At 56.7% G+C, this 132,606-nt stretch overlaps 41 protein-coding genes and 3 non-coding genes across 44 annotated transcripts; 27 read left to right on the forward strand and 17 right to left on the reverse strand.

The window, feature by feature from the left end:
* Positions 1-1,985: 1,985 nt before the first annotated feature.
* On the reverse strand, positions 1,986-3,506 carry D7B24_008912 (uncharacterized protein; the record flags this gene model as incomplete). The annotated part of the gene is made up of 2 exons (XM_028642994.1): positions 1,986-3,163; positions 3,329-3,506. The coding sequence occupies 2 exons, from the start codon at positions 3,504-3,506 to the stop codon at positions 1,986-1,988; spliced, it is 1,356 nt and encodes a 451-aa protein (XP_028493294.1).
* Positions 3,507-4,300: 794 nt separating this feature from the next.
* On the reverse strand, positions 4,301-7,907 carry D7B24_008913 (uncharacterized protein; the record flags this gene model as incomplete). Its single annotated transcript, XM_028642995.1, has 2 exons — positions 4,301-4,832; positions 4,894-7,907. 2 exons carry the CDS (start codon positions 7,905-7,907, stop codon positions 4,301-4,303), a joined length of 3,546 nt encoding a protein of 1,181 aa, XP_028493295.1.
* Positions 7,908-9,217: 1,310 nt separating this feature from the next.
* D7B24_008914 lies at positions 9,218-9,310 on the reverse strand. Its single transcript has one exon. It is a non-coding gene; the product is annotated as a tRNA-Ala (tRNA).
* A 1,930-nt stretch (positions 9,311-11,240) lies between these two features.
* On the forward strand, positions 11,241-13,241 carry PLB1 (Lysophospholipase 1; the record flags this gene model as incomplete). The annotated part of the gene is made up of 1 exon (XM_028642996.1): positions 11,241-13,241. The coding sequence occupies one exon, from the start codon at positions 11,241-11,243 to the stop codon at positions 13,239-13,241; it is 2,001 nt and encodes a 666-aa protein (XP_028493296.1).
* A 502-nt stretch (positions 13,242-13,743) lies between these two features.
* On the reverse strand, positions 13,744-15,714 carry D7B24_008916 (uncharacterized protein; the record flags this gene model as incomplete). The annotated part of the gene is made up of 3 exons (XM_028642997.1): positions 13,744-14,338; positions 14,395-14,996; positions 15,079-15,714. 3 exons carry the CDS (start codon positions 15,712-15,714, stop codon positions 13,744-13,746), a joined length of 1,833 nt encoding a protein of 610 aa, XP_028493297.1.
* A 3,796-nt stretch (positions 15,715-19,510) lies between these two features.
* Positions 19,511-19,940, reverse strand: D7B24_008917 (uncharacterized protein; the record flags this gene model as incomplete). The annotated part of the gene is made up of 2 exons (XM_028642998.1): positions 19,511-19,609; positions 19,674-19,940. 2 exons carry the CDS (start codon positions 19,938-19,940, stop codon positions 19,511-19,513), a joined length of 366 nt encoding a protein of 121 aa, XP_028493298.1.
* Positions 19,941-20,505: 565 nt separating this feature from the next.
* On the forward strand, positions 20,506-21,979 carry ARO8 (Aromatic/aminoadipate aminotransferase 1; the record flags this gene model as incomplete). Its single annotated transcript, XM_028642999.1, has 2 exons — positions 20,506-20,975; positions 21,037-21,979. The coding sequence occupies 2 exons, from the start codon at positions 20,506-20,508 to the stop codon at positions 21,977-21,979; spliced, it is 1,413 nt and encodes a 470-aa protein (XP_028493299.1).
* Positions 21,980-22,821: 842 nt separating this feature from the next.
* On the forward strand, positions 22,822-24,633 carry D7B24_008919 (uncharacterized protein; the record flags this gene model as incomplete). Its single annotated transcript, XM_028643000.1, has 3 exons — positions 22,822-22,859; positions 22,932-24,315; positions 24,373-24,633. The coding sequence occupies 3 exons, from the start codon at positions 22,822-22,824 to the stop codon at positions 24,631-24,633; spliced, it is 1,683 nt and encodes a 560-aa protein (XP_028493300.1).
* A 428-nt stretch (positions 24,634-25,061) lies between these two features.
* D7B24_008920 (uncharacterized protein) lies at positions 25,062-26,043 on the forward strand (the record flags this gene model as incomplete). Its single annotated transcript, XM_028643001.1, has 3 exons — positions 25,062-25,097; positions 25,160-25,406; positions 25,481-26,043. 3 exons carry the CDS (start codon positions 25,062-25,064, stop codon positions 26,041-26,043), a joined length of 846 nt encoding a protein of 281 aa, XP_028493301.1.
* Positions 26,044-26,545: 502 nt separating this feature from the next.
* Positions 26,546-28,130, forward strand: D7B24_008921 (uncharacterized protein; the record flags this gene model as incomplete). The annotated part of the gene is made up of 3 exons (XM_028643002.1): positions 26,546-26,578; positions 26,636-27,148; positions 27,210-28,130. The coding sequence occupies 3 exons, from the start codon at positions 26,546-26,548 to the stop codon at positions 28,128-28,130; spliced, it is 1,467 nt and encodes a 488-aa protein (XP_028493302.1).
* Positions 28,131-28,430: 300 nt separating this feature from the next.
* On the reverse strand, positions 28,431-29,204 carry YTH1 (RNA-binding component of cleavage and polyadenylation factor; the record flags this gene model as incomplete). The annotated part of the gene is made up of 1 exon (XM_028643003.1): positions 28,431-29,204. One exon carries the CDS (start codon positions 29,202-29,204, stop codon positions 28,431-28,433), a length of 774 nt encoding a protein of 257 aa, XP_028493303.1.
* Positions 29,205-33,476: 4,272 nt separating this feature from the next.
* VPS53 (Vacuolar protein sorting-associated protein 53) lies at positions 33,477-39,070 on the forward strand (the record flags this gene model as incomplete). Its single annotated transcript, XM_028643004.1, has 7 exons — positions 33,477-33,665; positions 33,724-33,955; positions 34,010-34,578; positions 34,645-34,675; positions 36,167-36,373; positions 36,442-38,234; positions 38,321-39,070. The coding sequence occupies 7 exons, from the start codon at positions 33,477-33,479 to the stop codon at positions 39,068-39,070; spliced, it is 3,771 nt and encodes a 1,256-aa protein (XP_028493304.1).
* Positions 39,071-39,951: 881 nt separating this feature from the next.
* TRR1 (thioredoxin-disulfide reductase) lies at positions 39,952-41,240 on the forward strand (the record flags this gene model as incomplete). Its single annotated transcript, XM_028643005.1, has 4 exons — positions 39,952-39,970; positions 40,129-40,191; positions 40,257-41,075; positions 41,149-41,240. The coding sequence occupies 4 exons, from the start codon at positions 39,952-39,954 to the stop codon at positions 41,238-41,240; spliced, it is 993 nt and encodes a 330-aa protein (XP_028493305.1).
* A 1,346-nt stretch (positions 41,241-42,586) lies between these two features.
* Positions 42,587-43,058, forward strand: D7B24_008925 (uncharacterized protein; the record flags this gene model as incomplete). Its single annotated transcript, XM_028643006.1, has 2 exons — positions 42,587-42,757; positions 42,897-43,058. 2 exons carry the CDS (start codon positions 42,587-42,589, stop codon positions 43,056-43,058), a joined length of 333 nt encoding a protein of 110 aa, XP_028493306.1.
* A 496-nt stretch (positions 43,059-43,554) lies between these two features.
* Positions 43,555-43,626, reverse strand: D7B24_008926. Its single transcript has one exon. It is a non-coding gene; the product is annotated as a tRNA-Asp (tRNA).
* A 1,008-nt stretch (positions 43,627-44,634) lies between these two features.
* D7B24_008927 (uncharacterized protein) lies at positions 44,635-44,901 on the forward strand (the record flags this gene model as incomplete). Its single annotated transcript, XM_028643007.1, has 1 exon — positions 44,635-44,901. One exon carries the CDS (start codon positions 44,635-44,637, stop codon positions 44,899-44,901), a length of 267 nt encoding a protein of 88 aa, XP_028493307.1.
* A 315-nt stretch (positions 44,902-45,216) lies between these two features.
* On the reverse strand, positions 45,217-47,385 carry D7B24_008928 (uncharacterized protein; the record flags this gene model as incomplete). The annotated part of the gene is made up of 2 exons (XM_028643008.1): positions 45,217-47,123; positions 47,187-47,385. The coding sequence occupies 2 exons, from the start codon at positions 47,383-47,385 to the stop codon at positions 45,217-45,219; spliced, it is 2,106 nt and encodes a 701-aa protein (XP_028493308.1).
* A 480-nt stretch (positions 47,386-47,865) lies between these two features.
* D7B24_008929 (uncharacterized protein) lies at positions 47,866-48,909 on the forward strand (the record flags this gene model as incomplete). The annotated part of the gene is made up of 2 exons (XM_028643009.1): positions 47,866-48,026; positions 48,081-48,909. The coding sequence occupies 2 exons, from the start codon at positions 47,866-47,868 to the stop codon at positions 48,907-48,909; spliced, it is 990 nt and encodes a 329-aa protein (XP_028493309.1).
* A 581-nt stretch (positions 48,910-49,490) lies between these two features.
* Positions 49,491-50,723, forward strand: D7B24_008930 (uncharacterized protein; the record flags this gene model as incomplete). The annotated part of the gene is made up of 2 exons (XM_028643010.1): positions 49,491-49,932; positions 50,005-50,723. The coding sequence occupies 2 exons, from the start codon at positions 49,491-49,493 to the stop codon at positions 50,721-50,723; spliced, it is 1,161 nt and encodes a 386-aa protein (XP_028493310.1).
* Positions 50,724-51,541: 818 nt separating this feature from the next.
* D7B24_008931 (uncharacterized protein) lies at positions 51,542-52,765 on the forward strand (the record flags this gene model as incomplete). The annotated part of the gene is made up of 1 exon (XM_028643011.1): positions 51,542-52,765. One exon carries the CDS (start codon positions 51,542-51,544, stop codon positions 52,763-52,765), a length of 1,224 nt encoding a protein of 407 aa, XP_028493311.1.
* Positions 52,766-57,367: 4,602 nt separating this feature from the next.
* D7B24_008932 (uncharacterized protein) lies at positions 57,368-59,394 on the forward strand (the record flags this gene model as incomplete). The annotated part of the gene is made up of 2 exons (XM_028643012.1): positions 57,368-57,485; positions 59,270-59,394. The coding sequence occupies 2 exons, from the start codon at positions 57,368-57,370 to the stop codon at positions 59,392-59,394; spliced, it is 243 nt and encodes an 80-aa protein (XP_028493312.1).
* Positions 59,395-68,475: 9,081 nt separating this feature from the next.
* Positions 68,476-69,759, forward strand: D7B24_008933 (uncharacterized protein; the record flags this gene model as incomplete). Its single annotated transcript, XM_028643013.1, has 2 exons — positions 68,476-68,685; positions 68,743-69,759. 2 exons carry the CDS (start codon positions 68,476-68,478, stop codon positions 69,757-69,759), a joined length of 1,227 nt encoding a protein of 408 aa, XP_028493313.1.
* Positions 69,760-72,745: 2,986 nt separating this feature from the next.
* Positions 72,746-74,805, reverse strand: D7B24_008934 (uncharacterized protein; the record flags this gene model as incomplete). The annotated part of the gene is made up of 2 exons (XM_028643014.1): positions 72,746-74,156; positions 74,225-74,805. 2 exons carry the CDS (start codon positions 74,803-74,805, stop codon positions 72,746-72,748), a joined length of 1,992 nt encoding a protein of 663 aa, XP_028493314.1.
* Positions 74,806-75,533: 728 nt separating this feature from the next.
* On the forward strand, positions 75,534-79,614 carry D7B24_008935 (uncharacterized protein; the record flags this gene model as incomplete). The annotated part of the gene is made up of 2 exons (XM_028643015.1): positions 75,534-75,552; positions 75,605-79,614. 2 exons carry the CDS (start codon positions 75,534-75,536, stop codon positions 79,612-79,614), a joined length of 4,029 nt encoding a protein of 1,342 aa, XP_028493315.1.
* A 1,026-nt stretch (positions 79,615-80,640) lies between these two features.
* D7B24_008936 (uncharacterized protein) lies at positions 80,641-81,929 on the reverse strand (the record flags this gene model as incomplete). Its single annotated transcript, XM_028643016.1, has 4 exons — positions 80,641-80,646; positions 80,708-80,948; positions 81,321-81,754; positions 81,813-81,929. 4 exons carry the CDS (start codon positions 81,927-81,929, stop codon positions 80,641-80,643), a joined length of 798 nt encoding a protein of 265 aa, XP_028493316.1.
* Positions 81,930-82,608: 679 nt separating this feature from the next.
* Positions 82,609-83,715, forward strand: ZBD1 (Alcohol dehydrogenase GroES-like domain-containing protein; the record flags this gene model as incomplete). Its single annotated transcript, XM_028643017.1, has 1 exon — positions 82,609-83,715. One exon carries the CDS (start codon positions 82,609-82,611, stop codon positions 83,713-83,715), a length of 1,107 nt encoding a protein of 368 aa, XP_028493317.1.
* Positions 83,716-84,126: 411 nt separating this feature from the next.
* D7B24_008938 (uncharacterized protein) lies at positions 84,127-86,554 on the forward strand (the record flags this gene model as incomplete). The annotated part of the gene is made up of 6 exons (XM_028643018.1): positions 84,127-84,337; positions 84,397-84,714; positions 85,468-85,945; positions 86,002-86,168; positions 86,429-86,476; positions 86,535-86,554. The coding sequence occupies 6 exons, from the start codon at positions 84,127-84,129 to the stop codon at positions 86,552-86,554; spliced, it is 1,242 nt and encodes a 413-aa protein (XP_028493318.1).
* Positions 86,555-88,161: 1,607 nt separating this feature from the next.
* D7B24_008939 (uncharacterized protein) lies at positions 88,162-90,273 on the reverse strand (the record flags this gene model as incomplete). The annotated part of the gene is made up of 5 exons (XM_028643019.1): positions 88,162-89,453; positions 89,501-89,612; positions 89,661-89,851; positions 89,906-90,143; positions 90,226-90,273. 5 exons carry the CDS (start codon positions 90,271-90,273, stop codon positions 88,162-88,164), a joined length of 1,881 nt encoding a protein of 626 aa, XP_028493319.1.
* A 2,080-nt stretch (positions 90,274-92,353) lies between these two features.
* TFB3 (TFIIH/NER complex subunit) lies at positions 92,354-93,415 on the reverse strand (the record flags this gene model as incomplete). The annotated part of the gene is made up of 1 exon (XM_028643020.1): positions 92,354-93,415. The coding sequence occupies one exon, from the start codon at positions 93,413-93,415 to the stop codon at positions 92,354-92,356; it is 1,062 nt and encodes a 353-aa protein (XP_028493320.1).
* Positions 93,416-93,803: 388 nt separating this feature from the next.
* Positions 93,804-94,545, forward strand: D7B24_008941 (uncharacterized protein; the record flags this gene model as incomplete). Its single annotated transcript, XM_028643021.1, has 3 exons — positions 93,804-93,807; positions 93,876-94,087; positions 94,186-94,545. The coding sequence occupies 3 exons, from the start codon at positions 93,804-93,806 to the stop codon at positions 94,543-94,545; spliced, it is 576 nt and encodes a 191-aa protein (XP_028493321.1).
* Positions 94,546-94,894: 349 nt separating this feature from the next.
* Positions 94,895-96,739, reverse strand: D7B24_008942 (uncharacterized protein; the record flags this gene model as incomplete). The annotated part of the gene is made up of 1 exon (XM_028643022.1): positions 94,895-96,739. One exon carries the CDS (start codon positions 96,737-96,739, stop codon positions 94,895-94,897), a length of 1,845 nt encoding a protein of 614 aa, XP_028493322.1.
* A 1,272-nt stretch (positions 96,740-98,011) lies between these two features.
* Positions 98,012-98,944, forward strand: D7B24_008943 (uncharacterized protein; the record flags this gene model as incomplete). The annotated part of the gene is made up of 1 exon (XM_028643023.1): positions 98,012-98,944. The coding sequence occupies one exon, from the start codon at positions 98,012-98,014 to the stop codon at positions 98,942-98,944; it is 933 nt and encodes a 310-aa protein (XP_028493323.1).
* A 925-nt stretch (positions 98,945-99,869) lies between these two features.
* Positions 99,870-100,781, forward strand: D7B24_008944 (uncharacterized protein; the record flags this gene model as incomplete). Its single annotated transcript, XM_028643024.1, has 1 exon — positions 99,870-100,781. One exon carries the CDS (start codon positions 99,870-99,872, stop codon positions 100,779-100,781), a length of 912 nt encoding a protein of 303 aa, XP_028493324.1.
* Positions 100,782-101,530: 749 nt separating this feature from the next.
* Positions 101,531-102,198, forward strand: SYM1 (Protein required for ethanol metabolism; the record flags this gene model as incomplete). Its single annotated transcript, XM_028643025.1, has 3 exons — positions 101,531-101,541; positions 101,614-101,774; positions 101,852-102,198. 3 exons carry the CDS (start codon positions 101,531-101,533, stop codon positions 102,196-102,198), a joined length of 519 nt encoding a protein of 172 aa, XP_028493325.1.
* A 794-nt stretch (positions 102,199-102,992) lies between these two features.
* Positions 102,993-103,091, forward strand: D7B24_008946. Its single transcript has one exon. It is a non-coding gene; the product is annotated as a tRNA-Leu (tRNA).
* A 357-nt stretch (positions 103,092-103,448) lies between these two features.
* On the forward strand, positions 103,449-104,336 carry D7B24_008947 (uncharacterized protein; the record flags this gene model as incomplete). The annotated part of the gene is made up of 1 exon (XM_028643026.1): positions 103,449-104,336. One exon carries the CDS (start codon positions 103,449-103,451, stop codon positions 104,334-104,336), a length of 888 nt encoding a protein of 295 aa, XP_028493326.1.
* A 568-nt stretch (positions 104,337-104,904) lies between these two features.
* D7B24_008948 (uncharacterized protein) lies at positions 104,905-105,992 on the forward strand (the record flags this gene model as incomplete). The annotated part of the gene is made up of 2 exons (XM_028643027.1): positions 104,905-105,238; positions 105,292-105,992. The coding sequence occupies 2 exons, from the start codon at positions 104,905-104,907 to the stop codon at positions 105,990-105,992; spliced, it is 1,035 nt and encodes a 344-aa protein (XP_028493327.1).
* A 772-nt stretch (positions 105,993-106,764) lies between these two features.
* D7B24_008949 (uncharacterized protein) lies at positions 106,765-108,117 on the forward strand (the record flags this gene model as incomplete). Its single annotated transcript, XM_028643028.1, has 2 exons — positions 106,765-106,890; positions 107,149-108,117. The coding sequence occupies 2 exons, from the start codon at positions 106,765-106,767 to the stop codon at positions 108,115-108,117; spliced, it is 1,095 nt and encodes a 364-aa protein (XP_028493328.1).
* A 1,387-nt stretch (positions 108,118-109,504) lies between these two features.
* On the reverse strand, positions 109,505-110,719 carry D7B24_008950 (uncharacterized protein; the record flags this gene model as incomplete). The annotated part of the gene is made up of 2 exons (XM_028643029.1): positions 109,505-110,447; positions 110,505-110,719. 2 exons carry the CDS (start codon positions 110,717-110,719, stop codon positions 109,505-109,507), a joined length of 1,158 nt encoding a protein of 385 aa, XP_028493329.1.
* Positions 110,720-113,339: 2,620 nt separating this feature from the next.
* On the reverse strand, positions 113,340-115,194 carry D7B24_008951 (uncharacterized protein; the record flags this gene model as incomplete). Its single annotated transcript, XM_028643030.1, has 3 exons — positions 113,340-114,562; positions 114,622-114,996; positions 115,131-115,194. The coding sequence occupies 3 exons, from the start codon at positions 115,192-115,194 to the stop codon at positions 113,340-113,342; spliced, it is 1,662 nt and encodes a 553-aa protein (XP_028493330.1).
* A 1,698-nt stretch (positions 115,195-116,892) lies between these two features.
* On the reverse strand, positions 116,893-117,228 carry TIM10 (protein transporter tim10; the record flags this gene model as incomplete). The annotated part of the gene is made up of 2 exons (XM_028643031.1): positions 116,893-117,073; positions 117,128-117,228. The coding sequence occupies 2 exons, from the start codon at positions 117,226-117,228 to the stop codon at positions 116,893-116,895; spliced, it is 282 nt and encodes a 93-aa protein (XP_028493331.1).
* A 572-nt stretch (positions 117,229-117,800) lies between these two features.
* D7B24_008953 (uncharacterized protein) lies at positions 117,801-119,697 on the forward strand (the record flags this gene model as incomplete). The annotated part of the gene is made up of 3 exons (XM_028643032.1): positions 117,801-118,104; positions 118,164-118,331; positions 118,403-119,697. The coding sequence occupies 3 exons, from the start codon at positions 117,801-117,803 to the stop codon at positions 119,695-119,697; spliced, it is 1,767 nt and encodes a 588-aa protein (XP_028493332.1).
* An 840-nt stretch (positions 119,698-120,537) lies between these two features.
* D7B24_008954 (uncharacterized protein) lies at positions 120,538-122,742 on the reverse strand (the record flags this gene model as incomplete). The annotated part of the gene is made up of 4 exons (XM_028643033.1): positions 120,538-121,751; positions 121,805-122,243; positions 122,298-122,450; positions 122,584-122,742. The coding sequence occupies 4 exons, from the start codon at positions 122,740-122,742 to the stop codon at positions 120,538-120,540; spliced, it is 1,965 nt and encodes a 654-aa protein (XP_028493333.1).
* Positions 122,743-130,518: 7,776 nt separating this feature from the next.
* Positions 130,519-132,276, forward strand: D7B24_008955 (uncharacterized protein; the record flags this gene model as incomplete). The annotated part of the gene is made up of 3 exons (XM_028643034.1): positions 130,519-130,796; positions 130,847-131,036; positions 131,092-132,276. The coding sequence occupies 3 exons, from the start codon at positions 130,519-130,521 to the stop codon at positions 132,274-132,276; spliced, it is 1,653 nt and encodes a 550-aa protein (XP_028493334.1).
* Positions 132,277-132,606: the final 330 nt, after the last annotated feature.

Raw genomic sequence — 132,606 nt, forward strand, 5'->3', positions numbered from 1 at the left:
GGGTCTGTTTACGCCCGGTGCTTGGCCAGACAGAGTTGCCCCGTCCGGGCAAGCAATGTACCTTAAGGTAAGCTCTTCTGTTGCCTGGGGGCGGGTGGGGGGTGGGCTGGCAGAAGGAGCTGGCAGAAGGAGCAGGACGGACGAGGAAGTTACAGTGGCATTCAGGGCCCTAGAGTGAGAACGATCACTCCTGTCTCTGGTGACAACCCAGCACCTAACCACCTCCGTCCGTGCTATGGAGAGGATTTAGTGTCCTCCTGTTGCCCCTCCACGATCACCGTAGCGGCGGTTCTGGACCATGACGAACCCCACCCCAGAGACACGCATCGCCACCTGATCGAGTGGGAATCGACGGCCGCCGTACACAGCTGCCCTGAGGGCACCTGTCGACGCCCCTGGAGCTTGCTCAACCCAAAGTGCTGAGTACATGAATGTATGCGCCATCCGTCGGTAGGGAACGCAGAGTAAAAGCATAACCTGGGGCTAACGTGGCCAGATGCTGTGCACTCGAGGACCAGACAGCGCTCGCTCTGAGGATCACTGGCAATCCCTGTGAGCAATTTCGATCAGACTCTCGAGCCTTGCGCAACGAAGATCAGAATGCCCCCCTGGACTGTGACCTCTGGGCGCTCGTGCACCATCGCAGGTCAGCGATGATCGTCGCCCCCCGCCCCACCGAGACGAACGGGAGTAACATGTGCCGGGTGGTGGTGGTGGCAGAAAAAAAACAGCCAAGACTACAGTCGCCAACAGCATCATTCCTTCGCATACTGTTCGCCAGGCTCCCCGAAGGGGGGGGGGGGGGGGGTCGGGCTCCCGAGTCCGCACTGGGAGGTGGTACTGCAGATCAAGGGTCAGGGTTTTCGGGGTCCATCCACACCTATCGACAGCTTCTGCCCAGCCAAACTCCTGCCGATCACGGACGAGAAACACGCGACGGGCGGGCGAAATGCGACCTGTTGTTGACCAGGCGATACACCTTGACACGCCGAAGCAAACCATTGCCTGCGATCAGGAACCACCAAGGACCCAGAGGAGGGCCTTTCGAGTGACTATTGATCCAAGACTTCTGAATGATGTCAGCGGGAGACGAACCAGCAACCAGGAACCAGTTGGGCAGAGCGGTGAATGAGGCTGTCAGCGAGCTGGATGGAGCTTGGCGACCAGGGCCAAATGGGATTGTCCCCTTTGCCAATGATCGAGCAACGGGTTCCCCATCCGTGGGCCAGCGGAGACTCGCTGCGAGACACTTGGCACAAGAGACCCTTCCAGATCGAATTTCGCGCCGGGGAACGGTTCAGCGCGACCCCCCCAGGCACCCAAGAGGGCCAAGTCCTGCAGGTCTTTCGTCTGGGGGGCGGCCACCCATCGCAGATCACCTGCCGTCTTGGGCCCTGAACCCCCCCTCCCCTTGCTCGTCTCTGCCGTTCTACGTCATGGCCTGACTACGAAAACCACTAGCACTGCCAACCCGTCTGACACGACCGATGGGTAGAGCAGCACGACTGTCTGGCGAAGCCGCCGGGGGTCCCGCTTCTTCAGCACACGCTGGCGATCATGACATTTGCGCGCTCCGACGTTCTGGCAAAACAGTACGGCTCGATGGGACATACGGGCCCTGACCGATCCAGCCTCGTCGAAACGACAATGTTACCACCAGCCGGGCCGTGCACCACCAGCACACCACCACGTTGCAGCGAGCAACGGCGAGTGCCACCAGCGGCGGGGGAGATCGTCAAGTGGCGACATCGTCAGCACCGAGGCAGCTGTCGTCCCACAGCGCTCCTCTGCACTACCAGAAAGAGACGAGCCCGCCGATCACGCAGCAGCCGAGCTGCAGAGGCAAGAAACCCCTTACACTTACAGTAAGGGGCCTAGGATCGTCATCAATGGACCCTTAAAGCCCGCAAACCCTGGAGCACAGCAGCAGTTTCTTCACGAGATGATTCAACAAACTCTTTTCATATTACTCATCCGTAATGTACTCATCGAGAATTGTCCTTCATCAATCCACACGTCCAGCATGTCCACCACTCTCGTTCCATCCTCGTCCCACAGAAGGAGCACTGCCAAGTCTGGGGTCTGCTCTTCACCGAAGGGTTTGCAGGCGTCGCCGCAGGCAGCACACTTTTGGCCTTAGCCTTGGCCTTGGAGGGCGGACTGTCAGTCAGGTCTATTGTCGGTATGGATGCCGACGTGGATTTTGTCGACGTTGACGCCGATGCTGTTGCTAATGACAGTGGTGTTGTGCGTCTTTTCTCCTCGTTAGGCGTCCACAATGTTCGCGACACGTCTTCTCCCCGTTGTGTACCGCAGGCATCACAGGCGAGGAACGTGGCCGGATTGTGCAAGGTACACAGGCCGCATGTCCATCCCTTCTGCGTAGTCAGCGACTGATCAGTAGGTGCCCGGGATGATGAAGCCAGGGGTTGCAGCGCCGATCCTGAGGTTGGCGGTCGCGTTTCTGGCGCAGGGACAGGCGGCGGCGGCGGCCCGCCATGATTTGGCACAACGGCACCTCCTTGGCTGCCCTCGGGATGTTGGGCACTTGGGGGCACGTAGTAATTGCCGTACTTTTGCTTCTCCTCCTCTTGCACGAGCTCCCACAGCGCCTGCGCGATGGCGGCCTCGTTCGCCGCGTCCTCCTCAGCCTGCGTGCGGAACCCGTTCCTCGTTGCCGTCTCCGAGATTGCTTGAATTTCCCGCTCGTCGTGGCTCACGTTGCCACAACCCTGCAGCGTCGTATTGCGCCGCTCCGCCGCCCCGGCGATCGTCCTTCGTATATCCTGCCCGGGCCTCGGCGCAGCTCCACCGAGCCTCTGCCCCGCGGCGGCGACCGTCCCTGCCCCTCTGGCGCGTCGCCTCTCTGCCGCTGCGCGGGCCAGCCGCCGCGCCTCGTGCACGGGCTTCTGCCCGCCGCCGCCGAGGCGGTGACCCTCAGACAGGAACCCCTCGCCCGTGTACCCCTTCATGACGAGTCCCATGTGCTCGTCGCGCAGCTGGTTCCAGAGCGCGTGAAACTTGCCATCGTGGGGGCCGTGGACGATGTGCGACAGCTCGTGGAGCATCGTGTCGACGACCTGCTCGATGGAGACAAACTGCGCGCGGTCGCCCGGACGGCGGAGGCGCAGCAGGATCCTCTGCCCGCGGTTGACGTTGAGGCCTGGGCGTTTCGTCGTCAGTGCTCGCCTTTCTTTTCTCACATCGTGCCCCTCCTCTTGTCTCTGTCGTCGCACGCCTTGCTGCTTTCCTTTTTTTCCAATATGCCCCCAGTATATATATTGAGGAGGAAAAAAAGAAAAAAAGGAAAAAAAACACAGGCGCCTACCTAGGAGGTTGTGCTGTTCGGGATAAAACTCGGCGAGCTCGCCCACCCGCCAGCGCCGCGCCCGCATGATGGGCTTGACGAGCGACGCGACCTTTTTCAGCGTCGTGAGGGCCTCGCCGGCCCGTGGCAAGTCGGCCAGGTGCGAGTACGCCTGGACGAGGGCGTCATGTTCCGGCATGCTGGGTGGTGGTGACGCTTCCTCGTTTATGGATGCGCAGATGCGGGCAGAGTCGGGTTTCCGTACTCGTTGGCAGCGATGAAGAGGCCCGTCCTGGTCAAATGAAGCAAAAGAATAAATAAAAAAATGGCGGGGCCCGTCAGAGCAGAAATTTGGCTTGCTTCACTCTTGAATTGCTGCCGAACACAGTCATCGACCCTCGTCAAGAAGAGACTGTCCTCCCCTCTGCCGGGCCTCCCATGGGAAAGAAAGGTAGGCGGGTAGGTGGGTAGGTCAGGTGAGTGGCAGAGCGAAGCCTCTGGAAGACTGCCAATGTCAGCACCCGAGGAGAATGACAGCGGTGCGCGCATGCCCCCTGTGAGCACGCGTCAGGCTGTACCTGCCTGATATGAGGTCGTCGGGAAGGTGTACGTACGTTGCCGCGCCACTGGTCCACGGTCCAAGGTCAAGCGGGCCAGATCCGAGACCAACGGAGAGGCCGGTGACTAAGCAGCCAGGCGTGCGTGCAGTGGCTTGAATCAGGCGACGAGCGGGCGACTGTTACACGACACCATTGAGTGAGAGCATGTCTTTTCCTGACGAGATCTTGATCTCTTATTATGCAGAGAGACCAATCACCAAGTTGGAGCCACCTTGTTTGTCCGTAGGCCCCAGTCTCCATATCCGTAAAACCCATGACGCCAAAAATTCAAACCCTCCCAGCCCGTATCAACCAAAAAAAATAAACGCCTCAATTGTCCCCAGTTTCATGCATCATGGCAATCGCTTCCATCCCTCGTAGCACCTCGAACCCCTCACCAGGCCCTGGCCAGAGGGCTTCCAATCTTGGGGGCAAACTGTAAGCTCTTCCTGCGAGCAGCCATCAACCTCCTCACAACATTGTCATCCTTCTCCCGGTCGAGGATGCCGTGGCCCATCTCGCTGTAGGCGTTGGGCTTGGGGGGACACGTCTTCATGCCCATCGGCTCGCTCAGGGGCGAGTCATCCGATGAGCTGAGAGTGGCCGTGGGCGTGCCGGGGGTCAAGTCTGCGGCGTACCTGGCCAGCGCGTCCGGTGCCGGCGTCTGCGGCACCGGCGTCAGAAGCGTCTGCCACTCCTGATCGTCGTCCTCAACGAGGTCCGATGGCGAGTGCTCCCAGGCCGTGCTTTCGCGCCTGTTCATGGGCGTGTTGGGTGCCGTCTGGGCGTCGCGGCTGCCCTTGGTCGGGCTGGTGACCATCATGCTCTTGCGGCGACGGGCACCACCGCGGGACGACGACGACGACGACGATGATGTGTCAATGTTGTAGGGAGCCTCGTCGAGCCATTCATTCTCTCGCTCGCAGCTTCACATAGTGTTAGCTTGAATCGGTGGGTCACTGCTCTACGGGGGGGGGGGCAACGTACTCGAGAACCCAGCTGACGCCGACACACTGGACGACGCCTTTAGCTTGGCGGACCTTCTCCAGGGTGCGCTGACCGCCATCCTTGTAGACAACGTGAGTGATGCCAATTTTGGAGCTGTCAGGGCCGGCGCTGTCAGGGTTCCAGTCCCAGTTCTTGACACTGCGCGCACCCATCTGCGCGAGGAGCTCGACGAAGATGCCGCTAGCGTCATCGCCCTCACTGGTGTGCACATCCACGAAGACGACGGCTCCGCTGAGAAGTGCGGGGTCAACGTCCCGGCGCGGCGTCCGCGCCGGGGTACCCAGGGTCGACCAGATGTCAGACTTGGTCGGTGTGACAGGAGCAGACTGCAGGGGCTCCTCCTGCTCTACATCGTGCTTCGGCTCCAGAGCAGGCCTGTTGTTCTTCATGGGAGAGTAGGAGATGACGGTCGCGCTCCTTGTCAGGCCTTGCGTGGGCCTGCTGACGGGAAGGCGCGAAATGCTGGCGGCACGCTTCTTCTTGGGGCGCGGCGTCGAGTCGTCAGCCGCCTTCAGCGGCACCTTGGAGACCGTGTGGAACTCGCGGGTGAGGGTGCGGAGCGGCGTCGTCGGAGGGATGGAAAGGCCGTCGTTCATGGCCGGGTCGACAGGCATCTCATTCTCGTCGCCGTACTCCTGACTGGCCTCGGACAGGCTGTCGTCCAGCGCGAGAATGCCCGCCATCTCTTCCACCTGACTAGGCTCCAGCAAAGACATCTCGTCTGCTTCAGCGGCAAGCTGCATGTCTTCTTGAGTGATCATCATGTCGTCAAACTCGGGGTCATCCAGCTCCGCCATGATCTCATCTTCAATGGCAGCCTCAACCTGCTGTTGGAGGTCAAACTCGGCGCGAATGGTCATCTCGTCCTCGAAAAAAGTGCTCTTGGCGGGAGAGTCGTCAATGCGGACAGAAGCCGCGGGAGACTGCGCCAGCTTCTTCGGGCTTTCCACTGTCGCCTTCGGGGCTGACGGCCGCGTCTGCTTCGCGGGACTGGCAGCGGACCAAGCGCTGAGCTGCTGCGCGAGAGGAGTGAAGCCAAGCTTGTTGGAGGACTGGCCCATGCTGCGACGGGACGACAAAGCAGGAGTGGGCGTAGCCGGGACAGCGCGGGTAGGTGAACTCTGTCCCTCACCACTGTGCGCAATCTCGTCGTCCGAGTCTGAGTCCATATCGTCGTAGGGCGTAGTATCTTTCTCCCGAAGGGCAAACACGCCCATGGGCGGGGCAGGAGCGTCCACGGGACCCTCAGTGTCGTCAGCAATAGCTGAGACTGGCGGCTCGTTTTCCTGGTACTCGACCTCGAGTTCCTCGGTCATGATGGAATCTCCATCCTCATCGGTCACTTCGTCTGCGGCGACGTCTTCGTCGGGAGTGAGTTCATCGACGATCTGCGAGACCGCCTGAGCGCTGCTGTTGGCCTCTGCTTCGCGGACCTCGTCCTCGAGATTTTCATGCAGAATGGCCAGGTTGTCCTTGAGGGCGGGGTCGGCGTAGCGGGGAAGAACGGCAGACAGCCTGCCGGGGAAGTTGAGAGTACTCGGTTCTTGGAGGAGGATCTGGTCAGCCACCTGGTCCATGGCATCGTCGCCCTGCTCTTCGAACATGAGCTTTTCGGAGGATGACATGGCAGACGGGAGGGCTGCCGGGGATGCCATGTAGAAAGCCTTGGTCCGGGCCGACTGTGTCGCTTGAGAGGACGTCTCTGCCTCTGCGGAGGCACCAGGAACCTTGCGCGTGGACGCAAGCGGCGACTCGACGACGTTCTGAAGCCTGGGTGTAGCGTGGGTCTTGAACGGGATCACGGGGCGCTTGGCTGGCGACTGAAGCAGGGAAGCCTTGAACGGTGAGCGAGAGGTCTCGGCGGTGCTGCGGTTGTGAGTGGGGAGATTAAGGCTCTTGACAGCCGACTGCGATCGCTTGGCTGGGGAGTTCAGGAGCGACGCCTTGAAGGGGGTGGTTTCGCCATTGGTGGAGGGCTTCATGGCAGACGCCGGCCGCAGGATCGTCACGCCATCGGCACGCTTGGCTGGCGACTTCATGGTGTTGTCTCTGCTGGGTGATGTCGGGGGCCGCTTCGCCGGGCTGCTCAAGGTGATCTCGGGTGTTTCTCCCTCATCGTCGGCAACGTCTCCGGCGGGCTCGGTCTCCCTGGGCCTAGGCTCGAGCTTCTTGAATGAGCCGAGCGCGCTGGAAGGAGGCTTCACCGGGCTCTTCATCAAGGCCTTCACGGGTGTTTGGCAGAGCTCATCTTCCGAGTCGTCTCGGGAGTGGGGCATCTGTGTCACCTTCTTAGGGCTAAGGGGTGCCTTTGTCTCCTTGGTCTCCTTGGCCGCAGCAGTCGCCGCCGTCTTGGGCGTCGGCCTCGCCGCTTTGGGCACAGGCGGTTTGCGAACAGGCCTGCCGCGCAGACCGGGTGTTTTCTTGCCCTCGTCCGGATTGACATTCTCTTTCTCGGGCTCTTCGAATGTGACCTTCTTCCTGACGACCGGCTTCGCAGCCGTCACTGTGGCAGCACGTGTGCGTGTCGTCCTCTTGGGCGGCTCGGACGCAGCCGGGGCATCTTCTTGTGTCGCAAGCCTTCTCGGCCGGCCGGGCCCGCGGGTTGCCTTGAGGGCCGTCTCTTTGGTGGGCTCCGGTTTGGGCACGTCAGCGGCGGCCTTGCGTGCAGCAGCCCTGGCACGCGTTGCCCGTCCAGGGGCACTTGATGATGTCGCTTCTTCTTCTTCGCCAGGCTCTTCGGCAGCCTTTTTGGGACGACCACGGGCCCTGGTGGCGCGTGCGGGGGCTTCTGTCGAAGAGGCCTCGTTGTGGTCTTCTTCGTCCTCGTCAGAGCGGGTTTTCCTCTTGGACGACGCTGTTGCTCTTGTGGCGGCGGGCGCTGCCTTGGCTTTGGCAGCGGCGGTCATAATCTTGGTCGTCTTGGGCCCAGCATCGCTAGCTTTTGCGGCGGCGCGGGCGCGTGTCATCCGCTTGGGTGGTGATTGGGGGTCCATGCTGCCTCGAGTTGGCGGGGAGTACTCTGGGTGGGTTGGGATGGTTTCTTGGGGGGGAGGGGGTATAGATGTCGAGGTTTGCTGATGGGTTAGTAACTAGTGATTGGGGTTATCGAAAGGTGGTCGAGTGTGTCTTTTCACATGGTGATGTGGTTCAGCAGGTTGGGAGCCAGGAGCAGGCCTCCAGAGAGCAGCTTGGGGTTTTTGTTGATAGTGTGGTCAGCGTGTTTCCTGTTGCCGGGTCAACATGGATGGGTCCACCAGAGCTCCGCGTGACCAATGGGGGCCATGACATCAGGGCACCCCGCTTGGACTTCGGATCCTGGCCGTCAACAGATGCCAACCCCGCTGGCAGCTGTCGGCTCATTTCTCTCCTTCACTGCTGACGGCGAGGTGAAGACTGACCGTTGTTGTGAACAAATCTGAGATTGAGTAGTGACTTGGAAAGAAAATTATATAGCCATTAATATAATAAAAGCATGTAAATTACTTATAGAGTATTGTGTTAAATGAAGTAAAAGGATAAATCCCATTACTCAGTGTAATCCTATGTTAGTGAAAGAGTTATGTAAACGGTAAACAAAATAGCAGGTTTGAAATCTCATTTCCCTAACACAGTCCGTCCACATTCACATCTCTTTGCATACGGAGAGATTATCAAGTACAACATGCTGCTGATGTATGACAACAGCCATGTATCCGACTGCCTGCGACTGTCGTATGGGGGGGCTGTTCGATTCGTATCGTGTCTGCCCAGGCCAGCTTTCCTTATGGCTGGCCTTTTTTTTTCTTGACCGCGAATAGCTGCTTACCATTTGAGCATTGAAGCGTGAAGCGGGCTAGGATGAACGTTCTTGGCCTGGTGTCGGAGCAATCGTCAACGGTCGAGCGATGATTGTCATATCGAAACCAACAGTTCCCATTTACGTATGGCAATGCTTCTGAAATGCCGGTGGATGGCAGTAATTACCATGATGTCAATGAAATTCGCAAAGACTATGGAAGGACCAGTGATTCGGCTCGGACGGACACAAGATGCAATGTTGTATCTTGAACCACGCATCACTTCACACTCGTCACAAGGTGCACAGAGACAATACTGTCGACCACCCATATTCATCACGACATCGCCATCAGCAGCGGATCTCCCATTTCACTGGGTAAAGTGGCGAATGCTTGAGAGGTTGTGACAGAGATAGGTCACCCACTCAGCACCGCTCTAGCCAAAGGGCAGTCAAAAAAAGACGAGGCCCACCTAGAACACGCACTGATCGTGATCCAGAGCATGAGGCGCAAATCGCAAAAAGAAGTGGACACGCCGGGAATTGAACCCGGGACCTTCAGCAGTTTAGTATTGATCAGATCAATGCTAAGCAGATGTCATACCCCTAGACCACACGCCCGTTTGTTGTTGCAGAGTGTAGTCTTCTCCCAGCCCATATTCTCCACAACAAACCTTCTGTTTCGATCACGTTGCGCCAGACTTTCAGCAGGCTCAATGTCGCGGCTTCTTGCGTCCAACACTCATGACGTCCACGAAGACCACCCGCCGTCGAGGAATGCCACGAGAAACCCAGTTTCAAACCCTAGAGCCGTGGATGAATGGGGCTCCATGATTCGCACACGGCCAACTAATTACATGCTCTCTAAACAGAGGCGTGCCAATTGCCCATCACATGTCGCAATGGCATCAGAAACGGCGACCCAAGCAAAGCAACAAGGAATTCGGACTACAGACACCGATTGCCTCCCAGTTGTGTGGAGTCACGCGATCTCTCGAACGATCAAGCCAATGAATGATGGGACACCCTCCCAGCGAGATTCGCGAGGGCCTCACGACGCGAACTCCTCGATAGTGCGGCCGCGAAACCCGAAGGACGCACGCACGACCGCCAGCATACGCGTCCCTGTCTCTCCCACCCCCTGTCTTCCCCTTCGCGCTCGGGACTTTTTAACGCCCCGTTCCCCTGCAAACCCCCATTTCGCCAGGCAGAATGTCAGCGACAGGGCTGATTTCGGCGGCCGTGAGTGACATGAAGACCGACGGGGGAAACCCTTCGAGCCAAGACGGCAGCTTCGTGCCAGAGAGGCGGCGCGCCCTGTGAGGATGGATCTAGGGCGAGACAGAGTTTGGCGCCAGCTTCTTTCTTCTCTGCCCACCCTTCCTGCTAGGGGAATGGATGCCCTATTTGCTCACTGTCCAGCGCTTTCGCAGGGTGGGAGACGGCTCTCGACAGCTCCCGCCTGCTCACTCACAGTTGGATGCTCTGGTGCCACGCCACGATGTTTTCGTCACCGAGTCTTCGTTAGTCCTTGATGGTCCGTCCAAACACATCGCCGTGTTGGCCCCTCCTCGTCTTGGCCAATGCTGTTGGCTGTTGCATGAAGTCCAAGTCCAACCCATAAGCACCGCCATTGCACTACAGCGTTTAGCACCGAATCATCGTCATCGGAGCTCATTGTACAACACATTCCGCGTATTGGCCATGTACCGCTTGCCTGTTGCGGCAACAACTTTCTCACTACATGTACGACAAGGCGATTCTTCACCCACCCGCACAACGCCAAGCAGGACGTGCTGGCAGCCTCAGCCCACCAGCTAGCCCCTTGCAAACTCACAGCATGCGCAGAGGACCGTTGACCGTCTGACTGAGCTGTCAAAATAGCACCACAGATGGATTGCTGACAGGCGGTACTGCGCCAGCTCCTTCAGAGCGTACAACATCCGTCTCACACTGATCCGTCGTCTCACGTCTCACCGCAGCATGAGCAGAACCCTGTCGCAATCATGCACATCGCATTCGTTCCGATCCGGTGTTTTTCGTACAAGCCGCTCGCTCTTCTCGCATTTCAGCCCCCCCCCCCCCTAGTCCCGTTTCCTGGGCACCCTCCCCCCACCCTGGCCGAGGATCCCGAACTGAACGCAGCCTGAACGAGCTTAGGCCCGGGTGGCCTCCTCAGGCTGCGTCATACGCGAGACTGCGGCTCCCTCTCTGTGCTTGAGCTGCTGGTGGATCTTCAGGGGATCGCCGTTTGGCGTTGGCCTGTCCGTTCTGCATCTATCAATCTCGATGCCCCAAGAAGGCAAACCTTTAATTCCCTTCCATCGCCGTGTCCTCGCTTCCCTTCGTTTCGCGGAGCTGCTTTTTCACTTCTTCTGGTTCATCCAAGGCGCGTCTCGACACCCACAGCCACGCGCTGTTAGCTTCTCTTCGAGCTGAAGTTTGTCGTTCATCTGCCGCTCAGTGTTTATTGTTCTCTTTCTCTCTCGTCCTTCCTACAAGCCCTTTCCTAACATTGGCACCCAATTGATAACCCAAACTTTTGCTGGATATGGCCAAACTCTCGCACTCGTTGTTATGGCTCGCCGCCTCCATCGCCCATCCCGCAGCGGCGCTCCCCGGCGATGTGAGCGCTGTGGACGCGGTCGCGGCTAAGCGCTCAGAAGGGTTGTCTGTTCTGTCCGTCGACATTCGCGCACTCCCCGATTCGCCGAGCGGTCATTATGAGCCCAAGGTCGTCGACTGCCCCTCGACGCGGCCCTCGATCCGTCTGGCCGACCGCCTCTCAGACCGAGAGGCCGAGTGGCTTCCCCGTCGCCGGAACAACACCATTGACCCCATGCGCGAGCTCCTCACCCGCGCCAACATCCCCGACTTTGACGCAGGCGCCTACATTGATCGCGTGCGTGACAACGCCACGGCGCTGCCCAACATCGCCATTGCCGTGTCTGGCGGCGGCTACCGTGCTCTCATGAACGGAGCCGGCTTCCTCTCGGCTGCCGATTCTCGTAACCCTGGCGCATCCGACAACGGTACCGGCGCCATCGGCGGCCTGCTTCAATCCGCCACCTACCTTGCCGGCCTCTCCGGCGGAGGCTGGCTCGTCGGCTCCATCTTCGCCAACAACTTCTCCACCGTCCCTGATCTGCAGCAAGGGTCCGATGGCTCCTCCGTCTGGCGCTTCGACCGTTCCATCTTCCGTGGGCCCGAGGAGTCCGGCATCTCCATCCTCAACACGGCCGACTACTGGTCGACCGTCGTCGGCGATGTCGCCCGCAAGGGTGCTGGCTGGGACACATCCATCACCGACTTTTGGGGCCGCGCACTCTCCTATCAGCTCATCAACGCCACGGACGGCGGCCCGGCCTACACCTTCTCCTCCATTGCCGACACGGAGCAGTTCGAGAACGCCGACACGCCGTTCCCCATCCTGGTCGCGGACGGCCGTGCCCCCGGCGAGCGCATCATCTCCCTCAATGCCACCGTCTACGAGTTCAACCCCTTTGAGCTCGGCAGCTTTGACCCCACGACCTACGGCTTTGCGCCGCTGCGCTATCTGGCCTCCAACTTCTCCAACGGTGAAATCGCCCGCGACGGCGAGTGCGTCCGCGGTTTCGACCAGCTGGGCTTCGTCATGGGCACTTCATCCTCTCTCTTCAACGCCTTTATCCTGCAGAATGTTACCGGTGTCGCCGAGAGTGCGGACATTCCCAAGTTCCTCATCGAGGCCGTGACCAACGTTCTCGATCGCCTCGACGCCGACGAAAACGACATTGCCCAGTACGCGCCCAACCCGTTCTTCGGCTGGAACCCGACCAACGACTCGGCCAACCACGAGTCCGACCAGCTGTCCCTCGTCGACGGCGGAATGGACCTTCAGAACATCCCGCTGCACCCCCTGATCCAGCCCTTCCGCGCCGTCGACGTCATCTTCGCCGTCGACTCCTCGGCCGACACAACTTTCAACTGGCCCAACGGCACCGCCCTCCGCGCGACCTATGACCGCGCCGGCACCGCCATCGGCAACGGCACCCTCTTCCCGCCCGTGCCGGATGCCGAGACGTTCGTCAACCAGCGTCTCAACCAGCGCCCCACCTTCTTCGGCTGCGACGCGAACAACTTTACCCTCGAGGACGGTCAGTCCTTGCCGCCGCTCATCGTCTACGTCCCCAACGCGCCCTACACCGCCCACAGCAACGTCTCGACCTTCAACCCGTCCTACCCGACCGCCCAGCGCGACGCCATTATCCGCAACGGCTTCAACGCCGCCACGCAGGGCAATGCTACGGTCGACAGCGAGTGGCCCGTCTGTGTTGCCTGTGCCGTCCTCAGCAGGAGCCTGCACCGCGGCAACGAGACTGTGCCAGAAGCGTGCACGCGCTGTTTCGAGCGGTACTGCTGGGACGGATCGACCGATTCGGCGAGCGTCAGCTCCTTCGAGCCAGGCTTCATTATCGGGTCCGATGAAAAGGAGGATGCTGCTGGCATTGTGCGCGCAAGCTTCTGGGGCGTGGGTGTGAGCATGGCTGTTGCGGCGCTGGTGATGTGGTAATCGAGGTGAGCTGCTATGATTAGTGACAGACAAGATACCTGTATGTGGACGCATCATGCTTGGTGCTGGAGAGGTTGAAGGAGTAAAATGGGACGATTGTGACGACTGCGTCTTCGCTGGATGGGCCGTGATCAAGCCTGCAGAGAATATGTGTTAATAGATAGCTTGCATGTCAGTTTCTCGTTGTAGAATGAGATGAGCAGAGTGGGTTGTTATTCCTCAGTAAGAGCAACAAGTTGGTATATCCCCTACAAAAACCCACCGACATTCGCCCGAGGCCTGCGCCATGCCCTTCTTCCTCCTTGATGCGAACGAATACCGTGCTCCTTCGCCGTCTGTCCTTCTGTCGTTTCACCCTGTCGTAAGAATGCCTCATCGTCTAGAAATCAAAACGTCGTGGTCATGTCGTCAAAAATCGCATTGCGGCCCAAGCGTGAGTCGTGAAGGGGAGTAGTCGTCCAAGGTATCCCTGTGAATCATCTGTACGAAGACTAATGACGTCTCATCGGATTGGACGATATGGGCCGTCGATTCTCATTTCTTTCACAGCTTCGGGCATCTGCCGCAACCACTCGGTCCAGCTGTCAACGTCGATGGGTTCATCGCCCACGCGAACGGACAGTACAAGTTGTTGACCTTCTGGCGCAAAAGGCAAGCTGTTGCGCTGCGGGCTGATGTTCATAGGCGCAACAAGGATCGATGCGAGTCTCGGATTACCCGCAATCTGAATGTGGAGAGGCGAAGGTGATGTCGTGACCAGGTCCTTGTCGCCGTTTCTGTCCTGAATGAACGTCGGATAGCTAGACACAAGCTTGGAGTGCAACTCGGCAGCTGTGAGCGGGTTCGGTACACGATGTGATGCTCGTGTCTTGAGTTGCTCCACCAATAATTTGGTGAAAGAGCACCGCTCAAGCTCATTGAAATGCTCCTCTGAGACGGCCGCAGCGATTAGTTCAAGAACACCCTGCTGGCGCACCATCTTAGAAGACGGATAATATGCAGCATCCATGAGAATAAGCGTATCACCGCAGGCTTCTTCCAAGACCTGCTGTATTCCACTCCAGCGGAGTGTCTCTGCCTTCTCCCTGTCCCTCGAGCTGTCTGGTATCAGCACAAGGTTGAATTCCAGCTGATTGTGCAGACTAGATCTCACCTGGCGAGAACCATTTCGCGGTTGTCATCAAGGTACGAATGTCCATTGTAGTAGACGATTTTGAGGACATCACGCTGGTCGCGCTCCTCTGAAAAATCAGTAATCTTCCGCGATAGCCACCTCCAAGGGCTTTTGCAGCTCTCTGAAGTGGACGGAATCGCCTGGATTTGAAACGTATATCGATAGTACTGATCGAAGACGTCGGCTAGTTCATTGACAGCCGAGCTAACATGGGGGTCGTGGTCGCCAGCCCAATGAAGCAACAATACTTGAGCACCTGCATAGCGACTGCGGTGAGGGTTGGACAAGATACGAGCAACATTTGTCTGCAAGTCGGTCTTGACTTCGATGCCTGTCAGACCTCCCGGCTTGTCGAGCCTGGGGCCGGATGGCAAGGGCGTTCGGATGCGCGACTCGCCCAATCGACCAGAGGGAGAGTCAATATCCATCTCTTGGTCGCCATACATTGACTTCAGGCTCTGGTCTTGAGGGCTCAATGGCCTCTGGCCGCCGGTGTGGCTCTTACCCTGCATACCGGGGAGCGAGTTCTTGAATTTTTCGACTGCGTCTTCCCAACTCATATTGTGATGACTGGGATGACACTTATCGTCATAAACAGTATCAGCAACAGCCGGCCGGCGCACGGGCAATGGATTATGTGAGGCCCTGTAGCCTCAGACTTACAGCAACGCGCCTGCGACGACAGTCGAGACAGGCGCCGAGTTTTCGAATGAGAGCAGCTTTCTCTCTCTGTTGGAAAGACAAAGGGCCGGTTCGCCTCCTGCTCGCGCGAATCCGGTTAGACATGTCGGCTCCATCCTTAATGTGGAAGATGGAGGTAAGGTTAGGAGAGGTGTCGGCACTGTACGATGTGTTGTTTGTCTCTGTTGACATCTCGGTGCCAGCAGATGCCATGGTGGCCGTGGTGGCCGTAGTGGACACGGACGAATTGGTGTCCTTCCTCATCGGCGGTGAGGCCGGATTGGGGTTCAACGTCTGGTGGTTGGGTGAGGTGACTGAAGGGAGCTGCTGTTGCGGTTGCTGTTGTTGCGGTTGCGGTTGTTGCTGCTGCTGCTGCTGCTGTTGAAGCTGTTGCTCTTGTTGGAGCTGCTGTTGCTGGAGCTGGTGTTGCTGCTGCTGCAGTTGAGGATCCATGTCGACCATGGCATGGTCTTCTTCCTGTGGTTGCGGCATCTGCTCACTTGACAGCTGGGGGCTGGGTGAGTGTTGTTGTTGGTACGGCACGGAGGTTGCGCGGGCGGGCTCGTCCGAGGGGCTTGTCTTGGGGGGTGCCTCGAGCAGGCTGGGAGCCGGATGCATGTTGATCAGAATAAGACGCGAGGGCCCATGATCGAATGAAAGTGAAAGTGTGAGTGATAAAGTGCCGCGCGGGCGGTACAAGTATCGATGGGGCGGGTAACGATAGGGTGTGTTGTGCTTTGTTTTTAACCTTTGCGCCCCACCGAGCTTCACCGACCGCGGAGATGGATCTGAGGCGTGGATGTAGACGTGAACGGCGAGGGGAAGCGACCTTGGAAGGCGGAACTAGAAAACGAAGAGGGGCAGGAGGGGGGAACGCGACTCGCGTATGACCAAGTGGGCGTATGCGCGTAGGCTCGAGCTCTGTACACTCGACACTGGCGAGTACTGCAGGTGGCTGTGAGGGATGCTGGTCGAGATTCGAGGTGCGCGAGTTTTGTCTCCTTCGTAGACGTGAGACGGGGAATTCCAGGTGAGAGGCGAAGGTGAAAGGTGAGAGGTGACGGCCGGGTTAAGGCTTCAAACCGGAGAGAAATGTACTTGACATGCGTCTGCCTGCTTGGGAAGGAGGGGACGTTGCAGCAAACCAACGATTGGGCTTGCAATTGCTATTGTTATTGCTATTGCACACTCGAACTTGACTTGAGTGACTTGCGCACCCGCACCCGCACCTGCACTCGCATCGCACCGCACCTTCCCTTGCTTCCTTCCCTACTGCACCTCACCTCACCCACAAGCACGCAGCGGCGGCCGACCGAGGCCAGACGGGACGAATGGAGGGCAGGCGCCATTGACCGACAGCCGCGAACCCTGGCGATGGGCAGGTGCGTGCTAGGGTGTGCGGGTGGGGGAGAGAGGGGACGTGCTCCAGCCATCTGGCTCGTGCATGCGCACCGAGGGGTACGACACCGAACACAGCACTTGGTCATGGCAGGGGCCCACCGAGGACCGGAGGGTAGCAGCAGAGGACAACTGGTCTTGCCGAATCTCTGTACGCCCTCGTGAGTTCCACGGCCTTCGGGTGCTGTGCCTACTTTCTTCCTGCCTTGCCTGTGACTGTCCAATATTGCACCTTGATCGCGGGCTTCTTCTCCCTTTCTCACGCCATTGTCGTTGAATCTGCTCCTTGGGCTTGGTATAGAAGAGCCGACGGATCGCAAGGCGGGCGTTCGAGACTCGGCCGGATCGCCCTGATGGTTGCACACAACAATCGTTTCACGGCGCGCTTGTCCCGGCTCGAAGAATTAAATGCAATTTACAAGCAGGGCAAGTGCAGGGCGGCGCGGGATGACATCGGCAACAATGGCGGAGAGGACCCGTCCTACAAGGCACCCCGCGATGCACCTTGGCCACACACACACACACACATGCATACATACACGTACGGCGGCCTGGAATAAGATCTTATCTCGAACACGACATTGACCTGGCTTCGCCGACAGCTCGCCGCCCGTTGATCGGAGAAGATTCCCGGCAAGGACTCAACGGTCCGATGTCTCTTTTCTGATGGATGCGCCATGGTGGAAGCAGACCACGTCGCAAGCCTCCGTGCAGGGCTTCGCATCTCGACAAGGCGAAGAACCTGGCAACCCGATGTCACTGCCTGGCCATACAGCCAAGTCCCTAGGAGCGAGTCTTCAGAGCGATTTCGCGATCCTGTCAAGTTGGGCAGCTTCGCTTCCCAGAGGCACCGATTACAACATACCCTCGGTCAACTCGGGAAGTCCAGCCAGACACCATCCACTCATGGCCACCAGGCTCCAATCTACTAGCCCAGACTGGTAGCCGGCCGTAGTCTCCCCGCGTTGGCTGAGCATGTCTCACGCCAGCAGCAGACGGCAAGCCTGACAGTGTCGAGAGAAACGCGGCGCCCACTTGTAGGCCGATCGTCGACCATGACGGGCGGCCAAGCTTGTGGTGTCGATGGCCACCAGGACCGAGGCTTTTCTGCACCTCTTGCAGCGATATTAAAACATGCGACAAGTTGGCAACCTACATCAATAGTAATGCGCCGGCTCATGGCGGGCAATGTCGATTGCGTGGACCGCTCTCGATGAATAAGTCATTCGCGACACCATTTCCGAGAAACACAAAGTTTCTAACGGGTCTGACCATCTGTTAGGCATGTGCCCAGTTTGATGCATGACGGGATGACCCAAACGGTTTTACCAGCCACCCACGTCGTTTCTCGAAGACCGAATCCCGCACTTTAGACTACCTGACCTGACCAGGTACCCCGTCCGGTCGGGTTGTTGCCCATGTGCACACCAGGGCCATCACCCACCCGCTTCCTGGCAGGCATAACTTAGCACCCTGTCAAAAGCTTCACCACAAGTGGCCGTTCGGTCTCCTAGGTTCAGTGCCTGGTCTCCAAACCTGGACTGTCTGGCTCTTTCTTCTGCCGACTCATCGCTTCAGCTTCCATGATGCCGAGCTTGGCCCACGACACCCCTGCTTTCGACACCCGCTGACTGAATGCTCGGCCTCCTCATTGGCATGTCGTGCCGGAAGCGTCACCGGATAATCTACCTCATTCCCCCACTCAAGTGAACCAGCGCAATGTGCTTCTGTACAAAATCCCTCTCTCGGTCCAGATCTTCCTCTGCCACCACCACCACCACCATCAGGGAACAGCCGTGGTTGTGGCGGGCATATGCACGACAGACCTGCGCCTACCGGTTTCCTCGTTGGGCGGATGGCCGGATCGGATGGAGCGCACACCGGGTGACACAGGCCACCTCACATACCAGGTCACGGGTGCCTACTGCTTTGTACTTTGGGCCTCACACCTTGAAATTACAATGTCAGCACATACGACTCTTAATGGTCATCGCACCACCTGGAGCCTGACCGAGCCACGCCATGACTGGCTGTCTCGTCTCACCGAGGTCTGATGTCGTGGCGACCGCAAGCGCCCCCGTCACAACAAGCTCCCATTATCCGGCGCAGCGGGGTCTTGTTCCGTCGCTCGCATCACCCACCTCACTCATTCCTTCAACGGCTTCAGTCGGCGTCCTCGGTCACGCCTGATACGGCAAGGCGTGGCCGCCACAACCCCATCCCCTCATTACCTCGCTTCCGCATCATTTTATTGTGCGCAGGCTGTTGAAATGTGGTTCTGCGGGTTATTTCTTGATTGGTCCTAGGAGCTTGAGGGGTGTGTTGTTTGTGCATCGTGATCACACATTCGGAGAAATGTAGACCGAGCCTGCAATCTGGCACTGGGCTACGACACTGACCCGCGTGGTCCTAGATCGCCATTCTTGCCTTGAGAACAAGTGATGATCGTTGGGCTATCCATGCTCCGCAAGTCTGAATGACTCGTCACTTTACCACGCCGTGCCTTTTGTCCTCCAACAACATGAGACCTTCTTCTGACGTGGGAGCTGCGCATTGCCCTCCCTCTTGATCACTTCAGCCCAACGCTGGGCGCCGCACTTTGTTGGGCAGCTGCAGCCCATGAGGCAAAGCGTCATGCCTCTTGAAGGGCGATAGCCGAACAGGTGATTGCCACGAAGCCAGACTCAATGCCACGAGAAGAGTCCTCAGACCGGCAATGCGACACACATGCTGTGAGGACTGTCAAGGTTCGGCAACACAACGGCAATCGGTCACCAGGGCGGCAGCGAACTTGAGTGCACCAGCCTCGAGCGTAGAATATTACTATTCCGCAGTGGGCAGGGCACTATCGCCCATGCTATGGTCGTATCATGTCTATCGTAAGGAATGGTTGAACTGGACATCGTGTCAGCAATTGATGCCTCCGCGCATTGATATACCCACCAAGTTCCATCCTCGTAGCGCTTGCCACGCCCCTCAACGCCCCTTCCAATGCAATGGCACCCAAGTGTTTCGTTCAAACGCTGACAAACGCACGCATAGCCTTGACGGCGTCCCCCTCGTTCGCCTTCAGCAGCTCCGTCGCCCTAGGCTTCGTGACCTCGAGCTCCTCAACCTGTGATTCGGCTGGTCAGCATATCCGACTGGCAAAGCTCGTCTGAATTGACGCGTGTCCTTACCAGCAACGCCACATCGGCAGCCTCGACCTTGACGTTCTTAACGGGCTCGCCGGTCTTCTTCTGATCGCCGCCGAGGCTACCAATAGCTTTCTTGGCAGCCTCTGCGTCTACATCGTTCCCTCGCGCGTCATCACCACCCTCGAGGGAGGCGAGAGCCGAAGCGGCCTTGCGGTCTTCGGCGGACTTGGCCTGGTTGGCGGGGATTTCGTCCTCAACGTCGCCAGTCGTGGCGCCCTCGACAATGGTAGGGGGTTGTTTCTCGGACATTTCGCAGGAACAGTCGTTTGGCGGGCGTCGGTTTGTATATTATGCGACCTTGAAATCAGGGTTGAGCGGTCGAGAATTCTTCAGCAGTGACGTGGGTGTTCTTGGTGGTAGGCGAGCTTCCGACGCGGTCACTGCTCACTGGAAGGAAGCTGTAAGATTTCTGTGGTGGGGTCGTGGTGCCAACTGGAGCAAAGGGAGACCGTGCGCTAAGGAGATACTTGGCGTGCCGGTTGCGCCACGCGTTGCACACAAGTACCCGTGTAACTGCAGCCTCCGAAAGCTCTGGTTGGCCTAGCGCGCATGCACCTGTGTTGCACACAATGAGATTTGGTTTGCCCAGAAGGGACCTTCATTGAGGACCATATTTGGCCACATACTCTCGTCAGGTATCCCAGGTCATTTCAGACATTACGAGTGACTCATTAAACCCAAAGGTTGGAGATACTGAGCAACGTTCCAGTATCACAGCGCTCTCTCTCTCTCTCTCTTTCACGTTGTCATCATCGAATTGGAAAGTCTTGTGATACCAGCATCTGAGTCACAACGAGCCACGGTTACCATCATCATGGCAACTCCTTCGCCAGAGTGGACGCCCGGTTCTTGGCGTTCAAAGCCCATCAAACAGGCGCCGGCGTACCCAGATGCGAAGCTTTTGCAAAAGTCCGTTGACGAACTGTCGAGGTTGCCTCCCATTGTCCACCCCAAGGAAATTGTCGCCCTCAAGCAGCATCTTCGTGATGTGGCCAAGGGTGAGGCATTCCTGCTCCAGGGCGGAGACTGCGCTGAACTCTTCTCGTACTGCGAGCAGAATGCTATCGAGTCTAAGATTAAGCTCTTGCTGCAGATGAGTCTGGTCCTCGTTTGGGGTGCTGACAAGAAGGTCGTTCGAATCGGCCGCATGGCAGGCCAGTATGCGAAGCCCAGGTCAAGCCCGACCGAGGTTGTGGACGGAGTCGAGATGCCCTCTTTCAGAGGAGACATATTAAACGGATTCCACGTTGATGAGAGAGAGATTGATCCTCAAAGGCTCGTCAAGCAAGTTTTCTCCCCCCATCCAAGATGAGGGCGATCAACTCGACTAACCAACCTCCCTCAGGGCCTACCATCACTCCTCAGCCACACTCAATTACATTCGAGCATCGCTTAATGCTGGAATTGCTGATCTTCATAGGCCCCTCGACTGGGGCCTGGGCCATGTCCGCGACCCGGAGCTGAAGAGGAAGTATTCCGAGGCAGTCCTCTCCTTGACGGACATGCTTCGGTTCCTGCACACGATTGGCGCCGACAAGAGCGACAAGCTCGACACGGTCGACCTCTTTACCAGTCACGAAGGTCTTCTTCTTGAGTATGAACAGCCTTTGACGAGGCTTCTCGAGACTCCCGTTCTTCAGTCGAGGCCGAACGAGCCCGCGTCCGCCCCCAAGAAGGAATACTACAACACATCAGCTCACTTTCTGTGGATCGGCGACCGCACGAGACAGATCGACCACGCGCACGTCGAGTTCTTCCGAGGCATCGCGAATCCCATCGGCATCAAGGTCGGGCCCACGACGCCGGTGGACGACCTCCTCGCCCTCCTCCGTACTCTCAACCCAAGCTGCGAGCCCGGCAAGATCACGCTCATCACCCGCTACGGCGCCGCCAAGGTGCGCTCCCTGCTGCCGGCGCACATCCGCGCCGTCGAGGACAGCGAGTACAAGCAGTGCGTCGTGTGGCAGTGTGATCCCATGCACGGCAACACGCAGTCGACGGGCAGCGGCATCAAGACGCGCAAGTTTGGCGACATTTTCGAGGAGCTGCAGCAGACGCTGCAGATCCACAAGGAGCAGGGCAGCTTCCTCGGCGGCGTGCATCTCGAGCTCACAGGCGATGCCGTCACTGAGTGCCTCGGCGGCAGCGAGAACCTCGACGAGGACGATCTGTCGACCAACTACACGAGCTTCTGCGACCCGCGACTGAACGAGAAGCAGGCGCTGGAGCTGGCTTTCTTGATTGCGGATCACTACCGCAAGGAGAGGCGGCCCTCCACTACATTGTAAGGAAGGGCGGCCATGTTCATAGGGCGGCCACAATGCACTGTGGAGGACTTGAATCGAAAAGTTTTTGCTTTGCTGCGTTCGCTGCACCGATTGCCGCCGCCTGTGCCCGCTGGTTGGCGGCCCAGCTGCATCCAGATGCAGTGTCCTGATCGCTCCAATGGGCATCCGGGGCGAGCTGCAAGGTGCGGCTGTTTCCGTGTATCTAAAAAGAAAAGGAAAATTGCCAGGCACTCATGACCACGCATGGTTGAACTCAAGCGAGAACGCCAGCGGTGTGTTCCAACCTACATCCAGTACGAAGAGCCCTTGTGAGTATGGATCGGCGGGCCGGCTCGCGAGTACAAGTGTTTGATCTACATCATCCGTTGAAGAGATGTCTTCTCATTCACCAGGAAGGTGAGAAATGGGAAGCAGGATTTGTCTGTCACCAGCCAAGATGACGTTGCTGTTGTCTCGATTCACGAAGGTAAGGAAACCCTCACCGATCTGACCGAAGCTGCCGAGGCTGCCATGTCTTATCGGAAGCACGCAGAGTGGACCTCCGGGGGTGGACCTACGGGTATCAGCGGGCCAGGGCGTGACACGATAGGGGAAGGCGCGCGCCCTGTACACTGTGCACCTACCTACCTGGAGGGGCGCGCGCGCGGGGCCCCGCGAAGCCAGCTCCGAACTACCGTGTATCAAGGGACAAACTGCCCAGCTCCAGGTCTCGTACGACCTATCTATCCTTCTTCCTTCATCTACCTCGCCAAGCCCATTGTCGGTGCCACGAGTTTCCAACCTCATTCTTCTGTTTCTAGCACTGCGACCCACACGTAACTTACCCACCTTGACCCTTCGCTATGGTCTTTCCATTTGACCTCCAACACCGCCGAGACTGGTAGGTTTTGACCATGATCACTACCCCCCATCGACCCTGCTACATGCATCATCACGACTTACCCCCTCACAGTCAATCCAAGCAGGCTCAGCGGTCCCACAGGATTCGTTCCTTGACGGCCTACCACGGACCATTTTCTGCACTGGAACGGGAGATTCTGCAGAAGCCAATCCAAGAGCTTGTCCAGGATGTCCAGAAGAGTGCTACCCAGCCCATCGACGTTCTCAAGACGTACGGAAAGGTGGCCTTGAAAGCCCATGAGAGCACCAACTGCTTGACCGAGGTCATGCTGGAGTCAGCCGAGGGTTGGCTCAAGGAAGGATCTATCAACCTGAAGGGTCCCCTCGCTGGTATCCCCGTCTCCCTCAAGGACAGCCTGCATGTCGCTGGGTACGACTCGTGCATCGGCTATTCCATGCACACCAACAAGCCGTCTGTCGAGGATGGTCCCGTCGTGCGTCTGCTGAAGGACGCCGGTGCCGTGCCCTACGTCAAGACCAACCTTCCCATCACCCTCCTCTCCTTCGAATCCACCAATGACGTCTGGGGACGCACCACCAACCCGCACAACAGCAAGTACAGCCCCGGTGGTTCAACAGGCGGTGAGTCTGCTCTCCTTGCTTTTGGCGGCAGGATCGGTATCGGCTCCGATGTTGCGGGGAGCGTCCGGGTCCCTGCCCACTTCTCCGGCTGCTACTCCCTGCGATGTTCCACCGGCCGCTGGCCCAAGATGGGCATCACGACCAGCATGCCCGGCCAGGAGGGCATCCCCAGCGTCTTCAGCCCCATGGCCCGCACCCTGAACGACCTGACCTACTTTACCCGCTCCATTGTTGAGATGAAGCCGTGGAACTACGACTACACCGTCCACCCGATTCCCTGGCGGCACGACGTCGAGAAGGAGTTTCTCGAGAAGAAGAAGCTCCGCGTCGGCATCATGCGCACAGACGGCGTCGTCGACCCCAGCCCGGCATGCCTCCGCGCCGTCGAGATGGTCGAGGACGCCCTCCGCCGCGAGGGCCACGAGATTGTCGAAGTTGACCTGCCCCACCTCCGCGAGATCCTGCGCGTCGCGTCCCTGGCCCTCAACTCGGACGGGTGCCTCACCTACGGCTCCTTCCTCCGCCCGGGCGAGTGGGTCGACGCCGGCGCCGCCCAGCTCAGCTACCTCGCCAGCATGTGGCGCCCCACGCGGTACCTCTACTACCTGTGGGCCAAGTACGTGCGGCGTGACGCCCTGTGGGCGGACCTCGTGCGCGACTTTCGCCCGCAGAGCGCGTTCGAGGCGTGGAAGCTCGTGTCGCAGCGGGAGAAGATCCGGCTGGCCTGGTTCGACTGGTGGGAGGCGGCCAAGGTGGACTTTTTGGTGACACCACCAAATGCGACGCCGGCGGTGCCGCATGACGGCATGGGAGAGGCCGTCAGCAGCTGCGGATACACGTTCATGTTCAACCTTGTGAGTTTTCCTTGCTGGATGTGCCCGCTCTGACTGTGTGGCTGACTTTGTGGACAGCTCGATTACTCTGCCGGTGTGGTGCCCGTGACTCACGTTGACAAGAACCTGGATCAGCTACCCAAGGATTTCAAGCTCGGCAGGCTGAACGGCGTGGCAAGGGGAGCGTACAAGCTGTACGATGCGACTGCCATGCATGGACTGCCTGTGGGTGTGCAGGTCGTGGGACGCCGCCTGGAGGAGGAGAAGGTGCTCTCCCTCATGCGGAGGGTAGAGGATGCCCTGGGCGACGACAAGTACGAGCTGCTTGCAATTGACTGAGTAGAGAACATAGTGTAGATTCTGCAGGGTAAGGCAGCGAGACTGGGGCTCGCTCTATCCGGACGATGGAAATCCACCATGTCCGATGTACTCCACGAAATGAACCATGCAAAGCCTATGCCCCCAAACAAGCGACGTAAGCCCCTTCTTGCTGGCAAATCATTCCGCAGAGTGTATCATGTATTGTACGAGTTGCATGCGTGATGGCTGAAGCCTTGTCGTGCATGGTAATGTCCAGGGTCCGAGATCGGCCCTCGTCGCTTGACCCCATCTTTGTCAGTCAACCACTTACACCCGGATCATGACCACAACCTACCTATATAAGACAGCACCGACCAGGCATATTTCTAGACAAACCAGAAAAGTCAAGATCAAGACAATTAATTACCTTCATTCATTTCATCGCTCGCAATAATCCACATCTCGCCATGGCTGACGAAAAGAAGGACAACTGGTCTACAGAGGTGCGCTCTCCCCTTGCACAGTACCGGCGTCTTTGTCAATCACCAGGCTAACATCCAGCCAGGAGTACCAGCACTCAGCCGCCTTCGTGCCCAAGCTCGCGACCAAGGTAGTGCAATGGCTCGACGTTCAAAAGGACGACGTCATTCTCGACATTGGCTGCGGTGACGGCGTGCTCAACATTGAGTTCGCCAAGGTCCTCTCGCAGGGGCAAGGCGCCGTGCACGGCATCGACGCCTCGCCGTCCATGATCTCGGCCGCTGCCAGGGCTGCCGAGGCGGCGCCGGGCGGAGACAGGTGCACGTTTGAGGGTGCGTACATGTTCCATCTCATGATTTACTTTGCATACGCCGTCTGACAAGGAGGTGTTTTTTTTTACTTGCAGTCGTCGACGCCAACGAGATGAACCTCGACAGGAGCCGGTTCCCCTTCAGGTACACCAAGGCCTTCTCCAACGCGGCGATGCACTGGATCCTCAAGCCGGACACGGCGAGCACATTCTTTGCGCGCGTGCGAGACGTGCTCCCCTCAGGCGCGACGTTTGCTTTCGAGATGGGCGGTCTCGGCAACGTGTCCGAGATGAGGACGGCGCTTGTGCTCGCCGCCGGACGGGTCATTGGCCTCGACAAGGCAAAGGCGGCCGATCCGTGGTTCTTCCCTGACGAGAAGTGGCTGACGAGGACGATGGAGGCGGAAGCGGGGGGGTGGAAGATTGAAAAGGTGGAGAGAGAATGGCGACCGACGACGGCAGGCGAGGGCGGCGTCGAGGGCTGGGTGCGGTTGATGGGCAAGGCCTTTTTGGATGCCGTCGAGGAGGAGAAGGGGGCTGATGCTGTTGAAGGGGTTGTGAGGGAGGCGAGCGACGTGTTGAAATATGTCAGCCAGGATGGGAGCGGTGGAGAGATGATTTCCTATGTGCGGTTGAGATGCTTGGCCAGGAAGGTATGAGGCGCTCCCTGAAGGTTCTGTAGACGTTGCTTCATAGTATCTCACGATCCTGATTGTTCAAAGTCATCGTAGACGCAGTGATGATGCTTCTTTGGAATGCGTGGTTATTGCATCATTAGTTGGTCAACTTGGAGCACGACACAATGAACGACACATGGACAATACAACGAACGAAACTGAATTCTTGCTGTCTGGTAAAGTGTACTGTGAAACTGCCAAGGTGTATGTATCTATGCTCGAGATTCATGTATTGATCGCCATTCTGAGTGACCCATAATGACCAGCTGCGGCCGGCTGTAATAACCCCACCTGCGGCCTGGCAATTCTTTCTCAACGCCCGATCTCGAGCGCGTGCTCCAGCGACTCGAAGCTCTTCTCCAACGTCATCTGCTGGCCCTCATTCTTCCGCCACAGGTACAGGCATAGGCACCGGTACGACACCAAAACCACCACGACGGACAGCAGCAACGCCTTGAATCGCAGCTTTGCAACGACCTACAAAATGTCGGCCGACGACCAGCAATTTCTGGACGTCGTAAGTGCTTCCCCTTCTTGCAGCCTGTAACCCCCTTTCCATGCTAACCATACAAAGCTCTCGTCCCTGCCCAACCACATCCGCCGCTACTCCGACGACATTGCCAACCAGATCAATAGCCAGGTCGACAGGGCTGCCGAAGTCGTCCGCGACACTCTATCCTCAGCACAATGGATCCCCGACTCTGTGCGCCCGACGCCAGTGTCTCGTTCCGTACCCATCGAGGTCATCGCTGTGACGCGCTACGAACAAGTTCGGGACTGGATGTCTCGGAACAAGCTCGTCACGGGCGCTGCTGTCGCCGTCTTTGGCGTTGTCGTCTACAAGACGTACAGGAGTAGCAGTCTCTACCGCAAGACGAGGAGAGCCAAGCGTGCGAGGAACGGTGGTCGCCTGGAGGTTGTCGTCATCGCTGGTTCGCCGACCTTGCCTCTGACGAGATCGCTGTCGCTGGACATGGAGAGGAGAGGGTTCATCGTCTTTGTCGTTTGTAATGCCGTTGAAGACGAGTCCATGGTACACAACATGTCGAGGCCGGATATCAAGCCGTTGACGATCGATGCCACCGACGTAAGTCTCGTCCTGCCTCTTTCTCTTGGCCATGGACTACAGAACTGACCTGTTCAAACAGCCCCCAAGTGCCGGCAGCGCTATCGAACGGTTTGCTCAGTACCTCCAGTCACCGCATGCTCCAGCACCCAGGACGAAACCGAATTTCCTCGAGCTCAAATCCGTCATCCTGATTCCGTCTCTCAACTACCAGACCTCTCCCATCGCCACCATCCCACCCTCCAGCTTTGCCGACCTCTTCAACACCCACCTCCTGCACCCCATCCTCACAATCCAGGCCTTTCTTCCCCTTCTCACAGCTCGCCTCAGCCCAGCCGGCGAGAAGTGGCACCCGCCCAAGGTCATGGTCTTCACCCCCTCGATCATCTCGTCCATCAACCCGCCCTTCCACGCGCCGGAGGCGACCGTCTGCTCCGCCCTCTCAGCCTTCACCGAAGTTCTCACTGCGGAGCTCAGGCCTCTCGGTGTCCCCGTCACCCACATGCAGCTGGGCACCTTTGACTTTGCGGGCTTCACACCGGCCAAGCCATCACACACGTCAGCGTACCAAAAGGGCCTGATCGAGGGCCCCGGCATTGACGCCGACGCCGCTGAGACGCTCATGTGGCCTGAGAATGCGCGCCACGCCTACGGCCGCAACTTTGTCACGCAGAGCACCTCGGCCATCTCGGCCGGACGCATCCGAGGCCTCAAGGGCAGCTCGCTGCGACACCTGCACAATGCCGTCTTTGACGTTGTTGATGGCTCCATCACCAGCGGCACCGTCCGCGTAGGCCTCGGCGCCGGTGTCTACGGATTTGTCGGACGGTGGGTGCCCCGCGGTATCGTGGCGTTCATGATGGGCATCCGGCGGGTGGACGAGCTTTCGGCGTGGCAGACGAGCTCATATGACGGGTCTCGCGAAGGGAGCGAAAATGGTGACAACCAGGACTTTATCGCTGTCCCTGGAGATGGAGAGAGCAATGTTTGGCGACGTTCATGAGCAACGTCGTCCCATGTTTGCTTGCGTTTTACAGACGCACTTGTTTAGGCGTTCATAACGGCGTGTTGCACCACACAACCTGGCACGGGGAAGAAATTCACGACTCTTGGGGATCTGAACGTACAGATCTATAATGAAATAGAATGGATTCTAAACCTTGGTATCATTCGTGCGCCTTTCACAGGTCCTCCTCTGTGCCTTATTCCCACTTTTAACATCAGCGCTGCCGTGACCATGTCTCCCGTCAGGAAGAAGAGCCAGTGGCTCTCACGTGCCCTATCAACTAGTGACATGATCTCCTCAGTGTCCACGACCGCGGAACCGCCTGCCGCCGCCTCCACCTCCCCCGCGGTCGCGCCACTTGCCGCCGCCCGCACCACCGCCGCCCCTGCCCCCGTGGCCATGCCTCCTGTCCCCCCTGTCGCCGAAGCCGCCCCTGTCGTCTCGCATGTCCCTCTGCGGCTCATGGAGGCCGGCGGCCTGCCTCTCGAGCTCCTCCTGACGCTTGAGCTCCTCCTCCTCGCGTTGGACCTCGACCTTGAGCTTCGGCCGCTCGAGGTCCTTCTTCCACCGCGGGTGGGCGCCGTCGCGGCAGTCGCGCCCCGCGGGGCAGAAGCCGGCGAGGTAGAACAGGCACAGCGCGCGGCGGACGTGCTTCTTGGCGCAGGCGGGGCCGAGGGGGCAGAAGCCCATGTCGTAGTGGGGGCAGGGCGGCAGCTTGGACTGCGGGTCGATGTGCAGGTAGAGGCACTCCTCGCCGTTGGAGCAGTAGCCGTTGCGCGTGAAAAAGTTGCACTCGGGCATCTTGCGGAGGTTGTACTCGTGGAGGAACTCGCAGTGGGCGCCCTTTTTGCAGAGCCCGCGCAGCCAGTGCTTGCACACGAGCGAGGGGCCGCGGCCCGCGTGCGTGTGCGCCGGCTGCCCGCCGGGCGCCGAGTCGGCGGCGAGGGCGTGCTGGTGCGTCGCGCGGAGGAAGGGCGTGAAGTCGAATGTCGCGGCCGGCTCGGTGTGCGAGGCCAGGTCGGGGGCGGCGCGGGACGGCGCCAGCGAGGGGTGTGCTATCATCGCTGCCATGGTGTGGGCTTCTGGCCCTGGCTGGCCTGCGGTGCTGGTGGCCTGGTGGTCTGGCTGCGAGAGGCAGGTGCGTTGGGGAGAGGTCGGTGTTCAGTGTTCGGAGAAGACGCAGATATCAAGCGTCGCGTGCGCTGCCGAGTGCCTCCAGGAGCGGCGAGACAATATCGTTGCCAAGTGGTTATGGTGATTGAATGTCGATGAATGCGCTGCTCTGGTGGCGGGAGACTGGCAAACTGGTGCGTATGGTGATAATTGGCGTTGCGTATGATGGTCCTGTCCATGTTGTGAGCTTTCCGAGCTCGAGTTGAACCAAAAGCTCCGAACGGCTAGCTAGAGCAGATCGGGTTAGTCAGCCAGTGGAGTGGAACCTCGGGGAAGCGGCCACTGGTAGTACTGTATCACGATCATTTTCACGTTGCCAATGTCCATCTTACGGGGGTAAGGCAAGCGACCACCCACCCCCCCCCTTCCCCCCTCGTGAGCTGAGGCTCGCTGCGAAGACCATTCCATTGGGAGGGCATATGCTAGCACAGCAAAGCAACGCATCGCTTGAGGTTGCAGTGATCGGAACATCTCGAGCTCCAGGTCGCTCATGTGATATCTTTGCGCTCGATGGCTATCTCGTCTGTAGTTGTCAGCCGATCCATCTTCCGAAGGCTGCCCAGATCCTCATAATTCCCAAATATCTACATCGATATCTTTGACACCCTGTCTGGGATCCTTTCGCCAGACTTGCTTGACTCCATCAATCGAATACATGTCTCCCGCTGGGCCGAGGAGTCGCTCATGCTCAGGTAACGGTAAAGCTATGTCACCGACCGACACCCACCCGGTCATGCAATTCGATCTCTTCCTATGACGAGATGGTGACCGTAAGCTTGATGATAAAGTGCCGACCTACATATGAACTGATAGCCTATTACCCACTCCTGGTATGTACGGTCGACACGTGTGGGGGTCTTTCTTCAATTCAGGCTTGCTTGCATGAGTAGCAGTTTACAGGAAGAAAGCAGATCTTTGGCAGAATTGTGACCTAAGACTAAGCCATCCATTCATCTGTCGTGTTACCTCCCGCTTCGACACGTGAGAGTGCGATGGCATATGCGATGCACACATCACATCTCACATCTCGCTGTCCTCACCCAAAGAACCTACATGGTAGCTTGGAGTCGTGCATCGAGGAGCGGGGCCGCTGCTGTGGCACACAACTTAGAATGGCGCCATGTTGATAGAAATGTCAAGATGCGGGCTTGCAACGGCCGACAGCCACAGTGGGCTTCAGCCCTTGGATAGCGCACTTGAACGAACCCGTTATCCGTCTGGTCTGCTCGGGAGCAGGAACTTGGCTGGTCTTGCAGCAGACGGCCGGGGGGCGGCAGGCACCAGGCGGGCTGGCGGGCAGGCACATGCTGGGGTGATCCTGCTGCCAAGGCCTGCAGGATGACACGCGCATTCGCATTCTGGTGCTTCCATAATTTTGCCTTGCAGTCGGTTTTGTCCGTGCTTCTTACCACCGCTTCACCTCTGCGAACCACACACCCATCATCGTCACCATCACTATCCCTACCAAGGTAGGGAGCTCATGATCCCCTAACCATGTCGACAGGGAGCAGAAAGTGCCTGAGTCGTTGACGGCATCGGACTCGTGGTACATGGCAGCACTGCTTTCTACCAAACAGTGAGGCCATCCACATCATTGGATCTCAAAAGCCCCCTTCAGCAGCCTCGCTGCTCCACCAATCGACGACTCATGACCATCCGCACGCGACACGCCGGCCTCCTCGGCGAGACGCTCCCGTCATGGGCACATGCCGGGCTCAGGTCCTTGGGTCTTTTTGCCAGGACGGAATCACTCCCCTAATTCGGGTTGCGACTGCGCTAAAAGGATTTGGGGACTCTCCGGCCACTGGGGATCTCGGAGCAACCGACAAACCACGTTACATGGGTGCCGCATACCATCAGGGTCCTGCCCTCCTCCAAGCACCCACCCGTCTGTGCCTCTGCCGGAGCCAGCAGGCCATCTACAAGAGGACCTCCCCGTGTGAGTATAGCGTCTCCGCTGCCTAGCTGGATACCTCCCTTCTCGGGCTCTCAGATGCGGCCTTCGTATTGTTCGAAGAGGAAGAGAACGGTGTCTTCGAGACGGTGCCGCCCGGCCCCTCTCTCTGCTCATCTCCCGCGACTCTCCCGTCTTTAATTTATCCCGTGGCACTGCTTCACCAGGAGGCCGGCAGGGAACCACCATCCAAACTTGGGACATTGCTGTTTCCACTCACCCGCTCACCCGCTGAAACGCGACACCCAATGACCTCATTTGGCCAACCCATCGGTTCTTGGGCCCGCATCTGGGTGCAGAGAATGGCCTGCCAGCGTGCCATGCAGCTTTGGGCAGAAGCATCCGTCGCGTCGACCGTCCGTCATTTGATGCAATCTCGCTGCGGTACCAAGAGAAGCCAAGCTGCTGGTTGTCTGATGGCGGCCCATCTCCACACTGGGGGATTTGGGGCAACCTAAAGGGGATAAACGCCAGACACGGTTTGGCGTTGCTGGATCGTCTGGTTCATCCTAGTAATAGTGTCGGCCATTCACCAGGTCTCTCCCCGATGTCACCGAGATCAAGAACACACCATTTTGGGTTGCTGGACGCCAGACTCGCTGCGTACGCACCGAGGTCAAGTCAAATCAGTGGAAGGCTTCGCACCGCTCGCACCGACCTACCCTCGGTAACGGGTACAGCCCTTGAACACAAATCGCACATCTTGTGTCCCCGGAGGCCCAGGACGCACCTGGCTGCGACTCAAGCTTCGACCATTGTAACACCAGCCCCAAGTTTTGCAGGGAAGGACGCTGTTTTAGGGTTGCCGGTTTTTCAATGCCCCCCCCTCCCCCCCGAGTTTGAGACCTGCTCCCCGCTGCCGTCCCGTCTGGTTGGGCGGCGTTTGCGGGAAGGACTTGTGTTCCTCGGATGACTTTTCTTTTCCAAGCCTTCCACGACGTGGGGCATTTCTTCTAGAACACCAGACTCTCTCCTTTGAGGCAACATCCCGGGAGCCGCAGCTCATTGATGACCCAAGGCTACCTTGGAATCCCCTTTCCCTGTCTAGACCAGGGACTCTCCTCTCCTGTGCATGTGGCTCACGAGCGTGCCGCAGAGGCCATCGAACTTGACTAACGCACACCGATCCTAGTTTCACCATGACAACCACGGTGATGCGGACACATCTCATGCCTTCAACCTGCCGAACCGTCTCTCGTGCTGGAATATTCCTCGGCATCCCGGTCCGACACAGGTTGTCCCGACACGGGACACTTCTGCGAATTGGGGCACGGTTCTGTTCACCCTCCTCCCTGCCGCCTTCCGGCAACAAATCTCTCTTATTCTTGCCCTTTAATGGCCGAACCAACCTGCCGCTGCCGCCCTGGACTCCATGCAGAACCTACGCTCTTCGACGCTGACTCGCCATGTTGCATTTCCATCCATGGTCCGACATCTGCCAACGTGACGGCCGCCATGGTGCTCTTTAGCCATTCGAGGATATGCTTGTACCTATGACAAGACGCCTCGAAGCTACTGTAGCTACGTACTCGTGAGCACAACAAGCAGCAGCGACAGGGGTCTCATTGACATGCGACTTTGATCGCCATGCTTCGCCAAGGATAGGCGGTCCAAGTCGGAAGATGTACAGGCTCGGCGGAGGATGCCACGCACGGAGCTGCGAGGATGGGCCAGCTAATCAAACCAGTAGGCGATTGACTTGACATGATATCCCACGCTTCCTACCTACACTCACCTGCCCGTCTCCAACTGTTTCTGCTGCCTGTACTGTACCGCATCTTTTTAGCAAGTTTCATTCATCCGTCCCCTGCAAGTGTCTTCCCTCCCCCCCCTTTCCCCTCGACCATCGCACGCACACACCCCAGCCCAAATTATGTCATGCATCGTGGCATCGCGGTACCGGGGCCCTCACCTGTAAATTTGATGCGTGTTGTCTCCACCATCGAGACATGGCCACAAGTTGCCCATATTCACTCACCGTCGCAGCTCGCCCTGTATATATAGGTCCTGGGCTGCTAAAGCCTGCCCATGAGGTGCGCTTGCTGCCCGACTGGGTACTGTGACCTGTACAACAACATGCTCTTCACCCAACCGCCTTCTCTTTCCACCTGTCCCTCGTGTCAGCGTTCTTCACTTTCAAGTCCATATTCGCTGTCGCGCGCGTCGATACTGTCTTGCTCCCCTTCTCTGTTTCACATGATCGATTCAACTCCAGAATGAGCTCGTCTTCATCCTCGCGTAAACAGCGCAGAGGCAAGAGCATTTCGAAGCTCGCTTACACGAACGCCGTTTATTTCCCCAACGAGAGAATATACCAGGGCGACACACCAGGAGCGCTCAACTATGGATACACCAATCATGTGTACTACGCTTTCGCAAATGTCTCTCCGGATGGTGGTGTTTTCGTGAGTCGGCTGGCTCACTCCAGTTGGAACAACTCTTTACTGATTTGAACCCTCCCAGTTGAGCGATGAGTGGGCGGATGCGGGGGCGCCGGTCGATGGCGTCCAAGGGGGCCTTGGGTCTCTCATGCATCTCAAACAACAGTACCCGCATCTCCAGGTTGTTCTGTCCATTGGCGGCGGCAGTTCCTCGGCCATCTTTCCTGTCGTGGCCGCGAGCACTATCTGCAGAGATAATTTTGCGCGCTCAGCAAAAGGGTTAGTTGATGCGTCTGGCCTCGACGGCATTGACAGTAAGTCAGCAGACCAAAACGACCAGCTAGGCAACGATGTTGACATTTGCTCAGTTGTGTGGGAGTATCCCTCAGACTCCCAGCAGGGCCACGACTTTCTGGCTCTGCTGGCGACGATACGTCTTCATCTGCCAGAGGACCAATACTTACTCACCGCTGCCCTGCCGGCGAGCAGAATGGTGCTTCAGTATATTCCCCTCCAGGCTTCGGCCGAGTATCTCGATTTCGTCAATCTCATGGCATACGACTTCTTCGGCACGTGGACGCCAAAGAGCGGACATCACTCCCAGTTGTACGCCCCTCAGAAGGACCAAGAATCTGGCGCTACGGGCGTGCAGTACCTGATCGCCAAGGGCGTGAATCCGGGGAAGATTCTCCTCGGCATCCCGCTCTACGGGCGAAGTTTCCTGGGCGCAGCTGGGCCGGGCCACAAGTTCAGAGGGGGCGGTGGTGACAATGGCACATTCGAGTACAAGCAATTGCCACGAAGCGGTACCAAGGAGACGATTGATAAAAAGTCCATCTCGGCGCAGTGCATCGGCGCTGACGGAGGATTCGTGAGCTATGATAACCCCGAGACTGTCAAGGCCAAGGCTCAGTTCTGCAAGCAAAAGGGGCTAGGGGTGAGCAGACGAACATGGCCAGACGTGGCGCTGACTGTGGTGCTTTAAGCTAACTTATGCCTGTAGGGCCTCTTCTATTGGAACGGACCGGCAGACGGTAAAGGGTCGCGCAGTCTTGTCGCGGCTGGCTTCCAAGCACTGCACTCTTCATGAGACCTCTGAGCGGCCCAACCTCGGGTTGATCCCATAGATCCGCCCCGACGGCCCTTTCTGGGGGGCGGGAAAGCAGGATATTTGGGCTGTCGTGTAGACGAGCCAGGTTTGTGCCATTGAGATTCAGACGCAATGAACGGCACTGCGTTGAACTGCTGGGACGGATTTTCAAAAAGGAGGCTGGCGATGGGAATCTATAGACGGACGGTGGCAAGGCGTTTTTTTTTTGGAGCGGGGATACCAGGCGGTTCATTAACAAGCAAATCACAGCCACTTGGCTGCTGCACATTGTTGTTTTGCTTTTGCGACAAACATCGGATCCGAGGGAGAAGCGCATTGGGGCCACGGAAAGGGTACACATATATCTACCCTGTTTGGCAACAACATTCCAGCAAAGTTATAGAAGGGAAGAAAGAGTCAAATCGAACGGCCTGGATTCAGGGGCCATGTCAGAATGGTGGTACAAACCTGCGGTTGCCGGTGGATGAGAACACTGTGAAAGTGCAAGGCCACAACTGCTCCATCGCAATGATGATATGCAATTGCATGAGGCCGTGATACTTGGCATGGTATAGCCCAGCTGCTGGAGATGCCACCCACAGTGGAGCTCGAGCTGTACCATGTAAGACGCGGCGGATAAATCCGCAATAGGCATCTCTGATTGAGTCTTCGGAAGGTGGCTCCCGAAAGACCTGGCCAAACGACAAGGCAAATAGACGGGGGCCAGGTCTCGCACGGTTCGACGGTCAAATCTTTTTTTTTTTTTGCCCTGCTCGGGCCACTCGGCCGTTCTCGAGGCGGCGCCCTGCATCGTGTGGCGAACAGGGCGTTCCATGGTCAGTCAGTCAGCCAGCCTGCAGACCTGCAAGGCAGGGCGCACGAAATGCAGGCCTGCATGAGGTAGGCACCTTAACCTGCCTTGCCTTAGGCACGGCATTGGCATAGCCTTCTCCCTTCAGGGCCAGGTACGTGCCTCGTTGGAGGCTTGCTCTCCGGCCGGCGGCGCACTGGATGCCGACTGTGGCAGTTAGTTTTCGCTGGGGTCGTACGGCAGGTGATGGGGGCGTTGTTGCGTTCCTGCATCTGAGATGAGACATGTGATGCGTGGATGGAGCGTAACACGGTCTTGGATCGCGTGGTAGCGGGCTCTTGGTGTGGGTGGAGGGCGCCTTGTGTGTAGTAGGTCTAGATAGGTAAGGTACCTAGGTGGTGGGCAAGGTAGGTACCTAGGAAGGTAGGGACTGTATCAATGTAATCACAGGCAGGTCACTGATTGGGTTCCGCGCCCAGGTCCCACACATGGCTGGCCGCCATCCGTTCCAGGCGGCAGTCAGTGTGACAAGAGTGCCTTTTAGCTGGCTGGAGCTGGAGCTCGAGCAGGCAGCACGTGCTGATAGCCGATAACAAGAGGCTACGTACTGATAGACCAAGCCAGCGTCTACTCGTCGGCCGGCAGAGCTTCAGTGCATTGGCAGCCCCGAGAAGCAACGAACGAGACAGCAACAGGGCCCTCTTGCCATTTACACGTGTAGCAGCAGCATCAGCAGCATCAGCAGCAGAAGCAGCGCATTCGGCTTCGGAGTTCCAGACATTGCGAACATGAATGGCGTAGCGCTCGATGATCCCACGTCGCTGGATGCTGGTCAGTGCCATCGTGCCCTTGCGGGCTGCCTCCTGGGACTTCCCCCTCCCCGGCTGACGAGCTCGCAGTTGACTACGACCCAATCGATCACTTGAATCTCCTCTTCTCCCACCCCTCGACCGTCACATCGATCAGCCGCGTTTCCCAAACCCTCCACGAACACAAGAATGACGTCTCCACCGACATTGCCGAGCTCGAGCTCGCCCAGGCCTACGGGCCCGATTCGAGCCTCGAGCGTATGCAGTCCGCCCAGGCCGAGCTCGCCCAGCTGTTCCGCAAGATCGAGACGGTGCGGTCGCGAGCCATCGAGACGGAGCAGAACATCACATCGATGACGGCCGACATCAAGCGCCTCGACGGCACGAAGCGCAACCTCACGCTCAGCATGACGGCCCTCAAGCGGCTGCAGATGCTGACGACGGCCTACGAGCAGCTGCAGGGCCACGCGCGGACGCGGCAGTACCGCGAGTGCGCGAGCCTCTTGCAGGCCGTGCTGCAGCTCATGAAGCACTTCAACAGCTACCGCAGCATCGAGCAGATTGCGACGCTGAGCCGCGGCGTGTCGGAGCTGCAGCGGACGTTGCTGGAGCAGGTGTGCGAGGACTTTGAGCTGGCGTTCGCCAAGGACGAGGTGTCGGCGCGGCGGGGCACGCTCGTCGAGGCCTGCCACGTCATGGATGCCCTCGGCGACGCCGCGCGGTCGAGGCTCATGACGTGGTACGTGAACACGGAACTGCGCGAGTACCGACAGGTGTTCCGGGGCAACGACGAGGCGGGCAGCCTCGACAACATCGGCCGGCGCTATGCGTGGTTCAAACGCATGCTCAAGACGCACGACGACGAGCACGCCGCCATCTTCCCCCCGCACTGGCGCGCCAACGAGATGCTGGCCGCGGCCTTTTGCGACGGCACGCGGGAGGACTTCAAGGGCATCCTGGAGAGGAGCATGCGCCGGACCGAGGGCCCCAAGCTCGACGTCAACCTGCTGCTGAGCTGCCTGCAGGAGACGCTCGACTTTGAGCACGGGCTCGAGAGGCGCTTCGCCGACGGGCCCAGGGCCAGCATCGACACGCTGAGCTCGGCCGACGACCGGGCGTCCAACTTTCACGGCTCCATCTCGGCGGCCTTTGAGCCGTACCTGAGCTTGTGGGTCGAGAGCCAGGACAGGCAGCTCGCCGCCATGATTCCCAAGTACCGCAGCCAGCCGCTGCTCCCCGAGGACGAGGAGTTCACGCCGCAGGCCGTCATCCCCTCGGCCATTGAGCTCTTCCACTTTTACAAACTCACGCTGTCACAGTGCGCCAAGCTGTCTACGAGCGACCGCCTCCTCGACCTCGCCAAGACGCTCGCCAAGTACCTCGACGAGTACGCCCAGCAGGTGCTGCTCCATTTTCTCTCGAGGGGAGGCGCGCAGGGGCCGCCGCTGCAGGACATAGTCATGGTCATGAACACGGCGGATTTTTGGTCAACAAACGCGAATCAGCTCGAGGAGAACATCAGGAAGCGCATCGACCCCGAGTTGAGGGACAGAGTCGACCTCTCGTCGCAGGCCGATGCTTTTCTGGGCGTCGCCAGCGCCGCCGTCCTCGCCCTCGTGCGCAGCGTCGAGCACGAGTGCGCGGGCGCGTGGCGCGAGATGCGCAACACGAACTGGGGCGCCATGGAGAGCGTCGGGGATCAGAGCTCCTACGTCGGCGAGCTTCTCCGGGCCGTCAACGGCAGGGCCGAGGCGATTTTGGAGCTCGTCGTCAAGCAGCAGTACGCGAGGGCGTTCTGCGACAACTTGGTGGACCACATGGCGTCGGCGTACATTGCCAACATTGTGCAGTGCAAGCCGGTGACCGAGGTGGCTGCCGAACAGGTACGTCTGATCATTTTTCTCTGCTGTCGGCGTGTGCTTTCTCCCCCCCCCCCCTACTCCAATGCCAAGAGCTGACTCGCGGGCAGATGCTCCTCGACAAGTACGTCATGACCAAGGCGTTTGAAGGGCTGCTGTCGTTCCACAGCAAGGCGGGCGAGGCGCAGGCGCCGCCGGCGAGCTTCGTCAAGCGGGTGGCGCACACGATGAACCGCATCGACCCGCTGCTCAAGACGCTCCAGGTGCGGCCGTCGCCGCCCGAGGGCCTCGTGCAGGCGTACCTCATCCACATTGCCGACCGGTCGGACGTCAACTTCAAGAAGATTCTCGACCTCAAGGCGGTGCGCAAGCAGGACCAGGCGCACCTCCTCGAGCTGTTTGGCATCCACCGCGACAGCAAGGCGCACGACGGCAAGCTCGCGCAGAACAGCCCGCTGCTGACGCCGCTGCTGGCGAGCCAGAGCATGAGCGGCGGTGGCGGCGGCGGCGGCGGTCACGGCAGTATTGGCGGTGCCGGGGCGGTTGCCGGGGTCGCCGGGGCGTCGATCAACACGGCGAGCTCGGCGCTGTCGGCGGCGGGCAGCAGCGCCACGGCGATGGCCGGGTTGCAGGGCAAGTTTGACGCGACGAGCCTCGGCGAGAAGCTCCTCAGCGCGGCGCGGGACCTGGGCCAGGGCGGCGTCGTCGGCGAGAAGGGCGGCGGGGGGTCTGGCGTCGCCGCGGCGGAGAAGGCGATGAACGAGAACCTCAAGAACTTTGGCAAGTTCTTCCGGCGAGACCTGGGCGGGTTCGGCGCGCGGTTTGGGAAGAGGGATGGCGCTGACGAGGGGCAGCGGTAGTCAGCATGCAGAGAGGAAAAGACAGCATCAGGCGTCAGGGTAGCATTTGGTAGCAGCCGCCCCTTCTTGGGGCATCTTCTTGGGGCTTCGGCGTTGGACAACTGCCGCTTGTGCATCGTTATTGCCATGTTGGGAGGTTACCACTCATCATCCATACTCGGGATCCGTGCTTCTTCTAGAGCTTCGCCCCTGACCAGCGTCCACGTCAGGGGATGGGGCTTGAATGTGCAACCGAGGCTCGGCCGAGTCAACGACGAAATGGAGAGATGAGGAGAGATGAGCAAAGATGAGTAAGCGGGTGCATTATTCAGCCCCCACCTCGAATCTGGAATTCGAGGGACCTATGGCGATGCACGACAGGCGGCAGGCGCAGGCGATGGATCACGGTCGATAGGCGCAGAAGAGTAGAGAGGGACATGCCGAGCGCCCGATCGCGGGGCAATTCTCAAGGTGCCTACCCTACCGCCTTGGGGGGGCCTACCGCCTTGGGAGGGCCTACCGCCTTGGGAGGGCCTACCGCCTTGGGAGGGGGGGAAAAAACCCCCTCCCATCCGTCAGTCGGTTTATTTTCAGGGAGTATAATTACACCTTGGCTTCCCAGAGACCGCGATCCCTCGATCCCTCGCGCCCGCCCCCGTGTCTGCCACAGCATTTCTCGCGCGCTCGAGCTTTTTTCGTCCCTCCTCTCTTTTTCCTCCCACCACCCTTCGATCCCCATCCACGCGATCTCGTAGCGGCGTGGACGACGAACGCGCACCGCGAAGCTGTTTTCATCCGCCTTTCGACGGACCCTGCGAGCCAGCGCGGGCGGACTTTCCTTCGCGGCCACCGCCACGACCCTGCAGAAGAACACCGCCAAGCCGAGCCTTGCCGCCAGAACCATGCATAGCAAGATTGTCAGTATGTGGTTGTCTGCTCCGTCCCAGTCTCTGTCGCTCGTGCTCCGCCCCTCTCTCTCTCTCTGTGTCTGTGCTGTCTCTCTGCTAGACCATGAAGACGACAGGGAGGAGGAGGGGCTGTACAGGTTCACGACATCTTGTACTGACAGAAACGAAAAGTCATCGGCTCAGGCCCTGCGGCCCACACGGCCGCCGTCTATCTCGCGCGTGCCGACATGAAGCGTGAGTGCCTTCGTGCTCGCTCTCCCTGCACCAGTGGCCACGTACTGACTGGATCATCCCTGCAGCCGTGCTCTACGAAGGCTTCCTCGCCAACGGCATCGCCGCCGGCGGCCAGCTCACGACGACGACCGATGTCGAGAACTTCCCCGGCTTCCCCGACGGCATCATGGGCCAGGAGCTCATGGACAAGATGCGCGCCCAGTCGGTGCGCTTCGGCACCGAGATCGTCTCCGAGACGGTCGCCACGCTCGACCTCTCGCAGCGGCCCTTCCGCTACGCCCTCGAGTGGTCGCCCGACACGACGCACACGGCCGACGCCATCATCCTGGCGACCGGCGCCTCGGCCCGCCGCCTCGGCATCCCCGGCGAGGACAAGTACTGGCAGAACGGCATCTCGGCCTGCGCCGTCTGCGACGGCGCCGTGCCCATCTACCGCAACAAGCCCCTCGTCGTCGTCGGCGGCGGCGACTCGGCCGCCGAGGAGGCCCTCTTCCTGACCAAGTACGGCAGCCACGTCACCGTCCTCGTGCGCCGCGACGTCCTGCGCGCCAGCGCCATCATGGCCAAGCGCCTGCTCGGCCACCCCAAGGTCACCGTCCGCTTCCACAGCGGCGCCAAGGAGGTCAAGGGCGACGACAAGGGCCTCATGTCCCACCTCGTCGTCCACGACACCCGCACCGGCGCCGAGGAGACGGTCGAGGCCAACGGCCTCTTCTACGCCATCGGCCACGTCCCCGCCACGAGCCTCGTCAAGGGCCAGCTCGACACGGACGACGAGGGCTACGTCATCACCCAGCCCGGCACCCCGCTCACCAACATTGAGGGCGTCTTTGCCGCTGGCGACGTCCAGGACAAGCGCTACAGGCAGGCCATCACCAGCGCCGGTACGCTTTTTTCTCCCTTCTTCTTCTTCTTCTTCTCCTGTGACATGTCCAGACGCATGCTGACACGCCACAGGGTCCGGATGCCAGGCCGCGCTCGATGCCGAAAAGTACATCTCCGAGATGGAGGACCCCAACCTCAAGGACGTCGTCAACCACGCCCGGTGACTGGATTCGCATCTTTGACGAGTTTGGCGTATAGAGCTGCTAGAGCGGCACATGATAGACAAGACCAAGATGAGGCTGCAAAAGAATTTCGAGAACGTATTGCTCAATGACGCTGCGATGTGCCCCCATGAGCTGGCTTGCGCTGGAGCGAACCATGGCTCGCCCTGCCAAGACGGCATCGGTTCTTTCCTACCCGTGGATAGGCTGTTTCTTCGTGCTGTGGTGGTGCCCTCTCTTTTGTGCGAGAGATGTTGTGAACTGACTGCATCTCAACCTGGGAGACGGCAGCGGTTGGTAGTAACGTAGCAGCTCGACGGGGTTTCCAGTCGTGCTCTCGATGTCACGGCTCGCTTCATTTCCGTTGTTTCCTCAACGGCACACACAGCGCATCTCGATCCCATGCCACGCGAACAGATGTCCGGAGGAAGGAAAAAAGCTAGGACATGTGAGGATAGTAGCCGCAGCCCACCCACCCTTAGCCCCTGAACCTGCGGAAATAGCATGCTTGTACACTCCATACTGCATCCCCGGCACATACGACTGCACGAATGAGAAAACCCGTACTTCTCTGTCCTCCCAGCCATAATTAACAAGACCAGATGAAGAGCTGATTGGCTGCCCACTCGAATACCCGGTGTTGCATATCTCGGTTCTGCATTACCTCCTGGCTACTGCTTCTGGGGTGAGGGCTGACCACTGGTTGTGGCGAAAGCCCATTGTGAAGATGAGCCGTGGAGTCGCCCTCACATGCACAGATCTTCCTGAATCTGCATTTGTGCCAGTAATGGTCAGACGGCAACTTTACCTTGTTGGGGCTTGTCAGCTGTGGAAGAGTGTTGGCTCTGGTGTCGGACCTGGGAGGTATCGGTACGAAACGTCAGCAAGCTCTTAGCGAGTCTCCCGTGGTCCTTCTGGCAGCTCTTGACATGGATTCCATCCTTGGCAAGGGGCAGGGTGCTTGTACCCCTACTTGACTGCGAGCAAAGGCAGATCCGAGACATGCTCTGCCTGCCTGTGTCGAGGTCGAGGTGCCTTCGCGCGGTCATTCGGCAGCCTTCTTTCGGCATCCACGAGAGGCATCCGGCTTGACAGCATCTGCACCCATCTGATCGACAGACTCGCCCGTGGTGTAACGTCATCTCGTCGAACGAGTCCCTGGCTGCAACCTGTCGAGGCCTTGCTAGCCGAGTCCACAAACCTGGAATGACCTCGACGATCCGATGACCACAGCCCACCGTGCAGCCGGCGGGACACCCGCAGCTACAGTCCAATTCACCCCAATGAAAGTCCACATCACTACTCCAACATGGGCGTGCTTCCGACGCTACATCGTACAGTACGTTGCCATGCCTCTGGTTCGTGGCAAGGAAGACAGGCGACCAAGGTTCGGGCCTACCGACGGCCCTGATGACGACTTGTCCCCGGTCATCACGAGCGTCACGATGCTGGCGAGCTTCGCGCTGAACGGTGCCTCTGCCTTGCCTATCACGTTGCGTGCCGTAGGGAGAAGCTCTCGCGTAAGTGGTTTCCCGGCTCTGACGAAGATGGCAACTGTGGCACAAAACTTGCCACGGCATGTCCTCCTTGACCGCCACACAAAATGGGGCCGAGAGATGCATGGTCTCGCAGAGTTGATGGCTTGATTCGGACGAACAGGGCATTGTAGACGTCTGGGCTGCCGTCCTGAAGCCCAACATTCAGCCGTACCAGCAGCAAAGCATACCAGACAGGAGATCATCCCGTGTCTCTGGCTACAGTTCTTCAGGTGCTGCGAGGAGCAATAGCTCTAGCGTGCTGAAGGCCTACTTTGAAAGATGAGGCCTCATGGCGGTGATTCCTTTTACGGTGGCGACCGTATACGAACCAGACTCCATGAACACGAAGATCATGTACTCAACGATGGACGTTTCTGACGTTGCCTAGCAAGGATGACTGCAAGGACGGGCCGTCTCCTGTGAAACCCTGGCCACGTGTGGTGATCGAAACCTTGGTAAGCTGGCGAATAAAGACATTGTGGCGAGGAAGCGGCAGGGAAGCACAATTAAGCTTTTGAGCAAGCGATGATCTCAACATGTTTGAAGGCTGGAGATCGTACGTATCATTTCGTTGCTACTGGGGTTGCAGGTCAACACATTTGCTCCATGCCCGCTGGTACACATGTTTGTCCGTTTTTGATATGGCAAGCCTGTGTTCGCCGCTCAGATTCAAAAACCAAGCTCATAAAATTGCAAACAAATAAAGGGTGCAAAAAAGCGCGACAGTAAGAAAAGAATGGCCTCTAAAACATCTCGTTACCCGCGAGAGCAAAAGAAAACTTCCGATCGGGGAATTGAACCCCGGTCCCCGGCGTGACAAGCCGATATCCTAACCACTAGACTAATCGGAATTCGATATCAAGCTGCCCGCTACCAATGCCTATAGCCACTGCAATTGCTGACTGCTCTCGCATCCCATCATCCCGCTGGAAACTTTGCAAATACTCAATACGATCTGCTGCATAAACCTGAAAATCTCACCATGCTGATTACTCTTCCACGCCTCGACGATCTCGATGAGGCGCCACTGACCATCTCGTGCAGGCCATGTGAGAGCTGTGGCACGGAGAACCAGGTTCACAGCCACAGCCCCAACGCATCGTCACATCCATCGATCCAGAGCATCCAAGACGAACCAAGCTGCCCGCCTCCCTTCGGTGCAACTGCCTATTTGCCCTTGGCTCGCTTCCATCCGCCATCCCAGGGTTCATCATCGCAGCCCTCCATCCCGTTCCCGTTGCGCGGTTCTCCAGGGAGAGGACCCTTGCGCCGCCATTTTTCGCCCCCAGGTTGCATCATCGCACGCAACTGCCCCCCCCCCGGCTCCCTCACGGTGTCACGCAGTCGAGAAGGGGCCTCGAACACCAGGAGCATCACATGCAGGCCATCGCGCGCAACCCCTGCCCAGCTGGGCCACCGGAGAGGGGAGCGGGGGGCCCGGTCCTTGGTGAGGAGTTGTTCTTGTTATTCTCTCATCGCTGTGATGTCAAGCCCCCAGGGTAGGTGTGGCTGTGATAGGCGCGATCGCAGGATGATCAGCCACACCCACTCTTTCGCAGCTCTCGAGACCCTGAAGTGGGCCTGACGTCACGCCTTGTCCAGGGGGGTGGGGATGATGTTGAGGGTGATGGGTGTTGTGTCGTTGCTTGGCCTTGCGTTTGAAATTCGTCAGATGAGAGAGAGAGAGATGCCTGTTGCCTGAGAGCCAGAGGATTATAAGAACGTCGCCTCAAGCCGCTCTACATTGCTCTTTCCTTTCGAGAACTCATCATCAACAAGCCATCCATCAATCAAACATACACACACACTACACAACGCACCCTTCAACCCAACCACTACCAACCACCAAACCCATCACAATGTCTTCTGGCAACAACAACGGCGTCACTGGCGGAGCCCAGTTCCTCACCTCCGCGCTCGGCAACACTGTCGGCGGTCTGTCCCGCACCGTCGGTAACGTCACCGGCGCTGCGACCCGCGGTCTCGGCGACACCATCACCGGCGCTACTGGCGAGGCCGGCCGCCCCGTCGGTGACGGCCTCGGCAACGTTGGCACCGGCGTTGAGAACGCCGCCAACTCGCTCGGCAAGGGCACTGAGGATGCCGGCCAGTGGAAGCGCTCTTGAGCGTGCCAACGCGAAACGCACGCGCACACACACACGGGGTGTGTAGGAATGAATGGAATGACCACGGGAGGAATACCACCGGGACTGTTTTACTAGGAGCGACTTGATACTTGATCACTACGACTATAATAAAGACCATAGCCACCCAAATTGTCCTATCCTCTTTTTTACGTGACACTGCCTACTGACATGGGACTCAATCGGCTTCTGCTGCACGGCATGCTTTCACTGTGGTGTCATGGCTCTTTTTATGCCAGTCATATCCATCCTACATTGAGAGGTACACCTAAATCTTACACTGCGCATCGTACAAGTCTACTTCTTCCGCAACTGCAGGTGATATGTCGTCAGCTGCTCGTCGCTAATTTTCCCCGGTCCACCAGCAAATTCGTCGACGCCCTTGTTGTTCTTGGGAAACGCAATCACATCTCTGACCGAGCTCGAACCACTGAGCACCGCCGCGAACCGGTCAAAGCCCAGCGCGAAGCCCGCGTGCGGTGGGCAGCCCGCCCGCAGCGCCTTCAGCAGGTGCGAGAACTCGGCCATTTTGGGCTTCGTCATCTGCAGAATGTCGCGGAAGATGAACTCCTGCATGGCGGCGACGTGGATACGCCTGCTGCCGCCGCCGAGCTCGACGCCGTTGAGGACGAGGTCGTAGTGGTCGGCCTTGGCCCTCAGCGGGTCTGTGAAGAGGAGATCGAGGTCCCCGGCCGTGAGAGGCGCCGTGAACGGGTGGTGGGTGGCAGAGAAGCCCGAGGAGCCGCCCTGGCCGACGTCGACCTCCTCGTTGGGCGTGAACATGGGGAAATCGGTCACCCAGAGGAACTGGAAGCTGTCGTCGCGCTCGAGGAGCTGAGCCTCGATGGCGGCGTGGTACAGGGCGATGCGGACCTCGCCGAGCTTGGTCGAGCCGCCCTGGTGAGGGCGGTCCTGACGCGCCTGGAAGACGACGACGTCACCATTCTCAAGTGTTGACAGCCCAGACTCGGGCGAGGCAGCATCTTGCAGAGTCTTGAGACCGTCGGGACCCAGGGCAGAGAAGCCCTCGAGGGGCTTGCTTGTGTCGTACATCAGGGCTTGGGGCGCGCCATCCGGGTTCTGCGAGTGGCTCTTGTGAAGGTTCTGCAGAAAGTTTTGCATAAACTCATGGACCTCCTTTCGGTCCGCATCCTCATGTGGCCGGAACACCCAAGCATCAACGATGGGTTTCTCGAGATCAGTGATCATGCTGACGAAGCCGGGGCTCAGATGGCCGTCGACCCGTTCGATGCGGTTCGGGATGTGGAGGTCGGGCTTGTCCGAACCGTATAAGTCCATGCATTCCTGGTACTTCATCCTCCGGAACGGTGTTGCAATGGCTGGGTAATCCTTGTAGGACACAGGCTCTCCGCCAGATGGCTCATCCGAACTTTGCGCACTCTTTCTGTGAGGGATAAAGGATGTGTCGTCGTCCTTGCGGTTGTACTCCTCGCGCATGGCGTCCCACGTCGTCTGCATAAACGCTTCAACATCAGCTTGAATCGTTTCGCCAGTCGCAAACGATTTCTCCAGATCCATCTGCGTAAACTCGGGCTGCCTGTCGGCCCTGTGGTCCTCATCGCGGTAGCAGCGCGCAAACTGATAGTAGCCACCCAGCCCCGCGGCCATGAGCACCTGCTTGTACTGCTGAGGGCTCTGGGGCAACGCGTAGGCATGGCCCGCCCTGCGCGTGGGGACGAGAAACTCGCGCGCGCCCTCGGAGGTGGACTTGAAGAGCGTCGGTGTCTCCACATCCATGTAGCCCAGCTTGCTCATGGTCTGTCCTAGGGATGCCTTCAGAAAGGCACGGAAGCGCAGCGATTCCTTCAACTTGGCGTGGAAGCGCAGCTGCAGGTGGCGAGCCTCGGCCGGGAAGACGGCGTCGGATGAGACAATAATGTCCTTTGGGAAAGGGTTCAGGTGGCCGATCGACTCGATTTCCATGTCGAACTTGGTCGGTGATGATGCGTCGGTCATGTTGCCGGTCACCGTCACGGCGCTGTAGGGCTGGATTTTGCGGAGGGCGTCGGCCTTTTCGACTCCTTTGGCGCAGATCTGGCCCTGGAACTCGCCGTTGTTGAGCTCAATGTTGGCAAATGCCAGCTCCTTGGACACCTTTCGAATCTTGCCAATGAAGCCATGGATCGTGACTGCCGTCTCTCCAGGCTTCCATCGTTCTCGTGGGGACATTTTTGGGAAGAAGACTGGACAGGACAGTGGTCAGTAGCTGCCAGACGTGTCGCGTAGCGGCTGGGGGAGGCACTCACGGAGATCCCTGAATTGACTCGCCAGTTGTTCCTTGTCGGCCGGCTTTGGCTGTTTCGAAGAGTAGAGGCGATTTGATTGCGATGGCGTCGTGGGCATGGAGGACCATGGCTGCAGGCGGGAGAGCTGTCGAGCTCTCAGCGTCGTCCCAGACCCGCGCGACGCCAGCGTTCGGCAGCTGCAGCAACATTGGCGCAGCATCAGAGCCTGGATGATCTGTCCAAGCCGGACAGTGGCACAATGGTACAGGCGATGAATTCTGAGCCGAGTTCGGCGAAAGTTTGGTCGCCTCGAGGTGGTATAGATGTCAGTCGTAGAATGTCGAACTTTGTTACATGGTGTTTTCGAGCTCACGATGGAAAAGTGATTCGAGCTAGTGGGAGCTCCAGCGTGGTTCGACGCCAAGCGGACAGGGGCAGGGGTGCGTGGGAGCTCGGCTGTCCCGTCATCAGCGTGCAGTGGCTTAGGTGCTGCCCTGCCTTGCCTGCCCCTCCTCTCGCCTTGAAGCTTGAATGCGGGGCAGCGCCCTCCTCCTCCAGCAGTTGGACCCTCCTTCTCGACGTCAGGTCGACATCAGCGGTTGACTCGCCTGGCTAGAGTGGAAGACTCTGGAACTGCTTTCTGCTTTTTTTGTGCTATCAGGACCTGAATCGGGAGCAAAGCACATCGACAACGCCCACCATGTCCTCTCGAGAAGTCCGGAAACCCGGCAAGGCGGGCTCATGGTACCTGGCTGACGCGAAGCGACTGGCTGAACAGCTCGAAGGCTTCCTGGACGATGTGCCGAGCCAAATCAACTCATCCGACGTCCCGATCCCTGGCGCCCGCGTAATTATTGCCCCGTGAGCACGAACAAGCCCGCTGTCGGCCCCCTTTGTCCACTGACGCCTGCGCAGGCATGCAGGATACAGCTACTCGGGCCCGACGGCAGCCTGGGCGTACAAGAGTCTCGACCTCAGCCAGACGAAGCGCGTCTTCCTCCTCGGCCCATCCCACACCTTTTACCTCAAGGGCTGCGCCGTCACGACCTTCAAGCACTACGGCACGCCGTTCGGCAACATCAGGGTCGACGAGGAGGTCGTCAGCACGCTCCGGACCGAGCTGTCCATCCCCGACATGCCGCTCTCCAACGACAACAAGGAGCACTCGCTCGAGATGCATCTGCCCTACCTGTGGACCATGTTCGCCAAGGCTTTCGACTCGCCCGACGAGTTCCCGACGCTGGTGCCCATCCTCGTCGGCGACGGCACCAAGACGGCAGAGCGCGCGGTGGGCGCCTGGCTGCTGCCGTACCTGCGGGACCCGGCGAACGCCTTTGTCGTGAGCTCGGACTTTTGCCACTGGGGCGACAACTTCAGCTACACGCCGTACAGCCCAGACGCCCGGGTCGACGACACCTTACAACACATTTCGTCGCGGTCGCGCGTGCCTGCGGGCCGGCCGATTCACGAGACGATCAAGGAGCTCGATGACCAGGCGATCGCGGCCATCAAGACGGGTGAGTATGCTCAATTTTACGACAACTTGTCCTTGACCAAAAACACGGTTTGCGGACGGCATCCGATCGGCGTCATGATGGCGGCACTCGAGCTGCTGGCCGAGGAGGAGGGACGTGGTGGGGAGGACAAGGGGAGGTTCCAGTTTGTTCGGTACGAGAGGAGTAATTTGGTGGAGGATGCGGACGACATGAGTGTGAGTTATGTGTCGGCGTATGCGGTGGTATAGCGGGTTTTTCTCAACGTAGTTGGTAGGTGGAACGGCGTTGCCATGAACAAGCTCTCAAATACACTCTCAGCCGGAGATATAATCTAGCCAGTCGCATGGTCGTGATGAGCAGCGTCGTGATGAGGATAGATGGTTGGCAACACGGCATCGCTTCACTTACTTGGAGGCAGGGGTCGACCCCTGTCGTACAGCGAATGCGGCGGGTCTCGGGCGGCGCGCAGAGGGCACGTCACGCACACGGCAAAGCCAATGCAGACTACTGGAATTCGTCGGTCATCGGCATCTCCATGTCCTAAAATATTCTGGACGCTCCTCGCCGTCTCTTCCGATCCGAGCTTCCTCCATTTTTTCCCCCACCTTCACCACGCACCCGAGTCGCACTCGAAAACCCTTCTGTCTCCTTCCGTTCTTGACCTTTCACCATCGCCTCTAGACATGCCCAACAGTTAGAACACGACCCAACCCTATCTCCGCCACCTCAGACAGCCCGTCGAATTCTCAATTGGACCTCACCTCGCAAGAACCCTCCTCCATCAGGAGCTCCAAACGCAACCCACGAGCCGACAACCCCTTCGCCCACCATGCGCTCATCATCCATTCTCGTCCCGCTTCTCGCGCCCTTTGCGGCTGCCTTTGCCGACCCTACACCAGCACCTGCGGCGGCGCCCAGCTCGCCGGCCGCAAACATTGTCCCTCGTGCCAAACCTCTGGCGCCCGACGCGCCGTGGGTCTCGGTCAACAAGAAGGGCACTCCCACGACCATCACACCCGTTCTCACCACCGTCTCGGGCACTCCGACCTATGAGTCTGGCGCGCCCAACGCCCTGACCGGCACCGTCTTCACATTCACAAACCGCCGCGATGCCTTGGTCAGCGTCAGCACGGGCGATCCGCCCATCGCCACGGCCAAAGCCAAGAACGGAAAGGGTGCTTTCGTTCCGTGTCACAACATCGACATGGAGCACGCGCCTTTCTGCGCCCCAGAGAAGGATGGCGAGCTCTTTGTCGGCAAGACCTACTACGGTATGTGCCCTTTCTCCCCTCCGCTCCCCCTACCATCACCTTCATCCATGGGCCCCTTGCTAACAGCACCAGTCACCTGGGATGCCACGGCGCCCGTCCTCAAGAGCAACACGAGCGAAAAGGTCTGGATCCACCTCGTCGGCTACTACGTCAACAGCACGACGGGCGAGATCGACGAGACTGAGGACCCCATCTTCAACCCCAACAAGAAGCACGTCAAGCCCGCCAAGCACGGCTTCTACCCCTGGCACGTCGGCGGCAACACCATCCCCCGCGGCGAGCAGAACGCCACGATCCAGCTGCGCATCCAGCGCCACATTGACGACGAGTACGTCGGCCCCGACGTCGTCGGCCAGACCGTCTTCGTGCGCCGCCAGGACAGGCCCCCGCACCGCGACTCCCGGCCCCCGGGCGACAAGGAGCTGTACATTGCGCTGCCCATCGTCGGTGCGGGCCTCCTCTTCATCCTCGGCGGTCTGTTCTGGTACAACAGGCAGAGCCGCCGCGTCGGCCTCGGCAACGTGTCGAGTCGCTCCGGGTTCGAGAAGCGCAAGTCGCGGGCCGCCAAGCTGCTGGCCAAGATGCACGGCGGCAGCGCCAAGGCGTCTGGGTCCGGCGGTCGCGGCAGGAACAGGGGAGAGAATGCCTTTGACGGCGAGAACATGGAGCTCATGGGTGGCCACGACCGGGACTCGAGCCCCGACTCGGATGGCGGCTGGGACGCGAAGCGCTTCGCGGGAGGATCGGGGACGCGCTTCATGGATGATAGGAAGCAGAGGAAGAGGGCGTGAACTGCAGGCGCGGCTTGAATGCAAAAGTCATCTTTTCCGCCTCATCTTTCTCGTGTCAAGTGCAACACCTGTGTCTTGAGCGTGTCAGGGTGTGCAGCGATGGCATCTGCCCTGGGGATGCGCTTACGGGGAGAATCAGGTTCACGAATTTTCGGGCATAGCAAGGCTGGCTGGTCTAACAGGTCAGCGGCACATCGGCTGACAGAGCTGCCGGCCGTCATGCGCGGGCGACAGGAGAAGGGCGAGATTCGCTGCTTTGTAGCCCTCGTTTTGTGGAAACATCCTGCCACATCAAGAGCTGGCAAGCACCTCTTGACAAATGTCCCACGAATGCCTCGTGGTTCCTGCCACGGGCTGTGCATGGGCAGGCTTTCGGAGTTACGTCCAGCCGGTCGAGCGAGTGACGATCAACCCCAATGGCCCAAGGTTTCCCAAGGTTTCCCACACAGCTGACATGCTTTCCGTCGCCCATCCGCATCGCAACTTCTGTGGATCGAATTCATTTCGCAAAAGTTTCCAGTCTTGCCCATGTCCCGTGACTTAGAAGCACGATGCCCGAACAAAGTTCTCCAGGCGCGGAAACGCGAGGCAGGAGATGTCTCTTGCGGAGAAAGGTCATCTTCCTGCCGGCATACCTATATAAGATGCTCCCCCGGCCATCGACATGGAGGACCTCCGTACGGAGCATTCCCAATTACTTATGAGCTTCGTCTACAGTTATCTCATCACCAACGTCGTCACCAGCGCATTCTACTTGAGCATCGACTCAGACCCATACCGCTACCTCAGTCACAAGCCCTCAGCAGCTCTCGATCAGCATGAATAATCCATTCCTGCCGGGTCAGATGCCTCAAGGCGGTCCAAACCAGCAGCAGCCTCCTGCGATCACTAACCTTCAAGGCTACCTCCAGTCCCAGCAACAGTCCCAGCAATATACCACTCAAATGGGGCCGATCCAGGGGCCACTCATCAGCACTCAGCCGATTCCCAACAACAACCTGTTTCCCCTGCCTCCTCGACCTCCATTAGATTCAAGCATCTCTTCACATCGCGTACTCGTCGTTCTGGCTTTCCCCACGCCGTCCGCTGGCGCGACGATCCGTGGGTCTGGCCCCTTGAGTCTCCAGTACCCTGGCTACTTTCACTGGATCAACTTGCCACAGCAGCCCGGAGCAGTCTTGCACAGCCATGCTGCTTGGTCAAGTTGCCCAAAGGTCATCATTCTCATGGCCGAAGATGATTTCCAAAATTTCAGGTATTTCTGCATGGGACTCGCAAACTCTGAGCCAGTTCCCTGGAGTCTCGAGCCGCAAATCATCAAGCATCTGCGTGTTCATGGACATAGCGAAGGCGATCTGGTCGATCGTTTCTCGCAGCTTTGCTTTTTCGGCATGGACAAAGAGTTGACCGCGGCAGAATATCTTTGGTGGCCGGGAGAGCTGGCGGGGGCCACGAGCCAGGGCTTTCGCTGGACCATGATGCCAGCCAACAACCAAAGAAACGGGACCGGCCAGGACTACAGCGCCTGTAGAGAGTTCAGGTTGAACAAGGATCAGATACTTACCTGCAGGCGGAACATAAGGGAAGGTCAAGGATCCCACGCCGTGCAGCACTACGATAAATCTTGGGGAGCTGGCATGAACCAGGATGAGTCCCCTTCGCCCATGGATTTATTCCTCACGTCCATGGATGACGTCCCCTTGCCTGCACAGTATGAACCTCATAGCAATGCTTCGACTCCGATGACTTTGGTCAACGACTTCAGCACCGGTTCTACCGTGTCACCGGCAGGTGAGGAGTACGTTGCAGAATCTCAAGGCTACTTCACGTCAGACGAGCAGCTTTTGCAAGCCCCCATGCATAGCGAACCCTATCCGAATAGCGGGCTCCAGATGGGCTCGATGTGGGACCAACTCTTGATGCCGCTCACGGACAATCCACAAGAATCGCAGTATACTATCGATCCCCGATTGCTGCAGATATGCGACGAACCAGCTTCGAATGACGAGGATATTTTTTCGTTTCCTGGCGCTGCTTTGTAGGCAGGCAGCGCTCGATAGGGGGCATCTTCTGTCACAATTTGGCAAATATACACGCCAGTCACGGCCTGGCAGGTAGATGATGTATCTGATCGGGTCAGTGGTCATCCGGTGGGATTTGCTGCGCGAGCATGAGTACGCTTGGTCTTATGGGGTATAGCGGTTTATGAAAATTCTGGGCAGTATCGGGCCTGAGGGCACTTGAATTGTAATCGGTAAAAGGAGCAAAAGGGCATAGACTTACAGGAGTCGGCATGCCCACCAGAGAGCGCGGGTATGTTTGACACCAGGAGGTGGCGTTCGGGCTCTGATTATTGTTGCTATTGAACAGCAGCATACAGTGTAGCAGTAAGGGATATCAACCAAGTACTGGGTCACCTGTCGTATCGTGCTTGGCAAGGTTGCGATGTCGTCCTCTGTGTTGTCCCCTGTGTCGTCCCTTGACCTTGACATTGGCTGCGTTTCAACCGTATATGAGGTGTCACCAGATCAACATAACCACGTCTGACTTGATGATCTAGGCTTCTTTCCCTACCAAATGATATTCAACGTCTGTCCTCGGGCCAAGGATACTGATGAAAGGCCCACGCCGAGTAACTAGATCGCATGCCTTCCCCGACAGCAGCTACAGACTCGGAAGACGTCGCTGATTGGTATTTGGGTGACACGAGAGCTATACGAGCATGAGTGCCTGGCCTCAGTCTTGGCGAGGCTGGTTTCGCAACCTCACAGCCCACGCGCCCTGCCTCTGGCTTACCCGGCCTTCTGTTCGGGAAGGGCATTGCCTTGGGACACTCCCGGGGCACTTCAGCGCCCTCGGTATTTATGTTGGGATGCCGACGTTATATACGGGCTACGTTATGTCGCTCGGTAAGATGGCCTCGTCGGGCAGATCGAGACCACGACATGCTGTGATTTCGTCGAGACGCCGTTCCGTTCGCCCTCTCCCGTCGAATGCCTATCGAAGGAGTGACCTGGTCTGGTTTCCTACGTGGAAAGTGTATGCTCAAGCCCGTGGATTGACACGAGTTTCACGGGCTACTCTATATCGATCGTTCTCTCGGCTGGCGGTTGCCGTATGATCATGTCGAGACAAGCCATATCCCGAAGAACCGCTGCTTTATAGCTTCAATATCTGAAGGCATTAAAATTGAATCCTCCTTTTGTGCTCCGATGTAGACTAGTCCGTTAGATCAAAGTAGCGAACTCGTTGATTATTCTTCGCTCAGATTGAAATCTCATCTTTGAAGGCCACTGGTTGCACATCAACACGAACACACGCCACCTTTAGATTGACAGACGTGAGTCGTGAACTCTTTGCATACATGCATACAGGATCAGTCACAAGTCATACCACTCCAATTCAACTTTGTACTTTCAAGAGACGCTCACCACCTACTCATCGGCTGGCGGTCCATGTCACAATGGAGGTCTTCAATACGGCAGCAGCAGCAGTAACATGTTCACGAGCCTTGCTGTAAGACAACCGACATGGCCAAAGCCTCACTCCATCTACCCAGCACGCCAATGTCTAATGACCTGGCCGCGCAGGTTAGACCTAGTGCCTCATGTGAACCGCCATAGCCTGCAACCCGCCCAACGACCGACCGCAGACATGAACCAACCACTTACCCATCATACGCAGCCGTCGTCGTAAACAGTCGGTCAACAAAGCGAGGGCACGACAACAAACAACAAGACGTTCAAAGTCATGCGTCGTCGTCGTCGTCGCTACACCTCCTTCCCGCAGGACCTGAACCCCTCCCCTCGCCCCCGCGTCAGACCGCAGACCGCAGAAAGGGGCCCCAGATCTCACGGGAGCAATCTGATAGGCCAGGCGATCTCAGAGGTGCAACATCGAAAACAACGAGAGAGGACATGGCCAGTCGTTCTGCAGCAGTCTGACATGGCTGGGACACACACCCGTTCGGCGGGAGTGGCCCTTCCCATCCCGTCTGCACCCACAGCTGCTCGCTTTTCTCACATGCTTCCCGCGGGGCCGCAGACACTCATTCACAGGAACCGTCCATTTCAATACCCCCCCCCCCCGATATGCGTGCCAGGCGCTGTCCAGACCGGGTTCTATCCCTCTCATCGCAAACTTGGCACATTCACTAGCACAGGAACAAGGGGCAGAGAGAGCTTGGAGGGTGGGAAAAGAAGGCCGAGCTAAGATGAGGATTGGAAGAAAGTGAAAAGAAAAAAATGGGATTCGTCGATGCAACCGATCGCCATGGGCAAAATGGAACATGGCGAAATGCGCATTGCAAATAGTTCCCTCAGGGACAGCAGCGGAAACCTGGTCGGCCAGCAAATGGGCAAATGTCTCGAAGAATGCGACGGCCGGGCGCTAGGTGCCCGGTGGTGGTAGGTAGAAACCGGTTTTTGTGCTGCACTTGCTCTCCGCGCGCGCGCCCTTTCAGTTTCCCCCCTCCTGCTGGTATGCGGATTAAGTGGTCCATGGGCGAATGGAAGGACGAAGGAGGATCTTGTCCCATCGTGGGATCGAGATCGAAAAAGGGCTGCGTACGTGTTCGCGAGGAGTAGGGGTAGGGGGAGACGCTAGCGATCCAAGGTTTGCGTGGGGAGGTTAGAGAGGGTGTGGTCAATTGATTTCGTCGAAACGGCCGAGGGAATCGTTGATTGATTGATTGATTGATTGACTGCCTTGTCTCCAGGGTTTGGTGAAAGGGGGGGGGCTGGTGAGATATTGTGTCCCCTGGCATAACCTGACCACCGCCCTCCGAACACATGCATGCCTTTCTTTGCCCCCTGCCCTTTGGATGAAGAAGGAGGGTAACCACGAATTTGGAAATGGTACCTTGAATTCTTGATGCCGGAAGAGTCAGTATTCACTCGTTCAATGATCCGCATCAGGGGGGTTTGAGCGTCAACCCAAACCCTTTCGAGATGGCGTCCAGCCAGCCCATCAGCCATGAATGACATGTCGTCCAGATCGGAAGATAGTCCCATTCGTCCAGTGACAGATCATCGCGCACAGGGGGGGGGGGGGGGAGGGAGGAGTGCCATCAGCACCAACAATACCACCACCACTACAACGGCGACATGGAAAACGCGTGCCCGGAAATGAAGGCGGCCGCTGCATCGCGTCGTAAACCCGACCAGCCAGAGCGAGATTCGAGCCGGAGCAGTAGAAGCGCAGCCACAATCCAAGCCCAAGCCCAAGCACAAGGCTGGATGGAAGAGGGGGCCGGGGGATCATGTACCTCTGAATCTTGTTTTGGAGGCCGGTCCATGCGCCGGGCCCATTGTCCCGGCTCTGGTAACAATTGGGTACCGCGGTCGATGTGAGGAAAGCATGAAAGAAGAAAAAGCCCATCAGCTCGTGATGGCTTGCAGTGTGGCATGCAGTAGGCCCTCCTGAATGTTTTCCGCATCATGGGTCCCCTCGGCCTCATCGCGTAGAGGAGGGTCGGGCTTGTCCCTTTACCACCCATTCGTTCAATTTGCAGCTCTCATCTGCCGTGGGAGGGATATGCCAGTCAGCCACTGCCAGCTGGCGTGATAACAGCCCGCCTAAGGTGCTAAGCACCACCTGACCCAAGCTGAACGTCTTCTTCTGGACGTGTTCGCTATCGTCGAGACCAGTTCGCATGGCGTGTTGCCGTATGAAATGGTACCATCATATTGTCACTGACACGTCTCACACGCGTCTGCCCATTGTGGTCATCAACAAGCAAACAAGCTTAGCTCCAAGCTCATAGCGCATAGCTTAAGGAAGTAAAGCCTCATAGGCTTTTGGGAGAAGCGCGAAGCTCAAGTCGGGAATGGCTCGGCGACGGAAGCAGTGGCGTTCAGCCAGGTCCGCGGGTGAGCTGGGCCAAGAACCTACTCTGTGTCCGTGCAGGCGCGGTCTCGCTCGGTTTCATCGTTGATGTCCCGCGCACTATGTGATGGCATCATTATGCTCTTGATCATGTTTGGCCGCCGCATCCCCACGACACCGTCTTGATCTTTCGGGAGCCGTTACCAAAACGAAGAAACTCAAAAAGGCTGCAGACGAACGAGGATGGAACTGGTCAAGGCACGAACTCCGTCGTAGGAGGAGGCGAACGCGTCCCGGTCCCTCGGCGGACGAACGCATCCTTTGACGAGCCAAGCCGAGAGATCCTCTAGCGATAGCATTGAAGCGATTGGCTGAGGCCGTGGCTCTGTCAAACCTGCCTAGAGTAGCCGTGCCGTATTTGACGCGCTGACGGGAGAGGGGTTGGCGAATCATTTCATGTTGCGGCATCAGAACCCAAGACAGGGCCGCCAAACGCAATGCTGAGAATGGAGCTAGAGAGGGGGGGGGCCAGGGGCTTGCCCGAAGCTTCGCCTCCTGCGGGGTGCCCGAGGTTCCTGTGGGCTTGTCAGCATCCAAGCTCCGCCGCCTTCAGGCTGGCTGGGAGGCCTGGGGCTCACAAGCAGTGCGGGGAAGCTGGCGAAGCATGGCCATGTGAAAGCAAGTGCTTTTGAGCCGTAACGATGCGGCGCGTACCCTGACGGCAGCAGGACGGGAGACGACGATCCAAGTCCAGCATGACTGCATGAACGACGGATGAGCAACAGCGCGACTTGGTGCGCGGCCGAACCAATGCTGACATGCGCGAATGTGTCTCACCCCAAGAGCGGCCGGCCGGCGGCGGCGGCATGCGGGAGCACGCTGCAGGGCTTGAACCCGAGCCGACTCTGGCCCATGGTGAAGCCGGACCTGACATTGGTGCGTATGGGTAGATTGTGCATATGATCCAATGTACAGACTCAAACGCCGATCGACGACGGTGACGGCGTACACTTTGGCTGCTCGATCGTCACGAACTTCACCATGTCTGCCGCTTGAACACGTCGCCGTTGGTGAGTAGCGCGCGGCACGCTATGCAAAAGGCAGAGGATGCATGAAATGGACGCCAAGACGGAGTAAGCTCACGGCACAATCTTAGAAGACAACCCCCCCCGGTTTGCTCTTACGGAGAGGCGGTGCTTCCTCCACGATCCGTCCATCTCACGTCACACTCGAGCGACAAATCAGCGAGCCTGCAGTGGCTGTATGAAAGAGCCAGGACGTCTTGGTCAAGGAGAAGCAAAAAAAATATATAGAATCATCAAGATGCAAGCCTGGCCACGGCTCGTTCCCGTTCATTCGACGGTTTCCGTGGTGAAGGACATTAAGATAGATGGCTTGACTGGGGTGAGCGGAACCGAAATGGCACAGCGCCCCAAAGCAGCAAAGAGACGAGGAAATAGCGCCCTCAGTGTGCCATGCCCAGGCCTAGAACCGATATAGATAGGGGTCCCGGTTTGATCATCCTGGTGTTCTACTCGGATCCAACACCAGCTGGGAAAGGCAGGCTGATGCTCATAGACACCCAGGGGTCTCAGTCGTCGGATCGACCAAGGTGATTCGTCTGGTGTGGCGATCGGCACACGGGCAATCGACTGTTTAAGCCAACTCTGGCTATGGCGGGATAGGACGGGAAAGGGGACAGAGACAGAAGCGTCTGGGCCTCTGCCGTTGCGCTGCTCTTCGGGAACCGCACAGGTTAGCAAGCGAACGCAATCTTCGTGTCATCTTGGCCCCAGGTTCGTGGTCTGACCGTCGTTCCAGATACAGGGGCGACTGTCGAGCGCGGGAAGCGGATGCACGTCGCCAACAGAGCATTGGTGGTACCTCTTTTTTTTCTTTCTTTCTAATGCCGTCGGGTGGGTGTCAGAGCTCCATGACTTTGCTCGAACCTAATTGCTCAATCGGCTGATTGCTGGTCAGCACTATCCCTTCCCTATAGAAACTACCGACCATTAGAAGGAAGCACTTGGCTGTTGGTCAGCAATCAATGGCGCGGCAAGCAGGTGACAGACAGCCTGCACAGCTTAGACCATGTCGGGAGGAGTCCAAGGCCCATCTTGCCAAGTGAGGCGCTGTCGGGGACGGACGCTTTCGTAAGCTATCGAAGCCCCGCTGGGCCCTGTCTCTGTTGGTTCCCAAATTGCGTCGCGGGATGCATGGGGGGATCAACTCACAATGCGAGAGACAAGGCGGGCTTCGCCACTCTCTACCCACGACTTGGCAGCTGTCTCAAACACGCGTGAGATGGAGAAAGCAAGAAACCGGTGGTTGTAGAAGAAACGATTTCGCGGATAGGTTCAGTGCCCAGCTTTCCGGAATGAATAGCGTACCAGCCCGTCAAGTCTCAGGTCTCAGAGACGCGACATGGGCTGCTCCGTAGGACGAGGATCATCCTCGGGTTGGTCGTGGTCCAAGCACCGAGCCGACGACGGAATAAACTCAAGATGATGCGAGACGCGGCCGTGTCGGATCCGCTGGCCAGGCAGACAGCCAACCATCGACCAGTGTCCTGCCGTGGTTGTCGGGTCAGGCGAAAAAGAACAGCGTCGAACAGGCAGAAGCGGGCAATGGGTGGTGTCGCGAATTGAACGAGTGTTTCGTTTCGCTGATCTCTACTACCCCAAAGCAACCTGCCTCGTCCCTGACACAGGCGAGGGTAGAGGGCGGCGGCAGCGGACCAGGCTCCGTTGGAAACATTTGGCGGCCTTTGAACGGTTCCTCGGGCTGGGATGCCTCGGGCTGGGATGCCAATTTGCGACGGATGGCGCCCTTGCAGAGGAGGTGAATGTATCGTGATGGACACTTGCCGATGAGCGGCACAGAAATATGTAGGCTATATGTTTGTCAGTTGCACTTGGATGGAAGGGGCGCCGGTCACCTACCTACTACCTAAGTAGGTATCTAGGTACTCAGGTACTCAGGTACTCAAGTCCTTTGGTAGCAGAATACCACTTTGTTCCGGTTCTGCATTCAGCGCTTGATTGGCTGCACCGACAGATGAACATGAACCCTCAATCGTTGTGCTGGTGCACGATGGCCCCACTGCTCTTGTGCAGGTAGGTGTGGATCAGCCATTGAGTCGAGTTGAGAATCCGGGGCAGCCGGCTGTGGCTGGTGAGGACAGAGCCGGAGCTCCGTACGGCATCTTGCAACTGTCATCACTTGCCAGCTAGCCCTCTTGTGGTAAAGCCCCGCGGCACCGCCCGTGCGGGACCCATACCAAATCCCGGCTTGACACGTGTGGGGGGGCGACCGGGCCTCGCGGGTTAGGGTCGGCGCCACAGCTAATGGTAACACAAGGCTAGTCGTGAGTGCATAGGTACATGTATAACACGTCCAGCCCTGCCCTGTGTGTCTGTGTGTGTACTCCTCTCTGGTGTCTTGTGTCTGCTGTGTGTCTGACCGTCTCCAATTTGTGCACGTTTCTACACCATAGTACACCCCACCACGACGGATGCCTGAAGTGCTGGTTGCCAATGCTTGTTTCGTCATTGGGAGAAACATGGGAGCCGGCGCCCTCTCAGCCAGTGTCAGTTGTCGTGTCTCGCGTGTCTTGCGGCCTCGTCGCCCCGGACCAGACAAACCTCTCAGCCCGACGGACATGTGCTCCGACGCCTGTGTTGCTTTTCTTGAGCCGCACTGCTAACCCAGACAGAGGCGTGAATGATGCTTTGATGAGCGAGCTCCAGTCTGAATTTTCCTCTGTGCTATTTTTCTCTTCTCTCTCTCTCTCTCTCTCCGCTCACCCCCGCCCGGTTGGATCCGCCGCTGAGTCGTGGCGACGCCGTTGCAAATTTCGACCGACCGCTCCTCCTGTCCCCGCACCCTCGGCAGGTAAATGTACTTGACGTAAGGTATTCATCCACAGCTTGTGCACAACCACGCGGTGGACCGAGGGCTCTCTATAATTTCGGCCGAACGAGACGACGGCGCAGCAGCGACCCGCTGGGGCCCCCTGCTTGGTGCGATGAGGAGGAAGCAAAACGCAGTCTTTGATCGATCAGCAAGGCTCTGTGCTGCATCAAGTCAGGCAGGAAAGGTCGGTCCGGCCTCAGATCGTGGCCGTCCATCTGGCTGCATGCATTTAAAGCATGGGTCCCTTTTTTTGCTTGTCACAATGCGTCGCGTGCAAGTCGCGTCGTGCAGAGCCCCCCTTGGCCTCTGTGGCGCGTTGAGTGGTTTTGGCCAGGTGGGGCGCTGGAGCCCCCATTCAAACGAGACACCAGAGACGAGACGGCTCGATCTTGGAGACACATTGATGACGGGGGACCCAGTGGAGTGGCACGCGACGGCTGAGCGACGAGCGGGCACAGCGACTAAAACAGGAGGCTGGCGCTGGGGTCCGGCCAACCCATACATGGGTGCCCGTGGATCGTGGTGCTCATTCGAACGGTGAGCCGAGGAAAAGGAAGCGAAAGATCTGCCCACTACCGTCATATCGCCGCTTGGGGCTCGCGTTGCCTCGCCAGATCTTCAGGCCTCGTCTCGGCGCGAGAAGCAAAGTAGGTGATCGGCATGCAGGTGGCCAGCTTGACATGCATTCACGAATGCGTCTGGGCCAGCGTAATCGACGATGGAGGCTCGCTTCGTCTTTGCATGGCCACCTTGCACCTTCGTTGTACCTGGGCAACGGAGTAGGCTTCCATGATGCTGCGAGGCACAAAAAAACCGGTGCCAAGAACCCATGAACGAGCCAAGGCTACCCTTGAGCAAGAGCCATGTCTTGGTGACCGCTTCCCCTCATCTTCGAGGTCGAGACCCGAGGCGGGCTGGGATGTATGCAAGAAGAAAGAAAGAAAAATTGTTCGTGGCTCCATCCATCGTCTCCAGTCTCGTGCCGCGTCGTCCATCTCCGGGTCCGACGGAGCTTCAGGGTCCTCGTTGCTCGGCCAGGATACGGAACCTAGCATTCGAACATCGGACGAATCCACCGTGCTCCAGAGAACAGGTCAAAAATCTGCAGACCAGCTGGGAAGATCTGCTCGGTCGAGGGGTTTTTCGCCCCTGTTGTTCGCCTCACCAAGGCGTCTGTCCCCTCATCATGATGAGGGCGATACAGGGGGTCGAGCTGCGCGACGCGAAATGCTGATACTATGGTGGGCGCCGAGAAGCTTCAATTGACCTGCAACGTCGCGCTCGCGGTGGTGAGGCGTGGCATTAGGTCAGACGCGTGGGATTGGGTGGTGGTGGCCCAAGGGTCCAAAACCTCCGCTTAGAGCTGTCTCTTCGACATCTTTGACTTTGCGGTATACGAGTCCGCCAGCGTCGTGTCTTTCACGGTTTTCAGAAACAGTCGATTTGATTCTCAGCCCGATGAGACGTTGAGATTACTACTCGTAGTGGCATAGGAGACTCTTAAGACAGGCCTATTGTCCATGGACTGTCGGAATCATGGGCGGCATAGAGGGTCATCCCCACTGTGGAGAAACAAAGCTCGTTTTCTGGGAGAGCTCGGCATTGCATATGGACTCGTTCTGGATCAGCTGCTCTCCGAGCCAATTCCCTGAATGGACCCTTGAGCTGACAACGTTTCGGAAACTTGTCTGGGTCATTGGTGGCTCAGTCCCGTTAGTTACTGGATTCTGTGCTGGTGACGATGTAGGCTAATAGACATGTCCGTCCGCCCTACGCTTGAGCATGCTGACTTCATTGCACGTTATGCCCCCCCCCTGTATTTGCATCGGAGTGCAGACGTGGGGCAAGCACAGTAGTGGGATCTGCATGATCGGATCCTGCCATGCACGACTGGAGTGTTCGCTCGCGACCCTCGAGCTCTGTGAGGTGGGCATTCGTAGTTGTCAGTCGCCCAAAGGAACATTTTCGGTGATACGAGAACCTTTTTTTCTTTCTTTTACACAGGTGATTACCATAACATCGCTCTTTGTTCACTTCTTTGTTCTTCATCGGAACAGCCCGACCGATTGGAGCTCGAAGGGGAAAACTTACCCCTCAATACGGGCGCCGTGATATACCACTGGCGACCCTCCCTATGATGCGAGATCTGACTCGCCCAACCTCTCAGTGTATCCCACATGACGGCTGTCAGTCTGGCAGAGACCACATATGGTCGCGCTATCTAGCGGGGTTGCCACAGCCTCTTTGTGTGTCAATGCAAACCCTCCGATTGAATATTGATAAGCCCACCATGGATCCAACAGGAAGCATCCTGCAACTGTGGAATCGACCGGAGCTGATGAGGGGCATTATGTCTGTCCAGAGTTCGGCACTGGATCTCAGTGTATGGTACGACTCAAGCTAACTGTCGTAAGCCCGCTTTGTTGCGTTTGATGCTAGGTTGAAAATATTTTCGTTCAAGAGGGGCACTTGACGCGGGGCTCATGAATGACAAGTGGTTGTCCCAAATGCTCCAGTGTAGGCCGAAATCAAGGCAAGGTAGGTCTTCCAGTGTGCTTGCACGTATTGACTTGGCATGTGAGTCCTCAGTCTTTGCCGCAACGCCTACGGCGCCAAGTTGAAATGAATCCGCCATTGTAAGAAAGGTGGAAACCGAAGTGATACCCTCGCCTCGCTTTCCGAATCGCGGCGAGATCGCTCGAGATGTAACAAGTTGTGAAGTAAACCGAATGCATTGTCATCAATCCACCGCTCCCGTCACGGGCTAGGCTTATGTCGAAAAATCACAATGAACTCAGGGGCATGTGCACCCAATTGTACGTTTCTTAAGCGTTACGCCCGAGAAAAGAATTAAGGTGTCCACTACTAACCTTCGTCTCGTGACGGATTTGCCACGACAACGCCATGACCAGATAAACCTAGTTAGTCGCGGGAAGATGATAGCAACCACCGAGCAATACGGGAGACATTTTCCATACATGCGACATAGCTGAACCAGCGGCTGGCAACATTGATATGATACCTCGGCATTATATCACTTATGAAGCTCTGCGGTTGAACAAGACGGCAATGAGGGGTGGGATGAGTAGTGACTTTGTACGCTTTCATGGCTGCGAGGCCTCGTGCTTGATCCTCGTGCTTGGTGTCGCGGTTCGATATATCTGGAACTGTCTGACGTGTTGTCTCAAACCCTTAGACGTCTTCCCTTCGTTGCTTTTGATGGCGAGTAGCGTTTGACGGTTATTGCGCGTCCTGCTGCCGCATTACTTCTGTAATCCGCAACGTCGCCCAGTAGGTCTCAGACCTGTGACCCACCTATATTCGAGAACGTGCTCTCATATCGACTGACAATGGACGGCTACCCAATTGTGAAGCAAGTCAATGAAAATGGAGGAGACTACCTACCACTAGGGAAGATGCAAAGCAGTAATTCGTCACAAGATGAGAGAAGCCAGCAATCGATGGCGAATCAACAAGAAGTCGCATCGAGCAAACCTCGTGCTACACGCTGTCCTACTGATTCCGCGATGCGATTACTCTCAGGCGGCATAGTGCCCCGATTGTTTGCTGATGATCGAGGGAAACGGTGGCCTGAGCTCGCAAACTAACGGCTTGCCCTCTGGAACAGTATGATACTGTTCAGATTTGCGACAAGTGAGATGAGGTGCAGTTGGGGCCGCGGTGCGGCGGACCATGCATAGATCTGACTCTGATAGTGAGATCTGTGAGCATTCAAAGCAGGAGCCTGAGAGCTGGTGGCGGCGGCGGCGAGCCCCTGGTTTGCGAATCATGACACGTATGGATGGGTTAAATTGAATTTGGTGTTCTGGTGAAGTCGTGCAGAAGCGCGTATGGGCACGGTGATTGGCCACGTCCAGGGTCCGGGGGGGCGCGCTGAGTGCAGTAGACCGTCTGAGCTAATGTTGAGCCAGATGCCGCAAGCCTGCCAACTTGGCACTGGCCGCCAGGGAGGCCCATTCAAGTTATGTGTGCCTTAGATGTTGGTAGAATCCTGGTCTCGCGTTTCTGACATAACACTCGGGTGACCGGCCTCCAGTTGCCTTGTCTATGAACTGCCCAAGTACCTGTATGCGCGTAATAGGGCATAGTCCGAGGCTGGGATGCTGGGGCAACCCCTGGGCTGACGAGAGCATGATGGCGATGCCGCTCATCAGCCCTGATGAGGCAGCGCAGACCGGTGTCCTTCTCAGGAATAGGACGGCCCGCCTGCATACTGCGTGCGGGGTATCGTGAAGCATTCATGGAAGACGGGAGGGGCTCATAGACAGTTGGATCGATGTATTTCAAGCGATCATCTGCTGGCTGTCGCTGCCGTGGAGCCTAGAGTTCGATGGGCTGTGAGACGTGACTGTTAGCCCTGACAGACGACCCAGTGCTGACGGTGATGGCCTCAGATGCGGATCATGAACAGGACTTGGAACGGGGGGGGGGGACGCCGGTCGCACGGCCGATCCGACTATATTGGAGTTTGACCAGCCTTCCGTGACGGTTGCAGGCTGGTTCTGGAAGGTCAATGGCATCTCATTGTACGTGTCAAGACGTGTCGCTTATGGACGTGTCACCTTCGCGCGCGAGTGGTGTTTTCGCGTCGAGACGCACCTGAAGAGGGGAACGGACGTTCGGCTGGGAAAGCAGAGACGAGACGAGACGAAATGGTGCATTGGGCTGTTCCTGCCCGGATCGAGATTCTCCACCTGCCCTGGTACCTGGGATGTTGGTCACAACGACTGGATAACATGCAACTAGCTGCGGCTTGCACCGAATGATATGTGGCTGAAGGTGCACACCATGTCTGCATGGCCCTGACTGCCCTGTCAGTGGCAGCCAGGCCTTCTGCTTTCTGTCACAGGAGAGGCTCAGGGGATGCACCTTCTGTAAATCAATTGCTGGCGAGAAGCCACTACGGCAAGCGACACACAGCCCCGCCGCGGGTGGGATATACAGCATCAACAATGGCAATATCCAGCGCCTAGGTACCTAAAGCCGCATCAATGCATTCATAACACCTTATCTCGTCGTTGACAAACATAACGACAACAAACAATAAACTATAGATTGGCGACCGCAAAACGACCCAAGTGCCACGGATTGACAATCATTCAGCGCGAAAACGATCTCGAAAGCCTCCTCACCATGTCGCAATCCGAAGCTGATCCCACACGCCATGTATAAAAAAAAGGGAATCATCAGCCACACGCTGGGAAGCATGGCACAACTCAGCGACCCGCTTGCACCTCTCCTCAGTTGCGACCTCTCCACCGAAGCCCGAAAGAGCCCACCGCCTGCGGATACGCCTGTTACCCATCGTCATAGCTGTTCGCGTGCGCTCCGCTCCATTGGCCCTCTTCCTAGCCCCGCGCCGACGCTGGAGTTGAAAGGGAGGACGAGCGAGAATCAATGAGTGGACAAGAACGAAACGTTGCTGCACATTTTCAAGCTCTGGAAAGCGATCACCAACAAGTTGAATGATCCTGGCCGAAGAGGAAGAGATCCCGAACGTAGTCCATGTCTCGACGCTCATTCGCTCCAGCAAACGTCTATCCCGTTCTGTGCCCTCAGCCCGTCCAGCAATCCCAGCTTCGCATCGGCCACACCTCTGCTCCATTCATCACCACCCCTGTAGGCCGAGAAACACGCCAGCAACCAACCCGGCTTTCGCACACGGACTGACTGCCCAGGCGTCTCCACGCAATTTACACTACCACGCATACGCCGCCCACTCGACGCTGACTTGACGGTTTGCGGCTGGGCTGGTCTGGTCGCCTCGTTGTCGGCATCTTCTAAGTTCTCGCGCTGATATTTCGCCCTGTTTTGCCGTCCGTGTCGGATCCTCCGAGGTGCAAAGATCGCGAGGGGTAAACATCATCTCAGAACATTTTCGACCTCCATCGTCAACATCTACGTCAGTGACTTGCATCAGACCTGAGCGCGAGGATCAGTCAGTCGGCCGACAGAGAGACACCCGGGAGTCCAGGACACCGACTCCCACCACGCCCCCCCCCCCCCCCCCCCCACCAACCACCCGTTACTTACGGTCCCCCCCTTTGCTGTGGGCGCCCGGCTGAGTGGCCTGCACAAATCGATGCGCGCCAGACCAGGTACCTCCGTCACCCACCACGCTTGGTACCCTCGCCCAGGTCTAGCAGGCATCACACGCTGAGCGCTTGCAGGCCAATCTGCAAGGAAAAAAGTGGGAAGGTTGCCCGGAAGAGCACAAGACCCTGGTCCTGGGCTGGGGATACCTGACCTCTCGTACACGCAAAGTACCAGGTCGTGCTTGTCCGCCCGCCAGGGCCAAAGCTGCACCATCCTGTCTTAAAACCATTCGTTAAAACACTTCTCTTCCAATCCTTCCCCGTCTCCTCAGCCTTCCTCCTACCCTTTAACCTACCCTCCTCCTCCTCCGCCATTCCCCCTTCCTCTCCCTCCCAGCTCCCTCATCCATTCATTCCCTCCAGAGCCTGCCCTTCCTGACTCTGACATCCACGAACCCACAGAGTCCTCCAATTCCTCTTGCAACCAGAGAATTGGCTCGAAAGAGGAAGCAGGTCACCACACTGGACGGCCGTCCCCTCACCACCACACAACCCCCTGAGGACCTTCAGCCCCCCGACCCGACATAAAGGATAAAGGACCACCCTCGAGTGTCTTCCGTGCGAGAATAGACATTGAATCTGAAAGAGACGAGTTGGCCATTTTTCTTGGGATTGCCGCTAGCTTTGTATCCTGTTCAACCAACCGACACTCGCCAACCTCTCCCCCCTCGACCCACTCCGGCTTCGACCCCCTCCTGAATTCCTCAGCCCGTGAAAGAGGAAGTCGATCCGACTCATTCTCCGAACCGCCGTGGCTCCGATCCTCCCTTCCGTGCCCGCTTCTTGACGCCGACTCGCCGTCCCGCCGTCATTCCTCTCAGGCGCCCACTCACCAACCCTCCCGAGATTTGGAACTGCCTCCAGGCTAGCCCTGCTGCAGCTCACTAAACTCCTGTCGTCGGACATCGTCAAGCTGCCAACCGTGCAGCACGAGTCCTCTGAAGAACCACTAGATTTCGATATTTGGTCATCTGTCCGGGTTGCTTTGCGGAAAGATACCATACATGCCGAGATCTTTGTGACACCTTCAGGTGTAACCCCTCTTCGCCCCTTCGGGTGTAGACAGTGAAAGGTATGTTGGTAAAATGACATGAACCTACAAACCCGCTCAGACTAGGCCGTGTTCTAAACTCTTCATTGCCCTCCACAGCGACGTGCCGATTGCTCCTTGCGGACCATTCAGCGCTCTTCCATAGTCTTGCTCGACTATTGTCTGCAGGTTGTTCGTGGGACACGTTAACTCGTAGCTCCTACCCACTAGCCTCAGGATTGTCTCATTTCCCTGTGTCTTGTCTTTCTAGACTATCTTCACCGTGGCGGTATGTTCTTCCCTGTCCCTACCTCCCCTTTCACCCTTCCAATCCAACCTTTTCCCCCTGGGGTTATGAATACCTACTACACAACCCACCCATCTCCCCTCGTGCCTGTCTCGTCTCCACACTACCCCATCGTCGAATCAGAGGCACGACGCCGGCATTCAATATCCCCCCTGGATCGGCCCAACTCCCATGTCTCGTCCGCCCTCACGTGTCTTCGAGATTCCTAGAGCTGACTTGATGTCTGTCTAGAGCCCCTTGGTCCACCACTTCTTTAAACGGCCTGTTTCCCGGCCACTTCAGTCATTTCTTGCCCCCAAGTCGATTCTGCACCGCGGCCACCCCAGCCACAGCCACTCTTTCCCGGACATCGACTCAACACCCTCCTTCTAATACTAATATTCTAATCGCTCGGTTGGAGGATATTCTTATCGACACTCCCTTGTCTCCACCGCATCTTCACTCTCTAAAACTCTCTGCCTTCCTGCCTTCGACCTCAAAAGCTTCCTGGAGAACTTGACGAGTCCACCCTTTGACCTGAACAACAAACACCTCTTTGACCCAACCGCCTTGCCCAGCATGGCGTTCTATCATCAGGTACAGGCACAGCAGCCTGATGTTGCCTTTTTCACCGAGATGATGGACGAGCCTCAGCGTCCTCGCATGGGAACCAGAGACGCCGCCAAGATGATCGCAAGGCAACGACAAGAAATCATCGCCAACGAACTGTCTCGATTGGCAGGTGACGAGTACCTCGAAGATATCATGAAGCACATGAGGCACATGGAAGTCAGTGAACAGAAACGTCTTTACTCTTATTGTACCTGCCTCTAACATCATCGCCAGGACGAGACACTGCCCGATGCGAACCTGATTGACATGCAGCGCGAGATTCAGTGGTACATGAGGCCGTACCTCATCGACTTCCTCATCGAGGCCCATGCTGCCTTCGCCCTTCTCCCGGAAACTCTGTTCCTCACCGTCAACCTTCTCGACAGGTACTGTTCCAAGAGGGTCGTGTACAAGCAGCACTACCAGCTTGTAGGGTGCGCCGCGCTTCTCATTGCCGCCAAGTACGGGGACAAGAAGGATCGCGTCCCGCAGATTCACGAGCTCAACAACATGTGTTGCGGACTCTACGACGCTGGCATGTTCACTCAGATGGAGATGCATGTGCTCAACACGTTGGAATGGACGATTGGTCACCCAACCGTGGACTTCTTCTCGCAGCTAATTGTGGCAGAGGAGCATGACAGGGTCGAGGTTGAACACATGGCCGCATACATTTGCGAGATTGCCTTGTACCACCGCGATTTCGTTTCATCAAAGCCCTCGGTCATGGCGCGCTCATCACTAGCTCTAGCCCGCGCCATCCTGGGTGAGCCCGAGGTCAACGACGGCGAGTGGGATCACGTCGACAACATCACGTTGCTGACTCTCTCTCAACACCTTCACCAGCCCTCCGTCGCCCTGTCCAGAAAATTCTCCGCGCCTCACTTCTCCGGAGTAGCTAAGAAGCTGGCGTCGTTCATGGCTCACCAGGCCAACATGGCTCGCGCCCAAGCCCAAGCAGGCCCGCCTTCTCCTCCTTCGGACCACGCTACTAAGCATGCCGACATCTACAGTACTCCGCAGAAGGGCCACGGCGCCGTCCAAGGCATGGCCGATGGCTACATGACCCCTCCCATCACACCCGACGGGCACGCTTTCGTCAACGCTCCGAAGGATACGTATCCAATGCCGCCACGGTGCCCGGTTACCCCCACACCGCAACCTCAACATTCTGCGTATGTGTCACAACACATGATGCAACAGCACTACGCGGCGTATATGCATCACGACACAACGGGGCAGATGGTCTAGGAAGCGAGGGATGGGTGTGCCTCCCTAGGCTTGCCCAGGCAATTTACCCCTTGCACGGGGTCCACAACAATTTTTTTCAACTTGTCCACGGCGCGTGACATGGCCTGCTCAGCAAGGCACAGAAGAGGCAGAGCAGCGGAGGAAGGAAACAAAATGTTCTCGCATTGAAGCATACAGAATGGGCTTCCCTCACAACTCATCAGCACGGAATTTTGGCATTCAGCGACTTGATTTTTGCACAAAACAAACGACTCGACTTTTCGACTCGACAGCGGTGAACCATCAAAAAAAAAAGACCCAGGATCAGCAAATACCCCTTTTTCTTCGCACGCAACAACGGCTTTTCGAATGCAGCGGCAGGCCACCTCATACTGGTGGCGATTCGCGGTCGAGGAACCCGACCTCGCGATCAGCTGTTGTAGAACCGGATTCAACGGCTGAATCCGGCAAGCCTCTTTTTCTCTTCTTGCACAAACAACACGCGGAAACCGACATGGACAACGGTTCAGACTGTAGGATCAGCGCACACGGTCCAGTGGAGGGAGCCTCGGTGAGAATCAGGGACGGGCAGGAGCGACAGCCGCAGACGGCATGTCAAGCTGTTACCAGGGGGAAGGAAGCGCATGGCTGGTTCAAGGACGCCGGCCAGTGGTGGCAACACTATCTGGCCACTAATATCTTGGAGGACCGGCCACTTGAACATATGGGAAGGATATTGGCCACGGCTCGTCTGCTGGGATATGGCAGGGAGCCTGCGGGCTGCAGGAGGCGCCATTCATGTCCTCACACAAAAGCGAACAACTTTTGCTCGAGAACGGACGGATATGAGAGAGCGGGCTCACAGTTGAGCTCTACGCTGCCAATGCAGGTCATCAATGAATCCAGACCAATTACTTCCGTCAGAACTGCTCCCCGTCTGGGCAGCTGGTACAAAGGCGCCAAGCCAAAAAATCAGTAAAATTCCTCCAAACATGGACTACCAAGTGACTTGTGAAGACGTTCCGCCTGGCATCGATTTAGTGACACCCCCTGCCTTCCCTTTCCCCCCTCCCTTTCCTTCCCCTTGTATGTGGCTAGCGTCCACCCATCCCTTCTTTGGCCCAGGCATGTCTCGGGCCCCAAGGAAGACTTGGGCATTTATTACAACAACCTGCGGCGTTTGAGTTTGGCAAAAATCGTACAACGATGGGGCAGTCACAGTTCATGGCTCGCCATCAATCGCGCGACCGGCAGTCACTTGTTGGACTCGAGAGAGCCAGCTGGGCGGCCATGGGGCCAAGGTCGAGACCAGTCATGGTGTCAAAGCTCGCCAAAAGGGGGGGGGTGTTGCTGGCCTCGTCAAGGGCAGGGCTGGAGCGAGATTGATCTTCACGAAAGCACCCCACGCGAGCGGTGCCACGTCAGAGGACACACAGGGTGGTGGGTGGTAGTGGTGGTCGCGTCCGCCGCGTCCCAGAAAGAAGCTGTGTTGGATAAGAGGCAAGGCCAGACTGACTGTGGCTGGCTGGCCGGCCGGGTGGCTGCGGGACCCGCGCGCTCTCTTCTTCAGGCGAGGGTCTATGCCTGTCTGGCTCCTCTCTTTTCCCCTCCCTCCCTCCCTCTCTTTCTCTCTCTTGCGCTCTTATGCGCGGGGTCTAGAAGAAGAATAGGGCGGCATGACATCCGAGGCGAAGGGATCTATCTTGTTCCCGCGTGGGTGAGAGATTGAGGAGGCTCGGCTGGGCCGCCACCTGCGTTCGGGCGGGCAGGGGACACCTGGTGGCGCTCGCTGCTGTGCTAGGCTACCTGTGCTGTATGCCATATGCCATGCTACCTACCTATACGGCGCCATGGCTTCGAGTGGCCTCAGTGGACTTGGTAGGGCCCGGGCGCTCAGATATGGGATTTGCAGTGGAACGAGGCGAGGGTTGTTGTCATGCAGGGTGAAATGAGGTGTGGTCGGACGAAGAGGAAAAAAGGTTGAGGATTCGGCTGGTTTGGTTGGTCTGCAGAGGCTCATTGGGGGTGCGCGGGGGCAGAGTTGCACGACAGACTGATAGGAGGGCACGCAGGTCTTGAATGCACATGCGAGCTGGCGCCATCTGCCATGATGAAATGGGCTTGGTGGCTCACGCGAATTCTACCAAGGGATGTCGGATGTCATGGTGGCTCTTCAGGGTCTGGGATTAGTGTGTCGTGCTATCGCCAGGTAGTGGGATGTAGGGAGGGAAGGAGGCAAGGAGGCTAGGGAAGGGACCAATGTCGATTGCGCTCTCTTACCCCTTTTTTCTGGAATGGGGGTTGTACTTGCTTGCCTTTGGGGGGGCAAGGGGAGGCAAGAGAGAATGACATAAGCTCACTTGCCATTCAGGGGAGTGGAGCAGTGGGGAGTGGAGAGTGGAGAGGGCCATTCCTGGCTGGTGACCTCGCTGACACTGCATTGACTTGTCAACCTCTCTCTTCCCCCTTATCACCTGTCACCTGGATGCATCAATACCCACTTGGGCAACGGCGCGCCATCAGCACATGCTGGGGGGAGAGAGGTAAAATGACATGAGATGAACTGCCCTGCCTTTTTCTTCTTTTCTGCCGCTTCTCGAGCCTCTTCGGGATGTCCCTGCCCGGCCCCGCTCTGCATAGCGTTTGGCAGGTGTCTCGTGGCATGGCATGATGATGGCTGACCGGGATTGCCAGGTTATGCGACCTCTACAAGCCGACGGCATAACCCTGCCCCGGGTGCACGCCCTGCCTGCGATCCAGCACACGGCACGCAGCGTGCGTCCGCAAGGCTGCGGTATGCGTCGGACATTTGCTCCTGCCTTGTGCTCGGTATCGGGGTCCGCTGGCATGTGGAGAGAGCCTCCGTCCATCCGGAACGACGGGAATGGAGGCCTGCGGCTGTCCGACGCTCATCTTCCATGACAGCATCATGATGCTCGGGTCCACCATTCTGATTGGGAAGTCGTGCTCATTGCTGAGGATCCATCATCACCATCTTGATCTTCTTCTAATGCTGTCTCGGTTCCATCTCGACTGCCGGCCTTGTGCTACCGTCCCGGTCGACGATCACTGTACGACTCCGTCCATGCCAGCCGTCCTGCTCGACATCGGTCAACCGGACGACCCGCTCGCCTTTCTCGTCCATCACATCATGCGCTATACGCACCAAGGTGGGATTGCCGCCGTTGTCTTGCTCCAATTGATGCCAGTCCATTCTCGGATGGCCTGGGTCGAAGACCTCTGTCGAGCCTGCCTCCCAACGCATCTGGCCCGGCATGCGCTGCGCCCCGAGAACGTCTCGACGGTCTTCGCCCAGCCAGATGGCACCGAGGCCAGGTGTGGACTGCATGTAACATGTCTTCAGGGGTAGAAGGCCTGACAGGCGAAGCGAGCTTTTTCCTTCGGCCTTCTCCGTGATGCTAATGACACGATCATCCATTGACATGCCGTTCGACGGCGGTACTTGGTCGCCGCTGGCGACCATGATCTGGGCCACTGGCAGTATCCCTCCCAAGCTCGGGTGGGCTTGTGGCCACACCGGCTCATTTTCGTCGACGAGCGACTGGCAACTGCGCGTGTCGCAGACACTGACATGGAGCTCGTACACGGATGTTTGCCTTGAGCCGTTCGCTGTCACAATACGCATCGTGGAGGAGGCGGCATACGTGGCCGGTTTGATGCCCAGCGCGGCAAAGTCTTCCTTGTACAGCATGGGCAGAGTTGCGCCCGTGTCGAGGAGCATGCGGTAGTATAGTCGCACAGCCTTCGACTGTGTCGTTGAATGTTCTTCGGCTGGTGCAGGTGGCTTGAGATCAAATATCTTGAGCGGCGGTTTTTTCACACGTCCCAGCAAGTCCTTGTGCTTCTTGTGAGCTTGAAAGCTCCTTTTCGTCTTTGGCTTCGATTTTGCACTCAACACTGCTGCTAGGATGCCATCCTCCCATTTCGTCTTGAGCTTGGTTTTGATGTCCTCCGCCTCCTTGGCCTTGCGGTAGTTGATGTCGTTGATGCGCTTGAAACCCATTGTGACGGAATACTCGCCCATGCCGAACGCATTGTCAGTTTCCATAGCCCACGTACCCTTCAGAGCGTTTATACTGCCGGCACCCGCTAGGGACGAGCCGCTATTGAGGGGCGGCTCGAACCAGAGCCAGCCGGTGCCATGTTCGGCAGCATATCTATCGAGGCGCTCTGCTCGGTTGTGTGTGAAGGACTCGTAGGAGGGCGCAAAGTCGACAAGGTTGCCGGCGTATATCAAAGCAAAGTAGTCTGATGGTCGAATAGAACCCTCACGATAGCATTGGATGGCAGCCCGCATATTGACGATCTCGCCCTCACACTCGCTGAGTCGTAGTGCGTTTAAGAGGACCTCGATGCGCTCAGCTATTACTCTGTTGCGGAAGACCTCGGTTTCGGACCTGACCCATCAAGTCAGTACTCGTCCAAACGTCGTCGGCCTAGCTTGACCTGGAAGATGTTGACATACAGGCTTATTTCAATGTATTCACGGTCGTCAATAGCCTCGATCGCGTTCCTGTCCCTCCTCGCCTGCATAAGCTGCTCTGCGATATCTTGCACAGCCTCCTCGCCGTGCTGTACAAGGTTCTCCTGGTAGATCCGCTCCCATTGCTGCACGAGCGCGTCGGCTGCCTCGAGGGCGCTGAGGTCTCGACCGAGCGGTGCGCCAATGATGTTGGTCGGCCTGGGTGAGATTAAGTCCCTGTGGTTTTGGATTCTAGGAAAGGTCTGAGGTTGCGGGTCCTCCACGCTGTCCGGCGATGGCGGCCGGTAGCTTGTTGCTCTGGCGTGGTTGATCTCAAAGTCAATGGCTGCTTGTAGTGCAGCATCCTGGTCCGCAAGAACTTCCCTAGACGTCTCTGTATGTTGGCTCCCATGGGTTTGCGTTGGAGAGACTTCTGCCACAGGTGCAGACTGTTGCACACTTTCGCTGCCACCATCCGAGTGGTAGTCTGGCCCAGCACCCCTAGCGTTGGGACCGTCATTGTCACCGGCCCAATTTAACATGACGTCTGCAGTCAATCGATTCTTGTTGGCTTTCGAGTGCATCGACAGTTTTTTCGAAATTCAAATGGGACTCTCCGTCATCTTGTCTTTCGAGTTATCGTGCAGGACGGGCGTCGGCATCGCAGCCAAAACACCCATAGACTCCTTCTGCGAAGATATTTGACACGCGTGATGATGCTTCATACCGTCGCCCTTTGTTGTGCAACACTTGGCATTTTTTGCTCACCCAATGCGGCGCATGGCTCATCGCAGCTCTGTCGTGTGGTTTATCTTGTGCCTTTGTTCTGCCAAAGAGGTGTGCTTCTGCGGCGTCTAGCCACTCCTTTGTCCGCATTGTAGGACCTCTCGCCGCCATCTGCATTGAGAAGACATTGAGAATATTCTTTGATAGGGAATTCAGTCCCTGGAATGAAGGCTGTGTCTTTATCCTCTGCTCTTTGTTAGTTGCTTGGATAGGAGCTCCTTTTCAAAATGAGGGCATCTTCCTCTTCGTGTATCAGAAGCTTGCCCTTCCATGTTTGCCTGACACCATTCTTTGGCCTTGTAGCTTCCTCCAATTCGATCCGAAATGTGTATTTGCGCCGAACTTCTTGACCTTCCAACTTGAATATCTGCTGCTGTTTTTCCCCCCTAGGTGACGGTCTTTTGGTGGCAGCCAGCTGGAGTAGGATATCACCAAACTCCTCCCTAGAGGTTCTCGATCGAGACGACCTACGCAAGGATACAGCAGCCACGACGTTTGCAAGTGCAATACAAAGCACACGGTGACCATGGCGGCACCAGAGATGGGTACGTACACATCCAGGACAGAGCTGCTGCATAGATAGTTAATATCGAACAGCCGACATGGCCCTGCTGCTCACCAGATACCACGACAAGTTCCCAGCCGATTTCCAAGCCGAGCTGGCAGGCCTCATCGAGAGCGCCGACCACTACGACCTCTTCAAACGCATCGAAGACCTCATCGCCGCGCACAAGCTCGACCACCTGCTCTCCCGCGAGGACAACCTCCGGCGCGCCCTCTGCGAGCTCTACGGCGCGCGCCACCCCTGGCTCGCCACGGCCGACCTCGGCGCCGCCGCCTGGCAGCGCGAGCAGGAACGCGCGCTCGCCGCGTTCCGGGAGCGCGCCGCGCGGGACAGGGCGGCCGGCGTGTCGCGCGACATGGCGCAGTACGAGCACGAACTGAGCCTGGCCAGGGCGCACGTCGCCAAGTTTGGCATCCAGCTGCCCGGCCCCGCTCCCGGGCCGGCGTCGGATGTGCCGCTGGCGCCGAGCATGGGCGGGGTGCCGCCGCGGCAGCCGTTCACGGCGGGTTGGACCTTTCGCGAGGCGCCTGCGGCGGAGGGGATCTCTTTTGATCCTAAAGCGACTTGCGAGCAGTTCTTGCCGCAATCGCCTGTCGTGGTGGAGCTGTCGGACAGCGACGAGGACGGAGACGATGATGAGCCGACGACGGAAGACGGAGATGTACTGATGCGTGACGTCGGTCAAGAGGCACCGGAACGAGAGCCTGCTCCGGGGGATGCCGTCTCGGCCATGATATCTAGCCTCGGTGGCGACGGGACCACAGAAACAACGACAAAAACGACAACAAAACGCCCTGATGAAGTAATAGTAGTTGGCGATTCGCGGATTCGTCTGACTCCCGAAACGAGAAAATGGAATGCGCCGGAACTCAAAGGTCACATTGAGAACTTGCTCAGGAAGAGGGGCAACACGTCGCAGGTTGTTACTTTGGCGGAGGTTCAGAAGATGCTAGACACCTCAGCAAAGATCCAGGACAAACCCGTTCCTAAAACCCCACAGGGCAGACATGTGCAGGAGGAAGATGAAATAACGCCGCCACAGGCCGACACCGAGACGACCATCCAAATACCCACGCCTGAAACGAGCCTTGACAGCGACGTAAAGACCGAGCTGCGGCGGAAAGCCCTCGATGCACACAGCCTAAAGCATGGGGTTCAGCAGAGTGAAACGACTGGGAGGGAAACATCCATTATACCAGCAGGAAGTCGTGACTATTATGATGAGAACTGGCTCAAAAACTGGCTCATCCACAACGACATGGCGACCCCTGATGACCTGAAGATGTTTTCGTATGGCGGTTGGCGCATCCATTCACCCAAGATCACGCTCATTCGCATAAAAAACTTTCTGGCCGATGAGGATCTCGATCGCACTCTACTTTGGACGAGCCAACGTGGTGAGATCCTCCTCTACCTGCAACATCTCCAGGAGAACGTATACGATGGGCAGGACTGGGGATACGACCTGAACGAGGTCATCAGCATGCTCCAGACGCATTGGGTGTACGAGCAGCACCACTACGACGAGCCGGAGCTCATCCTCAGCTTTGAACCGGTTGAACACCCCAAACGGCTGCGGGCACCCCCCAACGCACCCATCATCATCATTACTGATAGTGAGGAGCAAACTGAACCGCTTAAGCCGCGATACTTGCAGCACCGCGTCCCTGAATCGGTCCATGATGTGGACTTCCAGATCCCCGGCCCCCTGCTGCGCACCCGTTTTCTGACCTGGTTCCGAGAGGACCTGACGCGCCTGTGGCACTTTGATGACCCGGAGAGGCCCCTTATCGGTGGCATCGGCTCGGGCGCTCGCGGAGACAGCATGTTCGAGTATGGCTACAACCCAGACTTCAACTCGGCCGAGGTGGCCGACGACCGGTTCGTCAAGTGCATGTCCCTGGGCACTTCTGAGACAGCCCGCACCCTTCGCGAGGAGTCCAACTTCTACCTAGCCCACAAGGACTTCATCGTGGGCAAAGAGGGAGCCCTGTGGCCAACAGGCCATGCCGTGCGGCGCTTTGCCGACTTTCGCGGCGCCAAGAGGGCGGCGCTGCAGCAGTGCATCGAGCACTTTGGGATCGTCGACGGCGACGTCGATGCCGCGGACGCCGGCGCGGAGCACTTCCGCAAGCTCGTCCTGCCTACGCCCTGGCGCGAGAAGGAGCGCATCCGGGCCGAGGCGCAAAAGATCATCGTCTTCCCGCCGCTGGCGCTCAAGGAGCCGCCGGCCGGGGAGAAGATTGACCCCTTTGGGTTCGTGTACTGGCATGATCAGATGCTGCGGAACCACGATGAGCGCGCGCGCAACGTCATACCGAGCATGCAACAGGGCCACGCCAAACGCTTCGCTGCCGACAAGCTCTCAGTCTTACCGAGCTGGAACTTCATGGGTCCGTTCAACCCGACCCTCGTGCCACGTCACATCGACATCAAGCACGCACAGGCCACGCGTTTCCGCAACATGATCACACAGGTTGAGATCGCCAACCGCAGGGCGCCACGAAAGCTGCTCGATGATATACTCGAGAATTTTCGCCTCGGCTGTGAGGTTGGAAAGCCGGCGCAGGATGTCTTAGACGAGCTCGATCGGCAGAAGAAAGACCTGCCGACTGGCGAAGAATATCGTCCCATCTCGCCCGATGACCATCACTGGATGAGATTTATCGTGGGGCCATCAACAAATGACCTGCTGATGGAGGAGATCGAGGACAACTTCGAGGACTGGCGATTTGAGCTCTTCAACGAGCGACTGCAGATACTGCTCAACGACCCCTACAAAGACGCACTGCTCGCAAGGGCGGGCCAGCACAGGACGTCGGAGCAGATATGCCATGAGATTAACGGCTTTGCGGCCACCAATCCGCTGCAGGAGGCGCTGTATTCGAAAGAAGAGGCGGAAGAATACTGCGACTATTTGGTCTCGACAGGTCGACTCTCTCAGTCACGCAGCGGCAAGGGCAAGTCGATCCTCTTCGGCCGCCCCGAGCTGCCTTATCATCCGGAGCTCCGCATTAACTTTTACGTGCCCCCTATTCATGTCAATCCTCTCTTCCCGTCGCGGCCAGAACAGGAGCTGCCGGCGCCAGAGGCACCCCTCCTCGACTGGAAGGCCGCTCTCGTCGCTGCTCTACCGCTGATCGCCTCGTTTATTGATGCGTCTGGCCCATCACACGAGGAACGCGTCGCTCTGGCTTACCGCACCCTCGCCTACCGTCTCGGCCGCTGGACCGTAATCTTAGAGAATGAGGTCGAGGCGGCATATGCAGAACTCAAGGCTCAAGGTGCAGACCAGGGTTTCAGCATCCCGGTGGACAGGTATCGCGTCCAGATCGACGACCTTCACGGTATTTGGCGCCAGGAGGTCACGTCACAGCTTGATGAAGTCGGCGCCGTCAGCTACGCTAGCGTTGCGAGGGCGGCAGATCCCGGGGCGGCGCACGACTGGCAAGACTGGGCAAGTGGCACGTGGCATCCCGAAGCCATCGAGGCTGTCCGCACAGGGCTGATCAAGGAGCTCTCGGAGGGAGACAACATGCTCTGGCCTGTGAGGCCGCGGTGGGAAGGGGAGCCTGGCAAGGAGACGATGACGCTGGCGAGGGAGGATATCTGGGACTTTGGCCGTGAGGGCGTCAGAGGCAGGAACAAACAGAAGAAGCAGTTCTTCAGCCTTGACAAGTGGCCGCTGCACCTTCAAAGCGAGGCGACGCAGAGGAAGAATCGCGCATCAGGGCCCAGCCCCTCGCCGCCGCCGCATGACGAGAACGACATGGGCAAGGGAAAAGGAGAAGAGAGTACGACACGGGGAGTGAAGGCGAGCGTAACTCTAGAAAATGAGACGGCTGTCCAAACGGGGGTTCAAGATACAGAACCAGCCGTAGTCGATACTTCAGAGGATGGGCTTGGACTGGAACTACACTTAACGGCCGATCCCAAGCGGCAGTTTGTCGCCGACGTGTCTGGCTACCGCAAGGGTGACACGCCACGGCAAAAGGCAGCAGTCGACGAAGCTATATTGGACGAGATGAGAGAAGGCATGTGATCCCCTCCCTATCTGTCCCCCCCACCCCTTTTTCTTTCTCTAGGCACGACACTATCTTCTCCGCCTGAGATAGCGTCTCCACACTCCGCCACATCATTCATGAACAGTCAATATGGGATCAGCACTAACAGTTGCAGTCTTTGGTAATTCACCGAGCGAGATCACCCCTCGCCGCCGTCGCTGGTGGAAGATCTGGGGCAATGATTCCGAGGAGGAGTCCAGCGAGCCGGTTCGGGATCCAGCCAAGTCCATTTTCGGGTTTCCAGCCCTCCAGTCTGATCAGATACCTAGGAGCGTTCCTAAAGTGAAGCGGGACGATGTGAGACCCCAAAGACGCCCAAGACGGCCCCGTGGTTGATCATCTCAACGTTCACAGGAAGCCAAACGTAAATTCCTAGGCTCGTGAGCGGGAACGCAAACAAAGAAACGGGTATTCCGATTTGTATTTAGACTCGTTTTCTGCATTCACATAATAGTCATCCCAGGGCGTGTTGAATATTTACGTAGTCCCCATCGCCTGCCCGGCTTCCAGTTTAGTGAGATATGATGCGAGTGGGAACGTAGGCCTCGTTCGAGATAAGTTGAATGCATACCAAGATCTCGCGTGTATCTGTTACTGGTCATGCCTATGACATGACTTGACTGAGACGCCTCCCAAGAGAGGAGAGCGCCATCACTCGCAAATTCCAAAAGCAGCCTGGCAGCCTTGCCCACAGTACTCGGTCGTACTGCCGCAATACCCGTACTGACTACAACACAAATGCTCTCCGTAACCTCGGCACGTCGCTTTGCCTGCGCCGCAGCTGCCGTCGGAACTGATTGGCAGACCCTGTCCATCGGCGGAAGGTGAGATAGCGGCTGGCTGCGTGCCGCAGTGGCCAAACAATCCCTGGCAGCCGCTTCCACAGTGAGCTTCTGTGAGACCGCAGTAGTTGTACTGGCTACAGCATTCGCCGCCGGAGCAGACACCCTTGCTCGGGCCGCAATTTGGAGCCTCGCCGACTGGAGTTGCTGACGGGCTGGGGTCTACAGCTTGAGTCTGACGCAAAAGCATTAGCCTGTCTTGTGAAGAAGCATTTTATTGTTGACCTACCTTGCAACCCCCAGGATAGTTTCCGATGGCGACTAGGTGCTTCTTGAGGAAAGCGTGATAGGTGTATCCACGTTGGCGGTTGTTCTCCGAGTAAGTGGCTTCCCAGACCGCCATGCCACCAAACTTTGATCGGCAGTAAAACGAGTTTATGAGGTTGCTAGCTTCATAAGGCGAAATGTAGTTTTCTAGGTTTGCCGCTTCAGGGCTGCCGGGAAGTGTAATGTAGATGGTCGCACCCTTGCTTGGCGTGTCAGAAAGCCACGATGTCTAGTCGTCGAATGTGAAGCCCGCAATGTTGGAGGGCATGCCCGGAATGAGATTGACATTGGCCTTGGCCCAACTTGCCTCAGAACAGTGTGGCGTATTGTAGAATTGGATAAAGATCATGTCAAATGCGGCAGCAGAAATCATTAAGGCCATGTTGGCGTCTGGTACTATGCACTGCGGAGATGCGGTAAGAAAGTATCGTTTCGTGGCCATGGGGAAGTAGCTGCGAAGGCGAGTTGCCAATCTTTTATATCCGACTGAATTATCTACGATCGTGTTAATCCCACGCGATTGAATGGTGCAGGCTCAGCCACCTTCAGATGGGTGCTCAATATCCATGTCGAACCCGTCAACCTCGACGGCTTGGTCCTTGAAGTCGAGCGGGCGGGGAACGCCTTGTGCCACCAGGGTCTCATTACGCGGACCAAACATGACCCAGAGCTGATCGGCCAGTAGATCAGCTTCTTGTATGCCGGTAAGTTGGTAGGAAAGCATGCCCCCGCCAACAGAGAGTATTATCTTCTTCCCATATGTCTGTTGACAGACGGGAATCTGTGCATTGATGGCAGGGCAGTTGGCTTGTAAGGCATCACGGCGCGGCTCGTTTACACCATGGAAGCCTGGACCGGGAAAGACGGCACGACCGCATTGATTACCGAAGTTGATGCCCAGGAAACCGTTGGCTTGCGCCGGGAAGAGATGTACAAAGGAAAGGATAATGACGTCGACGTGGGACTGCTGGCAGTAATGGAGCAGGTCCAGTTGATTGGGACCTTGGCCCTGGAATATCATAAGCGTCAGGAGAAACGTGTGACAAGTATTCAACAATCAAACAAACCCAATAGAGAACGACATTATTCTTGGATTCGGCGCAAAACTTGGCGAGGCAGCCCGACAACAGGAGGCTGATGATGGCCACGCGTTGGATGGTCGACAGAAGACTGCAGAGCTGCATCATCAAGAGGGTCACACTCGATTATCTTCAAGCGAGCGTCGAAAAGAATGGAAAGGATCACAGAACTTGGGTTGCGTTCTCTGGTGGTGACAAGGCTTTGCAAGAGGTCACGCCTTACTGTTGTGACAAAGCCATAACAGCCAACGCCCAGCCCGCTTCAAATTGGCAAGAGCTATGGAGTTCAGGCAGGCAGCTGCGGGTTGCGAAATTCACCGGCACTTGCGATCAAAGGCAACTTCCTTGTCCTTCTGGGAGGCAGGCGCAGGCGCAGGCGCGACGCAATGTGTGTGCCTGCCTGTTTCTGCCTGGAGCAGCACCCTTCCTGCAGCCCAAGTCCCATCAACTACGTTTCAGCGCCTTTGCGGCACAGACAAAGACCAACAACACAACGCCAAGTCGAACTGACGGCCTATTCGTGAAGGTGCCCTCCATCAAAGTCCGCACTATCGTCCAACTCCGCAGCCAACTGCCAGACGGAACAATTTCAGGCCGATACATTGGAAGGCAGGCAATGGGCCGTGGTCCTACAGTCTTGGGAGCATACGACGACGTATGCCTGGCTGATTGTAACAGGACTTAAGATCATCGACTCACAGGGCAGATAATATCGATGAGCGATCGGCCTACTACAACAGCAAAGCCATTCAACATCATCACTCACCACTACGACTGATCAAACATGGCCGACATCCCCACGACGAAGCGAGCTCTCGTGGCGCCCCGATTCTGTGGCCCGCGTGACTTTGAGATTGTCGATAGACCTCTGCCGGCCATGACCAGGCCAGGTCATGTTCTCATCCGCGTGCATGCTTGCGCTCTCATGGCGGGCGACTGTGTCCGAGCCCGCGGCACTCCAATCATTCGTCTTAAAGTTGACTTCCCCATGGAGCTCGGCGGCGAAGGCGCAGGCATTATCGTCGCCATCGGCTCCGGGGTCAAGAGTTTCAAGGTTGGCGACGCCGTATACGGCACGTCAATCACACGACCCCTCCTTGAAGATGCCAGCTCGGGTTTCTGTTCCGAATACACCGTCGTAGAGGAGCGGATGCTACTTCTCAAGCCTACGAATTTGAGCTTTGAGGACGCTGCCTCTCTACCGGGGTATGCTGTGACCGTTTACCAAGCCATCACGCGAGGGCTGGCCATGGCTGGTGTCGACAGCCTCGAGGGTAAGACGGTCTTCATACCCGCAGCGCTTAGCGGCTTGGGCGGCATCGCCATTCAGATGGCGAAGAATGTCTTTGGCGCCGGCAAAATCATATCCACTGTGTCAACAGGCAAGATGCCGCTCGTGGAGAAGTTCTTACCTGGCCTCGTTGATCAGCTCGTCGACTACCAGACAGAGGACGTCTCCAAAGTTGTGCCCAGGCACAGCGTTGATTTCATGTTCAATCCGCAAATGACGACCTTGAACGCTGGCATCCCATTGTTGCACCCTCAAACCGGGGTCCTGGTGTCTCTGGCTGGTATCCCCACGTCCAAGCTGGCTAAATTGATGCTCGGTCCCAAGATGGTACCATTCTGGTTGGGCTGGATCTTCGATCTGGGCCAGTACTGGTATTCCTTCTGGTTGCGCGGCACGAAAATTCAATATGAGTTCGTCTCTGGTGACCCCGGAGACAGGGAGGCCCTCGAGAAGACTGGCGAGATGATTGCAATGGGCAAGATCAGGGCCATCATACGCACTGTCAATCTTTCGGATACTGAGGGTGTGCGGGCCGAATGCGAGGAAGTGGCGGCTATCAAGGGAGGATTTGGAAGACTGGTCGTCCGAGTCGTCGAGTGACAGTCGCAGCGGCAAACCTTCAACAACAGACAATTGCATTTCACTATTATGGACAGTAGACTGAGATAAAAGCCACAATGGCGCGCGCTGCTGTCTTGCCGTGAGGTGTGCTCGAGTGACTCTGGGGTGACCGTGGCTGTAGGTGGGGCAACGCGACTCCTACGCGTCCCCTAAAGTGCTTGAACCTGTCACGCTCAACTCGACGCGTCCCGCTGCCAGCCACCGTCCACCCCGTCACATACAAATCGGTGGCCTTTCCCATCTTCCCTGGGTCAAGCCTTGCTATTACTTCAACACTCGATAGTCGCATTCCGCTTGCTTATCACCCGAGCTCCAAAACTACCCTCAAATACTCACGTCGACGACCATCCAATAATCATCTTTTCAAATCTACACGTCTCGTCCATCACCATGGTTCTCAAGCGCAAGCGTTCTTCCGAGGAGCTCTCCAGCTCGCCGTCGTCGTTCTCCTCCTCGCCCATACTCCCTGGTACGATGGACATGGACCACATCTCTCCGGCGCCCTTTGCTGCGTTCTCCTCCCACTTCACGCCATCACACCTGCCTAGCCGCACCATGAAGCGTTTCCGCGACAACAGACCCTCGCAGGATGCAGTCCATCGTATGTGTTGAATAGCCCTTGCTATCCCGCTTTTCAGTAACTGACAGCAAGGTTCATAGAACACACACTCAGCATGCTCTACTCCGCTCAGCAACATTCCGACGCAGACTTTGCCCCAACCAGTCCCTCCCCGATGCCTCGCATTCTCGAGCGACCAGCACAGCCGGCGCCAACAGCGCAGCGGTCTCTACATGCATTCTGGAACATCAACTCTGCTCCGGCCGCACCGTCATTCACACCATCCGCGTCCCAAACCTGCCATGAGACTTTGAGCTGCGAAGACTGTGGTGTCGGGTTCGGCTCCCGGGATGGGACTGACTCGATGGACATTAATGGCTACGGCTTTGATAGCGAGGACGACCACCTGTGCGGTGCCTGTAGGAGGCATGTGTGCTCCGGCTGCTCCGTCACGAACCTCGGCGAGCAGCGTCGGTGTCTGACCTGCGCTGGGAGGAGGGTTCGCGTGGGAGGTTTGGGATGGACGACGGCGAGGATCCCTTTTTAACATTTCCGTGGGCCATCCCGACATTCTATTTTTGATTCTTGATTATCAGCAAGCGCCTTATTTTTCTGCATTTTCATAAGAATTTCTGACTCATTTGAATGCCACGCGGCAGCCTTGACGTGGTGATGCGACCATGTGCCTGTTCAAGGCACTGAAGTGTTTCATTAGCCGTGCTGTGTGCATGATTCTGCCCTCTGCCTGGCTGCGGTCCCCGACTTGGCGATTGATTTTAGATGCCAAAACTGACATGTCAGTATTTACTTTGCTCTGGCTCGTTTAGATTTTTATTCATTGGACAAATCGTCGTTTCGTCAACGGGATGCGGGACGGGACCGCCCCAGGGTCTGCCGCTCACACAACGCCTGTCCACTCACATGGCACACTCAGCCGCCCGACCACCAACAGCCAACAACACGTCGCATAGCCACAGTCCGACCCCCATGCAAATGCATCTCGCCGGTGTGGTACGACTCCCTGTTCCACTGACGAGAAGAGGAGGCCTCGGAACTTGATAGACATACCCATAGCCAATATGACAGCCATTCTTTGCTGAGACCAACGTAGCACGTCGTGAGGATGGGTTCTGCCAGTTATCGAGTCTGATGCTGCAAATAACAAGCTTCAGCCGGTCGACCGCAAAGAAGTTCTGGAGCAATACGAGCACGCGAGATGGCTCTCGAAGCTGTCGGCCTCGGCCTCGGGGCAACTCAGTTTGCGGCTGAGCTCGCCGTGACCATCGTCAAGTTGAAGCGGCTCTGGGACGAAGTCCAGGATGTCCCCGACCACATCCAGTCCATCCTCGAGGAGCTGGAGGACGTGGACCTGATTCTCCAGGATGTCGAGGAGCAGATCAACCGTGACGAGATTCCGGACGAGCTCAAGTCGACCATTCTCCCTCGCGTCTTGCGATCGACACAGAGGGCGTATAGAGCGTTGGAAGAACTTGTCGAAAGTCTTGACAGGCAGATTGTGTCTTCCAGGGGATTCCGACGGAGGCTTGTTTCGGTGAGGATCGTAATTAAGAAGCCGGTATTGGAAAAGATGGAGAGCCAGCTGCGGAGAGCTTTGGACATTCTGAACATGGCTATCAACAGCTACACAATGTGAGTTTTCTGTCACCTTGCGCCAACGTTAAGAGACTGATTTTGTTGGGCGACAGGGCATATACACGCATTTCGAGCCAGGTCATTATAAACCGACTGCCTTTGCCGGCACCACCACAGTCCGGGCCCGCAAGACATGGCCAGGTTATAACTACCATCGAGCCCGTGCCTCAAGAAGTCGACATTGCAAAGAAGACAACCCCGGAAGAGGTCGCACGACTCCGTACGATATATCCAGGAACATCTTGGCTCGGACGCGTTAACTTCACACTCAACTCGAAAGATCGTTACGAATTTGTTCTGCAGGCGCCGAGTTGGCTTGCAGCAAGCATCTATTCTGTCATGGTTGAGCGTAGCCTCCACGGCTGGAACACTGAACTCAAAGTACACAACGTGATTCGGAGTTGGAAGGAGGTCGAAGGGGTTGTTGGCATCTTGGAGACAGATGACTGTCCTGCGCTGCTGAATTTCCTCACTCGGCAGAGGCTGCCTTTGTTGACGCGAGACCGAGATGGTTTCACACTACTGGACGTGAGTTGAGACAAGACTCTCCATAACCTAGCCAGAAGCGCTGACCACATTTTTGCAGCTTTCTTCGTGGTCTGGTAGTGTTAGGACGTTTGGAAAACTCGTTGAACTTGGGCTGACAAGCTATATCCTCGACAACCGATGGGGTGGAGTGTTGACTTCGAGAATGTAAGCAAAGCTCACAATGCTATTTGCCTTTTCTGGCTTACAACGTTTCCCAGGGATTATTGGATCTTTAGCCTCTACACTGCAGCTGTGTATCAAACAGGACATTATGCCCAGCAGCAATTCGGCCACAACATGATCGACATATTATCTCTTTTGTCACCATATGATCACGAGAAAAGAATTAAAAATGTTCGAATTTTTGCCGATCTGATCATAGGAGGTCGTCTGGTGAATGTCAGGCGATACCAGCAGTTATTCCTTCCCGACTTGGGACTCTCCGACAGAGTCAGATGTTTTCGTACTGTCTTTTCGAGGACACCGATATCGATATCCGACTTCCGGTTCATTCTACCTGAGATGTGGTCCTCCCACGCCGGTGACATTGAGCTCTCCTCGCCCGTCGTGGTCGAGTTCTCCAGATCGGAGGGATGTTCTGTTGTCCATTCCCTGGCCACAGGAATAGGCCTGGTGCTTGCTTCGGACCGCCTTAGTCCTGGGCAGTTCACGCATGGGCCTATATTCATCGCCATGCTTTGCGAAAGCATCCTGGCTGATCCAGCCAGTCTTCACTGCCAGGAGCAAGATTTTTTAAACTGCCCGCGGCCGGGATGGGATGGGCAAGGCGGGCCACAGACTCCTTTCATTAGCTATCTTCGTGCGGCTCTCAAAGTCTGCTCGCATGCCGACACGGCAAGGCACAAATTCGCAGGAATTCCGGATGGAATTTTGCAGGACTGGCTCGGACCGCTAGATCGTCATGGTGGTGTCGACTTGCGAAGATATGGCAGAGAGGAACGACGTCTTCAGCGCGAGACAGTCCATGCAAATGGGTTGACGAATGTCATGCTATGGATGCGAACGCACCATCTCCGACTTATTGGCATTACGTATGGCTCCCGTCCCCAAGACTGGGTTCTGTGGTGGGCCCACGAGTATGAAGTTTATGCTGGCGAATTCTGGACCACCGTTGAGGAGCCAACGCGTCAATGCATGCCGGGCAGCTGGCCCAATAGCTCTGCTGATTACGATGAAAGGACAGGCGGTAGTGAAGAGAAGTGGACGGCTTGCGGGGAGACCACCCCCTTGATTTGGAGTGAAGTCTCGGCGCAGCGAAATTTGGAAAACAGAAGGCATGTCTGTCTTCGGACAAAGCCTTGATAGCTTCGATGGAAACCTTCCCTCGGGTCTTGTTCAGGGCTCCGAGATAGTATGTACATGTGTACCTTGAGCATGCTCTAATAATCGCTTTCCGAGACGAAGTGGCAGTATCGGAAATGCGCTTGCCCTTTTCAATTGTAAACTTGCTTGCTAATGTTGCCCGTAGGGTTTCCACCGCTTCCATAATATGTCCAGAACACTGTATGATCACTGGCTTCTACTCTCTTACCTCGCACTTGGGTTCGACATTCTCGACCGTCTGAAAGGATTTCTCTAAACGCCATGCTTTGTCACACATAAATGGCCATTCGAAACGAAGGGCTGAGAGAATCCAAAAATATTCCACATTCAGTTGTTTTAAGTTACTGTTGCCATGGCGATTGCTGCGCTGGACGTGGGAAGACTGGGATTGAACCAAGCTGATCGAGGCCTCCCCCCATCGTCTGTTGGTTGTGCTGCCAGCCTAGTCCAGTTTGATGATTGACGAATGCTCCCTGTCGGAAGGGGTTAGTGCCCGTTTGCTGCGGCGCGAGAGGACCAGCACTGGTTACCGGCCCCTGGGGCTGTGGTGAACCGCCAAAGCTCTTGGCGAAGGGGTTGGTACCCGTGGTCATGGGCTGTAATGGAGCTGGCGGTGCAGCCACTTGCGGTTGTATCGATTCGGCAGGGGCGAAAGGTTGCTGTGCTTGGGGCGATGAGCGTGCAAATGGGTTCGTGGACTGCCGCTGCAGACCGCCATTCACAGGAGGGTTGTTGGACCCGGACGCAACAGGACTAGCAGAAAATCCAGTCTGCTGTGTCACCAACATTGAAGCCCTGAAAGGATTTGTTGTCTGAGGTGGTTGGATGTTTTGCGCAGGTGAAGCAGTGCCGGTCTGGAAGCTGGCGACGCCTTCTTGAGGAATGGATCCCAGCGCGCCAGGCTGGAAGCCCGGTTGCGGGGTGTAGCCTCCAAAGCCAGCCCCAGTGAAGTTGGATTGCAGTTGCTGAGGCTGCTGAGGCTGCTGACCCCATGGGTTGTAACTCTGAGAAGTAACTGGTTGTTGAGTCTGGTACGGATTGGTTGACAGCCCGGTCTGTTGCGTACCTAGACCGGTTTGCTGAAAGCCAAGAGCTTGCTGTTGGTAAGGGTTGTTAACGAAACCGGTCTGCATCGGCAACTGCTGCTGGGGCAACTGCTGTTGAGCCAGCTGGTGGGGCGCAGGTTCTTGAGCCATTGGCGTTTGGTTTTGCTCGATGGATTCGAAGAAATCAATCAGATCTGGTGCGGGACCCTTGGCTTGGGGCTTTGCGGACTGAGGAGCGGCAGGCGTGGGCTCGGGGAAAGAGTTGCTGTACGAGTGTTTCGGCTTCGAGGGGGCACTGGGTGCCGACGCCTTGGACACCGCCGACGTGCCGCCGTTCTTTTTGGCTTGGACTTCAGCGATATACTGTCGGCGGTTGACCTCAAAATCGGGGTCGTTGAGATATTCCTCGAGCTGCTGCTTCAGATTGACAGGCGCGTGCTTGAGCTTGGGCACTTCGACCCGCGTGAGGTGCTCGTACTGCCGCGCTAGCCTCAGGTAGCTCACAACGAAGTCAGTCTGTTTCGCAAACTGGCGGTATATCTCCATGGCCCTCTCCGCGTCAGGCTTTGAGAGCTCGAAGAAGCACCCTGGCAGCGTCAGCAGCGATCAGGATAGGTGGTTTGAGGTCTCGTACCTAGAATGTTGATCATAGCTTGGTTGAGTGATTGGAACAGCGCTAGCAGATCGAGAACGAGAAGCCTAAAGGCCGTGGTCGTCACCTCAAAGGATGATTGATCCTCCACAATCTAGGGTCCGTCAGTCTATATCGTGCATCGCCAGAGAGGTCCACTTACGTCGCATTTCAGCAAGGCTGAAACCTGACGCTGCAGAGATTCGGTCTCCCTTAACAGACCCTTGTCCACAGTCATCTTTTCCAGCCGTGTTTCTTTCACTCGGACCCAGTCGCATTTAGTGTCCCGATATGCCTTCGCCCTCTCTTGAAGGTAATTGGCATATACGCGGATATTCCGACCCTGTGTTTGTGCTTTGCGGTATTAGCGATGATAAGACCGGATTTGATACTGTGTTATTGACTGACCATCTGTGATAGTGGTGATGCTCAATAGGTTCCTGTGTTCCGACAGGTATGCGAGCGTAGCGTCTGGAGAGCCTTCTCTGATCATGAGGTGTATTGTGATCAAGCTCTTGAAGACCACGGTCCAGGTAGAGTCGCGCAAACGGAACTGAAGCGACCGGAAGACTTCTGCCACACCAGCCTCGCCGGAATGCGTCGCAACGAGGATGTGCTCGATATATTTCGTCTTGGGAGGCGCCGCCTGGTCATTTTTGTCAGCGCATACGCGTTGGCTGATCGGGGATGGCGTCCCCGAGCGGGCAGTAGAAGAGTCAGATGTATACCTTGATCTTGGTAGCGCCCTTGACGGACTTCTCGAAAGAGCTCGACATGACGAAAACTTGTCGCTACAAGCTAATAGTACTTCGAGGCTACGACAGCAACAGGATCCTTGCCGTATCAGCCAGCCGCTGGCGAATGCCGGTTATCTCGGTGGTTTGTCCACGCCTCGATTGGGACGGGACTGTTTTCCGACGCAGTCAGGCTACAGCGGGGAAGACGTCGGAGGAGGTCAATCGTGGAAGCCAAGTTGGCCTGGAGAAATGGCAGGATGTGTCAAAACGTCGGCTCCGACAGACCGCAAGTCGTTGTAGAGGTGCGTGTTGAGCTCTCTGCGCTGTAACAATGCCGTGGTGACGATTGTGATGCCCAGCAACCTGGGGAAATTGGCTCCTTCAGATGCAAGGGTGGGGTGTTCGGATGGGGCCGTCAACTGTGCACAAAAGCCATGACACAAGGAGGGAGGGTGTCGTCGGATAGTAATGATGCAAATTAATGTCGTGTCGCACGTTTTGCGCCGCTAAGTGGTGTTTTTGGAAGAGAAGCTGGGCTAGGCTGGGCAGCAGTTCGGATTCATGAATGTCGGCCACGTCGCCGAGGAGGCTGGTGCTGGCAGGCACGAGTTGACGTGGTTGGCGTGATGGGCACTCGACTCGCTCGATGTAGCTCAAGAGAGAACAAGGATCCATCCGGTTTGCTGGGCGGGCTTGCGGTCCGCCCGGGCACCGGGGGTCTGTCATTGCCCGCTCGTGGATAGCTGCCCAGCAATCAGGCTCCCGACATCATTGGAGTGTCGCATTCCAGGCACCCCCCGCTAAGACCCCACTGTCTTTGGGGGTGACATGCTCGATGAGCTGCCACCTATGAAGTAATCATCTGCGCTCACCGGGAAGTCTCCTGCTGCAAGTTCATGGCACAGCTCTTTCTCAGTTCGCTATGACACCCCCCCGAGGCAACCATTGATTGAAGAAAATCCAAGACATCGCCAGCAGTGATTCAGTACGAGTATCATGACCTCACCGGTTGCAGACATTCTGGAACTTCATTTCAGCTAGTGCTGCCTAAGTGAACCACATCGAACACGGGAAGCATGCACGCCATTTGGATGCACTGTGATGTTTGATCAAGGTTAAAGATTAGCCACCCAGTCAGCATGTAGTAGGCAACGAAGTGCTTTCAGAAGTAATCCGAGGGGGGGGGATTGTAGAGTTCAAATTGTCATGTACATTAACCTAGGTACCTTATTCCTTGACAGGGAATGGAAATATGATCGAGATACCGGAGCAGATTATTTGCCAAGCACTTGCTAGGCACCAACCTTCGTTCTATACATGTGCCCTTCCCTTTTGTCTTCCTCCAATTCGGTTCAAAATCAGAATGGCCTTTCATCGCGTCCGATGCAGTAACAAGGTCGTGGCCGAACGCCTAGATCATGGCCTCCCCGCCCTTCCCAACTCTGCCCTGAAGCTCCCGAAGGAGAGAGCTCGGAAGTTCCAGACGGGTTGGCAGCATCATTTATCCACGGAGGTCTTCATCATCTGCGATACGATTAGTTTGAGGCCTTCAATGGTGATGCAGATGGGTTGCGCGCGAGAAAACGTACACTTGATTGAATTGGAGAAATCATAAGGAGAAAAAAAAGAAACCGAGAAAGCGCCAGCGCCGTAGCACACTTTTATGGAGGTCGCGCCTGGTGGGGCGGATTGCCTGGTAAGCCTGGGTACGTACCGACAGACCTTACTCCAAGTTCCATTGACAGCAGGTCACGTGTTGGTCGTGTTCGAATGCTCTTATTGACCGGCTTCAAGATTGAAGTGCATACAACGAATTTTCGGTATAGACGTAGATTGAGTCGTCGTTCCTGTATAAATCACTCGCAGGTTTGCAGAGCACTAGACTTGCTGTGGATGTCACACCTGGCAGTGGTGCGTTGACGGTGGCCATCGAGGAAGTCATATTGAGAGAACCAGCACATACAGACGCAGTGAAAGCCCAGCCTAACGTTCAGCAGACCTTCGACACTGAATGCTTTGTACTTTTTCGATGCTATAAGTGCAAAACCTTGACGCCGTCGCTACATACCCCCATGCGCTAAAGCAAAGCTCGCAATTTCTCATCTGTTCTATTTCAGGATCAATAGGCATCCACATCCATCTTCTGTGATGTCTGTCCTGAGGCGGCCACCTGCGCTGCCTCTGTCGTCGCCAAATCTTCTGCGCCCTTTTCATCCTCAATGAAGACACCTAGCCCTGAGAAAGCCTCGAACATGGCTCGTGTCAAATACTCTTCAGCACTGTACCCGCCGACGACAATGTCACTTCTCATGCGTGCTGCGTCAACCCAATCGTTGCTGTAGTCGTCGAGCGGGCCTAATTCGTATCGTTGCAAAGAAAGATTCATGCCTCCAAATGGATCGTAAGGCCCTTCGTCGACGTAAACGGGCTTCTCCTTCTTCTTGAGACCACGAATCGACATGGCTGAGGTTGCATCCGTGAGAGACGAACGAGCTGCATCCAGTCTGCCCTGACCTCGCTTCTTGAGGACAATCTTCTCCATTGTTGCGCGAGCTTGCCCAATGTTTCCGCTGGCGAGGCCGTCTAGGACATCTTCTCTAGCGCGCGCCTCCCGCGCCTTCTCCTCTGCATCTTCGCGTGCGGCTTCCAGCCTGCGGCGACGGGCCGCTTCCTTTTCTTCGCGCTCGCGGCTGGTCCGTTGAGCCTCTGATTCCTTGGCTAGGCGCCTGCGTTCTTCAATCTCGCTCTTGTGTTGCGCCTCCCAGTCCTGTAGTTGTGCTTCCGCACGTGCCTTCTCGTTTGGTTGTCCATTGAGCAAGTCGAACGTCAAAGACTCTACTTGCTCGAGATATGCATTGAAGTCTTCGAGAGACTCAAAGTCGGGCTCTTCCTTGTTAAATACAGCGTGGACACGGCGGCGAACATCGACTTCGCGTTCAACGGTCAGGTCGCCGAACCATGCCGCTTTGAACGCCTTTTTTCGGAGTGTTTTCGTGCACCCAGCGTACGGGCATTGTGCAGGGCCATCGGCGAATAGACGAGCAACGCAGTTGGCGCACATAGGATGATAGCATTCGGGATTGATCAGAAACTCGAGGTCTCGGTTAAGGTAGCGCATCGTTTTGCAGACAGGACAAACGTCGGTGCTGGGGGAAGGGGGGTTTCCTTTACGAGACGCCATGACGGACGTGCTTGGATGTGGCACACCAGGGAGGATCTTTGCGTGTGAGCTCGCGCTTTTGGCTGTCGCGCAGCTGTAGTCGTGCGTGTAGCCTCCAGAAGATGATTATCGCAGCATATATTCGTGAGAAGAATAGAAAGAAAGGTTGCGTGCTAGAAGAAATCAAAAGACGGCTTGTTGAGCAATTAGCCCAGGGACCGAGGTCTGCATGATGCATTCCGAAGGACTCTGGAATCAGGGTAGCTTCTTAGATAAGCCATCGTTATCGCGAGTGTTCGTTTAGCGTGCAGCAGGGGGCGAAGCTACCCCTCCAAAAGTCGCATCAGCGTCACCCATCGCATTCTATGCACTTCTCCAGAACAAATAGCAGATCAACATTCTAGTCACCATGCGTAAGGCTTGCCGTTCGACTAGAGATATTGAATTTGGTCAAGAAGAGCTAATAATAATGAACTGATAGGCTTCAGGGCACCAAAGACGGACGAAGAGAGAGCTGCTCGCGAAAAGCAGAACGCGGAGCAGGCGGCCTTGCCATACAAATGGTTCCAGCAGCTTGAGACTTTGCAAGTCGAATTCGATGTCCCTCTCAATTATAAGGCCAAGGATTTGGTCATTGATTTCAAACGTACATCCTTCAAGGCTGGCATAAAGGGCCAGACACTCCTCATCGATGTGCGTAGATCTCGTCATAACTTGTACTTTTCTACGCGATCAAACTTGTGACGAAAGCCGCAGTCGTTTGGACACCACTAACAGAAATCGGTGGATAGGGCGACTTCCCTCATCCTATTCGTGTTGATGAGTCAACATGGGGCATGACTACCAACGCCGCGAAAGACGCCAAGACTGTTACAATCCACCTCGACAAGACGAACAAGATGGAGTGGTGGGCCAATATTGTGACCAACCAGCCCTCCGTTGACCTCACGATGATTGAACCTGAAGAAACATCCCTCAGCGACATGACCGAGGGCTCAACCCGTGCAATGGCCGAAAAGATGATGTGGGAGAGCACATTGACGCCTGAGCAAAAGCAGAAGAACAAGCAAGAGGAGAACATGAAGCGTCTTGCAGAGCTGCAAAAGCAGACTGGCTTGGACTTTTCCCAGGCCGAGATCAACCACGGCTAAGGAAATACATGTAGAAGGTGTCAGGAGTGTAACGAAACGACCATACCATTGGAATGGCCCCTGGTATCGGGGGTACGACGTCAGAGAAACCCTGTGCAAGCATTTATCTTGGAGCCTTGAGGGGTTGGGAAGCAAAGTGATGTGCAGCCCAATAATTCCAAACGCATGCATGAACGCTCCCTTAGGGGTGTTCATCCAAGCTTCTGATCTCAAGATCCGTAAATAGTCACGAATATAAGGGTATCACACAAGCACGACAGACAGAAGGGCGCGAACGCCGATAGTGAAGACGACTTCGATTGATGGAACCCATCTGCAACATTACCTATGCAACAGTATCGTTCAGTTTCTATTGCTTCGAGAGACGGGCAGCTCTGAATCTGCTCATCTTTTGACCACCATCAGCTTCATCGAGGGGCTGAATAGGGGATTCATCTTCTTGCAGGAAGCCGCCGTGCTTTTGGATGAAGTTACGGCGTTTCTGGTGGTATTCGTCGGCGAGATCCTGGTCCATGAAGTCGTCGTTGTACTCCTCTCCAGCTCTGGTGGAGGTTGATTCACGCTCGAGGACAGACTCCGCAATCGTCTTCCCCAGGGGCCCTGTCGGAGCTGTGGGCCTGTCCTGGTCCAGGAATCGAACAGGAACATCGAGTGGTCCCTTGGGCACGGGTGACTCGCCCGCTGTTGCCGCTTCGACTCGATTCTTCTTGAAGCGGGATGCTTTACGAACTGGCTCGGAGGTTTGTTCTGGACGTTGCGACGGACCGCTTCTTTCCACAATGTCGCTGAGGGGCTCAACGAGTGGCCTCGCCGGTTCTGACGATGTTTTTGAGGCCGATGGAACGTCGTCGGGGGCGATATCCAGATCCGCGGCAAATCGTACACTCTTCTTCTCATCTGCGCCATCATCCACAACCGACGACTTCAGGCTGGAAGCGCGTGGAGAGACAGCGGTTTCCGTGGGCGGAGCTTCTGAGGATGGTTGAGGCTCTTGTTGAATTGTGATGCGGCCCAGTCCTTCTGGCTCGTTGTCGTCAGAATCAGTATCCTGTTCAGCCAACTGTTCAGTGAATCTGGACTTGATGCCAAGGCGCTTCTCGAGCTCCAACATCCGCTGGCGATAATCGTTATCAATAACGCTGCCAATAGAGCGACCGTATTTATCTTCTTCGTCGTCTTCCTCTTCATCCTCCTCAGAATACTCCTCGTCGAAGCCTTCGTCATCGTCTGTGGCTTCTTCCAGGGTCAATTCAGCGACAACGGCGCCTACCTCACCCATGCCGTACTTGAGCATCTCTCGTCGTAAAAAGGCGTCTTCTTCCGACTCATCTTCAGGAACGACGGCTTCTGAACGGGCCAGTTGCTCTTGATCCTTGGCGGTTTGCATGATCTGTTCGACGCGGACAGCTGTTCTGGACTTCTCTGTTTCCTCTCCAGCTTTGGTATCCTCTGTGAATGAGACGCTCTTCTTCGTGCCACCATCGTTGAGGCCTTCACTTGACGAGGGTCCACCAACAGATTCAAGGTGCTTTTTCGCTAGTGGGGCTTGCGTTGTTGGTGCTCTTTGCGCTGGAGCCTTTGGCGATACCTTTTGGGTTGCTATTGCTTCAGATTTGGGCTCCACTGGAGCACTCTGAGGGATCTGTTCAGGTGCCGGACCTCCATTTGGTATATCTTTGATGCCGGCCTTCTTCAGGAGCTCTTCCAGTTGGGTTTGCGCGTCTCCAGGCTTCTGCACGCGAGATGAGATAACCTGGCCGTCTTCATCAAGTTCCTCGATGATCTCTGACATTGGCAGGCCCTCCTCATCCCGCATGTCAGGGTCGGTGATGATTGATGCCGCAGCATGTTTCTCTTCGGCGATTTCCAGCTGCTTCTCCAGGGTTTCGAGGTTCTTCGTGACGTAGTCGATCCGTCGTGAAAGAACATTGACGATCTGATCAGCAGGTTTGATTCCGACATTGCCGAAAATTTCATCGAGTTCCTTCCGATCTATGACATCGCTCTTGAACTCGGCCCGTATCCTAGCGAGATCTTTCTGAGTGACTGGTTTGGGGGCTGACTCTATCTCGTCTTTGAGAGTCTCATACTCGGCGTCCCATCGTCGCCAGTGTTGAAGTCCTTTCCGCAGCTTGGCGACGTTTTCGTCGAGCTGCGCTCGATGTCGCTCCAGGTCTTGCAGACTGTCCTTCATAGTTGTACTGTCAAGAACGTCCCAATGTCGATGCAAAAGCCAACAGAAAATGCAATCACTTGGACAAATTTTGATGAAAGACCTGAATCATTAAGTATGTGACTAGCGGGGCGACGGGTAAATGCAACTATTGCTAGACCCACAATACGATCGATCCTGTCACGCCAGTTCGTCAAGTGATAGTCATCTTGCACACGTACATCAGCCCAGTCTGAGATGACAGTCCATCCTTTGCTTCCTCCCACGTCGGCAACTTTCACGTGTTTCCGACTCGCGAGGGTTGATCGGAACTGGTTCAGTGTGTTCGCGCAGGACGATTCCACCTCGGCGAGCGTTAGGGTTTCAAGAGTGCCGGCGTTTCCGAGACACGGACTTCGCTACCCTTAGATGCCGTACCGTGTGTGAGTCGGGAGAGTTCCTCCGAGGTCTGCTACACGATCCTTCTGGAGCAAGTGGGTTTTGGCCGAAGTCTGCTCGGCGTGGCTTTTCGAGGACCCGTCCTGCCGTAACTATCCGAACTCCGTGAGGACTAGTCGCTTGGTGACTGATCTCTCATCGAATACCCATTCATCATGTTGACCGTTGTGGGCTGCGATACCTTTCCAGTTTAAAAACTAAGCCTAGTTTTTCTCCCCTGCTGCCTTACGTCGCTTACCACCATGTACCTACCTTACATTACCGTACTACCTTAGGTGCCTTATTATGGATGCCCAGCCCTGACGAAAGTCACAGCACCAGCCGGTACTTCAGCAGCTCACCTTACCCTTCCGACAAATAGCTTCATGATCGATGATCGATTACGTCAGCCGCGCGATGGGTCAAGCTTGACTTTGCGACATGTGAATTCAGGGACGCATCAAAGTCAGCGCTCTAGTTTCTCTTCATTCTCAATCTATCCTCAGTCTTACACACCCGTCGGTTTTTGGGCCTCTTCTCACCGCCAGTCCTGTCCCCCAAAATCCCATAATTCCATCTCTTTGACATGCAAAGCGTGTAACGTAGCTCGCCATGAACCAACCCAGACGCGATCGCCCTGCCAAAGGTATCAGGCAAGCTTGCGACTCCTGCCATGCCAAAAAGATTCGATGCATCCGAGCACCGGGGTCGACACCAAAGCCATGCGAACGATGCGTGCGGGAACACATTGAATGCGTCTTCAGCCCGGCATTGAAGACTGGAAGGCCCAAAAAAGAAAAGCCTGCCATTGCTGGTCACCGCGAGAATAGCAATGAACCGTCAACAGCGCCTCTGAAGCCCGTTGTATTCAGGGCGATGACCCCCATCACTCCTTCCACGACCCAGGCGAGTCACGACAGCGTGGACGCTACTCCTCGGTATCCGCTGGTCGACACCGCGGCGGCAGATGACAGCTACGATGTGGGCCAGGACCAGGACCAGGAAGATGAAAGGACCCTGGAGGAGCTGTTACCAAATCTCAGGGGCACACACGACGCTCAAAGCGTTGTTCTTGCTAAGCTTGAGCGCATGTCAGCTCTGCAGCAACAGCTTCTGAGTAAAAGAAGAATCCTTACGCCTCTGTTCTCACAACGACCTCCTCCGGGTGTAGCCTTGCGTTCGGACACCCTCCATGAGCTCCTAGACGTTGCGCGAAAGGTTTCCAACATGCATGTCTGGCTCATGATGGCCGCCGAACGATTTTCCTGGCGCAACCGAATCATGCACAGCATGACCGACGACACATCTTGCATGATGCTGGTACTGCCGGCTATGTTCGTTCTCGATGTCTTCATCGAAACCCTACGATTGGTCTTTCCCTTACCCGACGAGCCTTCAAATGCACAACTTGCAACGCAGCAAATGACTGCCGAGGATGCGCAAGGCATGGGGCTGCCGGATCCCAGTCTGATCATCTACGTGTCGTCTTTGGCCTCCGACACAGCACTCGTCGACGACCTGATGAGCAGTCGATCGGAAGATGAATGCCGTAACCCTGTCTCCGAGTTTGTCCTCGTCAACATGGTTAAGGAACAACACGACAAGCAACGTCACGCGTGCGATGCCGTCAGCGCGACACTTCCCCGCAAACATTCTGCACCTGGGGCTCAGGAGTTGATGGCGGTGCTTCTGGCACAGTACTCTGCCAAGCTGGATCTTGTTCGAGGCGAGGTTTCCAGAGTTGAGACCATCGGAGAAGATACCCCAATGCATCACTCGGCGGTCGGGACAGTGTCAAGTAAATCCTGAAAATATCCAGTTTCGACCTCTTGGCCCTGCAGTTATCCTATTGCATTAAGTCGCATCGGTCCGGCTAGGTCCGGACCAGGGGTGATACACCCATCTCATCCTTCGTGTCGTACAATTTCGCCAGAAGGGGTTGGGTGATCTTGCACATGTGGTTTCAGCCCAAGCGATACTTTCCACGAAAGAGACATCCCGTAAGCAATCCCGACCACATGGTCCAGATGCCGTGTGCACCATCTATCATTCGCTGAGTCCAGATTGACAGCTCAGGTCTGCCGACCGCATGTTGCACCTCTGGATCAAATGCCTGGCACCTAAATCATTTCCCATCTCAGCCAACAAAGTCACCAATATCATTGCACTTATCTGGTGAGACTGTCAGTGTTACAACGGAAGTCCTATCCATTCTTCCAACTATTCCGCACTCATCTGCCTCTTCTCGGCTGGTTTAGTTTGCAATCGCGCGATTTGGTTTGTGTTTTACATGATCCTGTCCGACCTGACCTGCTTGTCTCTACATCACTGCAGGCTTTCGCAGGTTCGAAAAGCTGCGAAGCACCTGGGATTATAAGAAGAAAGAACATCTCATCAGCTTGACAACGTCTATTCCCCGATGTTCTACAGTCCACACCGTTGGTCTTGGTCAGCCTTCCGTCTCGCAGAGCTTCATGCACCGCCAAACTCATAACCCTTACCCAGCCATCACAAGCGATCTACGCCCACGTCCGACATGGAACCCCGATCCTATTCGGTCACAGCACGACCTGTAGCTAACATACCGGCCAGACCAATAGCCGTTGCGCCCCAAGATGCAAATGAGCTCCGGGTGGCTCATCAACAGATGTCTCACAAGCATCATCTGCCAAACGTAACCATATTTGCTACAGGAGGCACGATTGCGGCCACTGCAGCCTCTGCTGCTGTCACCATGGGCTACAAGTCTGGAGATCTCGGAATCGAAGCACTTATTGATGCTGCTCCGCAAATTCGAACGGTAGCCAATATTCAAGGTATTCAGGTCATGAATATCGATTCAACAGAGGTGACCGTGAAGGACCTGATAAGTCTGGCACGCCGAGCCCAACAAGAAGTTAGCAGTCCTCATTGTGACGGCCTCGTCATCACACACGGCACTGATACCCTAGAGGAGTCGGCCTTTTTCGTTGATCTTACCGTGCAAACCGACAAGCCGATTGTTTTCGTGGGCGCAATGCGGCCGGCAACCGTCATCAGTGCCGATGGTCCGCTGAACCTCCTGGAAGCCGTCACGCTCGCCGCTAGCCCCAAGGCCAGGGGTCGTGGTGTTCTCGTCACTCTCAACGACAGAATTGGCTCAGCCTTCCTAACGAGCAAGATGCACGCGAACTCGGTCGATGCCTTTCGCGCCTCGGAGGGCGGCTATCTTGGTTTCTTCTTCGACGTACAGCCTAGGTTCTTCTACGCGCCGTCTCTTCCGCTGGGCCGCCATTACTTTAGTGCTTTTGACTTGCCTGATGAGCTGCCGCAGGTCGAGATACTCTATTCGTACCAGGGGTTCAATCCGCGTCTCGCAGAGGCGGCCGTCAAGATGGGTGCCAAGGGCCTCGTGCTTGCTGGGCCAGGTTACGGAACCTGGAGGAAGGCAGGTCGGATGGAGAACGCCAGGTTGGTTGAGCAGTACAACACGCAAATTGTCACGGCATCGCAGAACGGCGACGGCTTCGCCATCTCGCAGGGAGGCAGGAATAACTACGGCGCTGGCCATTTGAATCCTCGCAAGGCAAGGATTATGCTGCAACTAGGACTGGCACAGGGCTACGACTCTGAGAAGCTGGAGAAACTGTTTTCCTTCGACTGCTGATGGAGGGCACCCTTGGAAGATTGTTGGTCCAAAGACCATTACTAAGTACCATAGTTGACTTTGGTCTCATAATAGCCCCTTCCTGATTACCTTAGATGGTAGCTCGTTCACCGACTGCATCGATTTGCACGACCGACTCGCGTTGGTCGTCTCCGCCAATCTCTCGAGATCGACCACGGAGCGTGCAAGTAATGAAAACTTGCTGAGCTTGGACAGCCTCGCCTCACCTGGTGACTCGGGGCAGATCCCCGTCCATCGAGCTCCCGGACACCGTGGGGGCCCGTGGGATGTATTGCTCTAGACGGTAGATGTGTCTCACCGCCAATATCTATGCACATATCGCTTCACGATGCCTTGTACTACCACATTCAGTGGAAATGAGCTGGCAGGCCAGAGATTTTCTTCATCCTCATGTCACACTGCACCTTTTCTTCAGAATTGAATGTCAATCGAATTTTCATCAACCCTTTTTTTGGGATAGCTCGCCATCGCTCCACTCGTCGGAATCCACCCACATTGTCCAAGACCCCGTTTTGGTAGCCGATCGGCTATCTTGATACTGGAGGACAGCCCAGACCCTATCTCCAGTGATCGCTGTCTTTTCATCGATCCTGCCAGAGCCACGACACTGACGTTCATTGCCTCCTTTTTTCTTGCGCGATAGCCCCGGCGTCTCTCCAATTTATTTCACGTTGTCTTGTGCCTATTTGCAATCGATTCTTTCTCTTGTTCCGACACACACCGTCATCATGCTCGCCTGGTAAGCAATGCAGTAACCCCCTTAGCCGCCCCTGTGCAGCTCACTTATGCGCCCGTCACTGACATCATCCAGGTACCAAGCTCGCCTGGCCGCGCGCCCACTGCTCACCCAGAGCATCACCACCGGCATCCTCTTTGCCACTGGTGACATTGTTGCCCAGCAGGCCATCGAGAAGAAGGGCACCAAGGGCCACGATCTTGCCCGCACAGGCCGCATGGCCCTCTACGGCGGCAGTACGTCGTCCCTGCGCCCCTGCGCCCCTGTCGACTCCTGCGCCAGTGCACATTCGCTGACCCTCTCGCCTATCTAGGTGTCTTCGGCCCCGTCGCCACGACCTGGTTCGGCTTCCTCGCGCGCAATGTCAACTTCCGCAGCACCGCTGCCACCACCATTGGCCGCGTCGCCACCGACCAGCTCGTCTTCGCCCCCGTCATGATTGGTGTCTTCCTCTCCTCCATGGCCACCCTCGAGGGCACCAGCCCCAAGGCCAAGCTTGAAAAGAGCTACTTTCCCGCGCTGACGGCCAACTGGATGGTTTGGCCCGCCGTCCAGGCCTTCAACTTTGCCCTGGTGCCTCTGCAGCACCGCCTGTTGTTCGTCAACGTGATCAGTATCGGGTGGAACTGTTTCCTCAGCGCGCTGAACAGCGCGAAATGAGGGCCGCCCCCAGTGTGACGTCCTCTTGGAGCAAAAGGACTAGCGTTGCTTCGGCGGAGCATGGGCTTTTGGTTGGTTTTGTATACATCTTATAGACAGCAGGCACACATGGCATGTGGATTGGCCCTGGGCATCATTTCTTTGGGTTTCGCCTCACAGCGGATCGAGCAGCGTCGACCGCCTTCAAAATTGTAATTGTCTGTCGTTTCCTCGCCATTTTGATCCTCTCGTTTCGTCTGGTTTGAGTATCTCTTGTCTAGGTGGCTTGAGACTTGCTGAGTGGAGCTGCTCGTGATCGGCTTTTTCAACAAGGACCTTACCAAATGGTGTTCCGCGGACGCAACTTGACTGGGACCTCGTTCACAAAGTATACGTTGTCGGGTGGTTACTCAAGGTTGCCAGCTCTGTGTTCTGACACAGCGCTGTCATGATGAACTGGAGCCCCTAATGATAACTTCAGACCCAAGCAGCGGGACTAAGGGTAAGTCCTTCTCAATACTGGCTTTACCACACTTTCACCTCGCAGTTCTGACTACCATCAAATGCTTGATTGTGCGGTGGGGGATCGACGAGCAACAACAATTCCTCCGTGCCGGAGTCAGGATCCTAGGATCATACCTGGCCATGATCCTAGACGCCCGGCACCGGTTGAAGAGTTCGTAAGATTGTATTGATTGTGATGAAATCGACCATGAGCTTAGGCTGGGGCGTTGATCAAAGGCCAATATCAAGTTTGTCTTTGTGAATGCTTGCAATCTACATGAAGTCCTCTTTCTCACAGACTGTCAGCAATTGGTGAGGTGGCCGAGTTGGTTATGGCGCCAGGTTAAGGTCTACCTTAACTAGATTTCCTGGTGGGGCAACCCGCGCGAGTTCGAGTCTCGTCCTCATCAATATCTTTTTGCCCTATTCGAGACGCCATTCTGAATTCGTCTATTGATGGTCAAGTTTTTGCAATGTGAGGGGCTATCCGACGTGGTGCTTACAGGAGGCTATGCATGTATTGCCTGAAGCCTGCATTGACTAATGCATGTTGATGTGGGAAGAACGGCTGTCAGTGACTGAAACGTTGCACCGCTTCTGTGGCTGGCACTCCACACCGGCGCTGGAGATGGTCGAAGCCAAGCAACAGGACGGTACGGCGAGGGGTAGCTCGTTCGTCAACCTCAACATTCCTTTCATACCAATGGACAGAATTCGAACTCCAAGTATTCACTGATAGTTGTCAACATTTGTTAAGATCAATTGCGATGATGGCGGCTCCTTCTCTGCTTGATCGCCTCAACACTGACGGCTTCGTCGTGGTCCCTTCCGCCCTGTCGCCAGACGAACTCGCCGAGCTCCGTCGGGCCGCCCAGGACACAACGGCTCTGGCCCGCGCCGGCATATGGCCTCACGTCCGCACTCTCCCGAAGCAATTCCCTCCCTGGCCCAAGTCGAGCCCGGACAACTTGCCCAAGGAAGGCATTTGGGGTGTCCAGGGAATGATGCACCCAGGCCTGCCCAACAGCGCGGTATACGTCAAGACGTACTTCTCTGATGCCGTCATTGAGCCTACGAAGGAGCTCCTCCAGTGCTCGGACGAGGATCTTGTGATGGAACTCTTCAACTTGTTGGTCCGACCAGACAGTGACTTTGAGCTGCGCTGGCACCGGGATGACATTCCCGCAACGGCGACCGCTGAAGAGGAGCTCGCCCGGCTCAACCAGCCGGCCTTCTCAGCGCAGTGGAACATGGCACTTTACGACGACGAGAGTCTCATCGTTGTCCCAGGTTCTCACAAGCGCGCCAGGACCGACGTCGAGAGATCCGCGGATCCCTTCGAAAAGGACATGCCGGAGCAGCTGTTGGTCAAGCTCAATGCCGGCGACGTTGTCTTCTACAACAACAATATCCTGCACCGTGGGGCCTACAAGTCCGGCAAGGAGCGCATGACGCTGCATGGAAGCGCTGGGCATGTCAAGGGTAGCTCGCTCAGAGCCCGCAATGTGCTGCAGCATGGGCTGAAGGACTGGGTTGATCGGGTCGATCTGAGCGCTCTCGGTGACAAGGAGAAGAAGCGAGCGGAGCACATGCGGGAGATGCTGGTCAAGATGGGCCAAGAGGCGGGCGAGGTCGGGTTTTCGCTCGATGGTTGAGGCTACCGGCTATCGGTGAGAGAGCCGAAACATGAGCGGGGGAAGCGCCGAATAACGGGGAATTGAATCTCGCAGCGTTTGTCTATCTGGCGGTGAGCGTGGTCATTGGTGCTAGATCCAAGCGGAGGCGGAGGTGAGGCGAGGCGTGATCACGAGATGAGGCTGGGCGCATGATGCAACGGACAGCCTCCGCTTACTTGAGTCTCTTGCACAGGCTGCTACAAACAGCTGAAGCGCGCACTCTAGATTCAATTGTGACGAAGCATTTCACTGTGCACCCGCAGACTACTGGAATATTCGCATTCTTCTATTGATCTTTCGGGTAGGCTTCAGTACATCGGACAGGTACCTCGCTCAACCCAGCTCGACAGCCCATTCGTGGATGCCTCAGGCGAAGTGGAGCCTCAAGTCGTGCATCTTTTCCCTGCGGCCAAATCCGGGTCTTTGAACAGCGGCAAACCACCATCGTCACGGCGCGAGGAGCATCAACTGCCTCGCAACCCCCCCTCTCCCCAGACCCGCCTCCCTCGTCCTCTCCAGGACTTGTGTATTAGGCGACGGACACACCATGTTGCCTTGTTCGGTGCGCCGCGTGGCCGCCGTCCCGCCGACCCCCCTCGTCTCATCCTTGAGCGCCTCTGCCCCTAGAGCCGCTGCCACCGTGGGCATCGCGAGGCCCATCCGCCACCAGCGACGATGGTCTTCTTCGAAACCTTCCAGCTCTGACAATGGTCCGAAAGATATCCCCGGCCAGTCTGCCGTGCCTGCATCGGCCTCTTCCCGGTCTGGCCAGAGCAAGACCACCGGCGAGAAGCGGAAACGAAAGAGCAAAGATAGCGCCGAGCGAAACGCCTCACAAAAGCTGCCGAGCGTCCCCAGCACTCAGCACCTGTCTCAAGAAGGTTTGTTTTGGACTGTCTATAGTCTGCCAAGTACCTCAGCTAACAGACAGCAGCTCTTGGCCTGTCGACCTTCTTCTCTCTCCACCGCCCGATTTCTGTCACACACAGCCTGCCCAAGTCGATTACCGAGGATGCCTTTGCCTCCATCTTCGCCTCACGCAACAGGGCGAATAATGCCGGCGACGTGATTTCGACCCTCTCGCGGACAGCCGACGAGCTCGACGGCGCCATGGCCAAGATGACCATTGCCGACCAGCCTGAACCCGATGCCCATGGCGACCCCGTGCGAAAGATCGACGTCCAGCACCACGATGGCTCCGAGTCCAGCGTCTACGTCCAGCTCAACTCCATGGCCGGCCAGTTCGTTCCTTTCCGCCCACCTCCCATTCCTCAGCCGCAGACTGCTGCCACGGCCAGTGAGGCTCAGGTCGAGGCTGCTGCCGAGGAGCTCCTCGACGACACGCCGCAACACCGCGTCTACAAGGCCCTCTTCACCATCGAAGAGTCGACCGACGCCGACGGCCAGGTCCGCGTTCTCGCTCACAGCCCTCGCATCGTCCAGGATGGTGCGCCCCGTAGCTTCCTCGAGCGCATGGCCAGGCGACAGATGCTCTTCGAGGAGGCGCAGGGCACCACCGACACCATGCACGCCATCAGCGTCAAGCGCCAGCGCAAGCTCAAGATGAAGAAGAAGAAGTACAAGAAGCTCCAGAAGCGCGACCGCAACCTGAGGCGGAAGCTAGATAGGACCTAGACGGGTTGGCGCGTCGTATATACGCAGGGACTTGCGGGTCTCTCTGGTCTGGTTCATGTTCTGGCTCTGGCTTTCTCACATACATCCGTCGAAGAAGAGGGGCGTGTCATAATTGGTGTTTTTTGGGGGGCAGGATGATTTGGGTGATTTAGACGTCTTTCCTCTTGGCTGCCTCATCGTGGGATTTGCATCTGCACTTCGCATTACATTTGGCTTTCATAGACCGCCACAGCTTGCATCAGCTTTCAGGCAGGCTTTCATCGGCTGTTCCTAAAGTTAAGACTCAAGTGTGATTGACTTTCTGCTTCCTCCCTTCTTGCTTGGATGTGGATGAGCCGAACCAGACTGGCAAGATCAGCAGAAGATGTACAACACGGGTGTATTACTAGTCCACATGAATTAAGACCTCACGGCTTGCCTTTTTGGTGAACCATCAGTGTTTCTACCATCAATAAAGTGCCTGCATGTTTCAGTGTCCATGTTCATCCCGGATGGAGGTTCGTCCACGTGAGCGGCTTATGTCATCGAGCCGACGTCAGTACGCCCGATAACGACAGCTGCTGTAACCAGCACGAGCATCCGCCATCGCCCGTTCCCCTCATACCTTCGACCAGCCTCCGGTTCTCATGACGAACCCATTACTTTACGGTCGGACCTTGTACTGCCTGCTTCCATAGGAGACAGTACTGGGGACAACGATGCTCGAGAATCCATAGCCTGCGAGACTTCGTACACCCCCAACCGTACCCAATACTACCGTATCACCTCCACGATGGCCGAATCCAATCCTATGACGGCTCTGCAGGCCGATCTGGCTCGATTCAGGAAGGCGTCGCTGTATTCAGCTGTTGAAGACGCGGACAGATTACTCGAAATGCTCGTGCAAGCTAGGGAACAGGTTGCTGGAGGTTAGCCAAAGCCTCCCCGGAACCCCGCCATGCTCAAGTCCTGACCTAGATAGCTACCGACCCCCATCGCGCGAGCTTAACCATGACCAAACTCCAGAACCCAATAAATGCTCGGTTTGACGCAATAAACAATGATCTGAAGGAGGTCTCAAAAGGCCAAAAGGTGTTCGGCAAGTCACTAGACAAGGCAAGCTCGCGTCCAGGTCTCGGTGTTCTGGTCCGGCAGCTACTGACATGCCTTCGTACAGAACTTCCCACTCCGTCAGCTACCTACCGAGCACGATGCGATGGCGACACATCCGGAACTTATCAATAGAGCTATCGCAATGCATATGCTCCGTGAAGGCCAGTTCAGCGTCGCTTCGACCTTCCTCCGCGAGACGCACGAGCACCCGCTACCGCGGTCAACCACGTCCACCACGAACGCAGCTCCCGACATCCAATCCTTACAGTCTCAAGAACTGCAGGAGAAGTTCGCCAACATGTACAGCATCCTCAATGAGCTCAAGAGGCGGAATCTCGTTCCAGCCATAAATTGGGCACACCAGAACAGCGCCGAGCTCGAAGCGCGCGGGTCCAATCTTGAATTCGAGCTCACGAAGCTTCAGTTTCTTTGGCTGTTCAAAGGCCCAGAAGTAAACGGTCTCCCAGATGACGACAGGAACGGTCGCAACGGTGCATTGGCACATGCCCAAGCCCACTTTGCCCGCTTCCAAGCCCGTCACCGTCCCGATATCCAGCGTTTGACATGCTCCCTACTCTACGCACCCAACCTCGCCACGTCACCTTACGCATCCTTATTCGCCCCCGCAAACACAATATTTGACGATGTGGCCACTTCTTTCACACGCGAGTTCTGCTCTCTTCTGGGACTCTCAGCCGAGTCACCCCTCTACCTGGCAGCGACAGCCGGCTCCATCGCCCTACCTCAGTTGCTCAAGTACACAAACTACGTCATGGCCAGCCGCACCGAGTGGACGACCGAGAATGAGCTCGCTTTCGAGACGCCTCTCCCCCGGTCCATGGTCTACCACCCCATCTTCGTCTGTCCCGTCTCCAAAGAACAGAGCACGGAACAGAACCCGCCTATGCTTCTCCCCTGCGGCCACGTGATCTGTAAGGAGAGCCTCCACCGCCTGGCCAAGGGCTCCCGCTTCAAGTGCCCCTACTGCCCCTCCGAGGGCCACATCCGCGACGCCCGTGAGATCTCGCTTTAGGAAGACGGCCTTCACGTCAAGGCGCCGGAACCCGGCTTGGTAGAATCGCCTGAACCTGTCCCAACAGAATCTCCGGTATCGTATGGCACATGGGCCGAGCCGCTGAACGCACCCTTGCAAGACATGGCGGACCGTCAGAACGCGCGGGCCGCGATGAGGGCGGACCTGGGATGGTCGCCGCCCCCTCTCGCGGATATTTTAGCGCCTGCGAGTTCGTCGCCGCTGGCCGAGAACGCAGACCGTCGGTCATTGCCTCTCATTCCGCGCAGCGGTATACCTTTACCCGAGCCACCCGTGTAGACCCTCGCCGTGGCTGTGGATGCCTCTTCGACGATGGGTCTGCTCTGGTGGCCAAGAAACTCGCCTTCTCCTCCTCGGAGGCCTCCTGGTTCGGCCGAGCCTACCACCACCGGCTCGACGGTAGGTGAGGTTCTTGTACACCTCTCAGATTATGTCCAGTGAGCCGTCAATGGGGACTTGTAGTGTGGGAAGGCCGGATCGTGGGGAAGTTTTCGTCTTTACACGATACTCAACAAACGCCTCAAGCGTGAACGGGAATAATCAGAAAGATATGGGACGACAGCGTCCCCTGTGAATGCTTCACTCCATCGAGATGAAGTTGTCCAGCATGTCTAGCAAGCACTTAGGCAAGAATTGTAAATTGTCACGAAGCCAATCAGTACTCCTGCATATTCATATGCACAACGCAATGAAGTCCTACCACGAAGCTGGAAGCGAGCATGCGTACTCCGGTCCAATACTGAAACTGCAGTGCAGCTCTACAGAAGCTGGATAGAATACGGCGCCGCATGGCCAACTTTGTCGGTATGGAAATGAGTGAACCTTGCCGAGGAGCGCAGGTTCCAGCCCCGTCCATCACATGACAGGTTGCCGGGACACTGGGTTAACGTGTGAATATACAATTTCCATAATTTCAATTCTTTATCCTAGCTGTGGCACACGCACAAACTATACGTAGAAGTGAAATCCAATCGAACCAGAACGCCGTCCTCCTCTTCCCACTCCCATAGCATTGGAGTCAAGGGAATGTGATGTGTGAGGCGCTGCCAACGCCAAGTATGACCTGGTAGACTAAAAAGGAAAATGTCGAGTCTGCGAGTAAAAAAAAAAACACAATGCGGACAAAGGGTGACAAATAGATCATCGATCGGTTAGATGATGGTGGGGAATCTCAAGGAGAACAATGAAGCTGTGTTGAGTATGCAGCTCTCTAAACCACGTCCAAGCCACACCCTGAGCATCGAGCCAGGGCGGGCGGGCGAATGGTGTTTCGTTAATCGTTTCTTTATACGGGAGTTTTGTTGTTTTGTAGTCTTGACTCAGTACTCTCTGTGCGCAAGATGGAATAGTCCAGCCGATCCATCCTCTAGTCAATGGTCATCCTGCTCGCCATCTGGGGCTTGACATCTTGCATGCTGACAGAGTTGAGGTCAGTAGCCTTCTCAGCTTCACGCGACTTGAGCAGATGAGTCTTCAGGCCAGCACCGAAGTTATTCATGCAGATGATAGCGTTGGCAATGGTCAGGATGATGAGGAGGATAGTGATGACGGTGAAAGTAGTCAGGGACTTGCGAACGTTCATGTAGTGTTGCTGGTAGCCGGGCTGGTAGATGCGGACGAGTTTAAAGACAAAGTAGCTGAGGGCACCGAGGTAAAGGACAATGACAGCGATCATGCCGGGCTTGTTCTCGCGGCGGGTGAAGTAGGCAGCGCTGATGAGGATCGCAACGGTGACAGGAATAGCGGCGGCGGTCAGGGCGTATTCGACGATTTCAATGTCGCCGACGATGACGAGGAACTGGACAGTGAACCCGAGGAAGAAGAAGAAGTCGAACTTCAGGAGCGCAATGTAGATCTGGTAGTAGAGGAAGCGTTGCTTCATGCGATAGTCGGCGCCGATGGTCTTCAGGATATCCCAGGCGAACACCTGGTACAGCTTCCAGGCGACAAAGCCCATGAGAACGGTGCCGAGAGAGAAGATGCAGGGGATGGCGACAAGGTAGGGCCTGATGTCCTCCCAGACGCTCTCGTGGCCAATCCTCAGGCCGCCGCCGACACGCAGCTCTTCGACGGCGATCTGAATCTGTTCAATCTGGATGGCCGTGTACACCATCAGGGCGAGGTTGGCAATGCAGACTCCAATGATCTGAATAGTGTTCTTGGCGCGGAGGGCATCCCAAACGAGAACGAGCTCGTAGAGGAAACCGAAAATGAAGAGAGCCAGGAACGTTGGGATGGTACGGCGCTGGGATTCGGTGGCAGGATTGTCGTCACTGGTGAGGCTGAACTGAAAGGTTGCGAAGACGTATCTAGAATGCACTGTCAACAAAGGAGGTCGGGTGAGGACTCATCAGCGGGACACATACGCTTCAAAGACCAAACAGATGATGGCCTGCAGCAGAGTGACGAGGAAGAAGGCTCGGGGCCATTTCGACGACATGAAAGAGAACCAACCACCCTTGGTGCTTTTGGGGCTTGAGCCGTTCATTGTCGAGGGTGCGAGTCCTTCGCGGTAGGCGTAGCCTTGGTTGTAGTCCTGGTTGAACGTGGGCTGCGGAGGTGGGATAGATGCGGCCGGCATGGAGTGTGGCGGTTGATGGTAGACAGGCTGCTGCGGAGCATAGGCTGGCTGTTGGGCGAGAGCGGACTGTGGGTATGACGATGGCTGGTAGTGTTGGTCGTACTGGGGTTGATCGAATTGCTGCTCGTACCCTGCGTGCGTTGGGTCGCTCCCGAGCAGCGAGTGACGAGATTCTAGTCTCTGAGCCACGGTGGCGGTGTTGAACGACTCCTCGTAGGAGTCGCGGCGAGATGAAGATGGGGTTGTTGCCCGGTTAGGCTGAAGAATGGAATGGCAGCTGATTCGGGCAGTCGAGGCGTCGGTTGCAGAGGCAATGACGAAAAGTCGGGAAAGCGAGCGTGGAGGTGTACAGATTCTCTTGTCGGAATGAAAAATCCCCTTCTTGTGGTTTGTTGAATGAAATCGCCGTCGGGGCGTTGCGGCGTCGTCGTTGTCGATGGAAAGAACGCACTGTTGATGTTGGTGGGAGGATGAGAAAGGTGAAGCGTCGTACGGCTGAAACACAAGGGAGCCCCGAGTAGTTTGGGGTCTGCGACGGGTTACGGCTTTGAGGGAGGGGAGTGAGGAGCGGCAGGAGTGGACGGGCAGTGGCAGGCGACAGACAGGCAGGTGAAAAAGGGATGCGAGGCCAGAACGAGCCAGGAGGGAAGGCCTGGCCTGGGGGTCGTGTGGGCCTTGGGGGCAATTTAGCCCGGCCTCTGCCGCCAATCCAACGTTAGGTGAAGAAAGGTTGAGGGGCAAGGGCCAGAACAGGGAAGGGCCAGGGGGTGGTGGGGTGAGCCTGCCGCAGCCTGGCATGCCCGCCCGCCCACCTTGTGCAGCTCGCCCAGACCAGTGGGAATTTTCTTCTCTCACGTTTCCACCGTCTCGTATTGCTCGGGGAACTGCCGCCTTCAATACCAGCTTGCGATCCAAGCAACATGTCGAGTCTCGCGACCATCCATTTGCTGAGACGACAGGCCGACACCGCAAAACCCCTGGGTTTGCGAATGTCATTTGAGTCCTTCCTTGTGGACATTTCCATGTGAACAACTCGATCGGGAAAGACCCGTTCTCGCCTCCGTTTCGACTCGGCCCAGGTACGTGATGGAACGCAGCAAATAAACCTACTTTGTGTGTCAGACATCTCTTTGTCTTCTCGACTGCGCTCGTCAGCTCGTCCAGGCCCGAATCATGTTGCCAAGCGACCACAGGAATTCTGCACCGTCAGAGCCACATCGCACCTCAGACATCAGTGCACCCCAAGCTGGTGCGGTGCTATCCATCAAAGAACAATTCACAATGCAATCAGAAGCCACTACCCCAGCCTCCTTGACTGCCGTAGGGCTGTGCATCACTAGTTTGTGGACAGCCAAGGCACCCTGACACCCAAGAATAGCACCGCCTCGCTCTAGTCCATGGACTGCAGGGACCTCAATGCACACCTAAACTTTTGTGCTTGCACTATCAATGTCGATCTTCCGGTGACATACAGCCCACCACAACCCGACGCGCAAAGACATCATCAGGACTCTGGTGGTGGTCTAGAAGGTTGGATCTGCAACCCACCATTAAGAACCAGGTCATGCTATTCAGGTGGCACCTGCACGATGAACAAGCTCGAACAGGACGCGACCTGATCCTGCAGGCTCACATCTGAAGATCGTCAGTGTCGCGGATGCTGGTCACCCTTTGATCGAACCAGTTCGCTCCAGCCCAACGTTACCTGCCTTAGCTATCGTCGCTTAGACCAGACAACAATCAAGGAAGGATGCCTGCCCGGGTGTGTTGACGACGAAGTGGCATTATACCGACATCATGAGCCTTTCCATGAGACGGAAAGGCGCAGTAGCTCACTAGTGTTCCGCACAGCAATCCTCTGAGAGAGAGAGAGAAGTCATGCAGATGCAAAGATAGCGGGGGTCGAGGTTGCATATGCTTCTTTCCTCCGACTACCTTGCGTAAGGTAGATAACTCCTCACTGCCACCGAACCAACGATGCAGTACAGTGAGCTAGGAGATGCTGTGTCTGCTTAACGAGGCAATCGTTGCCGGCATGTGCCAAAAGGTCCCGCCCGATTTGTGTCCAATGTCACGGTGTGCCTGAACGTAATTAACAGCATCCGAGACAGCAACTAGGTCCACTCCAACTCTATCTGGCCGCACTGCATCACAAAGGAGAGTATAGGTGTCGCCCAACGGCAGGACAACACTCGCGACATCCCGGAATTGAGCTGCTGACGATGTCTTCTCTTCTCGGCCCTTATTCAGGGACGAGCCAGTGTCAAGAAGCGCCCAGAGACCTTAAGAGGGTCGGTTCTCAATTTAGGAATCCACATGGGCGGAAGCCAGACAACACGTCACTGTCTTGGTCGTTTGTGGGCATCTTCATCAAGCATCCTCATAGAATGTTGGCTTATGAACCATTGCAGGAGCATCCCGGCATCCCCGAGTTTTGTTTTGTATTATGATGATGCCCCGTTACCCATCATGACCAGCTCAACTATGCATGTGATTGAGGTGGAATGTCAATGAAACGCCTTGAACAAATCAATGTGATCGCGAAGTCGGGGATGGGGAAGAATGTGTGTCAAGTGAAGCAAAGCGGGAAAAGGCGCGTGAGAAGATGGTACCAGATCAACTAAGGTTCGCCATCCTGCACAACGGTAGCATCATCATCATCATCTCGCGTGACTATGGTCGGCCTCTCGATGGACACGTGCGGGATTTCCTTCCGCGGGATCCAGAAGAGCTGCAGAGCGCCCAAAACGCCGACCAGGGCGCAGCTGAACCACGCGACGGCCGAGCCGCCGGCACTATACAAGAGACCGACCATGGGCGGAGACACCGTCCTTGCGGCGCAGCAGGCGCTCATGGCGAGGCCGTTGACGCGGCCCAGTACGAGGGGCGAGGGTGTGGCATCCTTGAGCAGGATGAGGGCCGCAGGCACGGAGATGATGCCGAAGAAGGCCTGCAGGAGGAGCGATCCGATGATACCTGCAGAGGTGAGATTGGGGACAGCGGAGAGGAAGGGCATCACCAGATAGGCGGTGGGGTAGAGAATCACGACAATGATGAAGGAGCGCCAGACGCCGACTTTGCTCACAAAGAGGGGGAAGATGAAGGCCTGGACGCCGAGGCTGAGGATGCCGTTCACCATGAGATAGACGCCGACGTCAGGGAGGCTGTAGCCGAAACCGCCGATCAAGTCGAGCTGGCCGTGGGGCTTCAGGGGCTTGGCCAGCAGGTGAATAGGCAACAGCGCGCCGGCAGCCATTTGGTGGTAGGAAATGAGGACGAGAGAGACGATCAGCATGACGATGGGTCGAGTCCACACGGCGCCTTCATAGTGCATTTCTGGCTCCTGCGACTGGGTGCGTTCGGATGGGCCATCTCGGTTGTGAGGCACATCAATCTCATGCATCGTTCCAAAGGAGCTCCGCCTGAGATCAAAGGTCTGGACGCCCGGTGCCGGAAGGCTCTCCTCGACGAAGAACGGCCTGGGACCGTCGACCGATGGTCGTTTGATAGGGGCATCCGATGTGCTCTCCTGCAGGAGCGGCGACGTCTCAGTATGGCCATTGTGACCATTCGTCTTCTGCTGTTGCTTCAACTTCTTCTGCTCAGCGAGATACTTGGCGCGTGGGTTGGTTTCATCCAGGAAGATCAGGCCCTGAATAATCGCCAGGACGACCACAAGCACGGCCAAGAGGTTGGGAAGCAGATATGGATATCTCCCAAAGAGACCATCTTCGGGGAACAAGTGAGGGTAAGATTTCGCGGGCTGAGCCAGGAATCCTCCCAAGGCCGCACCAACGATGCTACCCAACGTCCACACGAACGGCTGAACTGCGTATGCCGCCGCTGCACGATAAAGTCAGTACTGGATGTTCATGGCTTTTCGATGGACCAGCAAGACTCACGTTCGTGTTCCGGAACCTTGACCATTTCTGCAACCATAGTTTGCATGACACTGACGTTTCCGTTCAAAGCGCCACCAATAAACCTGGCCAGCAGAGCAACCCAGTACTTCTGGGAGAAACCAAAAATAAGGCTCGAGAGAGCGACGCCTCCCAGGCCTATGAGGACGACCGGTTTACGTCCATAGTGATCAGACAGCGTACCCCAGCCGACAGATGTCAGGGCTTCAGCGACGGCATAAGCTGAGACGAGGAGGCCGCTGTAAAATGAGGCATCTTTGTCGTCCTCTTCCGTACCACCGAGAAGGTCGATGGTCATAACATAGGAGTAGGACAAGATGGAACTGAAGGCGATGGGTTCCGAGAACCGGCACAAGGCTGTCGCCAAGTCAGCAAGAGTACACAATCCGCTGGTGGTTGGTCGGCGCGTGTGCCGGCGGCTGCCACGGGAGAGGTGGAAGGCCAAAAGTGAATAAGACCAGCGGGGGAGAAGGGGATTGAAAACGACTCACCCAGCACGGTCAACTGCCAGTAGGGAAACGCCTTGGACTCATCTTTGAGGACCGAGGCAGGCATGATCTCCGAGCAGTGTGTGGTATCCTGCAAACCCGAATTGAGGCCGCCGAAGGTTGTGTAAGAGTCGAAACTCTTTGAAGCGAAGGATGCCCCATGGATTTATAAACGAGGGCGAAGGCGGGAGGGGACCACCCGGACGGTACGACCGCTCACCCATCGCCCAACACCGCTTTTCGCGGATCATGGGCGAACCGCCGGCGTCCAGGTGGGGTTAGGGGCAAATAACATGCGGGGCGCGGCCCGCTGTTGCGGCGTACCGTGCACCTCTCATTCGTCTACTGTATCTATTCTCCTAGGCTCCTTGGATCCCGGCGTCAGAACCTGCATGCAGGCGTACGGCACATGACGGGGCGAAGGGGCTGCTTATCAAGTGTCGTCATACTGGGGCATGATATTTAGCGAGGGCTGGCTTGCAGGAAGCGCAGGAAGCGCAGGAAGCCATTTGCTCTTATATTTGATGTTGGGTCACGAGCCTCGAAACTACAGCTCCATGTTGGTGGAAGAGGCTTATCGGAGTGCGGCGCACGGTGTCGCCCGTGTCAGTCGGGAAAAATCATCGAGGCGGAAAAGTGGAGTATTTCTCCGTATCTCCGTCTCTCCGATCTTCCCGCCGTTGACCAACCGCTTTAGAGGCGTCCGTCTCTCGGCGCATACCGCCTGTCGCACCATCATATGCGTAGTGCCTTGGCCAGATTGAGGCGATGGGAAATGTCATTCACGGGTTGTTTCTTCATCTTTCGGCCTCTCTGTGTGCGGGCCGAATGACATCTGCTAGTATCCTTTCTGCTGTTTTACTTTGTGCTGGCAGGGGTGAAAGCGTGGCAACCTCGCCTGAACTGAGCAAGAGGCACTCAGCATGACCACGATCCAACTGCTTAATATGTCAGATCATTCCTTCTTCACGGCTATCACCTATTCACTCGCGTCAACATGCATCCTCTGGTCTAAGTCCCAGCGCAAAATGGGCCATATTGTCATTACTCCAACTCAAAGCCACAGCCACCTCACATGGAACCCATGACATGTTCTAACGCCATGCCAAAGTAGGAGGAGGCGCGTGCTATCATGAAATCATGTGGTACACACAGTTTGATGCTTTTGAACTGCGAGATATTAGAGACTTGTTGGCCGAGGGAAACCCATCATGTCTTGGAGACTGTAATACCCGCCGTCTGAATCGACACATACTACTGGGCAGACTATTCTGGCACTCACAATGAGCAAGTTCTGGCTCTAGTACAGGGGTTTCCCCCATCTGTCCTCGCTGTCTGGATGGGTTCCTGTCCAATTGCCCTCCTGATCTCAATGTGTTGCAGCCTTCTCACTGGTCGTCCGTTGGGCGTCTTTCAACCACACTCATCACTAGGAGCCAATTGCTCTCTGGTCGAATTGCCCAACAAAAACCAATGGCATGTACGAAGATTACGAAACACCAACCGCATCATTAGAGTTGAACGTTGATCTTGGCAGACCGCTTCCGGTCCGATTGTTATACATGAAGCCGCTATCCATATGCTTCCGTCCGAGATGCAAGGCATATAAACCCCAAGAACCCGCAAGTCCCATGTCCGACGCCCATTATCGTCACACTTTCGTCCGCCCTCTCCCCATCTCGTTGACTTGTTACAAAGCGCCGTCTTGCAAACAGCTCGCTGAATCGCCTGCTTCCTCCCCCCTTCATGCTCGGTTCGAATCCTCTTAGAACATGCCACCGCCCATGCCGCCCCTCTTCTGGCTCTCAGCCTGCATGACCTCAGAGGCCTTCATGTGCGCCTCGAAGAACTTGGCGGCACAGCGGTCGAGGCAGACGGACTCGCCCTTGTTGAGCTCGGCTTCGCGGTTATCGGGCAGGCACTTGGTTTGGCAGGCCTTGGTAAGGCTGGTTCAGGTCAGTCAGTGGGTTCGCGAAGATGAAAGCAGGCGTGCGGCTTACCGGTTGTGCATGTCGGCGAGGAGGCGCATCTCGGACTCGGCCATGGCGACCTTCTCCTCCGAGGTAGGCTTGGGGCGACCGCCCATACCGAGGAAAGACATTCTGACTGAGAGGTGTTGTGAGGTGGAGAACGGAGGGTGTTTGTTCTGGATTGCGCGTGCGAATCGATCGTATTGTTGATGCCAGGGGGTTGATGCGAGTGCCAGGCTGTAGCTCGGGAGGCTCCTGGTCGTCAAATGTCGTCGAGATTTTAGCTCTATCTTATCAGCGCGATAGCTCGTCGCGAATGAAAGATACGGTATTTAGCCGACCACAAGCGCGATAAGCTGCACGATAAGCGGTTTCGCGTCAGTAAAACTGACGACGAAATTTTGGTTTCCGCATGTCTGTGAACACTTTATTATCACCAAACCTCCAGATGGTAAGCCAGCCCCCCCCTCCCACCTCCGATTCGTCGACATCTCCCTTCCCCCTCTTTCATGATGATCCGCTATGCCTTAGAACCGCTGCGTCTGACACAGCTTGCTGTGACGTGCTGCATAACTGCCCACATATCTGACACCGAAACTCGCTGCATCATTCTTCTCTGGCTCCATACTTCTTGACGCGCAAGCTAACAAGTTGTTCAGACGCGATGATTACAGCTCACTGCCTGAGGGTGTGTAGACCCTCGATGGGGGCGCTCGCCGCCCCGGCGGCGGTCGCGCGACCATTTCACATTAGGTCGTCGAGCTTCACGAGCAGACTCTTCCGCGACGAACGCGACCGCGCCGCAAGTGCGGAGGCGACTGAGGATCGGGATACAGAATTTAAGAAGATGCGTCAGAAAACGCTGGGAGAGGCGGGCGAGAAGGAGCTGTTTAGCCAGACACATCCGCGGCTCAAGTCGCGCGAGGGCCGCATGTCCATCGCAAAATTCAGAACAAACTGGCTCAACCAGGACCCGCCTGACTCTTCCAAATACGTGACGCTTGACGGTACGCTCTTTCATCATCTGTCTCAGACGCGGCCGGCGCTTGTGCTGATGAGGGACAAGGTCGCATACAGTCGATTCGTAAGCACGGTAACAAGCTCATCTTCGTCACTATGGTCAACGACAGGAAGACGATCCAGGGCATGATCAACTTCAAGAACATGAAGCCACCCATGCTGTTGGACGCTTTTAAGCTATTCGGCCGCATGATTGAAAAGGGTGACCACATCTGTAAGCCGCTATATTACCATGAAAGATGCATGAAGATTGCATGTCAACAGTCACGTCCCTAACCGTCGTAGCTATTACCGGCACGCCAGCTCGGAGCGGTACAGGCGAGCGAATTCTCGAGGCTCACATTCTGCCCGAGCTTCTCTCGCCTGCCCTCGAGCAGATTCCCGAGTCCCTTACCGACCCCGAGACCAAGTCGCAGAAGCGGCATGTCGACATGCTCGTGAACCCCGAGGTTGCTGATACCCTCCGCCTCAAGTCCCACCTCATGCAACACATTCGCACCCACTTCCTCGAGGATGACTTCCTCGAGGTACAAACGCCTATCCTCGCCCAAAACGCCGGCGGGGCTGTTGCCCGTCCCTTCACCACCCGCGCCACCGAGTTCCCTTCGAAGGAGCTTTCCCTACGTGTCGCCCCCGAGCTCTGGCTCAAGCGCCTCGTCATTGGCGGCTTGCACAAGGTCTTTGAGATGGGCCCCTCCTTCCGTAACGAGGGCATCGACGCAACGCACAACCCCGAATTCACGACGTGCGAATTCTACAGTGCCTATAGCAGCCTCGGAGACCTCATCCGCATCACCGAGTCCCTCCTCCACGGTCTCGCCACCCGCTGCGACGATCTCATCGCCAACGAGCTCACCTCGCTCCCCCGCATCGACGTCGCCAAGTTTGCCGCCCCCTTCCAGCAGGTCGAGTTTATCCCCTCCCTCGAGAGATCCCTCGGCCTCCGCCTGCCGAACCTTACCGGCCCCGACGCCCTCCCCGAACTCATTGCCATCCTCAAGATCGCCGGTATTCCCCTCCCCGGCGGCAGCATCCCCTCCACCCTTCCCAAGCTCCTCGACCGCCTCGCCGCCGTCCACCTCGAGCCCAAGTCCTTCGACAGACCGGCCTTCATCACCCACCACCCGGCCTGCATGTCGCCCCTCGCCAAGAGCTTCCAGTGCCCAACCACCGGCCAGCTCGTGTCGGCGCGCGCCGAGCTCTTCGTCGACGGCCGTGAACTGGCCAACATGTACGAGGAGGAGAACGACCCGGCCGCCCAGGCGCGCAAGCTCGCCGAGCACCGCGTCCTGGCAGGGCAGAAACCCGGCGAGGACGATGGTGAGCTCGATGCCGACATGGAGGCTGCGCCGCTGGACAAGAGCTACATCAAGGCCATGGAGGCCGGCCTGCCGCCCACCGGCGGCTGGGGCTGCGGCGTCGACAGGCTGGTCATGCTTTTCTCGGGCGCCAACCGCATCAGCGACTGCCTAACATTCGGCACGTTGAGAAACGTCGTCGGGCTCTCGGCGGAGGGCCCTGGACAGGCCGCCGCTACCGACAGCACTGCTGAGGGCCAGGGTGAGCCTGAGAAGAAGTAATAACTGTGGTGTTCCGCCTTTGGGCATCGTTCACGATTTGGGGAAGATGATTTTACGCTGAGATGGATGGCTACTGGCGCATGAGCATGTTGAAAGAAGTCTGTATTATACTGTAATGTTAGATGTATTAGCCTGTTCACATCTTTTTGGCATTTCATGTATAAGTAAAGCTGAGCGCCGTCTGGAAAAATTGATGTATTCAATCTGCGAAGGTTTGCATTCATTGATCATAGCTATCTAACTTCCCCAGGTCGAGCACCGCTGACTACCTCCTCATCTGCAACCTAGCGAGTTGGTATACTGTAGCGGCTGCAAATCCGCAGCCTGCATAGATATATTCAAGAGTTCCGGAGTGCCGAAGTTGCTTGAGGGGTGTCAGAATCGTAATGAAAGGCAGGTCACGCCCGCATCAACGGTGCGCATGCCTAAGCGCCGGATTTTTATGACGCAGAAGACAAGAGAGCCTGGAAGCGCTTGTTGTGAGTCATTGTTTGCGGTAGGTTCAAAGGACAGACCAAAGCATGAAGCATCAAAACGCCATACGCCAACGCCGACTAATGCAAGCACCGCTACCCAACACCTTCCTTTGGTTAGCGGATGTATGTTATCGTTTTCTGTTACCTTGATAGTCTCAAGCTGGAAGGTAGAGCTTGAAGGCAGTAAGAAGCTTTGTGACGACGTAAAGGATCTCCAAAGATTTATGGTGTCCAGAAAAGGCTGCGAAGCGAAAACGAACCGGTCACGTCGTATCTCGTGCAAAGCCATCGGATGGACTCACATGCTTGATGAACGAGATGTGCGAACCTTGAATGGCAAGGATAGCTCCTCGGGCCAAACTTATTACCAAAACTCACGCGCCTTGGCCTCTTGTTTTACCTTTTCAGTCTGGATGTTGTAGGCGTAGAGGCTCTCCCAGGACTGGCGATCGATGTGCTCCCTGAAAGGCTGCACTGGCTGCCTGGGGCCGGCAAGCTGCCCTCCACTTGCGCGGTTGGACACGTAGTCTCCGTCCAGGTGCATGCCCAAAGCCTCCGCGAACATGTTCTTCGCGTCTAGGGTGCGGGCAAGGTAACCGGCGTAGCTCCAGGCAGACTTATTCTTGTGAAGAGTTCGCAGCTTCTCGCTTCCCAGAGTCGCGATCCAGGACTCGGGCCGGGTGCGAACGGTGCTGTCGTCAGGGCCAGCGACGAATTCATTTTTGAGCAAAGGGGCGATCATTTGCGCTTTCAAAGGTGCTTTGTGCTCGGGTGCAGCTGGGGTCGAGGTCAAGTTCAATGCGATGTTCCGCTTTTCACCTTGCCAGTGGTGAAAAGATTCACGCTCGATGGCTTCAGTGAGGCGGCATGGATAACAACGTCTTTGATGTGCTGGCCATGATTGCATCATGGTCTCGTAGCACGGCAAGGCATATACATGCTCACATTTTGAGCATGTCCATTTCTGCAGCATCAAGGCCATCACCATGTCGGTTTGAATCTGTCGGCGGTCACCGGTTGTCAGAGCGGCTAGAATCTGGTGCTCAAGATTCATGACCCTTGCATCGTCAGTTTCCGTCCTGAACTTTTTCTTGTGCTGAAGTTCGTAAATGTAAGCCTTGACATTCCGGACGAAGACGTGCATAAGCCCAAAATCCATCGGCACCAGAGCGAGATACTTGAAGAGGAGCGAGTCTTCAGCCAGCAGGTCGTGCCCCATCTCAGAAGACTTCATGGCAGCGGCTATGATGGTGCACATGACTGCCTTGCGGGTGTTTAATGCTGTCGGACCCCAGGTCAGGATCCTGGTGCACTCTCGGCCCTGTGCTGGCCCGAACCAAGCTTTGGGGAAGAAGTCCAGTTGGATACACTCCGCATCCCGTCGACATGCGATCCAGTTGATGTAATCGAGGAGGGGGATGAGACATCCTAGATGCATGAGGTCACAGGCGTTGATGGTCAGGACCTCAAGCTGCGGTAGCATCTCGATGATAGCTCCAGTGAGCTTCAGGTCCAGGTATGGAACGTGACTCAACTCGAGATGACGGACATGGCTACCGTGCTGTGCGAGGCCACGAACTACGCAATCATTAGCCACTGGTCAAATCCTGATCAAAGGAGAAAGAACTTACTCATGCCGGAAAGATGAGAGAGCTGCGCAAAGTATTTTCGCTGGCTGCGTCTGTTCTCTTCGCTGACGCTCTGCACTTTCTCCATCGCCAATTGCCATTTTTCCTTGACTCTCACAAAGTCGAGATCTCGAGGCACTTGGTCGAGGTTCTGGTTATCCCAGAAACCCAAGTCGGCGAGCTTGACTGCTTCCAGAGCCATGCGCCGCCCTTGACCCTGAGGCCATGTATCCTCGATCTGAGAAGCAGTCCATGCGGGGTCATACTCGTCCGGGTAGTAGAGCACGTCGCAGGTCGACCAAGGCCCACGACCACTGATTGTCAGATACGCTCCAGGGGCCAAAACTTCAGGTTGTATGCCATCGCGAAACATGATGTCCAGCAACTCGGGATCCCAGTCGCAGAAGCCCATGGTGTCTGGGTCATTGAGGTTCCAGGCCCGCTATATGTGCATGTCAACGTTGTATTCGCCTGCAGACATATTGGAAGCACTTACCACTCGCCCGAGGAAAGTGGCCCGCATGCTGCGAGACACGGAGGCCAGCATCTTGACACCACTATAGGTGAGTTGCGGTAGCAGACTGTCCACAATGATAGCGAAGAGCCGTTCAGCGGCACGACTTCTTTTCGAATCCGGGGGTGTGTAGGTCTGCAGACGTCAGCTATGTATTGACTCGATAGGCATTGTAACTTGCCATTCGAATCGTTTCCTCCTTCTGCGATTTACGACCTTCACCTCGCATCATATCCCAATCTTTCTTCATGGGTTGACCGGAAAAGACAACCATCTCATCCCTTCCGAATATAGCATTGGTGACCATCGTTGCCTGGAATCGCAAGAACTCCTTTTCGTCAAGAGCCTCGGCGCGGGTCGGAGTTACGAGCAACACCTTGGGCGAGAAGCCCCTGGCTCGCTTGAATTGAGCAGTGATCTCGGCCATGGCGCTCAGCGAAGGAAATAGCTTTGATCAATCTGCTGTTTAGCGGATACCAGATGACGAGTTTCGAATCGGATCGTAAACTGGTGCACTAACGTGTAGTATGGGCTATGAAAGGCGGCGTGTGTGAAAGTTGAGGCTCTGGACCTGCGTACTTGGCTACCAGCCCACAGTATTGCGAGGCGGTAAGATTAATTAGAGTTAGACAATTACCGATGGTGAGGTCAAAGGCGATATTATAATTTTTTTTCGATCGCACTCGTGAACTTCGAGGACGGTTCTGGGCTGTAGGAAGGAGGTTGTCAATATGCCAGAGTCAGGAAGAGTCATTGTAAGTTCGGAAGGCAAATATGGAAAATGATGAAGACGCAAACTTGTAGGTGACTCGGAGTCTTTGGGTTGAGAAGCATTACAAATGGAAAAGAAGACGGCTAACCGGGAAACCTGTGTGGTAGAGAAGCCGTGATAAGCGGAACTGGAGCCGAGAACATGAGTTCGGGACTGAGTCGCTGAGCGTGTGGGCAAGTGCTACTTGGCAGGAGCGTGGCTGCTATGTAGGCTATGCTTTCACGATGATGTATGGTCATTTACGGAGGAATACTGATGGCGAGAGCTGTGAGTTAGACGGGATGCCACTTGAGGGAGAAGTAAGATAGTAAGCTTTGAGTTAAAGAGGAGATCTGCTAGCCGTAGGGTATAAATGTCAATTTTCACGCACTGGCAGATGACCATATTGTTGAATGGACAGGTCATTGCCATCCGCATATTTACTTCTCGGTATCATATCATCCGATGACTTGTAGACATCCCAATCCCGATAGTGAATGAACGGACTAACAATATCCAAGGCGGGGAGTATTCGAGCCATTGACATTCTCCAAATAGTGACCATTGCTTGATCGATCCATACGAGGTAGCTCCTGATGGAAACAGCGTTGGTCATCGACAACAATGTTCGCTGGTAAGGAACCTGCTCAGCCGATTATCAATGACAGAATGGAAGAATAGAAGACACCTAGATCGCCAGCAAGATTGACACAAGGGATCACCGCATGATATTCTTGCCACGAAACCCCCCTTAGCAATGAGCAATATGATTAAAATCAACATGAATGACGATCTTGAGTTGACCGCATACCTACAATTGAAAAGAATCAGCTTGAAGGAGCTGTAGTCAGAACAACAACCCATCAGACTAGAGGGTAGCATGTACAAGCGCTCATGACTGTTTAGTAAAACGGGTTGTCAAGTTCGACTGGAAACTCGGCCGAAAGTAAAGGTTACAGCGTTGCAAGTTTACTTGGTAGAACGAAAGTAATTCGAATTGTATCAGCCGCTGCCTCGCCGTCGAGGGGAACATACCCTGAAGTCACTCGGAAGGGGCGAAGACGTTTGTCACGCTCCTCTGAGAGATGTAACTAGCATGTTCAACAGGACAAGAACTACGCGGTGGCGCCAGCCACTGGAATTGCAAGCCTGTCTCTTTCGCAAATAGATTGGTCACTGCTTCACCTCGGTAATGACGGGAGCTGGACTTCAGGCTTGATGACCAGCCTGGAAATCAGATAGACCGTTCCCCTCCTATGTTGATCAAGAGACCCTGATCAATGCGCACAAGGGCCCGGAGACTCCGCCACAGCCGAAGGCGGCATAAATCGGACCCCGAGCGGCATGCAACCCTGCTTTCTCCATCATGTGCCGACTTGCAGACTCTCCTCAGTGTTCAGAAGACAGTCTCAAAGCTGGACTCTTGGATGAAGGCACTCAGGGGTAGCGCGTTGCGTATGCTATAGACAGGGGATCGATGCCGACACTTAGCAACATATCCCGGGGTACATGATGCGGCTTAAATGCATTGCTGTCAGGCCTATGACGGCGTTGGACCTGTCCACGAGTCATTGTCAGCCTCAGGTCTGGCTTTATCCAGGGTCTACGCATGGGACGAACCTGTCTCATGACGATTTCAGGTTTGAAGGCTGGTGCATTTCAGTGCCTAGCGAAGATGATACTGAGCCGACCGTGATATGAACAGACTATTTGTTCTATTTCGGCGAACAAGAATTGTGCCCCAGAACCTTAGACGACGACAGGTACAGATCAAAACAAGATCAAGCCAGCCGGGAGTCTGAATGCGAATGGACATGCAATAACATGCAAAAATACAATAAATGTACGAGCAAGAAAAGACAACTGCGTGGCAGCCAGCAAGACTCAACCAACATACACATCGACAAGCAGAATGGAAAAACTATTCGGTGCAGCTGGACAGTCGGAGAAATCACGTGGCACTGGTAACGCCTGTCTAAAGAGTCTCCCTCAAGTATGGCTGCTACGACCGACTGGTAGAAAAAGGAAATTCCCCGGAATTTGGTCCATGTACTCAACGTACATAGGTTAGGTAGGTCAGGTAGTCCTGCGTGAGAAGGACGTCTCTTATCGGGCGACAAAGGGGTTGCAACCAATCGCAAGTCAGCAAGGTATATGTGCCACGCAGCCACTGTTGGCTCGATCCAATATGCTCGGAAAGAGCTGGCGGCGGCAGATACTGCGAGTGAACTGTCATTCAAGAGTAAGATGATATGACGGCCAAGTCCTCCGAGCTAAGTGGGTGTCAAGGACAACAGCCGTGTTCGGCCGAGGGCTGCTTCGGGCTGGCTGCATATTGTAAGTCGGAAGAGGCGGATGGATGGGCAGACGACTGTCAAGGTTGACATCTGCGATGGCGCGAAGCCTCGAAAAGCCCGAGGTCGTGAAAGTGTACATATAGTAGTGGTACATTGAGTGGGGCGCAGGCCTACAGAATAATGCTGCACGCATGACCGCCCTTTCTGGCTGCGACTGGCAATGATCCGGAGGCCGAGGATCTGCTGTCCACCAGCGAGTGGGCTGAATGGCTGCAGCAAGCTTGCGCGCAGTGATGAGCTGCAATGATGGAGGGTGGGATGACGAGACACAATGGTCCATGCCATGTGGTGGGCGCGAGTCATGCTGGCAAGGCGATTGGAGGTCATGCTCTGGATGTTGGCTTCTCAATGTTGGTGTCTACACCGTTCCACACGCCGCCACTCATACTCTGACGCCGACTTGTGGTGAACATGGCCGTGGGATGTGGGCAAGTTTCATCTGACGGTCAATATCCAGGCCTGGCCTTGTTCCATGGACCCCATGCGATCGCGCGATTCCGAGTGGGTGTGTATCTCGATGTCTAGATCTGTCGTAAGACTGCAACTGTGCAAGACGCATGGCGGGATGGGACACCAAGGGCCAAGGGCGGCAGAAGGTTGAGCACACGATGACCAGTCATGTTGCCAATGGATGAGGTCGTCGCCTTGGCATGTTCGGGCAGGCTGTGGAATATTGGACAACAAAGCTGGCTGTTAGCATATGTGAATAGATGAGGGGTGGCAGCTGGTCAGACTGACAACGTGACGGCAGAGGGACGCGCAAGACGCAATGCGATGGAGGGGTTGAGATCATTACGACATGGTGGGGGTGGTGGTTCCTTCCCCAGGGAAGATGCTGCCCATCACACCATGGCAGGAGCAGTTCGTGGGTTGCAGTCTACATATTCTTGACCATCCTGGTCCTTCCTGGCTCCATGTCGATGGTGCCTGCTTCCCCCAAAGGCGCCTTCACCGCCCGCAGCCCCCAAGAAACAGGGAAGGAGGAGGGGTGAGGGAGTAAATCCATATCTGGAGGCGCCAGGAAAGGGCAAGGCAGAACAGGCATCGGGCGGCGCACGCGCAACCCGGGCCCTCCAGTTTGGGACGTCCAGGCGGCAAGCGCATTATGGTGAGATGCTTCGTTGTGTGGCGAAGGGCAACAGCGGAACCGTGTGTTGGCGTCTGGCACACGCCTTCCTGGGCGCTTCCTTGTAGCCAGTTGGTGGGTAGCAAGCAAAGCATCACGACCTCAGTGGGAAAAAACACAGCGGCAGCCCAACGTGCACCCTGGGGCCAGCTCGGCCAGCCGCCACATCCAGAATGCAGCAGATCGCGCGCCATAGAGATCCCAGCACAGCATTGTCGATGCGTGTCGGTGTCACTGACTCGAGGAGGTCGATGACTGTCGATGATTACATGCGGCTGGGGCATTCCCTCCCATACCCTGTGTGCTGGCTGGAGCCCATAGCCCAGAATGGGCGCTCGAGTTGACTTTTTTCAAGATCGACGGCTGCTTCATGCGCTTTATGCTGCGACGAAAATTTACCCCTCCAAAGGCACCCCGAGGTGGGATGGGATGCGCGTCACGCGCCATTTGTATTGACTTTGGTGCCACATCGGCAGGCAGGAAGCCTAGGCTGAACCAGCATCACGACAAAGCAGGAACCAACCACTTTGACCAGAAATACGATCGAGTCGACCTACTCCATTGACCCGCAGGTGGAGGTGGTCGATGTGGTGGCGATGGTTGCTGTGCAGCAAGCAGGACAGACACAAGACACAGAGCTGAAGGAAAAAAAAAATCAATCCTGATCCCTGGCTGTCGCCGATGACTCTGAAATCTCGGCTTCACGATGGAGCGGCAGAGCGGCTCTCGGGAGGGCGACGAAGGTCCAATAGTCGGGCACGGTGGGAACTTGGACGATCCAGCTGTCGAAATTGAGTGCTTGGCTCGGCCCTGTCCTGGCGCCCATCGCGCATCTCTGCAGGTCGTTAGCTCGGAAGGGTCCGTAATAATTTCACCTTACCGTCCAGGTCCTTATAATTAGTGGCAAGCTAGGAGACATTGTTTGAGATGGGACATTTCCCACTCTCTTTCTTGGTGTGTCACAGGTTGGGAGGGTCTAGAAGTGGCGGCTGCGACAAGGGCCAACGTCAGTTATATTCGGAAAACGGCCCTTCATCTCGCTGGGGACGTCTCTGTCAAACGGCGAGGGGGGCTTGGTCTTCTGGGAGACCGAGATGCAAATATGATCTGCGAAATATCGGTTTGCTCCTGAGAATCTCCGTGATCCCCGTCTTGTCCTTACGGCCCTCACACGCGCCCTAGAAGGGGGGGGGGGACCTCGCGTGTTCAAGGGTCAGACCCTGAGCGGCAGCTAGGGTGGGTGGAGGCCAGGATGATGGGGCGCCAGGCATGGATTGCAAATGCCAGACGAGTGGATCTCGATTGATTGCTTTTTCGTCAGCGAGGGCCCCAGTCGACCAGCAAGGGCCAGCAGCATTTCGCATTTGTGCCCAGGCTGTCAAGGTTTCGTGCGCTAGCGAATCTCGGTTTCGATGCTGTACCTACTGTGCAGAGGGTGGGCCGGTAGCGCTGGGAGCTGACATTGCCCGTTCAACGTTCGGCCACCCGTCTTGGTGAGCGGACGTGGTAGGTCAGTCCATGAACACCTCCGGCGCACATCAGCGTTGATCGTGATACACAAGCACAGAAGCACCCAAGGTACGGACAAATGCCTACGGTATCGGAGAGAACCCCCTCCCCTCCGTGCTATTCCGGGTACAGACAAGCCGCGCAGGTGATCGGCAACCCAGAGATTGATAGGGCTCGGCACAAAGGACTCGCGGCCGGTTGATATTCCCCAACCTGGACTGCAGCACGGCTCTTGTTTCGTTGTCTCGGGGGGGCGGTCTGGTCAGGGTGGGTGGATGGAACAGTAGAACTAGCATGTTCACCAAAAGCTCGCCCACACTTTGGGTCACATGGCGATGGAGAGAATGCGACTAGCCCCCTAGCGGTTCGACAAATTCCGCCCTTCACCCTATCAACTCGTAGACAGCAGGTCACCGCAGGAACCGACCAACGGGAGGGAGGGAAGGAGGTCCTCTCTGGCAACAGGTTGGTGAGATGATGGCACGGTCGTGGCCGACAGCGCTCGCTCTCGATTGCTCGGAGATATTCTCCAGCCTCGAGACGGGCTCGTTCAAGTTTTCCTCGGCTGAATACTGAACACCAATGTTAGACGGAGGAGACCTGGACAATCGACAGAGTTGTGCTGCTCTTGGCTTGAGGTCTTGCCAAAGCTTCGTTGATTCGCGTGTTTGACATGACATGCCGGTACTTCACCTGAGGTCACGTCGCCGGCAGAGGCTCGCTAACCTGCTGTACGGTGCGTTTATACAGTGCACGTTTCGCTCGCATCAGCGGGTCCCCTCCGCCCCTTTGCCGCCTCCCACAGAAGCGATTTTAGTGCTCGTCGATTTGTGCAGCCAAGCTTTGTTCGGCTGTGGGTGGTGGAGGCCCTGCATCAGCATGTGGCCTGGCAAGGCTCGGGCTGCCTGAGCATTGCCGCTGTAGCGTCTTTCCGCCGGGCCAGCCTGAGGTCACAGGTAAGGCCATGGCAGTGGTTAATGCACAAGAATGGAGCCCGTTCACAACGCACTTCATGTCATTAAAGCAGGGTGACGTCGCTTGCCGCAGACATCACGCGAGGCGGCCGGGCGGCATACGATACGGATGGACGACACACCATATCGGCGACGGATGGTGTGTGTGGCATGAGGTTCTGAAGTTCACTACCTGTTTAAGACAAGAGCAGCGGTAGGCAGGTAGGCAGAGAGGGACAACACATGGCGAGACCTAAGTACCTGGAGAGATTGACCGAAAAGGGTATTCAGTACACAACCTCTGCATTCCGCCACAACGAACCGGTACCTGAGGATGCACTTGCCAATCTACGCAGAGATAGGTACATGTAGTAGTTCTGTTTCGCGAGGAAGGGGGCAGCCAACGGCTGATGAAGACTCTCTCGGTCACGTCCACTCCCCCTTTTCCGACCCATTCTCCATCCCTCTCTGTCGCAGCGCACCCCTAACGCGGCCTGGAGTCGGTGTCAATCTGATCTTGTCTCTTTGCCCTGATACAATACTCAGGTGGAGGGAAATAATCACAGTGCGGGCGTGTGCGTGCCTGAACGAGGCAGGAAAGACCGATAGTCAGGCTAATGAACCCGTCTGCTGAAACACGTTGTTGACTACGAAGAAAAGACTTTAGGTACACGGTCATCAAAGAGGTTCAGAGATTGGGAAGCGACGGCCTGTGGAAATGCTCGTATCCCTGCCCGTCCTGCGTCGCGCCGGACGGGTCTCGCAATTTGCGACCCACTCGCTTATGGCAGCACAGGCCACCGAGCTCAAAGCCCAACCCAGCAACGACAGGGAAGACAAGGGAAAGACAGGGGTAGCTGGGGCCAGGATCCATGGTTTGGGGGGTGAGGAGGGGCCGCCAGGGAAGCTCCTGCCAATGCTCCGTCGCGGCGGCCCCACCTGCATTCAACTCCCAGTCATGTATCGCCAGAGCATGGTCACGGTCAAGGGAAAGCCAGGGAAGTTACACACCTGGACCACAGCCGCTCTCAGTCAGGGTCCCTTTCACGCCGTACCAGTACCAGAAGTCACCGTGACTTTTTCCTCCTCAGACCACCACCGTTGTTGAGCAAGCCCGAGCCCGAATCCGGCCACGCCCCCCCATCGAACCCATTTGCCCATAGCCGTATCAGTGGCAGAGACCACCAGAAGCCCCCTGCGTTCACCATCCTCAACCCGCCCGTGCAACGACTGGACGCCCTCTTCTCTCCCACCCTGGGCCGAGCATTCATAGGGCAGGGCACGGCAAATAAGTATCCGCTGCCTTCCGTTGTCTGCTTTTTTCGTTCCCTTCTCCTCCCCTTCTTCCCACAGCCTGGTTCATCAGTAATTCTTTTTACTGCTTTCCTTCCACCCCGAGACGTCTATTTCATTGTGATACCCGAGTCTCGACTCAAACTCTTAGATACCCAACCCCACGATCCGCCTTCTCACACGATACCCCTTTTCACCACAACAACCCAGCACAATGGCCGAGGAACAGAAGCCCGTCGCCGTCGAGGCCCCCAAGGAGGACACCACCACTCCCGTTGTTGCGCCTGCCGTTGAGGCCCCCGTTGCTGAGGCTCCCGTCGAGGCCAAGCCTGTCGAGGCTACCGAGGCCGCCCCTGCTGCCGCCGCCACCACTGAGGCCGCCACCACCACCGAGGCCGCCCCTGAGGCTGCTGCCGCTGCCGAGGAGACCAAGGAGGAGGTCGTTCCCGTCGAGGAGGGTCAGCTTGAGCACAAGGGCCTGAACTTCCCCAAGTATGTACATCCTTTTAAATAAGATCGACCACGGATGCTAACCATGGCAGGAACTTCATCTACTCCAAGCAGTTCTTCTGGTTTGGCACCGATGCCGTTGAGCCTTCTACTCTCTCCCACTACCGCCGCAGCGAGAAGAATGTTGAGGCTGGCCGCAACACCACTGCCTGGGCCTCCCAGACCGGCAAGGGCCTCCTTTTCTTCGGCGAGAAGGCCAGCCCTGTCGGCGTCATCAACCTGGTAAGTCACCGTACTGGCTGTTTATTTCTTCCAACTGGGCCTAACTCAAATACAGTCTGAGGCCACTGAGCCCGTTACCGACGGTCCCAACAAGTTCTTCTTCACCGCCAAGGGTCACAAGCACGCCTTCAAGGCCTCCAGCACTGCCGAGCGTGACAACTGGGTCGAGCAGCTGAAGGTCAAGATTGCCGAGGCCAAGGAGCTCGCCACCACTGTCCCTGAGACCGAGACCTACAAGGCTACCCTCGAGACCTTCAAGCCCAGCGTTCCCGCCCCTGCCGCTAAGAAGGAGGAGGACAAGCCCGCTGAGGTCGCCGCTCCCGCCACCGAGACTCCCACTGTTGTTGAGCCCGTCGCTGCCCCTGCTACCACCGAGGCCGCCGCTGCTGAGGAGCCCGTCAAGGAGGAGAAGAAGGAGCGCCGCTCTGCCAGCCGCAAGCGTGGCAGCATCTTCGGCAACCTCCTCGGCGGCAAGAAGGAGGAGAAGACTGAGAAGCCCGTCGAGGCCACCGCTGAGGCCCCAGCCACTGAGACCCCCGCTGTCGCCGCCGAGACCACCACTGAGCCTGCTGCCCCTGTCGCTGCTGAGGCTGCCCCTGCTACCGAGGCCGCTGTTGCCCCTGCTGCCGCCGCCGAGTCTCCTACTGAGGAGAAGCCTGCTCCCCTGACCAAGCGCAACAGCATCTTCGGCAGCGTCTTCGGCAAGAAGGAGAAGAAGGCCGCCGAGACTGAGACTCCTGCCGCTCCCGCCAAGGAGGCCGAGGTCGCCCCTGTCGCCCAGGACGCCCCCGTCATTCCCCAGGTTGAGACCACCACTCCCCTGGCCGTCGAGGTTGCCAGCCCCGCCACGGTCCCCACCGAGACCACTGAGGCCGCTCCCGCCGCCGCCGTTGCCGAGCCCAAGAAGGAGGCCAAGGCCGAGAAGCGCAAGTCTTCCCTGCCCTTCGCCTTTGGCAAGAAGGAGAAGTCCCCCGCCACCTCTGACGAGGAGGGTGACAAGCCCGAGAAGACTGGTCCCTTCTCCAAGCTTCGTGCCACGATCAAGGGCCGCGGCAAGTCCCCCGTCGGCGAGAAGAAGCCCCTCGACAAGACGGCCGAGGAGAAGACGGAGTCGGCTACTGAGGCTCCCGCCACCGAGGCCCCCGCCTCGGGCTCTGAGGCTCCCAAGCTCCCTGAGGAGCCCGTCAACAAGCCTGAGCCCGTCACCGGCGCCACCCCTGCCGTGACTGCCGCCGCTTAGAGCGCTCGCTTCAGCATGCCGCTCCGGAGGTCGCACGTCTGATGGTGGCCGCCAGTTTGTTTTCCACGCACCAGTTCGACATCGCAAGAGCAACGACGCAACACATCACGCCAACGGTTTTGGTCGGGAATCGGATCTGCATTTCCAAGATACCCCGTCAAAAATTGGTTCTCTGATACCCTTTCCTACTTTTGTTTTTATGCATATTCGCATCAGCAGACGGGCAGACGTTAGGGTACCGCCGGCGCAAGCCTCGTCCCGACTCTGACCTGTTCAGCACTGTCACGCCAGATCTGGCTTATTTCGTTGTCCTGTTTTTCCCGTATCGAC

This window comes from Verticillium nonalfalfae (genome assembly GCF_003724135.2).
Source record: "Verticillium nonalfalfae strain VnAa140/NRRL 66861 chromosome Unknown scaffold_84, whole genome shotgun sequence".
NCBI classification, from domain to species: Eukaryota; Fungi; Ascomycota; class Sordariomycetes; order Glomerellales; family Plectosphaerellaceae; genus Verticillium; species Verticillium nonalfalfae.